Genomic DNA, 114,842 nt, shown 5'->3' with positions numbered 1-114,842 from the left:
TGATTTTCTAAATGGAGGGGGGGGGGGTCAAAAATCGGCCAAAATCGCGTGACGTCATTTATGGACGGCCCCTTAAACTCGAAATCACTTTAAGCGAACTCGAAGTTCTCATCAACGTTGAAATCAGAGGTTGCTTTGCCTGTCTGGCAGTATAACCGCCTCCCGTGATCTCACCATTCCAGCCAGAAGCACCGCAGGTTCCGTTCGCTTTCATCTTCCCACCCGGTCAGCTGGGCAGCGGGTGGCCGAGGGGGTGAGTGTGGCGCCGACCCCCAGGTGTCTGGTCTTTGTTGGTTGGTGGTGAACCTCCGTCTCCTAAGACTCCTCCATCTGCGCAGATTCCTCAGCTCTGCTCCCTTATTTTGAGCATTTGAGGGCACCACTGACCCACATGATCATGGTGTCACCCCTGTCAGGCAAGTTTAAGGAGAGTTGTACCCGAACCCTGCGTCTCACTCCCTTCTGAAGCAGTTCAATTACGATCATCAAATACGCTAATCGATGATTGAATTAATTTGGAAGCGTACAGAAATTATATTAATAACACGGATCAGTGGAAAAATCGTATTCTTTCATTTATTTGATTATTGTTTTTTTCGTAACAGCTATTTTCATTGGAGTATGACAGGTGAGGGTATGCCTCCCCTGAGCGCACGTGCCAGTGATTAATATAATCACTAACAAATCAGTTTTTTTAACAAGAGAATGCAACATCAAAACACGTATTGTACATTTTATATTTCTCTATTTTTTCTTTAGAAAATCGGGGGATAGCGCGAACGCAGTCCCCCAGTACCACAAATTTTACAGTCGAGTTTCCCGCATTTGGGGAAATCGCAGGGGTCAACCCACCCGCAGTGCAATGGATGAGCCTCGCCCTGGGAGGACCACCTAAGTGATCATGGTGCCTCCCCTGTCAGGTAAGTATGAGTTGGGCTGCTCCCACTATCCCTATATGACTCAGAATCCTGCACCTTTACGCTATGGGCGCCTTTGAAGCTTTTACGTCTATACTTAAAAGTAAAAAATATATAAAAACACCGTCGTTTAAAAACCAAAAATAATACGTTAGGTAAAAAAACGCTTAATTGGAAAGTTAACATTTCGATAAGCTAAAGCATAATTTACGGAAAAAATTCCACAATAGCATTCTGGGTAATGTTGACTCAGCAGCAGTTGCCATATTAGAGGTTTCAACCCTCAGCTCCGGGAGTAATTGCAAACGTTTAAGCTAACATACTACGACCGAGGCTAGACTTTACTATTGATGCCATGGTATCATTTAGTTGTTCTTATTTACCACACTAGAGTAAGGGCATCATAAACTGATAGTACTCATAGCCAGCCACAGGGGACATTCAGGCTTGGCACTGAACTCACATGTCCGCCACGGTCACGAGGGCTTTTCGTGTGGCCACGTCGCCTCGTCAGATAAGTCGAGCAGCTACGAGCTGAACAGCAGAGGGCAGTGCATCACGGTTGTTGTCCAACCGTTATGCACTTCAAATGTCTCTCACAATGGTTGTAGCTCCATAAAGAGTTTAAAAGAAAAATATTGCTCAGCTTTACGCAAACCAACAAAAACTGAGAAGCCTTTTATACTGGTAGGAACGAAGTGGACCAGACCACCAATAGATTAATGTGTCCGTCCGTCCGTCCGTCCCTCCGTGTATCAACATCGCCCCCTACTGCAAACACTTGGCATGACTCTACAAAAACCTTTAGACTCAGTGACGCTTTCCTGGTAGCAACATCGCCCCCTACTGCAAACACTTGGCATGACACGTGTAACATTCCCTTATTCCCTGAGATAGCTTTTGATTAAAACCGTGAAATTAAATAAAGTGCGCGCGTTTCGTTAACATTAACGTGAGTAGCCGCGTGTAAGAGTTACATTTTAACGAGACGCGCGCAACTATAATGTTACTGAGGCCTAGTCCGTTAGCGCCTCGTATACAGCCTTAGGCTTTTGCGTGGCAAGGTATATTAAGCGTTTATATTAATATGTTTATAAAAAATTAATTGCACTTTCAACATTAACGCGAGTAGCCGCGTGTAAAGTTACATTTTAACGACAGGCGCGCGCTATAATCAGTAGTTTATAAACTGTATTAGTCACTTTAAAGTTACTAGTCATTCAGCGCCTCGTATACAGCCTTAGGCCTTTCCCGCATTAGGGGAAATCGCAGGGGTCAACCCACCCGCAGTGCAATGGGTGAGCCTCGCCCTGGGAGGACCACCTAAGTGATCATGGTGCCTCCCCTGTCAGGTAAGTATAAGTTGGGTTGCTCCCACTATCCCTATATGACCCAAAAGCCTGTACCTCTACTCTATGGGCTCTGAATATAAATGTCGTGCAATGTCATATTCTACTTGAATTAGCAATAACAGTTAAAATGCCTCTTGATAACAAAAGCAAGTTATGTTTCAAAGCGATTTAACCCGCACAGTTGCGAGGTTTTACACCATAAACATTGAACGGAAGCCCCAGACGCATTCTGGGAAATGCAAATCGCATAACGCGCCTTCATCGTACTTCTGCTTTTACTTAAAGTTCCGTAAGTTTATTTGTTTTTATTTGTTGAAGCTACGAGGTTTTTGAATTTAGGATCGTTTTTTTTTAAATCCTTTATATTAAGTTCACTTGCTTGCTTGCGCGCTTACGACCGTGCAAATCTTTCGGTCGTTTTTTAACCCACTTCCCGTGATCCAATCGAGCTGCATTTTGCACACAGACTCGTTGTGCGTGACAATTAATTTTCGTGAAAATTTTTTTCCAAAATTTTCCACTTTTTAGGAAAAAAATAATTTCATATTTTATTTAAAATACCAATGTGATAAAAATGAAACTCTTACTCAAGATAAACAGAAATGAATAATAAAATAAAACCGATGCCACGCATATAAAGGATTTATAGTGAAAAACTTTGTTTTTACGGGTTAAATTTTTGCTTGTTTGTTAGGATTGTTACGCGCCGTACTGTTGATTCACTTTTGCGGAAACGTGCTTCGGGGCCGTCCATAAATGACGTCACGCACCTAGGGGGGTGGGGGGTAAGACATTTGTGACGATGTGTGACCAGGGGGGTGGTTTGAGAAATGTGACGTCACATAAAAATGCGCAACTTTAAAAAAAAATAGACAACACGTTCTACTTAATTAGACTTTTTAGTATTTTTTTTCTCCTACAACATCAGAGTGCAGCGGCACATTAAATACGCACTACAATGACAATAGTTTAAAGCGATTTGAAGCATGTTTTATTTTTTTTGGGGCGAGGGGGGGGGGGCAGAGCTTTGTGACGTCATATTTGAGGGGGGGGGGGTCTGACTTTTTGTGACGATGGGGGAGGGGGGGGGGTCAAAAATCGTCGTCGAGTTGCATTTGGCTTTGCGGCTGCCGGACAAATCCATTGAAAGGTCGCGCGCTCCTTGCACGCGAGATGATTGGACACAAATGAGCCACTCAATGACCTCGCTGACCTCGTCGAGGAAAGATAAACCATCCCGGTCATCCTCGCAGAAGCAGCAGCAGCAGCGGCGGCTTTTTGACTCACCATCGAAGAGCAGAGACGGTGCCACTGAATCGCGCTCCTTTCAAATGCGCTTCTGCACCCGTCTGGAACGCTCTTCCCGATCTTAGGCAGCCACTGGAGCTGTATTTTTTAAAATTTAAACTGAAAACAAATTTATTTAGAACTGTTTTTTCACACGCTTTCATTTAACTCACTCTAGATGTGAAGCTTTCGTGACTGCAAGGATTCATACTCTTAGATTTTTTTCGGTAAAGTCACGTAAGTAAAGAAATTAAATTAAAATTAAAGTGGTTATTTTAATTTATTATTTTTTTTTTAAAATTTTTTTACCTACGTGACTTGACCGAAAAAACTTAAGAGTATTTAACTCACTCTGTTGTTGTAACCTCAAATCTTGGAACTCAATTTTATCCCACTTCCTAATGTGGTATCGATTGATAACTTGGTATACTTATGTCATACTGATGACAATACTATATTCTATCAAAAAAAATGAAAAATATATATTTTTAAACAATATTTTTTATATGTTATGTTTCGACTTGGGTCTAATTATCCACAGTCAATTGACGTTGGCTGTAATTGACCACGGCCACTTACGTTATGGGAAGCTTCGGGGCCACTTCCTGGAGTCGTGGAGTTCTGCCATTACTAGCACGGTACATTTAATAAAAGCGTGTTTAAAAAAAGTAAAAAAATATATTACTTATTTAAAATGTAAACTGAAAACAAATTTATTTAGAACTTTTTTGTGTTTACTTTGTTGTCCTTCCCTCCGCATCTCCGATTGGCACGGTTGGCTACGTACGGTGTGAAAGAAGTTCAACATACGGTGGGTGCACTTTGTTGTTGGGGATTAGGGATTCCTTACACTAAGCAAATGTAATTGCGGTGTTTTTTTGCAGCCGAGCGTCGTCTCCGAATATTGTCCGGGATGAGCGTCGGAAAGATGGTGAGTGGATGCAGCGGAATAGAAGGGGGTTGGGGGACGGGACATTACACCTCTCACGATGTTCTATAATGTGTAGTGAGCATCTAAACTGGTCCTGGGATTCCCGTTCTCCACATGGCATTGACCAGCATGGCGTTTGGTCAGACAACCACCACAGCTGTCACGGGGGCCCTTCTTCCGGCAGTCGATGGACAAGGGGGCTTCGAATGATTAGTTATACTTTAGTTACAATTGTCTTTGAGCTCCAAATGATGCTTTTTGTACTCCCAAGCACGGATATTTTCATTGTGTGCACTTTTCAGTTTGTATTCTTGGCCAGTGTCTTGTTCTGATCTTGGTTATAGCTGGAAGTATATACTCGTGTACGGTATAATTTTTGGTAAAATCTTGGCTTAAAGCTTTCGTGACTGCAGGAATTCATATTGAATTCATATTGCATATAGAATCAGTGTTTTTTTTTAATGCATTCTGACCACAATCATTGTGGTTAATGCAGACATGATTCCTTGTACAAAGGTTTCAGTTTGGTGTTTTAACATCTTAACACCTGTTTTGTTGCCAGAAAAATGGTAAAAACCTATTATTGGAATTAATATTCTTTGGGTCTTTTGGTAAAGTCACGTAGTAGATAGGTTCAAAGAGAATTACAAAAAAAACTACGTTTCGATGATGACTGCTTGTGTTGCGATCGAAACGTCGTAGTTTTGTCATTTTCTTTGAACCTATCTACGTGACTTTACCGAAAGCCCCAAAAAATATTGTTGGTAAAGTCCAAATTTCTCCAAACTCAAATGAATAATGAGGTACTGTAGTGTCCCTGCACCATTATAACTCATCAACCAGTGAGGAAAATGTCACATTCCCACGGTCGGGTTATCGTTTCACAGATCCTCCGACTACAGGATGTTTTTACAAAGTGGTAGTTCTTTCACCAGCCCCAGGAGGATGGGGGCGAGTCAACCATAGACCACGATTTTAACTTGCAACCTCAAATTGAGTTGAAGGTAACCATCAATCGCCATGGGAAGTCACCCCCCCTTGGCCACAGACACAAAACAAGCTTCCCAACACATTTACCATTACCATCATTTTTATTTAGGGTCAAAGCCCAAGTGGTCCCCACATGGTTGTTACAGGAAAATAATCTCCCCAAAGGTCGCCACACTCCATGTTATCACTAAATGACCACACATGGACATCAGGACCAGCAATTTGTCAAAACAGGTTCCCCGCTGTGGCATAAGCGATGGTGGTTATGGCCCGAAAACAAATTAAACAAAGAGAATCACACTGCTTGCCCTGGGCTAATGTAAATGGAACAAGAGTGTATATAACAAAAATTATAAAAACGGACTACAAAACCGTTTAATTTGTCTCAATAAGGCAACCACATAACAAGGCATCTCAATAGCGGCAAGGTGAGGTGTCCTTTGCATCATTAACAAGTGCAACAAGGTCACAGGATATATGGGAAGGAAGGCACTTATACAATTATAGACTGCGCACTTATATTATAAAGGGCCGCATTTTAAGTAGGCTTGTGTGTTCTTTTCAGAGCACAATACGAAACCCCGTTTGTATTACCTTGCATATGAGAAAGCGATATTGTTTAATGGACTATTATTTAATGATTGCTGCTCATAAAATATGGATATGCATAGCAGCAAAATAATAAAAGAAAACTAATGATGTGGTGGATGCTTACTGAAAATAACTCAAATAAAACTAATGTAAAATAAAAAAAGGCGACTTCAGACATTTGGACATTGTGGAGAGTAATATTAATGGTGTCGATAGTCCAAGACTAAATGGCTGCATTTAACAATGTTTAATATGACATGATTGGTTATTTGCTAATTGTCGATAATTTCCATTGCCCTGGTGACAAGCACCCCCATTACTTAATGACAACCATAAATCTATTTACCAATACCAAAGCAAAACATGAACAAACAGATAAAAAAACTAATTCTAGAATTCATACATAGATGTAAATGTATGTTATTGAAACAATAACTTTAGGAATGTTATTGTGTTAATGATTCATTGGAATTGGCGCATGATGTTTGAAGATAAAAACAAGAATGCTCTCGATCCTCACTTGAACTCATGACATCACATATCAAAGGTTGGGTTGGTGGTTGAGTTTGGTCACAATTGCATCATTTTGTGTAACGACTACAAATATCAATGACAATAACAAATGACCACAGTCCAAATAAATCCATATCCACATTTCCTACAAAGAATATCTGATTGTATAAAAGGATGCTTTTATCGTAATACAATTTTAACATCAACATATAAGCATACACCCAAGTAACCTGGTGATTTACGATCTAGTAAAGGAAAGAATGTAAGTATTTATTTAAGATCTATCTCACTTTCGCAATCTGTTGGTTCCAATTGGCTGGGTGGGTGTCAGGGGGCTCATGAATGGTTAATGAGGTGAGACCAACAAATTTTCCTTGCGTGAAAACCTTAATTAATCTTAATTTGCAGGCTGCGATTAAAATCCATGTTACAAGTCCTAGCTTCAAGTGCTTTAACACAGGTTTAATAGTAATCTAAGCCACCTGGGCCAGCACTCAAGCACATGTCATTCGCATTTTACCAAGAAGTTCATAATTCAGTGGCTGGGACACAGCTATCAGTGTTAAGGGTGGTGTGGTGGCTCAAGAGTGGGAAACAAGAGGTCAAAACACATGATTAAAAACACGATTGTTTTGATTTCCTTACACTCCAATTATTCTATTCGCTACACTCGGAGCCACTTTAATTGGGCTCTTATCCACAGGAGCTGCCATATCTTGCCACATGCTCTTTAACGAGTATTTGCCAGAGAGCAATCAAACTGAAATTCCATGCTCAATGTTTTACCAAGATGCTCATCGATATATTAGCCTATTGCTTTTGGATAATGACATCTCAATAAATTTGGGTCGCCGGTTAATTTTGTTGAAATAGACGGGGATATTAGACGAGCAAAGTTTACAAAACTAGCTGTTAGGTAATGTAAAAAAAACTTTAGTGGTGTTTTTATTGTTTAAGGATTTACAGCTCAAAGTGAAGTTAAGTGGTTATCATGGCCAGTGCCAGATCCTGCAACTGTCACACAGTCAACACTTGACCTCGAAAGTCCGCACTTAAATTATCACCACCACCCTTTGGTTTTTGGTTTATTGCCAGTCTCTGGGTGCCCACTCCAATGCTGTTATTATTAACTTTGATTTCAATGCAGCCATTCCACATCCCTCACTTTGATCGCGAGTCCCTGTGTGAGCTTGTGTGTGTATATGCCCATGTGTTTGTGTGTTTGTGTGCGTAGTGCATTCCCCCTCTCCTCCAGTAGGAACCCATTCACTCAGGCTTGGCATCTCCTCCCTGGATTTTGTCACCGCTAGTCTCATCGTCAGAAACTTCTGTCTCTGTGACGGATGAGACGACACGTCGCGTGATGCTCGTGAAGGTGTAGGGCCCGCGTCTGCACATACAGAGGGGGGAGGGGGAGAGGAGTGGGGAAGAAGGGGGAGGTGGAGCGAGAAGGGTCATTCAAAGAGCTACAACTCATGATTACTCGTGATAAATGACCAGCTCATTTGTAGTTGATCGCGAATCAATTATACGTTCACAATCAGTGGTCAAAATTATCCAATAATCGAACGCCAAACCTGTGTACCGGCACTTTTCAAAAACAGTTCTTATTCCTCTACTCCAAAGTTTCCGCAGAGGAGGGGGCTGAAAGTGGATGTTTCTATAAGGAGACTTCTAGACCACCCTACAAATAATGTCTGTTGGTAGATTGGCATGCAGGTATGGTAAGCTGATGGGGGTAGGCAAGCAGGTTGGAATTCCATGTTTTTTATATAGGTAGTTTAACTCGGTGGTAGTCCAGCCACCCAAAGCTGTCTTATCCTTCCTGCTCGTTGGCCCAAAGCCACGTCGTTATTCCCAGTGAAGGGCAGTGAGAGGGGATAGCTGCTGCCGGATCTGGGCTCCCACACACCTCAGCTTGGTCTTGAGGGTGTTGACCTCGCGGTTCATGGCTTCGGCAGACTCCGTGACATCCTCGAGCTCCCGCGCCAGCTTGCGCCTCGAAGAGTTAGCACGCGTTGCCTCCTCCTCCGCCTCCTCCAGCTGCCGCTTCAGCGCCTTCATGCGTCCAGTCACCTTCTCCACCTGTAATCAGCGCGGCGTGCCCACATTCGAATCAAATCATGAGCAAATTTGGCAATTGCGCGATTCATATATAGCAAGGCTATCACTGTGTTTCACCGTCAATTATGGTCAGCAGTAGTTTTCACAGTAGGGAGGTCATGTTGCGGTGGCTTTATCCAATTAGGTAATTTGTGAGCGATTTTAACATTTGTCAAATTCGGACTGTGATGCTGGCCACACGCGGCCTACTCTTTTCCTAACGATGTCATATGATCTTTGGTATTAACCAGGGAAGCTGCTGGGCTCAATCCACAAACCTTTGCAAAAAGCAGCAAATGCGATAACGCAAGGCCACGACACGGCATTGACTACACGGGCACCATGCCCAAGGTTCATCAAACGCACAATAATCACGCCACAGGTACATTAACCATAAACTATTGCTGTTGAACGTGATGATGATAGTAATGACTAACAAATGCAATGATGCAAAAAGTTATGAACTTGTATACCTGTAATGATTCACAATGTTTCAGGATAAAAATCTTATGATTTATTTATATAATTTAGTGGTTAACGTAGCTGCCAATATTGGCTGCTTGAGTCGTGTGAAGCTATTGCACACACATTTATTCATTTATGGTCATGTTTCAATGTCCCCAACAGTGTCCACACACACACACGTGTGCGTGCCCGTGCGTGCGTTCCCACCTGCTCACGGTACTGATCCGCGTGGCGGCGTTCATCCTCCACCTGCAGCGCCACCTCCTTCAGCCTCTTGTCCGTGCGCCGCACCAGTTTGTTGGCTGCCGCGCGCTCCCTGCGAAGACGCGCACACGTCGCTACTACATTAGTGCATCTCCACCACCTGACCAAGCCTGAACACTGCCCCGTTGATTTGCTCACGCTGCAGCCTTCGAAATTATGCTCCTTTGCATCTCTACACTCCTGCGCTGCCAATGAGTCTAGTCTGATTCCATCAGTCAACGCACCAAGCCAACTCCGTGCCCAAATCAATGTTGCTCCACTGAAAACACATCAGTACTCACATCCTGTAAGTGTGGCTTTCCCAAAGGCCATTCACAATCATGTCTGCATTGCCCATGCCATATCAATGTACTAAAACCCCAACATCTCAGGAGTTATCCATGTGTGCATCAATATGCCTTCACCAGAGACGCATCTTAATTCCCCATGCCACATGTACATCCCAACAAATTATCCCTGTTGATGTCTCTGCCTCACTGCCTCACCATAGCACGCACTCCACTCATTCACCAAAGGCGAATATCCATCATGAAATCTCCACTACCATCCAGCACTCGTTTATGCAAATATATCAACATACCTCCATCACTACCATCACAAGACAGTAAATGTTTTAAGTGCATCTTTGTCCGTTCCATTTACTGCCCCCAATTCTAGGTAATTCCATCCATGCCCCGTCAATTCTACTTCACTTCTACCCGACCTGACAGATGTCAATCTATGCCTCCATCATCATAGAACCACCTCCATCCAACAGATTCCATCTATAACCCATCAATTTCCTTCCATCACTCTGCCTCCACCTCAACTCATGTGTGTTGTCAGCATCCTGTCCGTCTGCCCTCACCGCGCCTCCATGTCGAGCTGCTCATCCAGGGAGGCAATCTTGGCCTCCAAGGTGGCGATGATGCTCTTGTACTTGGATTTGCCCTCCGACTCCAGCTCTTGCAGCTTCAGCTTCAGCTCCTTGTTCTGGCGCTCGAGTTGCAGACGAAGCCCATCGGCCTTCTGCGTGAGGCTGCGTTCGCTCGTCAGCTCCATCGTTATCTGCTCCACCTGCACCGCGGTGGGCAAAGACGCCGGCATGGTGACGGCGCGCTCGTCTTTGTCACCATCATCATTATCATCATCCACGGTGGCTTATCATTAAGGGCCGGTGGGTCCTGGGCCCCATCAGTGAAAAGAGGAATAGGAAAAAAAAAACCACCGTCACAATACTTGTTCATTATAAAAAGCAAAAAAAGTATACACTTACACCACCCTCTCTTCCACTCCTTCCACCACTTCCGCCTTCTCCTGTTTGAGTCAATCAAGTGCCTGGCGAACATATCTGCAGCGCGACTGCCGTGTTGAATGCACCTGAAGCGTGATCTTGCGCAGGCGGTCCTGAAGGAGCTCCGTGTTGTTCTGCTCCTCGTCGACCTCCTCCTCCAGCTGCACGATGCGAGTCTCGAGTCGACGCTTCTCATCCAGCAGCGCAGACCTGCGGGAGAGAGTTCACGCCACGTCTCGCACCATCGTCCTTCGCTGCTGTGCGTTCTAACTTCTTGGAGGAGGAGGGTAAAACAGCCTGACTCCCAAGAGCACACATGAGCAGTAAAGGGCAGTGAGAGGGGCAGCTGTCTCCACACATAAATCAAAATACATTTCAGTCCATCAGCCAATTCACTTTCTATACAAATATTACTCAGCAGCATGTGTTTCAGCAAGCAAACACTGGACCAGTTTGTTTACCTTCCGGGTCTCATTCGCAGAGTCAGGCTCCGGGCTGCCAATAGTGATAAGCCTCAGTCTGCTAGTTTCTCATGGTTGGAGGCTCACAGCAAGTGGTTAAAATACCAGATGGCCACGATCCTGCAAGTTTTTCCAATGGACGACCACCGATGTCTTCCCTTAAATTGGTATTCCAGGCCCAATTACCCATCATAATATACTTCACCCTCATTGTATGATGTGTAAATTGTTTTTCTTTTTCTCAGTGCAATTCCAAGCATTGGTAATCGTCACAACGCAAGACACCGGTATCGTTTCGTGAAAAACAATACCGCGCCGTGTGTCTGTGTTACGCACTTCCCAGAGCTGCCGCTGGCGATCTCCTCGGCGAGTTCATCGCGCTCCGCCTCCACGTGCCGGCGGGCGCGCTCGGCAGCTGCCAGTTCCTGAACGATCACAAAGACAGAGACAAACATCTCCCTTATAGCCTCAACAGACTGTTCGGGCAAGTGCTGTTAGCAAGCACCTATGAAGGCCGACAAAGCACACGAGGGGGTGGGAGGCCAGCGCTGCCTTTGTATCCCGCGTGGCGGTGTTTACACCTCGCACCAGATACTCATTTGAGGCAGAATTGACCTAGGGGGAGACCCAGGACCGATTCAGATAATCGTCACTGGTGTTGGCCGTGAGCGGGAATTGTACTCGGGTTGCCGGGTTCGTAGTGCCTGCGCTAATCACGACACTATCGCTCAATAAACACACGCACACATCTCTTTGGCACAACAATCTCATCTGACCTGGCATGGAATTGCTATATTACTTAGCTAGCTAAGGAGGTATCGAAGAATAATGGCTTTCTTTTCCCCTGCCAAATATTTAATTCCGAACAATTATTAACATGACTAGAGAAGCACAAATTCAGCCAATGCTGGAATACCGTTGTCCTGCCTGGGGTGGAGCACCTAATGCCCAACTCATTTCACCTTTTCAACGACAGAATTCCCTCCCATCATCTCCGATTTCGAATTCTACGGCTTTCACTCAATTCAGCATTCACACTTCCCTAACATACCGTCAATAGTGCTGTTGTTTACTGGTTGCTTGGCAATTTGTAATTCAGTTATTTTGAGTACACTATCTTCCCCTGGGATGCTGCTGCGGTGAATAGTTGGTAGCTGACTCGACATGCAATCCAGAGGTCGCTACTTCAATCTCCGCACACGGTATTTGAAAAAAATGGGCAAGTTTCTTAAATCCCCCCCCCCCACCTCTGTCCTCTTAGCATTCTAAATGGATGTACCACAGTTGATAGGCATATTTGCATGTGGTCGGGTAAAGTGTACGTAACCCCCTCCTCTGATTTGTTAACAACCCGATGCACGAATCCTGTGGGCGTCATAAATCAAACTCACTGTTATTATCTGTCTAGCGTGGAAGAGTATGCCACAATACTCACTTAGAGGGTCTCCCAAGAGCTTTCTCGAGTGAAGACTCTTCCGCCAGCAGTGGCAATCCGCACCTCAATGTTGTTGTTTACACTATGAGATCTCTTTTACCAGTGGCAAAATATAGTAGTAGGCTTTTACCCTTTTAAACTGGTACAAAACTGACACCTTTATTCAAGGCATCATGTTTGCAATAACCACAACACAAGTAGCTTTTTTGACTACTTGTGTTGTGGTTATTGCAAACATGATGCCTTGAATAAAGGTGTCAGTTTTGTACCAGTTTAAAAGGGTAAAAACCTACTACTACTGTTGTTGTTTACCTTTGATCCAATAACCCCGTGTGACATGCGGGTCACGGCACATCCGGTCACTTTATTTCACCGGACACACTGCGCGGGTCGCTTCGGCGGTAGAGTACGGTCTTGCTCACCTCCTGCAGGTGCATGATCTCGGCCTCGAGGCTCTTGAACTTCTTGTCGTTATCGCGCGCCTGGTTGAAGATCTCGTCGCGGGAGGATGCGCGTCTCCTCCAGCTCGCGGTAGAACTCCTTGAACTGCGTCTGCAGCTTGCGCAGCTGCTTGGTGGCCTCGTCCCGGCCCTTGTTGGCCGTCTCAGCCTGGCCCACCAGGTCCTGCAGGTCCATCTCCAGCTTCTTCTTGGCGTTCACGGCTTGCGCGCGCTGCTTGCGCTCCTCCTCCAGCTCCGTCTCCATCTCGCGCACCTGCGCACGCCACACGCGCCCGGGGGGGGAGGGGTGGATGTCAATGTGTGGATTTCAATAAGTTGGGAAGGATTGATACTGATGAAGTCAATTTGCAATGCTCACAATGCCTATTATGAATCGGGGAACGCAAGAGGCAACTGCAAATATTAATTGCATGCTGTTCCCTGCAGTCAATACAAATGACAAATAACAAACTACACAGTAGCAGTGCAGAAACATCAGTTCTGTAAATGAATCTTGAGCCAGAACCGTAACAATTCATTAAATTACAGGCAGTGTGTATCCATTAAATGAAAATGCAACATACTAAAGCCTCAATAGAAGAAGAGGCTACCAAAACCACTTTATTTTCTTACTATAATAACGCTGACCCTATGGCAATTGCCAGTTTAAACCACCTGTAAATAAAGCATCGTTGAGTTCACCACTGAATATGACCAGGGGCCCCTAGACAAAACACACATTTGGACACAGTTACAAAAGCACACCTTGATGTTTTTGGGTTTGAGTCTTCCTTCAAAATAAAAGCCCGACCAACATGGCCGCCAGTCTAACCCCGCGTGTCTAGCCCCCGCGTCTCCCCCGCCGTGCCCACCTGCTTGATGAGCAAACGCCGCTTCTCCTCGCCCTGCTCATCCTTGCCCAGCAGCTCGCGGTCGTACTGCGCCTTCAGCGCCTGCATGTTGACCTCCAGGCGCAGCTTAGCATCCTCGGTGGCCTGCAGCTCATCCTCCAGCTCCTCCAACTGCGTGCGCATCTCCGCCACCTGCTGGTCCAGGGCCCGCTTCGACTTCTCCAACTCGTGCACCTGCAGCAAGGGGCAAAGGGTGGCGGCGGTGGCCGCCAAGGGAGAGAACCAATGTAAGACCAAGGGGCAAGTCGTGTTCACCCTCCAAGTGAAGTGCGACCGGACGCAACGGACGCGTTGAAAAGTCCACAGCCCTCGCCGAGAAAGCAACAAGTGACCTTGACGAGCGAGTGCTATTTTATACATGGTCACGTAAAAATGCAATGGTAATTGGATGATTGATGTACCAGAAACTTTAAACGCTGCCTGGAAGAGTAATTTGTCTCGCTTTTTAAAGCACTCGCAGAGACACATTGCATGTCTTTCATTTTGACAAGATGACTTTTTCATAAAATTTTCCTTTTGAAAATTATTTTTCAGATTCTTTAAGAACACAGATGAACACATGCGAGGAAAAAAACTACGGTATTTTGTAGGCCTTTTATATACCTCTTCTTGAATTTCCTCACAAATGTTATTCTAATTGTGCCATTGGTGTCAATTTAAAATTTGGAGCTCTGAAATTGGGCGGTATATCACCCTGGCATTGGGAAACAGGTCTGGTGAGTATGGATTTTCTCCAGATTTGTATGGATTTTCTCCAGATTTGTATGGATTTTCTCCAGATTTGTATGGATTTTCTCCAGATTTGTATGGATTTTCTCCAGATTTGTATGGATTTTCTCCAGATTTGTATGGATTTTCTCCAGATTTGTATGGATTTTCTCCAGATTTGTATGGATTTTCTCCAGATTTGTATGGATTTTCTCCAGATTTGTATGGATTTTCTCCAGATTTGTATGGATTTTCTCTAGATTTGTATGGATTTTCTCCAGATTTGTATGGATTTTTTCCAGATTTGTATGGCTTTTCAAACCCAGGATCTCAGTGGTGTCACCAGCTCAAGCCCCCTGATCTCCGAGCCACCAGGTCCTTCTAAGCCCAATGTCCTTTTTAAAAAACCTCGAAATCTCTTTGCGCCGGGCACAGCAGGGTCCGAGAGTGGAAACGTACGCTCTTGCCGACGTCGTCCTTGGAGCTGACGAGGTCCTCCATCTCGGCGCGGAGCTGCTTGTTGCTCCGCTCCAGCTCCCCCTTGGACTCCATGGCCTCCTCGAGCGCGCGGGCCAGCGACAGAGCCTTGGTCTCCTTCTCGCGGGCGTCGGCCTCGGCACGGTCACGCTCCTCGGCGTAGCGCATGGACACGTTCTTCTCTTCCGCCAGCATCTGCACCACAAACAACAACGCGATCGATCACAACAATGAGCAAGTATTCACAATCGTGGCTGTAACAATCAGCAGAGCACAGTGGGTAAAAGACAGATATGGAATATTGTGCATATGTAGAGTTCTTTTGTCAATCCACTGCTGGATGAGGGTATCCCAATGCCGTGTGGGCTATGGGAGTTACTTGACCATGCTTTACCACACTGGTTAGTGCAGGCTGGTTAAGGCAGGAGCAGACGAATAAAAGTGCAGTACAAAAACAGATATTTCTGTATCATTCTTTGCTGCTCATACATTAGCACAGCCCCGTAGGCACCCATGATAACCTGGCATGCTTGGTGGTCATCTAACCAAGTAGTATCCAGGTTGAAACCTGCTTGGCTTCCAAAATCTGACGAGATGGGGTGCCTTGCGGATGATTTAGAGAGGCATGATATTTTATAGGCATTATATTTTCCTTAGCCAATGTTTTATTTAGTCTATTTCGTTTTCCACCAAATTGTATTGTAATTGTGCCAGCCATTGGTGTCAATATTGAGTGGGAGCTTGTGTTGGAAATGATGAAATGAAATGATGAAATTGATGATTAACACTACATTGAAAAAAATATTAATGTGAAAGTTACATTGATATCACTGATGGATTGCGTCAATGTTGAAAGCTATAATTTGATGAAGGCGATGCAGACGTCATTTACGATTATAAAGGTAATGCTGACAGTGATGAACGTAATGAAGATGAGAGTAATGGCGATGATGTCGGTGAGGTCACTCGCCTGGTCAAACTTCTTCTGCTTCTTCTCAAGGTTGGACACGGTCTGTCGCTGGTGATCCAGGTCAACCGTGAGGTCGTCCAGCTCCTGCTGTAGCCGGTTCTTGGTTTTCTCCACCTTTTTTTGTTTCATTTTCCCACACGCACACACGCACGCAAGCAGATGGAGGAGCCAAGGTGAGGGGGGAAGGAAAGAGGGAAAGTCAATGTAATGTGCAGCCTGGGTTTTTACACAGTACAGCTCCAATCCATGCAGAAGGAACATCCAACTCATGGCCCTAAAACATCTCCAATCACCTGATTATTCTCTGTACCTTACTTTCTTAAGTTTACTCCTCCAGAATGTCTGTATCTGGCGGTCCTTGCAGTCCCACCTCACCCAACCGCCATCTCCATATTCCCACATCTGACCGCGCTAACCCACATGCCACTGATGTCACTGCGTACCATCACAGCCACTCACCTTGTCATATGCGGCAAGCTTTTCCTCGTGGCGATTACTCAGGGACTCCATGTCCTTCTGCAGCTTCCGTTTTGCCTCCTCCAGAGCCTCCACTGTACCCAAGTTGTCATCCGCGTGCTTCTTGACGTCGCTCAGCTGTCCGCGATAACAAACGAACACACCAGTTGGATTTATTTTTAATTTAATCAGTGTTGAGTCTAGTTGTTGACAATCTGTGGAATATAAATCAAGCCACTTCCGTGCCCTCGTCGAGGAGGCCGCTCTCCCATCTTACAGTTACATGCTAATTTCTCACATTAACATCACTAGCCCCGGCCACTTCTTTATAACCCTTGAGCTACACCCATTTCAAACCTTTTAAAACAGTCTGCCTCAGCAGCAGACCATGCTTTCCCACCTGATGACGGACGCTTGTGTTGCGCCAGAAACGTCCTGATCCATTTTATTTCCTACCTACGTGACTTTACCGAAAGAACCAAAGAGTATGGATTCCTGCAGTCACGAAAGCTTCAAATCAAGATTAAGCCTAAGTCTCTTGATGTCATTCGGTCATCCTCTTAGACTCGGCGACTAAAGCAGCCAACGCAATAAGTTCACTCTCATACCTGTGCCTGCAGCGTCGCCATCTGCTTCTCGAGGTTGCGTTTCGCCTGCTCCTCCTCCTCCAGCTGCTCTTGGAGGCTGTTCTTTTCAGTCCTCCATCTGCCGCACCTTCGTACTGAAGTTCAGCTTCATGCGCGTTTCCTCCTGGAGCAATTCCTGTGGACCGCACGCACGGATTGCCATCGTCAGCGTCAATGCTTATTGCATCACAGTTACGATATTAATTAACAGAGTGTATAAATGTGATCTCATGTCAGAATGCCTTTTAAAATAGCGGGGCTATGCAAATGAAAGGCTATAGGGGAGTGGCAAATAGATGATTGTGCACTATTATTGGTAATGTTCGATTTACTTACATAACTAGAATTTTTTATATCCAAGGATGAGTAAAGTTAGCTATATTAGAAACAAAGTGGATAACAAAGCAAAAATTCTCACTGCTCCCATGTGCACACTTTCACAAAAGCTCTCCCAATTAGCCATCATAGACTTTTGGGGCAAGTGCAATCAGTGAGCACCGATTAAGGCCGACACGGAATGATGTGACCAGCACCACGTGCCCAGCCGCCTTCATCTCACCCGTAGCGATGCTTTACACACTACGCCAGGAACTCATATTTAAAGTGGAGTCAATGTGGGGAAGGCCCAGGATCAATTCAGCGATCACTCACCACTGATGCTAGGGCACGGATGGTTATCAAATCCAGGCTGCCGAGTTCAAAGCGCAACGCGCTAACCACTGCACCCCAATATGTGTGTATGCGTGCACATGTAATGTATATGTGCTGCCACACAAACACACAGACACACCAATGTATGCTGATTGTGCTCGTTTGTGTGGGAGAATATGGCCAAGGTGGTGGCAGGTGCCATACCTGTGCATCCTGCAGCTGGGACTGCAGGGTCGAGGTCTCCTTGTTCAGCTTGATGGCCTTGCTCTCCGTGTCCGACAGGATGCCCGAGAGGGCCTCCAGCTCGCTCTTGAACACAAAGATGGTCCATTAATTTTCATCACAATACCCATTCATTTATTCAATACCCATTCATTTCCTGCACCTTCGATTAGCACGGTTGGCTACGTATGGTGCAAACAAAGTTTAACGTACATACATTCAAAGTCAGCTCACGTGAGGGAGCTTATAGTGATTGCACAGCGAATCCAGTGTATGTTACAAGTTCATAAACTTTAAATTTGTTCGAAAGTCCAAGTATCTCCTCGAACTTAGGTGCAGTTGTCATCTCCATCAGCTTTATCACATGTAACACTGAAACTGATGATAATAAATTACATTTATATTGTCTTTTATGATAAATACATCCAAGGGACCTTGCACGATCCCATGTATCATCATACAGAAGTCAAGTCATCAAACAGCAATCAACTATGTTCCACACTTCCCCTTCTATAAACAATCATAAAGCATCTTAGAAATGTATAATATTAATCGCACAGTAAGCAAGCATTTACCACGCAACCTGTTCTCATAAGCGTTGTTCACAGTCAAAACTTGTAAAAGAAAAAAAATTTGATCCGACTTAAACCAAGACAAGGAGGGCATGACGAATCCATAACGTCGGAGCTCGTGTGAGAAAATCTCCATCACTCACATCTTTCTGAAAACTAATTTCTTTAAAGCTGCTTATTATGTTTAGCTAGTTGTCCTTCCCCGCACCTCCGATTAGCACGGTTGGTTACGTACAGTGCGAAAGAAGTTCAACATATGTACGTCATCAGCGCTCGCCGTCCGCTGGGCGGGTCACCAACTCCGCTCTACTTCTCCGACATTCGCCGTGACCAGAGGGGACCGTGTGCGTGGTGGGAGGGGGGCAGCACCTGGAATTTGTTGGAGCGGTCGGCGAGCTCAATACGCGTCCGCTCGCTCTCCGCCATCTTCGCCTGCAGCTCCTGGACCTGGCCCTCGGCTCGCTTGCGCTTCATCTCCAGTTCGCTACGCGCCTGGCTCAGCACCTTCACCTCGCTTGCCAGCTCACGGTTCTCTCCCTCCAGGCCCTGCTTGTTCTTCTCCACCGTAGCCTTGAACTGTGGGGTCAGAGGGCAGGGGACGCAGGACAGAGGGGGGGGGGGTGGCCATTAGGTTGGTCAGGTGGTTCATAATGGTCATGTCTGACATCTGAGAATATGTGGATGGTTGAGTTCTAAACCAGGTGTAGAGGTCATGATAAAAAATAAGCACGTGTGTGCATGTGCATTTGTGTGCACACTTCTGTGTATGTGCATTAGTTGTGCGTACACATGTGTCTACATGTACATGTGCACGAATGCATGTGTACACGCATTGGTGGACTTCACCAGTGGTGCATATTCAAACCGGTTCTGGGCCTCTCCTAGGTTGACACAACTTGAAAGGAGTACCTGGTGTTTAAACATTGGCACGAGGGAGACAAAGACGGCTAGGCATGGTGCTAGCCACCCACCACCTCATATGGTGCTTGCTAACAGCACTTCTCCCAACAGTCTGTTGAAACCACAATGTACATTTGCATTTGCCCCAAAAGCCTATTCAGGCTATATGGGGGATCTTTGTCCTTGTGTATATGTTTATATATTTGCATGCATATGTGCGTGCGTTCATGCGTAAACGAGTGTGGTTGTGTGTTCACGTGTATAGGCGTGTCTATTTATGTGCATGTGCATGCATTTGTATGTGCTGACCCTCTTGGCTTGCTCAAGCTGTTCGGACAGTTCCTCCAGGGCCTGGTTGTGCCGTTGCCTCATGTCCTGGATCTGAGACTCATGGTTCCGTGTCTCCTCATCAATCGCTTTCTTCAGCTCAGTCACCTCCTGCTCACGCTTGGATCTGCACGTGGAGCAATGAGAAACATAATCGATTTCGCATTATACACTACAAGGACAAGTGCTGTCTGCGAGCACTTTTTAGGGATGGCACTGCATACAGAGGATGGTGTGGCCAGCACCACACCACTCCACTTTTGCTTCTAGTGCTGATGTTCGCAAAGCGCACCAAAACGCTCGTAAAAAAAGACTGTAAACCAAGGAACATTTCATATGTTGATACATACATCGGCTGTCATTTCCCAACTGTCCAAGATATATTATGCTTTGTTAATTAGGAAAAAAAATCCTGAATAGTTACACAGGTCCTACTTTACTGCATTGATGCATAATGACGAATGGCGTTGCACCGTGATGTCAGTGCCATCATTATAACGATCAACATTGCAATTAACATCGCATTCAGCACCATGATATCATCACTTAATGTCATCACTATCATTATAATTAACATTAAAACACAACCACCATCACCCTCCATTCACATTACCTCCAATAACACCGGCACCACCACGACCAACCACTTCACACCGCCGGCACCACCGTCACCAGCGCATACAGAACACAATTGTCCCTTCTCACTTGAGCTCCTGCTGTGCGGCAGTGGTGTCCAGGGTGTCCTCCAGCTCCGTCTTGAGGGCCTCGAGCTCCTCGCCGAGGTCGCGCTTCTGCTTCTCGGCCTTGGAGCGAGCGGCCTTCTCGGCGTCCAGATCCTCCTGAAGTTCGGCCAGCTGGGCCTGCAGCTCCCGCAGCTGCTTGAGCGCCATGTTCTTCTGGCCGCTCTCCTCCTCCACCCTGGAGTGAGCCGATGCGCGGATTGCACGGGGACGCAAATGAAGGCAGCGGAATCAGAGAGGCATTCGTGATTGTGTGATGAAGAACACAATTTCATTGCGCACTGAAATGAAAGGAAAGTTTCTAATGTGGCCACTAAATAGCTTGGCTATCTTCTCCATACCAAAGCCTTCTTTAACTCTGAACAATTATTACTACATATAAAAACATTTTGCCGAAGTTAGAAAACTGCTGTCATACCTAAGATGCAACATCCAGTTCCAATATCACTTTACTTTATTTAATTTAATGTGAAGTGGTCAGGTTTATTGAAGATCCAGCACTCACTGGGTCGCTTCAGCCAATGTTGACTGGCGGTTAAGGGGTCTCCTTATCACCACTGTTACTGTTTCGCATGAACATGACTTCACCCAGGCTTTCTTTAAAATCCCTCGACCCAGGGTTAGGTCCATTATTGGCTCTCAGCTGGTATCAAGCAAAGGGACTTATTCACTGATAATATGGGATCAATGGTACCTTTCTTTAGTAAATAGGATCACCAACGAGACTGATGATATTACCATGAATATCACCACCACTGACTGCCACTGCCTCGAATGCTATCACTACCAGGGCCTACCACTAGCAGCAGCGAACCTGTCACCACTACCAGCACTGTCAATGCGATCGTTCACCTGGCAAGGGCGGCCTGCAGCTCTTCTTCCTTCTTGGCGAGCAGGGCTTTGAGTTCGATGATCTGCTGCTGTAGCTCAGCGATCTGATCGGAGAGGTCGGTGCTCTCTCCATCCAGCTTGCGCTTTACCTTGTCCAGCTCCTGGCGAGACTTCTCCTCACGCTTTAGCCGATCTGCACCACGAGAAAGTCAGCAGGGGGCGATGGATCATCACAATTAACTCGGCATCGTAATTGCTAAGCGATAGAGCATTTGCCGCCATGGTTAAAACTGACAGTGGTATTGAGCAATATATAAACGCCATCTGCTTCACAACGGATGAAAAAAGATGATTACGGCAATGACAACAATAATCACGGTGACAGAAATAGTAACAACCTTGACCTAAAGCTTTCGTGACTGCGGAAATTAATATTCTTGGGTTTTTCGGTAAAGTCGCGTAGAACCTATCTACGTGACTTTACCGAAAGACCCAATAATATAATAACAATGTTGATTAAAATGATTACAGGTCCAACTCACCTCTGGCAGGGATTTGAATTCACGACCAGCAGTCCTGCTATTCAACCAACTGATATATATTCCTAGTACAAATCCTCACCATCCATATTCTCTTTTCCACGGTACAATTGAGCCACACCACGGCCATCCCAAGCCAGCCCAACGTGGCTCATGAAGGCCTCGGTGCTAATTTTCCACTGCAGAACCTGATTTCTGATATCGGCAGCACAATGTCACAAACCAGTGAAGACGCATGTAGATGACGCGGTGATAAGGTGTCCTCAGAGTGTCCTAACATCACACGTAATGAACACTATTAACCCTGTGCCCTGGCCCTGCTTTGCCCCGAGCCAGATTCAGATTTTTTTGTGAGGCCAAAGTGGCACGGTTTGATCCTGGCAATAGCCAGTGGAGAACCATCTGGACCGTGAGGGACATTGCGCTGGCTTGGCCCTGATGTGCCAGTGGAAAAGGGTTATACGCATCAATGCTCACCTTCGAGGTCAGCGATGATGCTCTCTTGCTTGTTCTTCACCTTGAGCAGGTTCTTGTTGTTCTCCTCCTCCTTGGAAAGGTTGGTCGCCAACTCAGCCACCCGCTCCTCAATCAGCTTCTTCTCCTACGTATTGCACGGGCATCAATAATAATCGAGTCATTTATTTTTCCAGGAAAGTCTCACCGAGTCGAGACTTGTGACATGAGGGTCCTACATTGGGACTAATTGGACAATTCCTTTGGAAGTAATGTTTTCTACAAGTGGGTAAAAACTATATTAGCGGAAGAAAACTCATCACACGCATAAGGTGGCCAATTCCTGGTCACCTTGAATTCAATTGGGTTTGGGAGTTTCACACAAATCTCCATGTGATTCACCGAGCCTTGCCTCCAAAGCACTGATCACAGCAGTGTCCAACCACTCCCAGCAAAAAACTCGGCGAAACTGAGAAGTGGACGTATCTTGGAGGAGCAAATGGGATTCTGGTGTTTGAATGCTGATTCTGTACATTGCCATGCGCTTTTGAATTATATACATCATGCCACCTGGTCACATCAACCATCAATGTGACATTTCGACTATTGAGAGCGTGCAAACCTTATTGAACTTTGAATTTTGGTCCTCAAGGATGATCAGGTCCTCCTCCATCTTCTTCAGCTTCGACTCAGTCTGGACCTTCTCGAGCTGCAGCTTCTGGCGAGCAGTTTCCTCCTCCTCGAGTTGGTCCTCCAGGTCCTGAGAGAACGACATTATCCCGCACCTCTGATAAGCACGGTTGGCTATGTACGATGCTAAATAAGTTCAACATACATATGTAATAACAGCCATAGAGGGTTCACGTGGGGATTGGCTTGCCGGTCCTGCTTTGTAGCCAATAAGGGTTGAGATAGGGAGCATGACCCCGGCGTGATCACGGCATGTCATCAGGAGTGATTGGCCTAGCCATTCGGGGCCCCAGCTAATGGGGAGCCGGATGAGGGGCGTGGTCCCGGGATTGACAGGGAACCATCGAGAATGGTCAAGGCTGTCCATGGAGGATTGGCTGGGGGGACCACGTGACGAAGGGATTAAGAGAGAGTGAGAGAACGATCGGGAGCAGACTGGGGAACGAACAGAGCGAGAGCCACGCGCGTACGGGGGCTCTGGGTGCCACGTGCGCGGTGGGAACTGGTGTGAAGTCTGCCCGCTCTCTGTTGTCTGCCAGCAACGGAGCGTGTGTGAGTAAAGTGTATTGTGGAAGTGAAAATAAAGAGGACCGATTCCGAAGCCGTCTCAGAAGGATTATTACACATACATACATAAAGCACCATCATAATCATCAGCCTTCATTCATCACCACCATCACTAAACACTGCCATCAGCACCTCAGTTTTCATCAACACCGCAATTAATTACTACCAACAGCAACATCATCATCACCTCACTATTCATGTCAGTACCATCTGTTTATCATCATGACCACAACTAAGATCGCCACCATAACCAAAATAAAAATCTATATGAACATCACCATTAATGACCAAACAATGAAAAATTAAGTAAAATTCATGCCACCATCAATATGACCACCATAGTAAGAGATTATCAAAAAGTAAATCAACATCAATAAACCTGGGGGTAAATAACAAATGGGTAATTTATGATGAATTGCAATGACAATGTAATTGTAATTTCAGCTAACAATGCTCCAAGTCACTTTCTGCTCAAATGAGCATTGAGACGGTCATCATCTCCTGTTTACAGCCCTGAGTCAGTGATGGGAATTCCACATTCCTATGGAGGGGGGGGGGTAGTCTTTTCCATAAGACAACCACTGTTGACTGTCCCACAAAGTGGCACTCATGTAATCAACTCCAGGGAGGGATGATGGACTGGGTTCAACCCCCAAACAGGATTTGAAACCACAACCTTCCGATTGTGACCCGATCTCTTACCACTTCGCCATTTCCGGGATAGCAATGCAACTGTTATTTTCATTATAATTGACCAAATCTGACTAACATGGTTCTCACATCAGCAATCATCACTCTCACCATTACATCACCACCATCTCTTCACAACCATTGTTACCATTAAATATGAACTACCCCCCCCCCCCAAACCTGGTCATCATTCTCCACCAATCGCCACCACCATACACGGCCAACCACGCAATGCACCAGCGTGGGCCCCCGCGCGCAATCCCACCTGCACGTGCTGCTGCATCTTCTTCTTTTCCTGGTTGAGCGACTGCGCGCGCTCTTCCTCCTCCTCCACGCGCGCCTCCAGGTCGTGGAGGATATCCTCCAGCTCCTGCTTCTTGGCCTCGAGACGCGAGCGCATCTCCTCGGCCTCGGCGCACAGCTCGATCTCCGCCTGCAGTTGCTCCGCCATCATCTGCTTCTCTTTTATCGCCTGTGGCAGTGGCGGGGGTTAAGGGGTCACAATCACATGGGGTCAAAGCGATGTTCGGTTTGCTGGACATTTGCCTTCGCCTTTGTAAGTGCACGTGGCACTGTGTGTGTCCGGCCCGCGGGTTGTAGGTTCCGCGCTCCTGGTGCGTATGCCAACGAGCGGTGGTGGTGGTGGTGGTCACCTGATTGTGTTTATGCTCCAGCTCCACAAGGTCCGTCTCCGCCTGCACTTGCCGCTCCTTTACCTTCTGCAACTCCTCGGCCTTCGCCAGCAGCACCTCATCCTGGCGGCTGACCTGCAGAAGTGGCTTCACCTGCGCGTGGGGGAGGGGGAAACGTGGGATGTGCGATGCGGGAGCAACAAGAAATGCAGAGCACGATCAGGGGATGGGAGATAGATGTGGACAGTCACTGACGAAGCATCATGAGCCAATCATAAAAATTAATTTAGAACATTTGGTATTCCAAACACCATGTCGGTCATGGAGGCTGTTTGATCATACTTCACCACACTGGTGAAGGTGGGAACCAGGACCAGTTTAGATGTGACTCACCAACGATGTGTTTGGCGTGGCTGAGAATCTATCTCAGGTCGCTTGGTTCGTGCGGGAATTACCAGAAATTACTGAGTTGCGACTTATTTTTATTCGGAGCTGAATCTCATCTCTGTCTCTGTACGAGTGTGGCCACTGCACTTAATTATTAACTAAATAATGTTACGTTCACTTTAGAAACCTTAGAAACTCTAAGAGTGCAAATTAAGGGTGTAACAATTTATCCTCTTCCACGATGACAAATCGTCACGATCCGGGGATCACATTTCAGACGTATGTACCAGTGGTAAATCCAGAGTCTAGAGTGCTTCGAAACTCGATTCTACAACAAACGCACACGAATCTATTATCACGCTCAAGATGCATGCATCGCGAGCGTGCGAGTCAACGATTCTGACGAATGAATCGCGGAACCCCCAGTGGGTACCTTGGTGAAGAGGCGCCACCACTGCCAGTTACGCAGCTTGAGATAAGCGGAGCAGTTGCGTTGGATGACGCGCAGTGCACTCAGCTGCTGCTGCCTCTTCCCGAACGCCCTGCACACGCAAACACGATCCCCCAAATAGTATTACAGACCCCAGCGGCAGGCACTGTTAGCGAGCACTATCAAGGTAAACATGGCACACAAGGGGGCGGTGTGGCCACTCTCGTCTTCCAAGTGCTGATGTTCGCACACTGCACCAGGTACGGTTTTAAGGCTGAGTTGACCTAGGGGAGGCTAAGACCAAGTTCAAATACTATTCTTCACTGATGATGTACAAGGTCAGGAATTGAACATAAATGTGCTCGCATAGCATTACAATCCATTCAGTATAGTCATTGCTGTCAACACCAGCCACAAACATGGTATTTGTTTCATAAACTGGCCAATACCCTGCTATTTGGCATTGTTTACAAACGCAAGAGTCCAAATCTTGGTCGGGGTTAACGCAGTTCATCATTCAACTGGGATTAACACATTTACAGCACCTTGTGGGCTCTAACGGCAGCAGTCACAGACTGGCACTGTCATAGGAACACGGAATTTCCACGACTGGGCTTAGAGCCATCTCCAATTATGAGTGCCAATGTATCTAATTTGAGCATGGAGAAACAATTGTAGGATTGCTTTTACTTTTTTATTTTGCCAAAAGCATGCGCAGGTTCAGACAAAATGCAATGTGAACGTCCGGGGTCAGGGTTCAGAGGTGAGAGGAGGTGAAGGTTTGGAAGGGACAGGTAGGCTAGGGGGTCAGGAGTGTCACCTGCGGGCCAGGTATCCGCGGCACGTTGCCTGAAAGGCAATGATGATGTCAGTGATCTTGAGGTCGCGCTCCTCCTCCAGATGGGCGAGCACTCCCGCACGGAAGAAGATTTTGCTCTGCCCAATGCGGTACAGGTTCGGGTCCAGCTCCAGCCCCTTGATCTGCACGGAGGGGAGAGCGGCACGAGAGGCGTTGAGGGGCACACGGGGAGGAGCTGCTGCGGAGAAGCGCAGTAAGTGTTACTGGTTCCACGCTACGCGAGGGGGGACGTGTGTGGATAGCGATACGCACCATGCGCTCGCAGGCCTGTTTCCCGTCCATGAATCCCTTGGGGATCGCGTTGGGAGTCAGGATCTCGTATCTGCACACGAGGGAGTACACAACGAAGAAAATTAGTCCTAGGGCGCAGCGGTGTGAATGTCTGGTAAGCATGTGGATCATGCCAGAAGCGTTTGAATGAACGGAGATTGTGGCTGCTATTCCCTATTTAGCCTCACTGTGAGCCAAATGGGAGTGGATCAAATGTAGGAGATGGTTGTGAGGTTGCAACTCCCTAGCATGTTGAGTGTCTGTGCAGGTGCGTATGGAAGCGCACAGGCGTTTGCATGCGAGTAGATTAATACATTTTTATATACTTGTTTGCACGAACAAGAATGTGTTGTCAATGCATGCGAGTTTATAAATGCAAGCATTTGTGTGTATATGCGCATGTGCACATGTAAGTGTATGTGCTTGCATTTAAAGGTGAAAATTTCGTATGTGTGTATGTACACCCCCATAGTGTACAAGTTAGTGTGTTGCGCAACTCACCAATACCAATGACGATTATCTGAATCGGCCCTGGGCCTCCCCTAGGCCGACTCAGCCTCAAATGAGTACCTAGTGCAATGTGTACATATCGCTGGGAGAGACAAAGGCGGCAAGGGCGTGGTGCTGGCCACCCACCTCCTCATGTGCCATGGCGACCTTTATAGGTGCTTGCTAACAGCACTTGCCCCAACAGTTTGTTGAGGCTATAAGGGGGATCTTTGTCTATCTTTTAGTACACGCCCACAGTGTAGTGGTTGTTAGTGTGCTGTGCAATAAACCTGGTGACCCGAGTTTGATTATCTGAACGGGACCTGGGCCTCCCCTACGAGTGCCTGGTGCGGTGTGTGTGGGGGATCTTTGTCTTAGTGTACACCCTCGTACCTCTGCCTGAACTCCTGGAAGATGATGCGATTGGGGAAGCCCTGTCTGCAGATACGGATGCCCTCGAGGACTCCGTTACAGCGCAGCTGATCAAGCACCAGGTGCGGCTCCAGTTTGCCAGCCTGTGCAAGCAAAAAAAACACAAGTACAACATGAATATAACATGCAATTTGAAATCATGCACACATTTACACACGTACAAAGCGAATCTTACACATTAATCATACAAACACCTCTCTACGTCAGGTGATGGAGGGTCTTAATGCAGAAATGTGGCCAGATCATTAACCACACATGAATACGAATGCATGCACATTAAACAGGAATGTTAAACATGAATCAAATAAGTTCGAACACGTCAAAATTTGTAGATTATCGTCCGAGTCCTGTACTTTTCATATTCCAGGCACGCCCATATGTGTTATTTAGACTCAATGGGCCAGCTTCAGAACTTGACAAAATGGGCAAGGGAACATTCCTCGGCATGCACGCACCTTCTTCTCGTGGTTGGGGATGATGCAGCGCACGAAGTTGGGGTTGGTGTTGCGCAGCGTGGCCATGAGCTTGGTCAGCTGCTCTTTGTAGAGCTGCCCCACGGTGCGGAACATGCCCTTGCGCGTCTTGTAGGTGGAGCCGAAGGCCGTGTCCGTCATCCCCGACACCGTGTCCAGACCCACGATGCGGTCGACTGTACACACGGGGGGGAGGGGCACACGCGCACGACGCGTTCCCGTGCACATTCGTCGCTTAAACATCTATTCTTGCGCTCACAACACGGGCAATGAACCAAATGTGTGAAAATCCAGTATTGCTGTCGATCAATTCATCTCGTTTATATTTTACACTTCAATAAAATTTACATGAACGCCCAACCTATATTCTATACGAAACACAGCACATTTAGTTAAAAATGACAAAACCATGTATCCTGTTGCACCCTTGTTGTGATATATTTTATTTAATAAGGAGATGTAAAATATTCCAGGGAATATAATTTAAAACTAATACAAGCATACATGACAAGTAAGGCCAATTACAAAAGACAGATACCTCGCTTGCCTCATGTATTTGTGCTGTATTACAGATGCACTGAAGAGATGGCCATTTAAATAACAGTTTACATTTATCTTCAATCAGCTCTTCTGATGCTTATGTGGAGATCGTTCCATCATATTATTAAGCAGCACTATAAAGTCATTATTAAATCCCACTCGATTAACAGACTCAAAGGCCTATAATGCAACGTGGCCATATTCCTCATTGGCCAATTCACTCCTCTTTTTCTCACCCTTCCCCGCCCCCCACCCCTCATCCGACTCTGCCCCGCTCCCCCTTCGTATCAGCCCATTTCTCCATCTCCCTCTCCCATTTGCTTCTCTATGCCATCATCACCATCCTCCAAAATCATTGCACCCTCTCCGCTCTCTCACCATCTTTCCAGAGCTCAGCCACGAACTTGTCGGACGACTGATGCAGAAGCGTGGCCACGTTGTCGTTGAGGGGGTCCATGTTTTTCATCAGCCACTCGTCGGCCTTGTAATCCACCTGCCAGGGGACACATGGCACAGGCCCACAGACTCGTCAGACCCGGTGTTTTACTCGCGGCGATGTCACGTGTAGCCCTTTTTTCGTCAATCCACTGCTGGATGAAAGCCTCGTCCATGCTGTACGGATCATGGCGGCGATATAACCACTTCACCACGCTGTTCAGTTTGGGTTTGTGAAGGCAGGTAGCATAGACGTTAAGAGCATCGTACAGTGCAAAAATGCATTTTGCTGCACTGCCCTGTGCTCACAATGTAGCCCTCTACATAATACCCTCCTGTAACAATAATAAGTACTGACACTGAAAGCGGAATGGTGGAGGTTTTAATATTATAGTCATCTGCATCCGAGGTGTGAATTCTACAGGGATAGAAATACTATCTCACACCAGCTTATCTTTCACTCATTTTGCCACTTGGCCTCAAAAGCGTCACGTCACCTTTCCGGCGTAGTGGATGACCGAGAAGTCTGCCTTGTCCTTGAGCTGCTTCGGCTTCTGGAACTTCGGGTGCGTGCCCTGCTCCTGTACCAGCTTCTCACAGAACGACTTGTCCGTGGCCTTGGGGAACCAGCACTCCTCGTCCAGCAACGCCAGGATGCCCGGCGGCCCGGCCTGGGTTGAAGCGCACGCAACAGCAGGCGCCGTCGTCACGCATCGTCAATACGGCATACGTGGACACTTTACAGCAGGGGTGGGGAACCTACTCTCTCCACCCCCACCCTCGGCCCCCCCGCCCCCCGGGGATGTCATTTCATACACGGGGATCTTCATCTTGCATATCTGCACATACCGGCTTCTCGATGAGCTCGATGCATGGCTGCAGGTCGAGCCCGAAGTCGATGAAGTTCCACTCAATGCCCTCACGCTGGTACTCCTCCTGCTCCAGGATGAACATGGTGTGGTTGAACAGCTGCTGCAGCTTCTCGTTGGTGTAATTGATGCACAGCTGCTCAAAGGAGTTCAGCTGCGATGGGGGAATGTTGAAATAACAAAAATAAACACGTTATTCAGTCTGGCATAAAAACCACTGCAACTATTAAATGAGCGACGATCATCATCAGCAGCGGCCATAGTCTATCGACTGCTGCATGAAGGCCTTGTCCAACTTGGTCGCCAGCCCTCAAAATCGCACGACGAAACAATCCGTCTCACTCCTGCACACGAGCCGATATCATCTTTATCGCTCCGCGATGATTATACTGTTCGGCATGTTGCCTCCTTGAGCTGCTACTGGTACATCGCTCTCTACCAATGGCCAGTATTTTGCCTAAATGTACTTACTTTCCCTTATCAGTCACTTTGATGTCTTTAACCTGCATATGTTCTCTATTCCATGTGTACTTCGTTCTGTCTCCAAGTGGAATTCCAAGCGTGCACCACTCTCCACGAGTCTGAGAACTTTTCAGCTTTTAAACCAGCTTAGCATGCACGACCACCAGGTACATCGCGGGCTCAAAACAGACACTGCCAGTCCATTAAACACTGCTATATTGTCAATGCTAACCCAATAAAGGAATCCATTAGACTACACAAATACTGATAGCTTCGTGCAAACATTGCCAGCTCCACACACAGTGTTAACCCATTATATTTTTTGAATAACCCAAGGCAAACACTGGCAGCCCAACAAGCACACAGCGAGCCGCATACAGACACCGCTTGTTCCGTGCTAGCCCCACGACGGGTGGCGGTGGGGGCTACCTCGAAGATCTCGAAGCCGGCGATGTCGAGGATGCCGATGAAGGAGGCGCCCTGACGCTTGGTGCGGTCCAGAGCCTTGTTGAGGCGCTGCACGAGCCAGCGGAAGAGACGCTCGTACGTGGCCTTGGCCAACGCCTCGATAGCAAAGTCAGCCTGGGCGACACGGACGAGGGAGAGGTGCAGAGATGGGCAGAGAATGAGAGAGGAGTGGAAGATTAGGGTGGAATGAGACGGTGAGTGGGGGAGAATTATATAAAGACAGGGGTCAGAGAAGAAAGTAATGGCGAGAAGGGAAAAAGACAGAATCAGATGGAGACAGAAGGAGACAAAGGGGGAGAGTGGACAAATAAACAAACATTGTATTTTATACAGTGAAATTAATAGATTCGAGGGAAAGCAATGTATTATGGGAGCATCTCAGAGTGCATTATGGGACGTTCCCTTACCAGTTCCTTGGTCTGGGCCTTCTGCACGTAGTCGCGGCCGACCTTGATGCGTGGAGTGAGGATTGCACGCGTGAAATCCGTCACGGCGATTCCCAGCAGGTGACACAGCTTCTGGGCAGCTGGTGGTGGTGATGAGGGAGGGCAGTGAGGAGAAAATGAGATTGAGAGGGCAAGAGCAGACGGAAAGTGGGGGAGATCCAGCCAGAGAGAAACATGCACATCAACTCATGGCTCGTTTTTATTTAAAATTCAACAAACCTTATGTTTTAATATTTTTGTGGTTATTTATATTACCAACTTTTCCTAAGGTGCTGCTCTGATTAAAAGTGTGCTTGACTCTCAGTCAGAAAATTCTTTACTCATCTCGGTCAGGGTCGACCCAGCACATCATCGCTACAGAGTTTGATCACATGGATACCCACTTTGCACGAAATCAGCGGTGGTTGTCACTTGTAAATTGACCCACCATAGCCGTATGGATATGCGCACTGGTATCTTATAGCTGCTAAGGAATATGAGCACTGTCCTATGCTCTTTAAATCAGGTAAACGTTGTATTATGACTTTATAGCTAACCAATGAGATGGTGCCATCTGGACTCCCCCCCCCCCCCCCTGCTAGCACATCCTTTACCAGGGAACACTCCCATAGGATGACTATGACAGAGATTAAATCTGTTGTCTTCCGAATGGATCTCTTAATCAAACACAAGGTCAAGGGAAGTTTAGCCATTTGATCATCATTCCATTAAGGACCTCAATATAAAGGAGGCATAGTATATTAATGTTACATTCTCAAGAGTATCTTGGGCCATGAGTATTAAGTTAACTAAATTACAGAACCCAATTTAATGAAGGCTGGCTGCTTGAGAGTTAAACTCAGCGGTGGCTGGCTCAGTGACTCCGGCACCACCATTAGGACTCATAACGGCAACGACTTCACAATTCAGTAGGTTAACACATTTTAAGGTGGGTTTTAGAAGTGCATGTCCAATATATGCAAGTCAGCTTTTGCATATATTTATCAATGGCGTGAGTCACACATTACGGGTGAATGTTCAAAACCTAACAGGTGCATACGAGTGAGCATTTTTAGAAGTGAATTATCTTGCCAAATGTTATAATACAAATGTTAGACTTAAAAACGTGAATATCCTATCTTTAACTAGTCAAGATTGACTTCATGTAAGCAAATATATTTATCTAAACGATCTGACATTACCTTTACGATCCGGAATTCTGTCGATGGGAGTAGCGTGAATATCCTTATCTTATATATACGATAGTGAACATCCTATCGGCGAAGTGAACGCTCCGTCACATGGTGCGAGCTGCGTGAGACGAGCCCTAGAGCGTTTCGGCATCGTAAAATCTGCGTTAATCTGTGCTCAAGTGAGCCATGCCAGTGAATTGTGCCTAATTTCCATGACCAGTTTCAAGTGAGAAGGATCTGTGGCCAGACTGGAGTTGAACCTGGGCCCTGTGTTCCCACAGCAGTTAAAGAAGTGAATGTTGACATCTAACGATTGTTCTTAGATCTGTCAAGCACTCTTCTTTAATAGCGTAAAGCTCTAGGCATCAACAGTTGGGATTGCCACCACCTCACTCCATCACGACACCAAGTTCGTTTCTAAGTAATACTAGTCAAGTTAGAAATTAACTAAACAAATACATTTCAAGTGGGGACTCAAAATAACATCCCTCAACATCGCATTAATGAACACTGCCCTATTTTAACTAAATCATACTATACATATAAACATAGCCACTGCTGCTTGTTATTGCTCTTTGAAATTCCCTTCCTCTTGCCGTCTGCACTGCCCCATATACACTGCCACTGTTCAAGTTCAGGCTGAATACTTTCCTCTGCTGTCTCACTTCATGAGGTGTCTTCATATGCTTTTCTATTATGTCGTTTCTAGTCCGCCTCTTATTCACTGTTCTCATTAATAATCCATCTTTAAACTCTCAACATGGGAAAATTGTCCCTATTTGTAAAGAGTCTTAAATGTGGTTGCATTTACATGCTTCATAATCCAGGTTGAAACATCACTCTTAAATTACTGTACTTCATCCCAGGACACACATCCAAGGTGCAGATCTTTAAGAACCATTTCTTTTTTTGGTTGCCATTTTAAATCACATTAAGATACAAATGCACGAAATCTTATTTAAAACAGTCTCATGAAATCACTTTTAGATAATTCCTATTACCAACACACTCCTGACTTCGCATCGATTTCTGCCCAGTGAAGATCTCATTTTCCTGGGTTGATCACTAGGCCACAGGGGGTGTGGATTGGGAGTAGTGCCTACATATTAGGCAGGGGCTACCAAAAGGCAGGAACTAAGACAGCACAATGTGGGGACGCCATCCAGCCTGGTTTTGTCTCAGTTCGGTGACAGCGCAACCACATGCTACTGAGAACTGGTCATGGAAAAATAGATTTAGAACGTGGTACACATCACAGGAAAATAATACAATACCTTTCACTAAAGCCAAGTCAAACCTGCCAATGCGACAACCAACGGACATTCGTGTTATCTGGAGGTCAATATCATAGCTCCACCATCGGAATGTGTGCGCAAGCATGTACACATACAGTATATGTGCTTGTGTGTGTACAAGTATATGTGGAACAGTACACATAACATGGTTGATCAGTAGGGAGCCATCCCTAGAAGTCACAGGCCCACTGATCAGATTCTCATTGTAGCAGCCTACCATTGTATCTGTAGCATGGTATAGCCAAGGAAGGCTTCTCGAACTACATGGTATACTGATGAACATGGATTTTCTGCTCACGCTGAAAAGTAGTTCGGAGAACCTGTTGATGAACCTGGGAGCTTGCCACCTGAGCTTGCCACAAAGAGATGGGCCTTACTTTCATGGCGGATATAAAACACCTGCCGATCAACACTCTATCCCTTCAACTCTCTCTCCAAAAATAATATGCTGGATGTCGAGAGCGTGGAATAGTTCCTGTACCTCGGCAATGTGCGAATTATCAGCGGTGACAGTGGTTAGTGGACTGTGCTACGAACCCAGCAACCACCCAATTCATTAGTAGCAATTGCATACCTGTCAACCCATACTGTTACCCATATTCTTGTACAGGGAAATTGAGTTCTCAGGTCCATACGGTGTACAGCCGTTTCAATACGGGCACATTTTTTTTTGTGTATTTGTGTTTCTCCCTTGTGATGGTACTTGATGAACGTTGAGATTTATAAGGACACGGGGTGACCAATAAGGTCTGAATTGGTCTGTAATAAGGGAAGCACTGATAAGGGGTTGACAGGTATGCAATTATATCCAAGCAGGTCATAGGCCTCCCCTACATCATCTCAGCCTTAAAAGTGTACCTTCAGCAGTTTGTAACCATCAGCACTGGGAAGACGAACACTGTCAATCAGTGTTTAGCCACACCACCCCATCAAACACCATGCGAGCCTCAGGTTCTCACTAACAGCACTTTCCCCAAATTCTGGTAATGGCTATAGGTAAGACCTTTGTCTCTGTGTACGTGTATCTGTTTACCAGTGTTGTCTGGCATCGAAGCCTGGTCAGTGTTCCTCTCCTTCTTGAAAACGATGTTTCCGTAATGGAGCACGGAAGAGACCACACGCAGCAAGGCTGTGGGGACACGACGCACGCAAGTCACGAGGCCAAGAAACGTCCTTCCCATCTCTCTCGGTCAGCACAGTCTCAGATCACATGGGGGGTCAGGGGGGGCGGGTGGGAGAAATCCTGGCAAGAAAACACCACAAACACTTTTGGAGTCTCTTCACAGGTGCAGTTCATGTGCAGGTGCGTGCGAGTGCGTGCGAGTGCGTGCGAGTGCGTGCGAGTGCGTGCGAGTGCGTGCGAGTGCGTGCGAGTGCGTGCGAGTGCGTGCGAGTGCGTGCGAGTGCGTGCGAGTGCGTGCGAGTGCGTGCGAGTGCGTGCGAGTGCGTGCGAGTGCGTGCGAGTGCGTGCGAGTGCGTGCGAGTGCGTGCGTGAGCGTCGTACAAATCTGCTCCTCGTGCGTGAAGCCCATGATGTTCATGGAGGAGGTTGTCTCCTGGAAGTTGTCCTTGTCCTGCTGCCCTGGGATGACGACGTTTCCGTTGGACAGGAAGCGGTAGTTGTTGTAGCCCTCGAGGAGCAGGTCAGCTGTGGGGCCAGACGGGGAGAGACGCAAGAAAGATGCCATTACTATCGTCGTTATGGCAACAATCAAGAGTTCAAAGGTCTGCGTCGCCATTTGAGCAGACAAGTTTCAAAACCCATAGGCAACTCAGTTGTTAATCCCCAGGGAAAGCCATTTCTATGTCACGTTACTGAAGTCAATACTACATTTGACAAGTTTTTTTCTCTATTTATGATTTCCCTGAAACATTAAATTGCCTCTACCCTACATTTACTATCCATTATAATTCAATCAGACTAGATTTGAAGCTTTCGTGACTTGCAGGAATTACTCTTTGGTTCTTTCGGTAAAGTAACGTAGAAATAAATAAAATAATAGAATACCACATTTCGATTGCAACACAAGCAACCATCATCCGGTACAAATGAATGAGAAAACAAACATAGAAAACTTAGAAATATAATGCAATACAACACAGAGAGTCAGCCAACACAACAGTCAACACCCCACCTGGTTGATTACGTTATTTCAAAGATTGCAAAATTTGAGAGAGACACAAAACACAGACAGACACACAAGCAGAGAGAGACTTACACATGCTTGTGTTGCAATCGAAACGTCGTATTCTATTATTATTATTTAAGTTCTTTCTACGCGACTTTACCAAAAGAACCAAAACGTAATTTAATCAGGTTATGGTATACTGAGATTCAATATTTGGCAATGATGAATGCAGGTGCTTTTAGAAAACCGATGCATATACCCATAAAATGCAATTTTAAATACTAATAAGGTTAAGGTTTTTATGATTTTTATATTTAATGCAATAATTTATTGTGCAGTCATTGGTGACAATCTGGGATGATCAACTCTACATTTTATAGCCGGTTTATTATTGCTGGCTAATTCTATTCAATATGTATTCTTCATCGCGTTTTACACTTTTCAAATGTTTTCTGTACTGTTTAGTTTACACATTGCAACACTCCTGCTATTTTAGGGTACATAATCCTAACCCAAGGTTTGTTATGGGTTCTGATGAACGCATATGCATGTGCCAATGAGGGAGCAAGCATGCATGCATGTGTGTGGGCACAATAAAACGCACTCTTCAGGTGTTCTCCTGCGCCCGACAGGAGCTGGTAGAAGATGTGGAACGTTCGCTCATCCTTCGCCTGCCGGATGGCGCGAGACTTCTCCAGGAGGTCTGAGCGCGCGGAGTCGTCAAGGCAATGGAATGACTATCATCACCGTCACCATCATCGTTCATTTACACAGCAGATTTCACCATACATTTGGCCCGCTGGTGCGATAGCTACAGTACTCGACTAAACAATCTAAAGGTGTTGATTTCAAATCCCATTTGGGGGTTTTCTTGACTGATCATGCCTCCAGTGTCAACAGTGGTTATCCCAAGAGAAACAGGCCCCTGTCATAAGAATGTGTAAGTTCCATCACTGACGTAGGGCTGCCAAGTCTTTAAAGCATCACTTGCGGAGCTTCAAATACTTTTTCGAATCATCCTGCTTGACATATTTGGCCAAGAGGAAATGCAAGAGCTTGGAGATCGCAAAGCTAATGAGGAGAACACAAACTCCACTACTCAACTACAGGTAACAAACACCTCAAAGCCCTTCAGGTGAGCATCTCAATCATTGTGGCTCCATCTGTGCGATTCAGCAATCCCAGCACTAAGTTACAATCAAACAAGATTATCAGCACATTTGTTATTTGTGCCATTTTTATCGTGCAAGACTAGCACGCCCGCCACGATTCACAGATAATTATCGTCAGCAGGGGCAACATTACTTCGTGGCTTTACCCAACACGGTAATTTTAAAATTCGCATTGTGACGCCAGCACTCGTGACCTACTCTTTTTTTCGAATAATGTCATGGGACCGTTAACACCCACTGTGGAGTACATGATGTTTTTGGTTAAAAGTCACAGTATAGTGATAGGTTTTTACCCTTTCAACTGGTACAAAAACTGACAACCTTTATGCAAGGCATCATGTTTGCAATAACCACAACACAAGCAGTCAAAATGCAAACAAAAAGAAACAACTCTGATAATGATTGGTCCAATCAACTTCAAGGACAGTGCATATCATTATCAGAGTTGTTTCTTTTTGTTTGCATTTCGACTGCTTGTGTTGTGGTTATTGCAAACATGATGTCTTGTATAAAGGTGTCAGCAGTTTTTGTACCAGATGAAAGGGTAAAAACCTATTGCTATATTTTGCCACTGGTAATGGAGGTCTCAGTGTAAAAGTCACAATATTCACCACAGGGCGACCCACTGGCCTCGTACCACAAACCTCATCAACAAACAGGAAACACACTCCCAGCGGGCCAGGTCTGTCACAGACATGCAGTGCCAGCCCTATGAGTCTAATGCCGAATAAAGCGGGATCCTCAATTTGGTATACAAGCGCGAGCAGTCGAAAGGATACAGGTCTCAATGTTTGCGCCGACGATGTACCCAGCGACGTCAAAGTTGATGCGGATGAACTTCCCCTGTGAAAATAGTAATTTAAAACAACACACACATCAGAGGGCAGTTTATAAGTGTCAAGGCAGAGAGCCAAAAATATATGACCTTCAAAAGAGATAATATATAACTACTTCAAGCTTTTATGCAAATGACCTCCCTCACCACTATTTCTAGGTCTTATTTCAAGTAATGTAGATAAGGGGCCATCCATAAATGACGTCATGCAATATTCGACTATTTTTGACCCCCCCCCTCCCCTCGTCACACGGCGTCACAAAAAGTCAGACCCCCCCTCAAATATGACATCACAAAGCTCTGCCCCCCGCCCAAAAATACAACATGCTTCAAATCGCTTTAAACTATTGTCATTTTAGTGCGTATTTAATGTGGCGCTGCACTCTGATGTTGTAGGAGAAAACATTTATCAAAAAGTATATTTAATTAAGTAGAGCGTGTCGTCTATATTTATTCAAAGTTGCGCATTTTTATGTGACGTCACATTTCTCAACCCCCCCCCCCTCGTCACACATCGTCACAAATGTCTGACCCCCCCCCCCTAGCTGCGTGACATCATTTATGGACTGCCCCTAAGTTAATTCATCAGATAAACTTTATCGCGTATGTAATATTCTGTGATTAAATAAACAGCTTTAAACTCACTATGACTGAGAAATTGGTTTAACCCCAATTCTATAAAATGGAGCTAAGAACCAAGTTATTGGAAATACTGGGTCAGAGGGCAGAAATGGCCATTGAGCCATAGACCCAGGAACTTTAATAAACCTGCTGGTGCAGTCATCCAACCTGGCTGTTGGGACTGGCTCTTTCTTGAGTAGTTCACAAGGATTGAACCTAAGCTGACACAAGGGGAATATCCTAAATATACCACGTGCCAGGGCTCAACCCCTGCATCTCAGATAGTGATTTTTCATGCCAACACCCAACATCTGGGCTTCGACCCAGTACTCAAGAAATACTGGTGCAGAGCTGTAAAAATCAATCACAGACCTCCTAAGTCAATGTTACTTTAAGCTTATAACACATGTAGTACACACCCCAACCGTAGGAAAGGCAAAGGTGGTACAGTACAGCCCTGCGAATTCTTACTCATACTACTGCTGGCAGAAGGGCCTCCACTTGAGAAAAAGCCCCTTGAGAGAATATTTTGGCCTACTCTTCTACACTGCCTTGAAAGAGGTTGACATACCCCAGCAAATGCAAACTGACAATTAACTAACTGTGGTGTACCTACCCATTAATACTACAAGGTGGACAGAGGCACGGGGATTTTAGAAATATTTCCATTGTTTGAATTGCAGCACCGGGAGATCGAACCAAACCAGCGAGCAGCCACCCACTGGAGGCCAGGCCTCCACTTAATCGCTCTGCGTGTAGAAGGAGGAGCCGCAGCTCTGCTTACGAATCGTGAGGAGTTGTCGTTCTTGACAGTCTTCGCGTTGCCAAACGCTTCCAGGATGGGGTTCGCTTGGAGTAGCTGCTTCTCCAGTTCACCCTGCATATGTATTGAGTATGGGTGTTTGAATGTGTGTGTATGTATGTATGTATGAGTGTGTATACGTATGTGTGTTGTGTGTATTCAAGTATGAGGGGTATGTACGAGTGTGTTTTGGCAAGTGGGAATGTTTACGAGTGGGTCATTGTGCACGTGCGTAAATGTTCATGTGTGTGCGCGCATGTGTGCGAATAAGGTAAAGTCGGTATAACGTGTAAGTATATATAAGAGTATGTATGCATGTGCGAAAGTGATTGTTCATGATTGTGGGTTGAGAATATGATCATCAACAATGAGCGTTAAGCCACAAAAACAAAAACAACCATCACCACCACTTCTGCAGAGCAATCCCGACAGCAGAAATGTATTACACATCATTCCAATATCACAACCTGACGGTGGCAACAAAACTTCACACAACCTACACGCCAGAGCAGCAATTGGTACCACATAAGGTGGCACAACGTTAGTGGCACCAATTTATTCATCTGTCCAATGCAAGTGAATTATGTGATAACCCACTCATTTAAAAAAAAGATTATCACATCATTCTCTTTCATTGACCGTGCAAGGAAATTGATGCCACTAAAGTATTGCCACTGCAGGTGGCACTGGCACGTGGAATATACCGTCTGGCCCCACTAACCATCATGGGAGAAGCCCACACCACATTGCAAGCCTCCAGTTGCAGGCTTTGTACATTGTAGCAACAATTCTTAACCTCCAGGGCTTAATGAACACACCTCAATAAAGCACACTTGAAGCCACGGTTTTCCCAAGCGCTGTTCCTTGAAACACTACGGTACACCCTTTCGAGTTTACCAAATTTGCATCCTTCCAAATATATGGGTCAATGCATACTACATGGTCCTGATGCTTGCAAAGTACGTTACACGTGATGCAGAGCGCATGGATTAAAAAAATGTCATGCCATTTTTACAAAAACTATTTAGCGGAGGTTTACGCAGTTGTATTGTATAGCTCTCCGATGTGTGTTCAGGTTGTACTGTGTTGCTTGGCATGATGTTCGTCGTTCCGGTTAATGTACTTCAGTTCCTGAATAAGTTCCCAAAACTTAACATGTCGGCTTTTGCGGACAATATTATCATTCAAAATACATTTTTGGTTCAGATGAATTGGCTATGTTGAGTGGAGGGTTTAGGGTACACATTTTACTTAACGTTATCAGACCCAAAAATAACTTATGAATCAAGCCCCAAAAACGGAGCCAAACAACATATGGTACAACTCAAAAGATATCGGTGAGCTGTCTAACAATAATGTGAATTATTCATCCAGGAAATCCTTATTCAGTTTGGACTTTTTCATGAGGATCCTGTATTGGGATATGCATGTGTAGATTTAAGTGCGAGTCTGTGACAAAGTGTCGATTTAAATTAATCGGCATTCCCTATTTCACGTAAGACATTGACACATGCAGTATCTTAATGACTTAAGTTGTATTTGAATGAAGGCAATATTGGTAACTCAGAAAGATGCAATATGGTGGTGTCTTGAGGACTGGCATTTGGGAACCCTGCTTAAAAGCCTGGAGATCTGAGCATTCAATTGAGATTCTCAGATACTGGAATTTAATCTTGTTTACAAATCTCCCCCCCCCCCCTTTGTACAAATCAGACATCGTGTGGTAGTGTACAATCTGATCACTTGATTTCTTTGACAAGGATGTTACACTGGCTCCCAATCTGTCACAGTGAGTACAATACACTATCAGGATATAATAATCCAAATGGGGGTTGTTGCAACCCATCACACCTTCAAGTATTATAAACTCAGTACCACTTTTAATAAAATGCTTGCCTATGGGAATGTGAAATCTCCAGTACTGGCTCTTGGCTGTCAACAAAATTAGTGCTGCCCTGCGATTTTTTATAGCGGGGAGATGTTCTTTTTTTAAAACTGTGGATTGGAGGTTGTACATTACGATCAAGATGAAATGAAAATTAAAATTCGAATGTCTGTAGTAACTGTAGTAAATACAGTCTTGGTCAATTCCAGAGTACAGGTGTGCATTGTGTAGATTGGTTTGTAAATTAAAAGCTGGATGCCAAGAATCATAACTTAAAATATAATTGCTGCTCTATAGAAACATCACATGCACGTTTCTATACATAAAACATGCACATTAACAAGAGCAGCAATGTACGCAGACCCACCACTACACATGCACATGCATGTACATGGCACCTCACCAATGCCATGCCTGAGCCAATGCCCCTCACATTCTTTGCCTACAGCTTTAGAAAATGATGTTAGGTTTTTGGAGATATTACCAAGAGATCGGCATGTGTGGTTTAGGGAGTAGCATTAAAATAATTTGTCATGAGTTCTGGGATGCCTTGGCTAATGGGAAAAATGTTAAATAGTGGCCAATCCAGTACTTGCATAGTTTCTTTTAAATAAACATCTTTCTTAACTCGAGCCAACAAGCAGGGGAAATTGTATATTGTGTATTTACTTTAAGTGTAAGCATAACTATGTGTGAAAAACCAAATTGTCTATTCCAGATGGACATTTTAGACACATTGTTGTTACCAATTATACCCTAGTCTTTCTATTCCATAATTGTAACATAAGTCATGGCAAGAGCTGAATAAACGGCCTTAAAAAAAACCCTGGCCATTCAGACAAGCCTCACATGTCAGAGAATAGGGACTAAAAAAAAACAACAGAACTATTTTGGAAGGGAGTCACAATGATGCCTCTCTCATCCGGCAGTGGTTCACAACGTGTCAGTCATCCAAGAATTAAAAATGTTAGCACTTAACACTGTACAAGGCCAAATTAAGTAAAAAAAAACATTAAAAGGCAGTAAATTCTTTGTGCAGTTGTAGGTGACCAGGCAACTTGATGGACTCCACGACTTAATCTCAATTAATTACACTTGCGTGCCTGGATTCGAACCCAGGCTTGCAGAAGTGCGCTGGCTCAGTGAGTCAACACAGCCATTGTGAATCCCATGAGACACCGAGACACCTCGAGGGAAGATGCTTTTCCAATTTGCTTAGATACCATCCAAGATCTAAAATTCCTCATCTCTGTTTGCCTGGAAGGAACCCAGAATTCCACCCTCCCCCTTTGCCACTTGTATTCCCATGCCTTGGCTTGAATCCCAATTTCCTGGAACTTAAATTTCAAGATGCTAAGAAGCTCCATGTATATTTGGAACAACTTTAGAGAGTATATTTTCTCATTGTATAGAATTGTATCTTATTATGTTTGAGTATTAATGTGATAGGACTTTTGGGTGGCAGATTTGTGCCATAAATGTGCCACGTGTTTAAGCAAAAAAAAACAATTGACTTGGACTTGTCCAAGCACCAAATGTCCAAACTAAAGACCCCATTTCCTTCCTCAGGGCCCCTGTGCCGCCTCTGGTCTGAGTTGTGGGTGTGGTGGGCGGTGAGTGCATGGACAATGGAGACTAATGTTACTGTACAAATATGAATGCCTTGCACTGGCAAGCCATGCTGACACAGCAAACATGAGTAAATGGAATATGTATCTCGCGCTCTCTGAACAAGGAGTGTAAAGCGCCAACCATCCCGTATAAACCAACTTTGTTCAGCTCATTAATATATAAGAAATAGATATTTAGTTTCATTTATGTTTCCAAAATGTGGAAACGAATTAAATGAGAGCTTAAGGACGAGATGTTTTCTTCATTTCGGGAAGGCTGGCATATGCTTCACAGTGGGGTTATATCCAGGTAGTCGTCATTCGATTAAATAATTATTCATAAAAACTCTCACAATAAGTGAACTGCTCCACTGAGTGAAACACACCCATGACACGCAGGCATGAGGTGTGAAGCATCAGATTTGGGCTGTACCACTGTCATCGTAAATGGGGAGGTTTCCTTTAATTTTTTTCTTAAGATAAATTTCAAAGCCACCTGGATAACCCCTTATAAAAATGAAATGGATGGCAGTTATCAATAATGTTGGCTGATCCATTTTACAACTCACTGGAATTATAAAAAATGTTCAAATTATGTTTTTTCTGTAAGTTTCATAGCAATCGTTTTAAGTAAATTACGAAAAATAGAGACATTGATAGACCAGTCAATTGTATAATGTTACTAATGGAGGCAGGCATACATGATGAAGCAATGGGTATAAGTAATAACAAAACATGGCACAAATACATCAAACACGTGTACACACAGCATTGGATATGTGCATGAATACACTCCCACTGCAAGCATTTTTTTTAAAAGCGTGTTTAACTATTTCATGAAATATTTGTTTAAATCGTCATTGTGCATGATAAGGCTTTTTGATAAATTATATTATTAATGGTTTCTTAATTGATTGAACAATAGCTGCCTACCAATTAGTATTTTATTCCTCTATTTTTAGTCATGAAGAAAAATCACAAAAATCATATATATACACTACTCCCAGCCAGGTGGCGCTGGATCAAAGTATTCGACTTGCAATCATAAAACAGATGTGGGTCTACTTGGTCTAGAAAACGAGATACACGTTGTCGGAAGTCAATAGTGGTCGTACTTTGGGAAAGACTGGCTCCTGGCATAGGAATGTCGAGTTGTTACCACAGCCTCTTAGCAAATAATGAAAATGAGTGTTGTCCATGTTCGCAGGGACACAATGACGGTTTTCAATTTTGCAACACACTATGAATGCAGTGAGCTCAGTTCGATTCCCGGCAATGGCTACAATCTGATATCTGAACTGGTTCTAGGTCCCCACATTCAACAACCCTCGTTGACCAACATGGTGAAGTATGGTCAAACGATCCCCATGACTGACAATCCAGTGGTAGATTTACAGAGGGCTGTAAAGTAGTCTATCTTTAGATGTATGAAAATGCATTAAATATATTTTATCAATAAAATAATGTATTCACCCCTGGAATATAATGAAAATACGTGTAACACTTTAAAGCTATATATAATATCAATAGGTTAAGATAAAATGATTAAATGAATGCAAATATGGTTATGTTTATCAACTATCAATATTAACTCAAATTTGTTATTGAATAGGGAGGAGCTTCAAACTAAAGTCTAGATATCCATAGAAGCACATTTTTTTGCTTTAAATGCAGTGGGAGGGAGATGGAATGATCAGAACAAAGCATTGTTGTCCAACAGGGCAGTGAGGCTAAACTCAGGACAGTGACTGCGTGACCCAAACAGTTACACAGTTCGTTTTAACTGCAAGCTATGAGAGCCCATTGGGCAAATTTCTTACACCAGTTTGCATAACATTCATGTGGTTACAGCTATAGCTGTCCAGCAATTTCCTGCCGCCCATTATTGTTACTAATGATACTAAAAAAATCAGTGTCATGCTTGCTGTTAGATGGAGAATTTAAGATCCTGTGGCATTACTCATTAGAATAATTGATTGTGTTCCAATGTCATAATCCGTAATGCAAATTTAGCTAAGTGACAACTACATTTAAGAAATGGTCGTTTTTTTACAATCGGTTAGACATTTTACTTAGACCATATAACTTGAGATTGAAACCCCAGGATCTCCGTGGTGTTGGGCTCAGTCCTCGAACATGGCTTCGAAGAGAGCCCGCCCTTTGAGGTGCTCTGCCATTTTCATTCTTACTCAATTTTAAAAGTTGGCAACAGTCAAATTTTTTAAACTATGTTAAGAATCCAGTTAGAGACTCAATAACCTCAGCACAGAAAAAAATTGGCATGTAGCACACTCGGCTGGTCAAGGGTGGCCTGGCTAAAAAAAATGTAGATAAAAACCTCAGCTCTCGTTGGAATTTGAAAAGGTTAAAAATAGGAATTTAAAAAGTTAAGCACTTCGAGGCAAAAAGACTTGAACATCATTCTTCTAAGCATTTTTTAAAAATGTGCCTTCCCTTATATGGTCACGCAGTATCACAGCCAGGAAATCATCACTGCTGTGTGGTGTTGCAATGAAAAGCCATATGAAACAATGTGCATGCAAAGCGGATCGTGCAAAGCATGTATGGAGTCATGCATGGAATGGTTTGGTGTGGTTCTGGTGGTGATGGTATGGCTGTTATATAACACATTAGGTTGGCTTTACGACAAAATACCTGGTTATATCATTCTTTTATAACTGTTTGACAAGCTGTTTTTCATTTAATGTTCGTACATTTGCAATATATTTTCTGGGCAAAAAACTACGAAATATTTAAAAAATCATTAAATTATCTATTTTTATGTGTTTTTAATGCAGGGAAGTTTCACTGAGAATGAAGTTTACTTTTTGGAAGGGTGCTGCTTGCTACGTTTGTCCAATTCCTTGTGGCCTAATTTTGCACATGGGAGAAAACTAGAGAATCCGGAGAACACCCAAACATGAGATAATCAAAACATATCCAAACAGGTCAGCAATCTATATGCTGCACTTGCTCATGGCACAAGCCAAAAATCGAACCAATAATCTGAGAGATTGGGACTCTAAAACACTTTACATTGTTTTATGATCTACCAATGAGAATGTTTAAAATTCTCGATTAAAGAGTTACACCACTGATTAACAATTAATAATTACTGCTGGATATGCAGCCATGTGCATTTGCAGAGAAAACTCAAAACTGGGAGGTTACAAGTTCAATTTCTAGATGGGTGGGGGGGGGGGGAACTTCCTATCATTCATCCAGGGTTCACAATAAGAGAACCACTTTGTTGGAAGTCAAAAGTAGTGATCCTATGGAGAGAGTTCTCCCTACCACCACAGGAATATGGAATTTCTATCACAAACTCCGAGCCACCGGATAAGATGAACAACATCCTAATACTCGTTAGAGTATGCAGACCCTTTAACTTGACCAAACTGAACAATTATCATCAGAAACAAAGTAAAGCTTTTTCAGCATTTTCTTTTGCTTTGCACTTAACCTTCGACACTGCAGTAAAGCCAACCTAATGGTATTGTCAAATGGTAAATGTGCATGTGTGGGTGGGTGGGTGTGTGTGTGTGTTCCGCGGCACAGGAGCACTGGGCATATGGTCTACTCACAAACGAAATCTCCGCTTTCTGCAGCAACGTTGGGGGTTTGTTGGGGAGGGGGTTTGAGAGAAGTGAATCGACACATTGCAGGGCACACGGAGATTTGAAGTAACGGCGTCAGCGGCGGTGGGCGATGGGGAGGAGGGTTGGAAGATAAAAATTAGCACAATTCGTCAACAACAACAACATCATCCGTAACCATCAAATGAACTTAACGAATGGTGTGATTTAAACTTGGATATTTGGCATTAGATTGCTAGCCTGACCAATAAATGTTATTCCGAATGAGCAAACGCCCATCCAAAGAGGAGGACTCGTGTAATGGAAACTGCATAGTTAATGAACAGGAATGCTAATCAGTTGAATTCATTAGACTTTTACCGCTAGGGAACACACAAAAGGGGTTTGTTGTAATCTTTTATGTTGGTTAACTCCGTGCATGTCAAAAAAGGTCAAAGGTCAACAAATGTCATCGTTTTCCAAATTTGATGATCAGTCTGGTTCCAGTGAAGCCACATTTGATAGTATCTGTGAGTATCTGTAGATACTTAAATATACATTTTTATCCATGTCTACTCAACGTCGCGATGTGCTGCGGGAATGAGTTACCCACAATGTAGTTTTCACTCTTGATTAACGGTTGTTAAATGGGTGGCACATTGCGCAATAAACTCAATGAAGGTTTAATTGATGATTCTCACAGCGAACATCAGTGGAGAGTGATTTCAGAATCAGCCCCCCCTTCACCAATCTGCACTGACAGGCATGAAGTACAGTCAAACAACCTTAATGACTGAGATCCTACGGGTAAGGGAGGTCTTTATCCAGCAGTGAATCCAGCAGTGTATTGAAAAGGGTCTCAGGATTATTCTTAATGTTGATTAAAAGGTCTTTTTTTAATGTTTGCCAATTAATTAAATTATTTAGTCTCCATTGTGCAATACAAAAACTAGTGGCTGCTGTCAAGAAAACACAGGCGAACAAGATTTAACTTTAACATTTCATTACATTTCCACTTAATCATGAGTTTGCTTCATTTTCAATAGACCTTCCTGTAGAGGGAGCAAGTGTTCAATAATTGAACGGCACACCCCATGTGATGAGGATGGACCAATGGAAAGCTTTTCGAATTGGTTCTAAATACACAAGACAAATTTAGCTTGATAAACAATCCAAATTGTTGGAATTTTTGGGTAAATTGGGAATAGTCTGGGATACATCTGGGGAGAGCTTGAGATGAATTATCAGGAGACTTTAGGGCAATATTTATTTGAACGTTGGGCAAGTTTTCAACGAGTCTGGTTTGGATTTGGAGACCGTTATGATGAATTTGGTATTAATAATAATGCAATTTATAACTCGCACAAATTTGCGGACGTAACGGCTGCAACTCAGAGACGCGGAGCCAAGCTCAGAGTCGCTCGAAAGCGACTCTGAGCTTAAAGCAACCTTGGTGTGAGTTTGGAGTGTCAGATGAGTTGTGGTAAAATCTATGCCAGTTCGGGGCGAGTGCAAGGTTGGACTCACGGGAGCACCATGATCCTTGCGTCCTTTGTGCGAAGAGGCGACGTGAGCCAGGTACTGGATCACCTTCTTAGTGTTTTCAGTTTTACCTGCACCAGACTCGCCTCTGCACACACGCGCACAGACACACACACACCAATACACCTCATTAACCTTGCCAGTCTGCTCAGCCTATCAATGTCAGTGAGCTCTCGTTATTCTTGATACAGTTCGTTGTCCTTCCCCTGCACCTCCGATGAACACGGTTGGCTACGTACAGTGTGAAAGAAATTCAATATAATAATGATAATTGGTTCTTTACCCTTCTATCTGGCAACAAAACTGACACTTTTTTACAAGGAGTCATGTTTGCATAGACCGCAATACCTGCAGTCATAATACAAACAAAAGAACATAACTCTGATAATGTGCACTGTCCTTATGTTCTTTTATGTTATGTTCTTTTGTTTGTATTATGACTGCAGGTATTGCGGTCTATGCAAACATGACTCCTTGTAAAAAAAGGTGTCAGTTTTGTTGCCAGATAGAAGGGTAAAGAACCAATTATCATATTTTTACTGGCAAATGAGATTTCCATAGTGTAAATTCAATATACTTACATAGATACAAGAGTGTCTCAGGTCAGTGCCACGTACGACTTTTTCGGTGGTGATAGTGATGATACCATTAGGGCACAGAGACCTATTCATTCTAAGGCCGAGCTGACCTATCATGAGCATGAGATTTTAATCAATATACGAATCAATGCATCGTAACATGCCGAGCACTAAGCATAACACCACTATTCCACATCTTCATGCACATAGCCATATACATTTTTATTTAAGCTGGGAGAACCCAATGGCTAAAGCTGCTTAGCAATGGTGGAATATCACAGAGGAAGTGAAGCATACCTACACGTGTACAAGTACACATGGATGTACCAGCAAACGCACGTGTTCATGTATGAATGGGTCGATGTACACGTGCGAGCTTTTAACTAAATGGCACATAATTGAGCAAACATTACATCATAAACAAATAACGTTTTTTGAAACCACACAATTACAAACAATTACAATTTTCTGGCAATCAAAATATTTAGCTGAAGAGATATTAATAGCACACGAGAAAGCGCGCTTGCAAGTTTAGGGAGTTAGTTGCTTCCGAGAAGGTATAAGAAGGCCATGGATAGGTATGGATTGTGTTACTCTTTCCCACGTGCATTTGTCCTCAGAAATATTTCACGAGCAAAGTGGAAGCAGACAGGTTGCGGTCAGGGCAAAATGCATTTGCATGTCCGCAAATACAGTGGTCCTTTTTGCTCCAGATTATCTCTCCAAGTTTCAAGCAACCCTTGAATACATTTGGCCTCAACTAATACAACGTTATGTTTCAGTTGCATTCACGTTGCATCATCTTTACACGAGAGTTATAGTGTCACCCTCCCCATTACGGAAACACCGAGCTAATGCACAAATGCACAAATGCACAAATGCTTACAACTCTCGGTTGGAAAGCAGTAAAAAAAGGGTAGCGTGAAATGCTGCTGGTGTGGAATGCTGTAGTCACTGGAGGACCGGCATCCTCGACAGCGGGGAACAAGTAGCAGATGTAACTGTGGCGTGGCTCTGAAATAAGCAAGCTCGTGAGTGGGGTGTGAAGCTCCTGAATGGGGTCACGTCAATATTTAAATGTTGTGAGTACACATCTGAAGAATAACAGTTCTGTACAGAAGTCAGCGAGGCTCCCAGATGTAGACTATTTGGTTCGCTGTTTGAACTTTATTTGACGTTTGGGCTTGTGTATAAACACATATACATATAGAACGTATCGGCTAGTATAGAATGCTTAGGCATAACCCACACACCTCTCACTCATCATCAGCCATGTCACCAATCTGTCACCATCCCTGAGTCCTATAAATTAACAATCAATCCAGCACCTGCCTCAGGACTGATCTCATTGCACCATTTCCCAAGTGGATGTCCACTTGGGCATGTTCCCTCTCCTTTGGCTGACACAGGAGATATAGTTTCGACCACTGGTCATCATCTCTTCTAAAAATGAGTCCTGTTAAAGCATACACTTCTCCACACTAATTCTAGATTTGAAGCTTTCGTGACTGCAAGGATTCACTCTTAGTTTTTTCGGTAAAGTCACGTAGGTAGAAAATGTAAACAAAAAGAAAGAGCAAAATCTATTTATTTAATACTGATTTATTTCTTTATTATTTGGTATTAATTTTATTATTATTTTATTTTTATTTCTCCACACTACTTTGTGCACTTGTCAGGATTATTGCATTTTCTTTATCGATGTTAGGATATCCGATTCCTTGTCATAGCAAGTAACATACAGTGATTAAACTGTTCTTCTATAGGCACATTGGCATATTGACTTTCATTACATCTCAGTAACTTGCCCTATTATATTATGCAAATATATCTCAGCCATCAAAACCACACTTATCTGATCACATCTACACAACACTTCCTTGGGAGGTTATATTCCAAATTTCCATGTAGCTTATTCTATCCTTCCATGAACTTCCCATCATCCTCCGCAACTTAGTTTCTCATAGTTGCTTGCCAAATGCTCTGCCAAAGTATTAGCCCCCTGAACCACCCTCATATAAAGAATGACCATGTGGTTCATGTTAGGGTATTGCAACAATGCGCTCTAAAAACATGTTCAATCCTCCATTATAGCCATTGTCTTGACAAATTGGCACGGACTTTTCATTTGACATGAAAAATGTGTGTAATCAAAGTGCTGTCAAAATCCTGGCAGGTGCATTCTATAAACAATGTTACATTTTTCATAGGACTTGGATTGAAAAGCTGAGTGGTGAAAAGGGACAACATTTTCAAATGAGGCTGCTATTCACTGAGCGGATGCCTGCTTCAGGACACTGAACCAGAAAAGCCAGATCCAATCTAGGATTAATCATTCAATACAAGACGTTTCTCATGTGCTTCTATATTACACCAGCTTCGTGTATGTTAGAGATCATCGCAGAACAGTGTTAGCTATCCTTAACGCAAGTGCCCAATAATGGTTATTCTGTGCCGACATCTAAAGACGGTGAACATAGCACACCACAGATGCTGGCAACACCTCACGACTACAATAATGATTGCCTGCTGTAATAGGCGACATTGCCATTCAAGGCTGCCGATACTGTGCATGTTGGCTTTAAAATCCCAAATCAATTGCGGGCTTGATGTCATTTATACATGGTGTTCATTTGATGTTTGTTGTAGGCATGCCTCTAACATCCGCAGTTTTCCACAGTTTGTAAAAGAAAAATGTCCAGTACTTTATTATAATCAACTGCTGGATGACAGCCTCTCCATGTGGTTATATCATTCATGGGAGTTGTTGGACCATTCTGGTCAGTGCAAGTGCAGGCTGGTGAAGAAGATGGGGATCAGGAATGGACAGTTCTAATTCAGAGGCCGCCCTCATTATTATTAGTATTACGTGTGTAATAAGCATGGTAATGTACATCTTCTACTTCACAGTAGACATTAGAGATGCCCTGATGTAATTTGCAAGAGTGGGCCATTAGTATTTCCACATCAGGGTCCAAACTTTCCAAATGAGAAAATAACCTGCAAATTTACTAATAGGGTTTTTCCCCTTTTTTCTGGCAACAAAAAACTGACACCTTTTGCAAGGAATCATGCTTACATTAACCACAATCCTTGCAGTCAAATGCAAACAAAAAACAATATTCTGATAATTTATGCATTGTCTTTGAAACTGATTGGTCCACACCAGAGACAGCTTTCTTTACGCCAAAAGGCGTCATCTGGTCGAACACCATATGAGACTAGGCTCTAAAGAAAGCTGTCTCTGGTGTGGACCAATCAGTTTCAAAGACAATGCATAAATTATCAGAGTATTGTTTTTTGTTTGCATTTGACTGCAAGTATTGTGGTTAATGTAAGCATGATTCCTTGCAAAAGGTGTCAGTTTTTGTTGCCAGAAAAAAGGGGAAAAACCCTATTAGTATAACCTGCAAATTGTTAGATTGGGACTACACACAGCAATCATTGCACCCCCCCCCCTCCTCTACTGGCAGACTAATGAATCAGGTTACTTTTGGAAATGAAGACTATTCTTGCCTTTTAAGTTTTCACCTGTATGTATGCATATTCAATTCATTTATACCGTGCATAGCCAACAATGTTAATCGGAGGTTAAACGAAAAAAATAAACTTGTTTCTAGATAACTCCCACTTTATGTTTCTTACATAGGCAAAAAATACTCAACAAGGATTTGGCGAAACATCCGAAGCACTTAGGACCTTGCTGAAAAATTGTCTTGAGACTTGGTAAAAGCATTCCATGATAAATATAGAAGTCATGTCATCATCATTTATAGGACAAAAACGATTTTTTTCCAACACTGTAAATTACAGCTTTCACATCAAGGTCAAAACATTACTTTACTCGGTAAAATAATGGATGCTTGGGAAATTCGTAGTTTGGACTAAGAGGCCTGACGCAAGGTTTTGATTGCAAGGGTGTTTAATGTTGCCTAAATCGCATCATTATCCCCAGCTGATTATATTTGTCCATATGCAGTATATTTGATGCAGCTGCTCCCTTCCAAGACTAGTTCATGCAAACATCGTTCATATCAATAAATAATGAGCGTGGGAGGAGGGAAAGTGAAAAGAGAAGATTACATATTTGGAACAGATTCAAAGCAAAGTAAAGGAAACATAAATATTTCAGCGCTGGTCTTTTGCAAAAGCATTTGTGCATACATATGCTAAATAAGTTGTACGTGCACACTAAACTCATGTACACATTTATATACACATTCAAAAATAGAGATGGTTCCTTTTAAGGCATAACTAGAGTTGGGGATACCTGTACTGTATTGTCAGCAAGCACCTATTACGGTTGCCACAGTAGTATGAGGGGGTAGTGTGGCCAACAGCATACCGAGCCACCTTTGACACTTAAATGCTGATGTCTATAGGCTGCACCTGGTATACATTTAGAAGAGACCCAAGCCAGGCTCAAATAGCACTATTATACAGTGGTGTCATCACCATTGAATGTGCCAGGCTAGGTGCACTTTGAGATCAAGTGGCCAAACACACGAATACGTACACGGTAAGATTTCGCACACAGACGCATCTGAAGGTGAACGCACAAGAACTGCAATGAACGCAACGTTACTCTCCATATCCTTTGGGAGCACACATTAAACACTTCCGTTCTGCATACCACTCCCGCTCCAAGGTTGGATAACATTCCAATAAGATGCTGAAGCCAAAATAAACCCTGGGAAGTTCCTTCACCAGCAAAGTTTAAATCATGTTTGAAATAAATTGTTAAGTAAAATTAACAATTTTATTTTTTATTTTTATGTGCCCATAACAAATAAAATAAACTAATGCTCTGCTATTCAATAGTCAACTAACTGAAAACAAATTCATTGGGAATGCTACAGATTTCTAATGGCTTATAATCAATTGCTTCTGGAATTACCCGTGCCCTTCACACTGCACCAAAAAGGGCATTTTGTGTTGTCTTCATTACATAGGAAATCCATGTACAACGTAAACAAAAGACAATGTATTCCTCATCAAACGAGCAACCATGTAAGCAACCATCTCAGCAGCCACTGTTAGAAATGCCACATTCCCATGGCAGGGGCCCGTCCATATACGACCTCCCACAAGGAGGTCCCTCATTTTATTCCATGAACTACAAAAGATGCTATAATGAACCAACCCATGATTTATATTCAATCATTCCTTCTTTACCCAAACAATTGAGTTATCAAGATCCTTTAAAACGAACAAATCAGACAGAACATATGAGAAGAAACAACAAAATAAGACTGCAAAAATATAAGAATAGGGGTTTCCCCCGTAAAAATAGCCACACAAGAGGTGATTCTTGAATCCTGTTGTGACTGAATCATGACAATTCCTGATCTCTGGGGTTGGATATAATTGTTACATGCCTAATATTTGCAGGAAAGCCTTAAGAAAATCCAAAGGATAATATGAATAACTTTACAAGGATTGGTCTCCAACCTACCTTATGTACGCCCTTCCTATTTTTGCAGCCCGACAGAAGTGGGTATGTCTCTTGTGCATTTTCCCGGTGCGATTGATCAATTCACTCAATCGAGATGGATTTTAGGTGTGTGCCTCCACACCCAGCTATTAATAATTTAAATCTTAATCCTCCAGAAACCCCTTGGGGGAATAAAATGAAATTCTTGCAGATAGAAATAAAATGTTAGTTTGCTTACTTAGGTGAAATGTATCCCGACCAACATTTCCTTATAGAGTTTCATTTGAAAATGTAATGCACCGTAACCAAGATCAAATTGCAAAACAGTGACAAATTTACTTATAAGGCTGTGGGAAAACTTAATACATTTTTATGATACTGTAAATGTTGACAAAGCCCAAGAGGTTGGTGAAGAGAGGAGAAGTACTGTAATTCAGCACCAATATTAGCCATTGCCAGGAATTGAACTCGGGTTGCCAAATTTGTAGCATGGTTTGGCTAACCACTGCTCTACCCAGCATTTTGGGTAATTTCCAATTTTTTTCCTCGACTGTATTATCCATATTATTTTAAAACAGGAGAGTTCAATCGTGTAAATATTCCTCGATCTTCCCATCAAATAACCTGCAATGCATTGGGCACAGGCAAAAATTACATGTTTTGTCCTAGCCAGTCCTCATTAGTCAACCACTTGGCTACAGACGAACCTTACTGTATTGTGATTTTAAACTGATGATAAACGATTATCGAGGTCTCCATATTTCAGTTTCAATGCAAGTGAAGATTTAGTTTCTGCTTTGGATACCTTAATATGTATTGCTGAACCGAGAATGGTTGTCTCACTTATCTCAATGGCCATGTTAGAGCACAGAGCCAGCACAACTGAGATCCTGTGTTCATATCCAGCCAGACCGTGATTAAACCAGGCTCTCAATTATCATTTGTTTTATAGTTTCAGCTACATCAACGATGATATCATGAAAATATATGAACACTGAATAAAGTAAACATTGTTCAATTCTGCTGAAAAGTATCCATTACCGCTAACGCTGCCTTGCTCAGGGAGGCATTTTTTGCTTGCATCAGCTTTTAAAAACAGCCATGTGGCAAGAGAAAATGTCACCGCTGTGAGGTCTCACACGGAGCTTATTTCCTCACTCAAGGAAACAAAAGTGTGCGCGCACCCTAACCGCCCTTGCCCCAACACATGTTTGTCTCATGGAAAACAGGAGTGTAATGGTTAGCGCACTGTGCTACAAACCGGGTGACCCGAGTTCAATGCCTGCTCATAGCTAAACATTAGAGGACAAATGTCCAAACTGTTTCGGACCCCCTCTCGGTCAACTCAGCCTTAAATCCGTACCTGATGCAGTTTCTCATCATCAGTACAGGGGGGGGGCAAAGTCGGCCGTGTGTGGTGGTGGCCACACCAACCCCTCATGCGCCATAAAAGCCTTAATAGGTGCTCAGTAAAAGCACTTGCTTCAACACTCTGTTAAGGGTATACGGGAGATCTTTGTCTGTGTGTGTGTGGGAAGTGGTGGGTACATATGCATGCTGGCGATGGTGTGGCAGATAGCCCACTGCACAACGATCCTGGCAACTTGGGTTGGATTCCTGGCCATAGATAACATCAGTGGCAGCTCCACCTCTCATGGGTCTCACGGGGTCCCCGGCTTAAACTATGTACTCTAAGTAGTAGAGGTGTGGACTCGAGTCATGTGACTTGGACTCGAGTCAGACTCGAGTCATGAATTTGATGACTTCAGACTCGACTTGGACTTGCATAACAATGACTTTGTCCCACCTCTGAGGTGTGGACTCGAGTCATGTGACTTGGACTCGAGTCAGACTCGAGTCATGAATTTGATGACTTCAGACTCGACTTGGACTTGCATAACAATGACTTTGTCCCACCTCTGAGGTGTGGACTCGAGTCATGTGACTTGGACTCGAGTCAGACTCGAGTCATGAATTTGATGACTTCAGACTCGACTTGGACTTGCATAACAATGACTTTGTCCCACCTCTGAGGTGTGGACTCGAGTCATGTGACTTGGACTCGAGTCAGACTCGAGTCATGAATTTGATGACTTCAGACTCGACTTGGACTTGCATAACAATGACTTTGTCCCACCTCTGAGGTGTGGACTCGAGTCATGTGACTTGGACTCGAGTCAGACTCGAGTCATGAATTTGATGACTTCAGACTCGACTTGGACTTGCATAACAATGACTTTGTCCCACCTCTGCTAAGTAGTGTGTAAGCATAGGCACTAGGAAGACACAAGTAGCCAGGTGTGGATAAAACATCTACGCCTCTTTGTAAGTGTTGTGCCAACCTTCATAGGTATTTGCCAACAGCACTTGCCTCTGCAGTCTAACACTCGAATCAGGGCACAATTGTCTTTGTGTTAGAGTCCCTATAAAAAGTGTGGCCAGCACACCATGTCTCGCCATCTTTGTCTCCCTAGTACTGATGTCTATACATTTATTCTAGATTTGAAGCTTTCGTGACTGCAAGGATTCATATTCTTAGGTTTTTTCGGTAAAGTCACGTAGGTAAAAAAATTAATAAAAGTAAAATAAAAATAAAATAAAAATCACGATGTTTCGGAGGCAACACTTGATACAGCAATCGTGTTGTGACGGTTCCACCTGAAGACGGAAGCTTGTGTTGCCTCCGAAACGTCGTGATTTTTATTTTTTATTTTACTTTTATTAATTTTAATTTTTTACCTACGTGACTTTACCAAAAAAACCTAAGAATATGTCTATACATCACGCCAGGTATTACTTCGGTGAAGGAGAGTTCACCTAAGGACAGGTCCAGGTGTGGCTCTGGTTCCACTTGCTACATGTTGTGCATTTCCTGGAATTGAACTTAGATTACCTGGATCAACAGAACTTGACCATATGGCCTGAGGCTAAAGTGGGTATTTTTGTCTTTGCCTTTTAGTGGTTAAGATAGTGATAGACTCCAACTGTCAGGATTTGATGTCTCGCCGTGATGCACAATGCCAGTGGAAACTAATATCGGTAGCAGACCACTGAAATTGCTCGAGGTGTACTCAGCCTAAAATGGCAACCATTGAAACATTTTCCGGCCTTACCACTCCCTCGCAAGCCGGTGTAGCCTTGATAGCTACTCGCTTAGGTCACGAAACAGGGGGTCTGTCAAACTACTCCCTGGGATGCTCTTGCTCCAGCAACCAATGCATTTTGTCAAAGCTGGCAATCAACCTCCACTTAATGGGAGGTTGCTTATTCTTTGCTGGTGCTCAGTCTGGAATATATTTCCTATTGTTGACTGCACTGCTGATTCCCTTAAAGAGATTCCTCATCTACCTACAAATGTATCTCAGCATCTTCACACGTACCCTATGCGACAGACGTCTTTAATTTCCTGCATTACACATATCACTCTCTCCGTCTGTGCAAATGAGACATCTTTTAAAATAATTACTTTTCCCCCAAAAAATATTCCAATGCACATGTATCCCCTTCTATTTTGTACAGCATCTTGAGATGCACTTGCATTTAGACACTTTAAGAATCCTAGTGTTTTACTAATCTTCCACATTGTTGGTGTTACCCTCAGAAATTGGGAGTCTGGCCTCACCAAAAACTGTTGTTGATTGCGAACTGGTGCAGCCTCATGAGGTTGTGCTCATTTTACGGATCCATGAGGAATTCATGGGCCAAGTCGACCCTGGCTGGGATTTGTACTCGTGATCTATCGACTGGGGGGGGGTTCTTGGAACTCTATTGACCGAGCTGTATCCCAGCCACATGTTTACATAAAGTCGAGCGTTATTTATTGCTTCATCCATACAACAGCGAGTTAAGCTTCGACAGAAGAGACCGCGTCTGCAAGTTATTAGTGGGAAATGGAATGAGCCTCTGTTGAGCTCACTGCCCCATTCATTCCCCCACCCACCCCGTCGCACACATATACACGCATGCATGCACTCAGGCACCCCCACCCTCATCCACCCACCATTATGCATGGGCCCATTCTTAGAGCCCACAATATGCCCATGTAAGGCAAAGGGCATGCACTCGGGAGGGGCTTGTGCTACTGAAAAAGCATGCAAGGACATGCAGGAGAGAATGATGTGTGCAAGTGTGTGGGTGAGTGGGTGGGTGGGTGGATGCGAGTGTGTGGGTGTGGAGTGTGGGGAGTGGCTGTGCAACGTGCTAAGATTCCAGTGAAATGGGATTAATTTTCAGCCAAGCACAACATCAGCGGAACATGATATGAACGAACCTTCCCATGTCTCCCCGAAGCCAACTCAAATATAAATGCGTACCCAATGACATGTGTGAATATCAACACTGGGGAGACAGAGCGCCTGGATTGGTGCCCAACCACACCGGCCGTTGTAAAACATGTCAGCCTTAATAGGTGCTCACTAAAGGCGCTTGCCCCAACAGTCTGTTAAGGCAATATGCAAGGAAATGCAGGGGATCTTTATCTTTAGAAACAGTTCTTCTTAAAAAAGAATGTGTAGGTATTGCTCTAGTTTAAGCTCTGACGGCAGTAGACATTGGTCCACTATTGATAGTCAAAGTTCATGGTGCAAATTTGCCAAATTACTGCTAAGTATTCATTTTAAATATACTGCACATAGCAATAATCGCCCTGACTGTGAAAACTTAGCAGGACCCTCCTGAAAGAGAGTCATTGGACAGTGAAGTTTTCCTGGGTAAACGAGCATAATAATTTGAATTATAAATTGGGATTAAATGTAGAGAATTGGGTCTTTACTATCACCTTAAAAAAACAGCACACGTTGTTTAAATGCCACAAAAAAAGGTCCAGGTGATTTTAACGTGATTGGGTAAAGCACCATTGAAAATTTTGATGGTCGCGAGTTCTAATCCCATTTGGGAATGACTGAGCCAATCATCCTTCCACAGTAGCTAAAGCGAGTACTTTTTCACTGCTGCCTCAGGGTCACCAAAGGGATGAGTGCGGCCCCATCGCTCATTTAAGAATGGAGAGATGGTGAGATTCATAGCCTGTGAAATAACCTTAAATTCTTTTCATATTTTTAAAGAACCAATGCCGAGTATGCACAGGGCCTCGGGCTCTCACACAAGGTGGCGCTAAAGAAGCAATGCGTAATTTAACTGAAATTGAAGGGAGATAAAAACTAATTATTTTATCATTATTGACAGTTGATTTGTATTATTAAGCTGAAATGCACATGCCCAGCCATCCATGATTAAACTATAGTGAGTTTGATGGCCTCAGCCAAGTCACCAATGAATACATGCCAAATATAAACCCACACAAAATTGTTTATTCGCTCAATTCAACAGGAGGCGCACCTCCAAAAGGCCAAATCACAATTATATTGGGAGTGTCAACAGTTCAATCCCGGCAACATTGACTCAGTAAATTGTGGAGAATTATTAAAAACGCCCCGGACAGAGGGCCCAGATCTAGTTTTATGAAGCCAACTGTCACTGGTGATGTGTGCCACAAAACATGGTTACAAAGATAAAGATCCCCTGTATAGCCTTAACAGACTGTAGGGGCAAGTGCTGTTAGCAAGCACCTATGAAGGGCGGAACGGTACACGAGAAGGTGGGTGGCCAACACCACGCCCGACCCCCTTTGTCTCCCTAGCGGCGATGTTTACACACCGCACCAGGTACTCATTTGAGGCTGAGTCGACCTAGGGGAGGCCCAAGACCGGTTCAGATAATCGTCACTGGTGTTTGTCGTGAACGGGAATCGAACCCGGGTCGCCAGGTTCGTAGTGCAGCGCACTAACCGCTACACTACCGCACACACACACATTAACTTATTCCGATATTATTTAACTTAAATATGGTTACGCACACACACACATACATTCCGACGTACACACACATACATACATTCCGACGCACACACACACACACAAGAATTCTGCCTATAATCTCCAGGATACCAAACTAGATTAAGTTTGTTTAACACGTAGGCCTTTCACGACGAATATTATCCACAAGAGGTTTTTTTGGGTTAGAAGTTTAACAGAAAAAACACCAATGCACAAACATCACTGGATAATTAAGAAGTGTGCATGCAATAACGCAACAGGTTCAACAAGTAATAATTGTACAACCTTTCTGATAGAAAGGGGCAAGGTGGATTGAAGAAGCTCGTCTTCCTCATGTATGTGTCATAGCTTGCTCTGCTATCACCACAGTTCCACTCGTCCCGTGGAACGGTCTTTAATGTCTACTTTGGATCACATGGCAATTCAGCAATTGCCACAGGAGTAAGCAAGTAGCAGCAGTACGAATAAAATCATCAATTTACGCAGAAAAAACTCACGGGCATCTCTAGCTTTGTTCAGGAGGGGTCCTGATTTGACATGTTTGGGCAATTGAATTAATGAGTGTTTGGCGTGTGGGAGGAAACCAGTGTCTGGAGAATATCCATGCATACAATGTGGGGTGCTGGGGGGGGTAACGTTCAAAGCTTTCTGAACGTAATAGTCCAGTGACAGGTGCGTTGATTGTTAAAGACAGCTGCCTTTAAAAAGGCAACATTTTTTACATTAAATCGTATTTTTTCATGCCTGCTCACATGCAGAGACAGACTTCATATTTTTCTTTGCTTATTTTCTTATTTCATATGGAGTTGATTTACCCAGCTTGCATCAACAACATGCCCTTGTGATAGGGGTTAAGGGCACGTGATTAATTAGAAAATGATTGACATGGTTTCATACTTACGTGCACAGGATTGACTGGTCTTCACGATCTGGAATACACAGACACGCACATTACACTCCTGTGAGAATGCCGTCCGTCGCTTTCTTACAAAAAAAATCAGCAAAAAAAATGCACAATTGATCCTTATGGCGGTACCCCGGGGTACCAAATAATACAAACTGGCCGAGGCAATTAAATATTTTATTTCTAGGACACTATTTTTTCCAGGGGTTGTACTTAACTCCGCGACTGAGGTACCAATCAATCCGAAATCCGTGCTACTCTACGATGTCGAAACGCCGAACATCAGCATAAAAAATACGCTATCGAAAAATTTCACTTTGAATAGTGCATCGTGTACAGCTCGTCGAGATAAGTCGATTGCCGCATCGCCGACCATCAACTGACGTTGAATTACTGCATCACGGACATTATGTGAGAGCCGGGGTACTATGGTACCCCGGGGGGTACCGCCATAAGGTTTAATTCACACAACTGCTCTAAAACTTCAAACAGCCCCATTTACAAGTTGACAATTTTCAACAGCCATTTATCGGTTTGTTTGTTTTACGTTGACAGTGGACATTGCATTTGTTCATTGTGTGAGCGTGTATGTACATTCACATAAGCGTGCGTGCGAATGTTTATTTTCAAGTTTCAAACATTATTTATTGTCAGCTATGGCGCAAACTCTGTGGGTTCGTGAGAGTGAGCGAATTTGTCTGCGTCGAGATTCATGGCCCAAAACAAAATCTGCTACGGCGGTGTTCACATTAAGTCGAAGTGTTATACACGTGTGTACATGTTTACATTTACAGCTCTTTATACAAGGCAAGACAAAACGAAACACTGTAAAAATATACATTTTTTAAAATTAAAATTCAAAGTTCTACATTGGTTGGTTCCTTGTGCTCATGATATGAAGGTTCCTGGTGGCATTGGTTCACGAGGTCACACCTTGACAGTGAGAGGTTTAGCTAAAACCGAAGCCTTGTTTAATCAACACATGTAACTTAGATACATTAAAGAAAGCCCAAAGTCAATTGTATTACAATAACCTTTTAAACATGTGCTATATCAGAGCATTGGAAATATTCAATTTATACAATCTAAAACTTGTGTAGCTTGCATATCAGAAAGTTTGTTAGTAGACATGGAACAGATCCATCCCCAAATGCCAGAATTTGGATGAATTATCACAATTCAGGGTCGGAATTTGTCTCTGGAAAATGTGTTTACAATGTAATTTGAATTGTTTCTTATTTTTTCCTGTCTCACTTGTAATGGAATATTACGAGAACAATGGACGGATTGTAAGGAGCGGCAGTGTTAGTTAGAACACTGCATTTTGGACCCAGCTACCGGTGCAATGCCCCTGTGATAGCTAACATCATTGGCGGGTGACATCTGAACCAGTTTTTTACCAACCTATGGTCAAGCCACCCAATGAATGACAGGGCATGGGGAAGACCTTTCAGTAGTGCATTGAACGTTGTTTATTAGCTCTGCAGGTCATTCTTGTAAGACAGCTTACGGCTGAATGTTTCTTACCAGTGTAAAAAAAAGATATGTAAATGATTATAAGTAGTTTATTGCTACGCATATTATTTTTCATGTTATTGCCTTTTTCTGCTGGTTAGTGTTGTGGTTAGAGCACTTGGCTCGCAGTGGGAAGATCATGTATTTAAATAACTCAGGAGTTGCTCGGTCCATCATCTCACTGGGATCAATATATTGATCACCACTATGTGAACAATTAATACGAAGAATATTTAAGATTCTCTGTAAACCCATAAAATTCGTGAACATGGCCAACTGGCCCAAATGGACATCTTCCTTTATTCTCAGTGACAGCATATTTTGTTTTTATTAAGCTGTCTTCAGCTTATCAATGACTGCCATTAGTCTAAAACTGTGTTTTACAAGACCAGGGCTACAATCCTCAAATGTAGTCACACAGACTTTTGTAATGTATTTTTTACAAAGACCACAGAAAATGTACAAACAATCAAATGACTTTAACTTTGCAGTGTCGTTATCTCTCGCTATATTTTTCTGTGTGCATGCATGCTTGCATGTGCACACATCAATAGTGAGAGCATTGGGTGTAATGTGAGCCCCAGGCACACATTTAAGTGAGACCAGGAGCCGAAACTTGAAAGCAGCTGGTTTATCGTGAACGTCTGCAGTTCAGTCAACCCTACCCCTCCCTGCCAAGACAGCATATAACTCTTCTGTAATAAAACCTAGGGGGAAGACCTAAACGCCACACTGTGGCATATTGCAAAAGCACACTGTGCAAGTCGTGTGTGGGGTTTGTGCAACAGCTATGAGATCTGCCAGAATGAAGGATGTGACGGTAAGGGGTGGTGGTATCAACAAGCATTAGCTGTGATGACCTCTTAACCTTGCCCTCGACAGCCACTGGTGTTGTGCATCATGGGTAGGGATCGAACTAGGGTCTTAATGATTGTGGTGCAGTGTATGGACCGGAGCTACAACACCACCAAGCAGTTGTCCACTACAAAAACAACCTACACGCAGGAACAAGCACAAACGCGTTCACACAGAGTCCCTAATTCCTAAAAGATGTCCAAGGACAATAGCTGGCAAAAGCCTGTGCCGACGCAGTCTTTGTTTTGTTTACACAAGACTATATTACACAAACACTCCACAGCAAAGGGACATTCAGCTTGGCCAAAGCATCCTTGAAGCGAAAACAACACTGCAAGTTTCTTAACACAGAGTATTTGACCAAAACGCTTAAGGGTATGACTAACGCTTCACAGATGTATTTTTTCCTTTTTTTTATAAATGGCAATCTAAAGTGTACTTATTATTTGCAGGTCCAGAAGCTGATTAATGGTTAATGAACTTGTATGAGTCAGGCAAGATACTATTATCCGCAATGATGAGGGGGGGGGGGCGCTATTGGCAGATCCTATTGCCCAAGTTTATCTGTCAAAATTACTCCGGTTATCCACACGACAATCTTGAAATTTAAGCCGATAATATTATTAATTGCTACCACTTCGAGATTACTTCTCTAGTCCATGGAAAGCTACGGATGACAATATGAATTCTGCACTTCCAGGAGAATCCCTATCCACAGATAGTATCAAGAATTTGCTGCCACTTTTGGGTTACTACTCTGCAAGCGTTTCCACGCGTCCTTTTTGAGGTAGCTGTCCTGGAAACTGTGTAAATCCTCCTGGTTTGTGAGTTGCTTAATAATACGTAACTACATTTTTCCCATCTTTTGGTATTGTGAGATATTCTTCCCATGATATTTAGACATTTTTGTAACTTAAGAGAGTGCCAACTCTATCCTCCCGAGCAAATCGTGGATGTATTTCAGGGGTGGAGATAATTGAAAGCTCAATATAATAAGTGGCACAAATAAGAGAAGTTTCACTGACGCTAGTCGCGGAGTACAGTACAGTATATTTAAATCTTCCCATGGTATCCTTCATGCTGACACCCATGACTGTTGACCCTGCAGGTGCTGGTTAATATAGGAGCCTTAAACCAAGACGTCTCTCATTTTCCCAGGCACCCTTCACAAGCTCCTGCCACACCCTCTGCCCCAGGCGTGGTGTACAAGTTGACATGGTCTCCGTGGCGACCACTGTATTATTGTACAGAGTGTCCATTTCGTAACACAAATCGAAAGCCTGCATATCAGTTAATACAACATTGCAGTTTGTGCAGGGCATTGCCATCTGTTAAGCGCTGCAATGGGCACCATGCCGTTCGGTGTGGCAAAATGTTGTGTAGTCTTGTATAATGCACTGGTTGACTTTTTGTTTAGCCTGGTTAGAACTCAAGAGAGCAGTTTAAGTTTCATTTGCGAGAGTGACCTGGGGAATTAGTCCGCCAGTAGGGAGAAATGATTGCGAAGTATAGTCCCTATTGAATAATCGTGGAACCCCAACACCAGCTGACTCTTACGACATTGGGGAATCTTTAGTCGACCGTGAATCAGACGACACGCATGATGGTTTTCACACCAGCAGTACTAATCACGGCGAGGTTTGCTTGATTCGAGCCGTGACCCTCTGCAAAAAAGAGTACGGGTCCTACCGCTAGGCCATGTTAGCAGCGCCCACTACATATTTCACTTGACGTTGCAGAAATGTAGATTGATAGTGAGGTTACAAGGGAAAACAAACGAGGATATATCGAGTACCGTAGAAATTACAGAACATGCACAGCACTGCTGTCAATGGGACTGCTGCACGAGGACCTGCCTATGTGATGCGAGTCGAAGGGATTATTTGACTAAACCACAATCCGCTGGTCAGTGTAGGTTGAAGGTGGTGGTGAGGTGCGGGTTCCAGACTGGTTCAGATCGCAGACCACTGAAGTTATTTGTAGCTGGGAATTCAACTCAGTTGGCAATGTTCATGGCGTAGTACCAACCATTCCACTGCAACATTCTAAATGAACAAGTTAATTAGATCTGCTTTGACACTACTGGATGTAAACTCTAGTTGATCAATAATGTGCTTAATTAAATTTCTTGAGCTGGTAATATGGTAGTTTATTGGGATAGTGGTGTCTCTGGTGACAATGACTTGCTACAATGACATATCCATGACAGAAACGTTGTGCATTTGTTTATAAAACCCTTGTCTCATCCAAAACAAAAGCCTCGTACCATCCTATACAAAAATGTATTTGATATCCAGTATAAAACCACCTCTGATGATAAAACCTTCGACTCATCAAAAGCAGAAGGCTCAAATTATTCCAGACCAAACTCTTGGCTCACCTAAAACAGAATATTAATCTCGTTCGGCGGCCTTTGGCTTTTCGTGTTGAATAATTTTGCGGAGTATTATACAATATCTTGGGGTAAAATACTAACTCTGGAGTAGCCGTTAGAACACTGCGCTATTAACCTGACAGCCGGAGGTTGAATCCCGGCCATGGCTAAGATCAGCGGCAAGGGATATCTGAATCATTCCTGGGTTCCCCTTGGACAAACCACACTTGCCAAAATGATGAAGTATAATGAAACAACCTCAATGACCGAAACGGCGTGAGGATGCTTTTAACTAGCAGTTGACTGAAAAAGGGCTTAAAATAATGTTTATTAAGTCAAATAACCATAAAATAATTGGCAACTAATTTCTTAACTACTAGCCCCAAGAGCTTCAGTAAATGCAGTGCATGTAATTGAACACACAAGTAGATGAAAAAAAAGTATGAACATGTCCATAGGTCAATAAACACACTAATGTTAACGTAAACTCCTATGTATCTTATTTTAAGAGATTACAGTTTATGTAAATCAATAAATAATCACAACAAATGTGTTAAAGGTGAATATCTGAATTCAAATTTGTTTACCGAATTCAATTATTATACTGAGCTGTATTCATAATGCATGCACCTATTGCCTTGAGGCAGTTTAGCCAAGAGAACAGTCATTGCTCCGAACAAGTGATAATGACCTTGGCAGGAAACAAGGCTATTAAAATTCATTAGTTAAACATTTGTCACAATTTAGTAAACAAAAAATACTTAAAAAATTTGCCAAATTCTCATGAGGTAACAAGAGGGATACAATGGTCTACCCTCAATAAACTAAAACTCACATTATTAATTGTGAACTTAATTAAAGGAGACACTTTCTATAATAAAATATGGAAATGTCATTGTTTTAACTGTACATGCTTGATTTGAATAAATAATTTTTTGATAACTTTTGCAGGAGACTTACATTTTTTCTTTACTTCACACATTAATACATTACTTTACACACGTTACACAGAATATACGTTAACACATTTTGTGCTCGTTCATTTAACGACGCATTAAACCAGGGGTCGGGAACCTTTTTTACTGGGAGAGCCATAAAAGCCAAATATTTCTAAATATATTGCATTGAGAGCCATATAGTATTTTTAACGTATAATAAATTAAATATGTATCACTTTTAATGCGACTTCTGGTACTGCATGGTTTTGCTGATGGCCTTGTAGTCTGGTTCGTACGTGGTGAGGTTGAGCTTCATGCAGGCGTTGAGGCCCCGTGACCCGTGAAATTTATCTTCGAAACTAATTTCTGTTTACTTTAAAATGACACAGTATTATTAAGCAATATCACAAGTATTTTAAAATCAGTTCCAAACTGATTTTTGTATTTTTTTTATTATTATTATTTTTTTCAACTCTAAATTGTCTGGGAGCCATATGCCGTCACCAGAAGAGCCATATATGGCTCGCGAGCCATAGGTTCCCGACCGCTGCATTAAACCATTGCAGTCTGCGATCCTTCGACGGAGGAATAGTAAAAACTATACAAAATCTCTCTTGAATATTCTTAGGTGTTTTCGGTAAAGTCACGTAGGTAAAACATCAAAATTAATAAAATAATAAAATAAAATAAAGATCACGACGTTTCGGAGGCAACACAAGTCTCCGTCATCAGGTGGGACAGTCACAGCCAGATTAGCTGCCCTCTCGTGACGAGCAGACCTCAACATTGGCATTTAGCTCTTTAACATATTGCTTATAGGTAAGAATGGAATAGAATGAGACTGCCAAAGTATGCAAATTTGGGACATTACCGACTACTGTTGAGAATTATACATATTTTAGGATGCCTTAGTTGGGCTCTAAGCCTGGCGTACACGCATCACGCTGCGGTGGATTGAAAACTTTTGGGGGAAGCCAAATTGCAATCTGGATAAGTGTGCGGGACGTCGCACGGGGGTGCAGGAGTGGCACAGTAGAGAACGCAAAGGTAGTGGTTTACATATTTTTTATTTTATTTACCGAAGTTTTGTTGAATTTAGCATTTTAAAGTTTTGGACAGAATAGCCGCGCTCAAGTGTTTTATTTAGGATGCATTTTTAAAAGTGTATTAGTCTTGGATATTAAGTCTAAAATATTTAAAAATACTTTAAGAGAGCCACGCATATCGGTGCCATTTGTGTCAAAAGAACTCGTAACACATTAATCTGTGAATTTAAAGTAGATTCATTTATCTGGTAGCCATATGCAGTGCTTCCCCTGTAATCAGTCAATTTGTTGTGGATTAAGGGAATTGAGCGGCTCCTTCCTCTATCATATCCGCAGTGTGCCACGGATTACAGGATCTGTGGTGTGGTCCCCTCCATATCAATGCGGAGTTTTGTTTTAAATAAGAATAAGAATTTACAACACTGTTCAATACTAGCATTTCATACTAATGATATGCTGATGTTAGCTTTAGGCGAATGTAGCAATAAAAACAGTACAGTACAAACAAGAAACAATAAACGAACACACACTTGCATCACTTCTAGTTTGCCTGAGGTTCATTAATGTTTACAGTTATCAAATAAGTGACAAGAGTTAACAGCGTTTAGGTCTTAAGTCGTATGAGAAATAGCAGAAACTGATTTTTTCTTATCAGCATTGGTTTCCAGGGGCTTGCAGGGCATTGGAGGGCACCAACGGACCTGACGTGAGATCTATGAAGTACAGCTCTGTGTATTGACACATGTAGGCCTCATTGAGATAAAGTAGAATGACCAGCAAAGGTTGACCTTAGATCCCTGTGGCAACATAAAATGTTTGTGGGAGATTACGGTATATACAGTACAGTTAGCCGACTATAACGTTTACCACAAAGCCCTTTGTCAGCGGTCATCACAAGTTAGCTACATTTCGCAAATGTTCATGCACAACACATAGAAAGGAAATGGCTTATTGCAATGTCAAATCAAGGCAAAAATTACAAACTCATTCAGCAGAATTCTATTTTTCATTATATTCTGCGTTTCAATTGTGGCTGCCATTCTACCATTGTGAAATGGCTGTTATTAACTTTATATGGAAATTAAAGACTACAAGAATACTTGGGATAGCTTAAAGGGCCCTTGAGAAATCTATAATATGGTAAAAAAAGCATACAAATAAAATTATATTCAGCGGTTAATAAAAAGGTGTGGGCTTCAAAATGACACACGTGGAACCTTTTAAAACTATCCTAATCTCGAAACAGTTCACTGCCCTGCCCAGGTCATATTGCATATAAGCCAGTTTACAAGTGGCGCCTCTCTGTATTTCCTATGTTGTTTGCACCTTGTTTATGGGTTTACAACAGGGTTATTATATAGGACAGGACACTGGGCACCAAATGGCAGCTTTTAGAATGCTTCCCAACAAAAGGTCTCACAAATCTTTGGAGCCACTGCCTACACCAACCTACATTTAAAACATAATTTTGTGAAACCGTGTTGGCATCGGTGCATAAGCAGAAATAAACAAACAATGTCAGAAACACTCCGAAAAGATAGTGTATTTAGTGTAAAAGGTGGTGTTTCCAGAAAAGGCTCTTCAGAGCGGATATATCATTTGTGTGTTGTGTTATTTTAACTTGCGTTTGCTCTCTGTGCAATCAATTGGGCATCAACCATTAGTGGTGTGAACATGTGTGAGCGTGCGTGAGCTTACAGGCCTGTCGGTCTGCAGTTGTGCGGAATGTATCAGTATGACATTTCTCCATAATTGCGTTAAGTGACGGACAAGTCACTTTCAGTCAAATGCCACGAGCTATGCCGATGGCCTGACAAAAACCTACCTCCATAATGGAGATTTTTTGGGTTAGATTGCGTAAATATATAAATGTGTCGTTAAACCCGCCACCACCCGACACAGCCAACTAGTAAGTGTTGTCACGTAAACAGAACGTGCCAATTCGTCACTAGTACAGCACACCGGTGTGTTGGAGAGCCAAGCCACAACATTTACAATCCGAGTACGACGTGTCGGTAGTAACTACAACTAGCTTCATCAGGCGACAGCCAGATTTGTGGAGAAGTCTTACGGTTTCGTTCCTTATAGAGAGGCGTAGATGTGGTGACCACACTTCTGCGCTCTTGTGCAAAGTGGGGGGGGGGGGGGGGGGTTACCGAGTGTACGTACATTATGCGAGCCCTTTGATCTTGTCCTTCCTGTCTATTGTTTGTATTAAAATAGCCGTACCAACGGTAATCCTTATTGAAGTATGCTGCTGCTCTTCATTAGGCATGCATGTAAATAATGATTTGCTTCTACGCAGCACTAAGGCGGTAGCTATCCGAACGGTAAAAAATGTTTATTTCTTTCAATTTCGATAGATTCTTAAATTAGACTTGGCCAGTAGTAGCTAGTTTTGCACAACACTTCAACATTACCAAAATAAATTGAGTGTCCTTGTTGGCACGCATGTTCTGCTACTGGTGACAGTTGTATTTGGGAGAATTTAATATTTCTCTGAAGCCTACGTTTAAAAATAACCTACTTGCTGGCCCATACAAGAAACCCTACAATTGTAGGAAAAGCAATTTAACCAGGAGTATTATACTCTAATATCTTTATTTAAAAAATGGTACCCTACAACTATAAAAAAAACAATTGTTTGCATCGGCAATGACAATCACCGAAAATATTTATAATCAAGGAAATACACAAATAAATATTGTTACATTTTAAACATTGTCTATATTTACACTGTAATTAATGTAGTGGGCTTGCATTGTATTATGGGTACTTTCTTCAAGATCCAATGTGAGTGTGTGTTATTCAACTCTCATTTGATTTTGTCTTGAACATTATTTTTGGTTAAAGAGTATGTTTAGCCTTTGAAACAAATGTAATATATATGAAAAATACTTGTAAACGCTACTCGTATTACAGTGGTTGGCTACATATGGTGTGAACAAAGTTTAACATACATACAGTGTTAAGAATTCCGAGACCATCGTTTTTTTGGCCAGGGTTTATGGGGTGCAAGCATCAATAAAGTGCTCATCTCTTCTAATCTACTCCAAAAATGATTGGAATTTCACCAATGATGCCCTCCTTCCTACTCCCTCAAAACCGTAAGACTGAACCAATCAACATAATACATGGGGGTGTGGAGATACACACAGGATACACTGCATTCACACTCTTTTCAAACTCCACTTTAGCCTTTTACAGTATAGGACTTTAGATTCTAGGGGCAACTTCTGTGAGAGAGCCCCTACAATGGCTGGTATGGGACACTAACGAGTGGTGGTATGGTGAGAACCATGCCTGGCCGCGTTCTTCTGTCAAGTGTAATGTTTTCGTCACACGGCACCAGATACTCGTTTTCAGCCGGTTTGGCCTCAGGGAGGCCCATGACCGGTTCAGATATTCGTCACTGATGTTGGCCATGAGCAGGAATGAAAGTATGATACTGTGCTAACCACTACTCTCCTACTGCTAGACACAGATCCCCCATATAACCTGAGCAGACTATTGGGGCAAGTGATGTTAGCGAGCACCTATGAAGGCCAGCACGGTGAGTGGCCAACACCACGCCTGGCCGCCTTTGCCTCCCCAGTCGTGATCTTTACACACCACACCCGGTACTCATTTGAGGCCGAGTCGCCCTATGGGAGGCCTCTACCCGGTTCAGATAATCGTCACTGGTGTTGCCACGAGCAGAAATAGAACTCGGGTCACCGGGTTGGACACGCAGCACGCTATCCGCTACACCACCGCTCCCCTCTACGACCACACACCCACACATATGTGCATGCGTGCACACATCGCTTGGCAGGTGCGTTGAGGTGAGACGGTGGGAACGATGGGGATGTTTTCACGCTCCAATGAAAAGCATTCCACACGGGTAAAGAGTGCCAGCAAATGGCAGAATCTGCCACAAATTCCTCCTCCAGCTGCACTGATAACATGTGGACTGTGAAAGCCACGTAAATTCAGAGTAACCCACCTCCTGTTTGCCGAGCAGCTCCCTACAATTCATACTACACTGCTTAACACTACTCAGTGCTTGTGTTGTACACGTGTTCGTTTACACACTTTGTGGGGAAGCAGTTGCGACTGAATGTAATCATTACTTTGAGGGTTCTCTATCATCTGGTTTACCTTATTCATTTAAATAAGTGGAGTGGACTAAGCTGTCTGGACAAACAGAAATACAGATCAGCCGTTTACATACTTACAAATAGACAGTCACATATTTGTGATCAGCATACTGCACTAACCTTAACAATCAGGTCGAAACTACTGGTTGCGGTGCACAATGGTGGTGATAGTGTTTACGAACGGTCTGGACCACCATCAAAGTTGACTCTGCCTTAAATGGGTACCCAGTTTGAAGTGGTCAACACCGCCATAGTGTCGTGCCAACTTGAATAGCTCACTACACGCATTTGCACGCAACAGCTAAAGCAGAATAGGGAAATGCATGTGCACGCTTCTGTGTACATTCCATTGTAACGGCCATGCACTCCACAATGCAATGTAAGTATTGTTTTGTGACCCTGGGTATGATGGTTTTTCAAACATCTCACAATGCTGTATTGCAATAAGGGTTTCGTTGACTTGACTATCTAATGTATAAATAGATCAAATCACAGCAGACATCCTGACATTCCAATTACATGGTATATCATATGAAAATCAATGCTGACACTACCTGTACAGGTAATCAGCTCTGCGTCCATGAGATTCGATGATCAGAACTCACCACAGGAATTGGGGTGGCGATTCACATCTCAAAATGTAGCTGATGTGTCATCAGCAGTTGTTTTTGGTTAAAATTTCAGAACAAAAAATAGCAAAGGCAAATTTGTAATATCCAGCTGAGCTTTAAGAGTTGGCCATGACATGCATCCCCGAAGAGTACCTCTTTATGCTGATTTTTTTAGACTTCTGATCAACAGGAAACTACACAATAATTGTTATTGCAATACATAAAACATTGTAGTGTCTGGTGATTTTCGTGGATACGAGTTTGGATTTCACCCCATAACAATCAGAGCACGATATAGGGGTTTGGCAAGCGGCAGTAGCCCTTATATTAAAATCAGGATGCCTTGGGCTTACGCTCACAACAGCCAGCTTGACGGAATCAAGACCCTTAACACAACAGCCGCCTGGTATTTTCTGCAGGCAGTTACTACAAATGTGCCGCGCTCTATCGCGGGTGTTAAAAGCCCCTGCAAACGTTGTCAACAGGGTGCGATGGCTATGACTCACATACGTATTCCAGGAAAGCCTCGGCCGAGTCTCAAGACTCTTTCGGAAGTGTCCTGCTTTGGATGATTGGCCAAATTATGTTTTAATATTGTTAATTTTTTACGTGCGTGGGAGAGGAGAAACATTGCACACAAAAGTAAACTCATGCATACGAGCATTCAAATACAACTATTTACCCAGTCGGCAACCTACTTGCCACACTGCCTCTTAAGTCACCTTATTGACATGCAGGTGGGTGTTTTTTCAGATACCTCCATCTCTGCATAAACCACCAACCCCAAATCCGAAGTACAGTGGTAGATTATAACGTCGTACTAAAAAATTCTAAATGTTGTGGATTCACTCTTCAACACACCGGTGGGCTAAAGTAGTGAACTATTTGTCTTTTGTCAACGGGACATTTTGTACTGATTGACCATGTCGGGTGGTGGAGGGTTACAAAACATTAAATAATAACGCCATCTAACCCAAAAACCTTTATGAATAATATTGGTCTCGAAAGCCTACGTGTTAAACTACAGTACTAGATGCTATCCTGAATACAAAATTAATTGAAACCAGTTTTTATTGTATATAGTTTAATGGCCTCATTTAATCACATCCACTGAACCATTTTTAAAATGTGAATTAAATAATTTCACAAAAAATATCGTTTTTCTCTCTATTCGAGAACACTCAGCTCAAAGTGGCTTTCCAAGCAGATCGGTAGAGTTGGTCACTCACTCATCCATAGGTATCGGATAAAGGCCTGTTCAGTGACTTCCGGAATGCTCCCCAACGTGACATGAGACTATGCAATGGATTTCGAATTGGAAAACCATTTGCCCTGCGCCCTCAACATCAAGTGCCAAATTGGGTAGTACAGGTGATAAAAAAATGCTGTAAAATGTATGGTGCAAATACATTCATAAACAGGCACCTGCATAGACAACAGTGCTCTGGCATGCAGAGGGGGGGGGGGGGGGCAAGGGTGGGTTGGCACAGAAAGGCAATCGCAAGTGGATGTTTTCGAGTGACTAAGCCTATGAATGCATCCCCAATGCAGCTCACGGGGATTTGTTTCCCTTATAAGGAATACAAATGGGGTGGGTGGGTTGGGTGCCGGATGAAGTGGGGGATTTATTTATTTATTTATTAAGAGCCACTCCCCATAAACGCCTTTGGCTGCATGACATGCCTTATTCATGATGCAACCGATTAGGCCCGTTCCAAGCTCTGACTCAAAAAACACTCATCATCACCACCACAGCAGAGTCATGAAAATGTTCAACAATGACGACCATTTGGGTAATAAGGCTTTCCGCCTAGTGAATATACGTATGTAGAAATTATTTCGCACCGTATGAAGCCAACCGTGCTAATTGGAGGGACGGGAAGGGCAAAAACATTTTTTTGTTAATTTTGTAAATGCATCGATTATTTTATACTTAACGTATTTGGGTTCATATTTAGAAAGGTGCCGGTGGAGTTCTACAATTGATTCCTCGCACACCATTGCTGGGCAGAATGGTCCTCCACTAGACAGCCCCTTTGGAGGGTATTTGGCCTACTCTTACACACTGACCAGGCATTGGGAGAGGTTGTAGTACAACACTTTACGCCTGTACACACAATCCGCTTGATCTACTAACTGTGGCATAGCCATTCATACTGCTGCTTGGAGAGAGGTGTCAGGGGAATTCAATACCTTAAACTCGCCATTGTTTCAACTGCCATGCCACCAAACCATAAATCTCTGAGTAACAAGTCTAGTATGCAAACTCTTACACCAAGGCAGCATCCCCATTGTATTAAACTAGCCTTTTCTCATCAATGCCTATGCTAAGTGCCAATATTTTGTGTAGACAGGCCTGTATATAATATAACTTAGATGGCCCTATGCTCAAAGTGCTCGACACAATGGGAAACTTGGGTGTCGACTCAGCCTATCATCCATCTGGGGTCAGTATAACTACAACCATATTTGGGACCTCAATACTCTTCAAAAATAATGGCCCTCACAATGGGAATGCGGAAACGAGCTTTCTCACCCACAGACCTTCATAAGCAGCCTAAAAAAACAAAAATGTACTTACCTTGGCAAGGGCCTCCCCAACAAGGTCAACTCAGCCTAAAAGCAGCACCCCTAGTGTGGTTTGGTCAACATCAGCACCTGGGAGACGAATGTAGCTGGGTGCCGACTCAACCTCTCACTTGTGCTTAACGCCTTAATAGGTGCTCACCAACAGCACGTAAGAATGGCACACTTACATTATGCATGCTGCATGACATCTACACAAAAATATGAAATTTTACAACGAAAAAATCTCTCTTCTCACATAAACTGTCAACAATAATACATGTATGTTGACTGAGTGCAAAAGCAAACAGTGGTCTGGTACAACAACTGCAGATCAAAATACACATGCTATGACATCACCCGAGCTCACATCTCACATTTAGTGCTCTGCTGTTGAATTTGCACAAACATGTCGAATAAACACACACACACATTTATGCCAGACACAGACAAAGCTCCTCCGTTTAGCGTTATAGGCCATGGGATAGGGGGAAGTACTGTAAGCACCTATTAAGCGAGCTGGTAGGACACTCAATAGTGTGGCTAGCAGCGAGTCTGACTGGGTGCATTGAACAGAGGAATATTCTCTTAGTTTGTCATTTCTAGCCATATGATCCATTCCTAATGTGCCCCATACGTAAGAGCTTTGGTGCAAAAAAAACACATGAACACACTTCATGTATTAAGGTTGAGATGACCTAGGAAAGAGAGCCAGAACAGGTTGAGATCATGGCACGGTGCTCTAATCCCATGCTACCTCTCTCCACACACACAAAGATCCAACATCTCTTATAGCCTTCATCAGACAAATGAGAGTGCTGTTCACGGGGACGTATTAAGGCCAGCATGACACGAGGAGGTGGTGTGGTCAGCACCCCCCCCTTCGTGTGATGTTAATGCACCAAACCAGATTCAGTACTCATGTACGACCGAGACAAACCTTGGGGAGGCCAAGGACTGGTTCTGATGTCATGATGTCACGGTCGGGAACTGAACTTAGCCGAGTTTGTTGTGCTGCACTTCAAACACGATGCCGCCGCTTACCATACAAACACGCAATCAAATACTGTACATACAAATAGACACAAACACAGGTGCGCACACAGACAAATACACTCGCTCACATGTAGAAGGGGTGCTCAGACAAAAAAGAGTGCGTGAGAGCATGTCCGGACTTTGCGCTAACCGCCCTGCGGTGCCTGGCAACCCCCTCTTCTCTACCCGCTTAACAACCCGCGCAAAGCACGAGGATATGGGAAGGGGAACAGGGCTGAGAGGGGAAGGTGGCGTCGTAAGGAACGCGGCGATGGAAACGGAGAAAATGAGGGGCAATGGATCCAGCATTCCCATCGCGCCGCTGTGCTCGCTGCCGACAGTTCGATTCCTACTTCAGCCCGGGAATATCTGGAAGGGCATAATTACAAAAGATTGCAGTCTGCTATACAATTGATATCAATCGCAGAATGTGCACCACTGATACACACCAACATGTCCTAAATTGTCCTAAATTGCATATGAACCCAAAATAACTTATATTCCACTTAAAATCTCTAATTTAGAATGAGGAAAGAAAGGACTGTGGATGTCATCGGGGATAGTTTTTTGTGATGGGTTGGATGCATGTCCAGGATTGGAGCATGGCAGGTTACCCAGACAGACATTGGAGTGGGACCCAGAGGTCAGTGACCTTAGGGAAGACCTCAAGCCAGATGGTGGTGGTGAGACTTTGAAGGCTGGGTGCTGACTGTGCAGCAAATGAGGAATCTCGTAAAAATAACCAATAGTGGTGTTGTGCCATCAACAACATTGGCTGCAATGATCAAATATAAAGAAAACCCAATAGAAAAGCTTATACATATGTTCAAATGAGTTGAGCAAGCACATTCATTCTCAATCCTTAATCAGTAAAAAGTAATACTGTATCATTAGCTTTTCTCTCCATTCCCCCTCAGTTTTTCTGTCTCTATAGCTCCCTAGCTCCCTCTCTGACTCATGTCTCTTTCTCCATGAATTCTCCCCCTCTAATCCGTTTGTCTCCCACACGTCCTGTTTGGACTACACTGCAGCTTTCACCCCAAGCTGTCCACGGAGTAAGTCATTGTCTCAGTCTCACTCCCAGCTGCACAGGAATAAACCCCTGCCGCCAATGGAAAAATAAAATGACTTAATGGTGCCTGAAAGTCAACAACAGCCACCCACCCCACCTCCCCCACAAACAATGAATAAATACCCACAAAGGGTTAAAAATCCAAAAGCAGTTAATTATATTTTGGGAACGTTTGCATCCGATTAGCTGGAGGGTATACATTTAATCAATAAAATAACCTAGGTAAAGATAGCAAAAGCTGTGGTTCACACGTTACTTGTGATAAAGGGCTTTTTATTTAAGCTAAACGTGGCCTGTGCTTCCGTGAAATACCTTGCGATAAAAAGGTGCGTTTTTATTGCAGCTAAGTGCGGTCCGTGAGGAAAACACATCCGCCATTTCCTCATCACAATCAGACTTCACTTTTGCAACTCTCTCCTCGACAGTCTCTCCACATCCCTCGTCTATGCACGGAGATTAACGATACCCATGCTATCGATGACCCCACTATGATGACAAGGCGACCCCAGGGATAGGAACCCGCGATCAGAGGGAGTTAAACACTAACCATAGCAACACCCATGGATAAAGAGGGGCACAGTGTCCAATATAAATAATCATGACAAGAGTGATGTACACTTAATTTAGGTTCTAGAATGGCTATTTAGCTAAAATGTCACAAACTACAGCTGCATCTACATTGAGAACTAGAAAAATATGATCATCAAAATTGTCAAATTTGGGCCCTCAAATTAAATTGTGGGAGATTCTTAGGCTGTGTCATTCTAAAGTTATAAGTGTTACATTTGTGCAAAGCAATACAATGATATCCACCATAAACAGTTAACCTAGTGAATCTACTGTGGAGTGTGATGATAAAAATGATAGCAAGCAGGCAAACCAAGTTACCGGTTATTATGTTGCTATTGTCCATCCGTAAATACATAATAATTATAATGAAACAATAAAAAAAAATACTCCATAGTTCTAGCAGCCAGCCAATGAGACGCATTAATCCTAGAAGTCACGTGGCCAATATCCCCCCACTTTTTAAAGTAACAGCTCATCCTCTTGTCAGTATTTTTTCAGCACTGTTTAAATGATGCACTTTGCTGATGGGCTTTTGCCCAAGTAGATTAGGGGGTTTTAGTTGGTGGTCTTTTGTGATATGAATAAGCTACAGTATTTATAGACGGTACGAACAGCAAAGGTGAGATTAATCTTTTATCAAGGATTGTTTCTTTTGCTCCTGACGTCTGTATGCACAATTGGTGGAATTTAAATTTTTGAAGTAAATAGAGATGTCTGCATTAATGTTATAAGTAGATTTGCATTTAGATGTTTGACTGAATTTAGCTATTAATTTCCCTGTGCTTTACTCACATGTGATGGGCAATATTTCAATATTCACATTTGTATCTGTTTTTCATGGGAAAGACTTTGTACAGTAGTGTATTGAAAAAGGGCTAATTCTCATTATAATTGTCAATTATTCCAAACACACAATTGTTACCCCAATAAACCTTAAGTAACCTTAATACACCTTAAAGTACCTTGTACTTAAGTAACCTAAAGTTACAGTTGTCCATCCTACCACTTAAGGACTCCTCAATATTGTCGTTATTATATTAGCTCTGCTTTAGCTCAGTGGTACAGCAGTACCATAGCTTCCAATCATCTCAGCCAGGGTCAGCTCAGATCCATCATCATAAGCCCCTCCGGGAGTCATTGAGCATCACCTAGTGCACATATGGAGTACACACCTGGTTGAACAACAGTTGAAACCCGAGCCTCCCAATTGCAGAAACGGGTAAACAATGTTCACTCGGTTACGAACTAACCATGGCAGCACCTGCACCGTAGAATCATGAATTAGGGTTGGTGGACCATATAGAGATGGTCATTTGTGAGAAGTTTAATCTGCAAGGCTCTGAAGTGGCCAGGAGACGGTACTGTTTAGCATTCCTGCTTTGTTTACACGAGATTGCTAGATTTCGAAATTATTTAAAATACGTTTTAATGTGCAGACATTTTGTACCAAGTTAATTTATCCAAGCATTTCCCCTTGTATGCATGCCAAGACACACTTAACAAGTCTTGTACCTCAATGAACCTTCACTTGGTTATAAGGATTTGTAAATTATTTAGAAACTGATTATACCTTTAACATACATTTATTGCAAAAAAATGATACACAGATTGTAATAGATACATGCACCAAATCGTTTGCACAAGAATATATTATTTACAACGTATGCAAATTATATTCTCAGGTTACATTAAAGCTAATCATGTGTACAAGGGAGACAAAAGCACCATTGAGAAACAATGCAAAGAAGATGACGAAAACACAACAAAAATATATTCTTCACTCAAATTCGCAACCTTGAACCATGACCATTCATACAATCACCATTAAAGTGAATCATTACATGCCTGATGATGAAGATGATGCGACAAGACTCGTAAGAATAGGCTAAGGATGTTGTAAGAACAGATATTGGAAAGTAGAGGTGAGTACAGAGGTGAAGAGATAAAAAGATAGCCATAACCTTTTCTTAAACCACCATGGCATGTGTGTGTGTGAAGGCGAGTGTGTGAGTTTGTGAGGATGCCAGTTCACATGGTCACACTTCCAGACACGTTCTACAATATGTCTGGGCAAGGACACACACAGCCGCTTTTCCACACTCATGTGGAAAAGCAATGTGAAAAAAGCTCTGTCCAAGCTGAATGGTCCCTTCACTCCCACAAAAAACCCGTGGCATCTGAGCAACCGCTAAACTTCAATAAGGGAGTTATTTTGCTTCCAGTGCCATGGCACTCGCAAAACTCACAAGCACAGCACATGCAAACACGTGCACACGCATCACACAATTATGCATGCGAATCGAATTCGAATCGCCAGGTTCGTAGCGCAGTGTGGTACAGGACAACGGAGAGCGCTCCTCCCCACAACGACACGAGAAGAAGTCCAAATGCTCATGCACAAACTCCTCAAGCATCCAAAGCTCATGGGTAAAACTGTAAAGAGAACAAGGCCAGCGCTATGCTGTTTCTGGGTATCTGGGGACAGACAGAGATGTGATAAATTAATAAATAATGAGGGGTTAAGGAATGAAGAACAGAGAAAGAGGGGGAGTGAGTTCAAGCTGGGCAGGAGTGGGCAGGGGGGGTGGTGAAGTGTTGGGGTAGCACTGCAGTGCTTAGATTCGTTTTTTTAAGTCAGCGTTTTGTCAAGCAGTGCACACTGAAAGCTTCAGTCCCACATTAGGAACACACTTTATCAGCTTAATTATCGGTTACACCATTCATAAAAATCAGATTAATGCCAAACAAAATCATTTTAACAAACACTTTCACATAGGTTGCGATGCATGTTTCTTTTTTTTGGTGACTTGGACTCAAGGTTGATTGATCACGCTGAAATGGAGACATGATGCCCATTGGACACGCACACGCAGGGGCAAATAAGTACTGTAGTTCCTTAAAGAGGCATTGCTGGAGGTACGTTCTTGAGACGTGGTGTTCTATAATGTAGAAAGGATTCATAATTTTTAAAAATATATATTAGCCTAAATATTCTCGAAAAATGTACAAACATCTCAATCACGACCCTCTTGAAAAAGTAATGAGAATCAGTAAGGGCTTTTCCGGGAAAGTATTTACAAATTAGTATTTTGAACAATACAGTAGAGAGCTTCAATGGATTGCATGATTAAGGGGTCTCACTTTCTGGTCTACCAGAATTCGCACACAAAAAAACCCTAATGTTGACACTGTTAAAACAGACAGCTCTGTTGTAAAAGCTGGCCCAAGTCTGTGTGAAAATCCACAGATAAACTGTACATCTTATATTTTTTTGAAATTCTCGTGTCAGATTACTAAAATTCAGGATTTCAAGTCATATGTGAGCACAGACAGCAAATTAGGTATGTGTTTGCGAGCAAAAATGGGTTCTTCTAAACAAAGTTAAGGCTCATTGTAACTTTCCTAGATTAACAAATAATGATTTAACTCATTATGCAGCCTGTGACAAAGTTGCAAAAATACTTGCCGCAATCAGAAGTTTGCTCTTTCAAAAACTAGTGTGGGGGGGGGGGGGTTGAACTTGACCCATTACTCCAGCCTGGTAAAGTAGCAATTTGTGGAAAGTGAACAGTGGTTATGTGATGGAGCAACAGGTCCCCCCTATTGTAAGATTATGGAATTTCTACTCCTGGGTTAAGACTAAGTGGAGATGACTACCCCTCAATGCTCATTTCAAAATGTGGACATATGCTAACAAATCAAAAACTCCTTGAAATTCAGACATTTTAATTCGAAATCAGGATCTTAGCGGTGCTGGATTAGTGCTTCGACACAATCATTTATGAGCTCCTGGAGCCATCCAGCCACGTACTGACATTTCACAAAAATTATGTGTGATCATGAAAGATTATGGGCAGTAAAATCCATTCCAGTGCATTTGTTTAAGCAGCCAAACTCTCGACCAATGTCTGCTCTCAGTCTCATGAACAGTCAAGCCTATCATTCAACAACTGCAAGGCTGTCATACATTATAGGCAAGAGCATTCCACCAGCACCATGGGCACCGTTTCATGCAAAACGCTCAAGGAGCACAACTTCAATATTTAGTTCTTCAAAGGCAAAAAAAGTAAATGGTAAAAAATAATCTGAAGCAGAACCTCTTCTGAAAAAAGTGTCTTGAGAATCAGGTTAGATTTCAGCAGGTGGCCTTAGGGCCCACCTATGAATATGGCAGCCTCGCCTTGGCTGGATTTGACAGTTTGATCACTGTGGGTGGTGTGGGTGGGCCTGTGGCAGTAAAATGGGCGAGCGTGGCTGTGGAATGAGGGTGTGTTAAGGATGGGCTGGCTCGGTCACACGTTGCACAAGTAGAACACATTCAGGAGTTGGGTAATAAACAAGGGAAGTGCATACAAAAACAGACAGACCGAGTGACAGAAAGACAATATTACTGATTATATTATCAGACAGACACACAGACGGACAGACAATCGAACTGATTAAGATACCGAGACAAACTGCCAGACAGGTAGACAATTATACCCCCTTTGAAGCAGTTTACTTTGTGTACAGTGAGTTGCATACCAGTTAGAAAGTGATGGCATGGTGGTTGACAAACCATGCTACAGATTTCAGTGTGTATATAATAATACAAATAATTAGTTTCCCATTTCACAGACAGCAAGGCGTCGTTTATCTCCTGTATACAACCCTGAGACAGTGACGGAAATTCCACATTCCTACAGTTGGGCTGAGCCAAGTCCTAGAACAAGCACTGCTCTGTTGACTTCCCACAAAGTGGTTTAGTTTTTATCAAACATGGAGGGATGATGGCCGAGTTCACATCCAACCACGAATGGAATTTTCATCCCTTATTCACCCAGCAAAGCATGTCCAATTAGGACTGCTCTGCCTGGGATATTTGGCCAATTCCTTTTTCAAGTATTTTTTAGGCTCGGAATTCCTTGGCTGGTCTTTTTTACTCATGTTTTCCCTTTCTCCTTTTCCTATTATTCCCATTTAGCTTTTGGATGTTAGACTATCCTCTCATCCGATACATTCTCTAATTTTTGTCACTCAATTTACCCGGGTTATCCTTGCAAAAGAGACTCATGATTCTAAAGCGACTTGCACTCAAGTAAAATAAAAGTGAAGAGTTCCTAAAGAAAACATTTCAGGTGAGAACACTCCATCTCTACAAATACCTATTAAAACCTACTTTCTGTACCGCCTCCTGTTAGCACCACCTCGATACCCTACATTTGGACATCTTAAGCACAACTGTTCCATCTCTACGTGATCTGCTAACCCTGTCTCAAAGTTATTAGGTTGCCGGATTAATCAGGTACTGCCGTGACAGCATTAGCAAATCACAGTTTAACGTTATTGGTTTAAACTGTCAATTGTTTTGCACCCATACACAACCAAGGGAGCCGGAGCAACTTTAAAGAATAATGTTTCTCGTGGTTTTGGCTTCAGCTTTTCCAAAACAACAAGGAGACAGCATTTCCTGTAATTGCCACAAAACCAGCATTCCTAAGGCTTGACGCAATGCTTACAACAAAGCCTGCCAGGGAAGGGCCCTTTTGATGCCCTCCCTTGACAGGAGGAGGGACAGATCATCATAAAGAGGTGGCCCAATGGTTGACAGGTGGCTAATGGCGATAACGGCCCAAGATATTGCCACGGAGCCAGCAAACAGACAACTTGGGTTCAAATACCAGGTTGTCAACAGATGCCAACAGCCAAGTCTTTGAGCAAAGTGAGTGAGATGATTTTAGCTAATTTCAATGGAACAACAATTCGAAAATTAATTACTCATGACCAGAAGATGGGCTCCTGTCCAAAGCATTAGTCTGTTATAAGACAACGTTAATAACAATGGTGTCGAGGTATTTGTAAACAGTTTTCTTCACAACGTATTGGCAAATTGAAGGCTGGTTTATTTCGAAGGTGGACAAATGGATCAGAGATAAAACCATGTCAGAACTACCGAGTCAGGCACCACAGAGATCCTGGTTTCAAATCTGAATTTCATCAATATCAACCACCCGTGGTGATACTGGGTTTTAAAATGTATTGAGTTCATGGTCTCAGCCTGGTCACCAACAGCTGCACAAAAAAACCTCAATAATGAAATAACAATTTCTCTTGCTGGTTTTCAAAATTAAAACTCTACTCTGAAAATATGACAAATCCTCCTTACAGGGCATGTAAAAGGCAGGCCCTAGTGTGGAGAAACACACATATTCCAGCGACTTCATAATTAGGTCTGCAACATCATTTTCTAGGGATACTCTTTTGATACAAGGTGGAAGGAAGCACACTCTTCCAAAGTCAATGAATTCAACTCATTACATGAACACAAGTGGAATATAATTGAGGGGTGTTAATTTCACCTATGACATGGACAGACAATGGCCTGTGTTTGAAAAAACTAATTTTATTTCTATCACAAATCTGCACTGACCAGCGTGAAGTATGACAAAGCAATCCTCCTGACCAACATCACTGTGGAGAGGCCTGCATGCAGCAATGGATGGACCGCACGGGCTGTACACAGTATTATTATTAAACTATCCTCTTTGTAGCAGACAACATGCATTTGTGAAAAGCAGTACTGTATTACTGATAATAATGGATCCCCTATAAATCACCTGGTGGCTGGAGTGGGAATTGAACCATCGCCCTATTTTAATTTGGCAATGTTGGGACACACTGACTACTCGATACATGGCTGCCTTTGTGTTTCTTACGCAGAGGTCAAAGAAACAAGCTCAGCTTGTTCTTGTGAAGCGAAGGAGTCCACAAAAAAATACCCTGCCCATACGCCTGGCAATTAAGAACTCTGGCCCAAACCTACCCACCCACCCATCCCCCCCTAACACACACCCACATCTGCAAGCACTTCACCTACTGTTCTCCGAGTTAACATGCCACATTCCAAAAGGGATTTATTTTTAATTTTTTAGAAACAGGGTTCTCTTCATATACGTATAGGATTTTATCACGGAATGTATTGCATTTCGGTACATCAATCACAAGATCGTAGGACATCATCGAATTCCTTGAAATAGTTAAGTCAATATCAGGGGCCTTCATCCAGCGGTAGACCGATCTTGGCCAATGATGACGAGTTCGAAAAGCCAAGTCTCAAGATGAGAAAATTAACATTCTTGAATTCTAAATTTCGATATAAAGCTTTCGTGACTGCAGGGATTCATATTCTTGGTTCTTTCGGTAAAGTCACAGTAGAAGGGAGAAAGCTATAAAATAATAAAAATAAAGCAAAAAAATGTTAGAGTTTATTTATTTATTATTTTATTGTTTTTTTCCCCTTCTACGTGACTTTACCGAAAGAATCCAGAATAACCATATTCTGGAATTCGTATTGGCGGCTCAGTCTCGGATAGTCTTAGGGAACGACCAGAGGAAGACGACACCATACAACTACGTTTGCCTCTCCTACCCAACAACGTCATAACACAACAGTTTGTCACATGTCAATCATCCAACATATATCTACAATTCCCATCCTCTTTAACTAAGCTGTATTAAATCAAATTAACATTGTGTCGTAGATGGTGAATAGGTTGAGGCCTTCAACTAAACTCGTTACACTTTCAGACCTGGTTTAAGTAAGGGATTTAAATCCAGAATCTAGGCATTGCAGGTCCAGTGTTCTCCGATGTCCAATATGACCCCCTTGAGCCACACAGCCACCTATTGTTGCCGTTCTTTTGGGTTTTTTTTGCGGCCCGGCTGAGTGACCACAATAGGCACTATTGTTAGATATTCCCCAGGTGAAATAGTTCCTTATTATAAATGTGCAATGACGAAAAAAGTTAAGACTTTGTTGGGATTAAGCAAGGTTACCATACTCCTGTTTATTGTTATGCACGAAGTGTTGTGAACTCTGTATTGGAAACTTTCCTTTGTAGAGCAGTCCGCGAGAAAATCTTGGAGGTTTTTTTATGGTTAGCTGCTCACTGGGGTTATGCATCTGGTGACCGGAGCTAGAATCTTGCCCACAACTAACATACGTGGTGAGCAATATTTCACCCTCCCCCACTCCACCAACCCACAGTGATCAACGTGGTGAAATATGGTCAAACTAATTCCACAACTGAAACGACAGGTGGTGGGGGCATTAGCCAGCAGTAGATTGATAATGGGATGTAAATGATTAATCTTTATTTAAGCATCTTTTTTGATTAAATGTCTATGGAGTAGACACACTCGTCCACATATGCCACACCTACCCACAAACTATACCATAGTTACTCTACTCATATGCCAAACCACACACACATTGAGACATACATGCAGACACAGGCAGGTCGGCCCCTCCATACAAACACTTTGGGCAAAGTCCTATTGGGGAGCACCTATTAAGGCTGGAACAGCACACGAGTGGGTAGTGGAGCCAAAACTACACAACCAGTGGTGTATCTAAAGTGGAAATAAAGCAGAGCAGTAATTGCCACTGGTTTTATACATCACAGGCAGAAGTGGAACCCGGGTGAGCAAGATCAGAGTCGAGGGTAAGTGTGCATAGCACAGTACACATGAACAAATATATCCAATTTATCCCCACTGACTGAAAGGCAAGTGCTGTTAGCCAGCATTCACTACTGCTGGTACGGTGTACAAGCAGGTTTTGTAGCTAGTACCATCCCTGGCCTACCTTTGTCTCCCCAGTGCTGATATTTTTTACACAAAGCACCAGGTACTCATTTAAGGCTGAGTCGATTTTATGGAGGGGCCCAGGATCAGTTTAGATTTCACTCAGCACTGATGTCAGCCATGCCCAGGAAATACCTGAAGACAAAGGAGACAAATATCCCACCCAACGAACCGACACACGTGTATATTGCATGTACACAAAATAACGCCATACAAAGATCCCCGTATAGTCTTAACATACGTTTGGGGCAAGTGCTTTTTAGCAAGCACCTGTGAAGGCTGGCATGGCACATGAGGAGGCAGGGCGGCCAGAACCACACTAGGCCACCTTTATCTTACCGTGACAGTTTTGACACATCGCACAAGGTACTCATTTGAGGCAGAGTCGATGTAGTGGAGGCCCAGGACTGGTCCAGATAATCGTCACTGGTGTTTGCTATGAGCGAGAATCGAACTCGGGTCGCCGGGTTCATAGCACAGCGTGCTAACTGTAACACTACAGCGCCCCGCAACAAAATAACACACACACTTACATGCAAAGTACATTATGTGTATGCAAAATACACACCTTCCCATTCAAACGTTGTACCAAATGCTCACCTGCCAAAATACACACACTCCCATTTCATTCCACCCTTCTTAAAATACAAGCCCCTTATACTGCTTGGGGATTAATCATTCATCAAAGCGAATTGCAGTGACTGCTGCACTTTGCACTTGAATTGCCCTTTATTAGCTGGAGGTGGGGGAGATGATGCAGGACAGATTCTTCCACAGTTGCAATGCAATATCCTGCACAGTATATTGTTTGGTGATGTATTTCCACTTGGCAGAAATTCTGGAAATAGAGGCCAGTCTACGAAGTGAAACTGGCCCAGAGAATTCGGGCTGCAAACAAAATTTACTACCAACTTAAGCCGATAAAAAAAAAACACGTGAGAACACGCTGCCCGGATGATAACTCGAATTCACTCTTAAGTTGTGTAGCTCATGGAAAATTTTGTATTAGTGTCTGTGAGCCAAAGCAGAAGTTGGTGTCAAAGCAAAAGTTAGAAAAACTTTATTGGTGCCAATTTTATCATCATCATCTTCAAACACTGGAGCCCTTATCTGACAGCGGACTGACTAGAGCTGCTGTACATGTGCATCTCCTTTATTAAACCTGGTGAGAGCCACCTGCGATTAATTATATTTGTGATTAGAAAGCAATCATTTTGCTTATAGTTTTACAACGTCGTAGGTTAAGCTAAAACCGATAATCAAATGCAGGATGAATGGCGATGTCAATCAGACGATATTGTCAGCTACGACGTTTGGATCAGACGGAAATGTGGACACGACAAAAAATGAAGAGCTGAAAAGTGCAAAAGAAGCAGAGGAGCGAATGCTCGGAATGAAACTGCGAGATAGACAGGATGAGGAACACATCAGCCAGGAGAAAATGTAAATCAGATAATATATGAGATTGACAAAGAAAAGTAAATATGCTTAGGCAGGACACACTCTTTGACATGTAAATGAGCCAATGGTAGAATGGCAACCACAAGAGAGAACATCAGAAAGGAAGCCCACAATGGAGATTGAATGACGAGATCGGTTCATGCTCATGAGCGACACGGATTCCAGCATCACTAAATCACATGTAATGCAACTCGTGACAGCCAGAAATTCCAATGCTTAAAAGTTACGTGCAAATTATTCATTTGGGATTATACAAAGCAGCAATATCACCCTCCAACTGCAAAAACTGGGCAAAGGACCCTCCTGAAAGTCTGGAGCAGGGGTCGGCAACCAAAATAACAAGAAGAGCCATTTCTTTCCAATTCGGTACAAAATTCAGTATTTCAAGAGCCGCAATGCATCTATGTACGTACGTACATATCGTCAAGAAGCAGCCCGTAAAGAGCTGCATGCGGCTCCGGAGCCGTAGGTTGCCGACCCCTGGTCTGGAGGCTTGGCAAGGATTTCCTGGGTAAATCCATGCCTTGAGACATTAGTGGAAGGCGCCTTACAAATAAATGTAAATTATTATTATTCATAAAACGAGCCTTTAGCCCGTGCAAGGACGGGTGTATTGCAGTAAATCTGAAACTTGCAAGTGAAAAGCAGAGCGCGACGTGATATCCATTGCATCAATGCGTTTGCAATTTGTAAGGGCGCGGTGACACAGACCTATTTCATCTTGATTTAAAGCTTTCGTGACTGCAGGAATTCACTCTTGGGTCTTTCGGTAAAGTCACGTAAATAAAAAATAATAGATTACGACGTTTCGATCGCATAAGACCTATTTCATTTTAAGGTTATAATCCCTTTGTTCAACATGACGTCCTTTTTACTTTAATGTCTCAACAGCGTTACGGAGATCGCGTGACGTGAGGGTTTTGCCTTTGTAGTGAGGGTTGTAAGTTGACGCCGAGGAGCGGGGAGGAGGCGCCTCGCCCCCCATGTAGAGTGACGTCACCTGCTCATGATTATTAATGAGGGAGGCTGTTCGATGTGGAGTGACGTCACTTGCTCGTGATTATTAGCGAGGGGGGATGGCAGATGTGGAGTGACGTCACAAGCGTTCAAGACATTCCTGGGTGATTGTAGTCGGTATAATTATGAGAAGCGTAACGGATGGCAATGGCCAAACAGTTAATAGGTCTTCATCAAGCAGTGCATCGACCCCGGCTGATGGCGACCGAAAACACTGGCAGCAAATCACCTTCAATGTCTACTTTCGTGTTAACTGTAACATTTGTGATAGAATAAAGTAACTTCATTATTTATACATCAAGGTCTGACTGGGTCTCCATACTCCTTTTAAAAGAGCCCCCCCCCCCCCAACTTGGTGTATTTGTCATGAATGTTGTCGAATGGCTCTTCACAAGGGTCAGTGAACTAGAGCAAGATGCAGTGCACCGAATGTTTTTAACCATTTTCTGAAGCATCATTAACGTTAAGAAATTATTGCTCTTATTTATATTACAACAATTTTATTGCTGTAATAGCATTACTCTCACTACCAAGAACTGAGAAATAGTGGTCTCACACATTCTCCGAATTCCAATCCACCCATTCATCCACCCACCCATCTCAAAAGTCTCTAAGGTTCTGGGTGCACAAGCCTTGGCCCTTTCTCATACCACCACCCCCAACCTCGAACTTCACCAGATTAACAGTGCAAGCAGACATCCTCTCCTACACCCACAGCCAGCATTACCTCACTGTACATGCATGTACAAGAGTATCCTCAGTCTGCAGTGCTTGTTTGCTTGTGTGTCAGCATCGTAAAACGTATACATATTTTAATTTTGCATCAATGTATTGTATGCCCATGACCAAACCACCCTAAAGCCTATGAGCAAATCGCCCACGATGTGCCTAATCATGCCCGATCTTGGAAGAGAAGTTTGGCTGAGCCTGGATCGTGCCTGCATGGTTGACTGCCATGAACAATAGGCTGCAGGGCTACTCAACAGAGGGCAGTGTGACAAAATCCAGTTTTCTTCTTCTATTTTCGTAGCCAATGATGACTAAAGTGAAGCCAACAACTTCCACAATGAATAACCTGGTTTTAGATACAGTATTGAATGTCACCAAGAGCTGTAGCAAGAGCCTTCCAGATAATAAAAAAAATCACTTTCCGTTCTACTGGTTCAGTTTATATGTGCTCAAACACATATTATTAGGTATAGCCCTGTGAGCCATGCAGCTCTTGACTCGGGTGCAACCGCAACAAACAAAAACATGAACAAGGAACATCTTAAAGTGACTACACGCAACAGAAACATCCAGGAAAAAACTGCAAAGTCTTCCAGAAAAAAGCCAGCGTATATCAACGCTGTGTGCAAAAATCCCAGTGGGATGCAAGTAAAACAATAACAACCATAAGACAATTTAGATTAAAGTTATCAGGCTAACTCTGTACTTTAAACAAACATGGCTAAACCATACGTTTTCGAAATCACAAAAATAAAGCTAGAAAAACAATGTAACAGTGATCATAGAAACTGTTACAGCACTTACCGCAACAGTTTGATGTTATTTGCGCACTTTGTTTTATCACTAGAAACCTGGCCAACTGGGCATAATTCTTAGCTAAGGATAATGTATTTTTCCTTGTGATATTTGAAGCCGAGGTATACTTGGACGAGGGCAATTCTTACCTTAAAATTAGTTAACTGGTACAAAAAGTAAAAACGTACATAATTGGGAGATAAAAGCAGGCAAGCATGATCTGGCAGCCCTACTCACTTGAGTGTGTAGGGCCAGCCTAAGAAGTTGCTCAATTAAGAGCGGTTACTGCAATTGTTTACACTTATAAGATACGTTTCGGAACATTTATTTTGGTCTTGCATCTACTCATGTGGAAGCCAGTTTGTGTGTGTGTGTGACCACATGCAGTGTTAAGTAATTTGCCTCACAACAGGATGCATGGTTGCGGTTTCTGAGCCGATGTTTGTTTTGAGCGGGATATTGTGTATTTGAGACCGAGTTTAATGGAGAATGATGTAGGGGTGTAAACATTCTGCCAGCACAGCTCTCCATCTCAAAGTGGTGTTTTGTAACCATAAGAAAATAGATTAAACAGAAGGAATTGGCCTAACATTCCAGGCAAGGCTTGTGAAACACGTTGGGTTCTCCTGAATAAACATTTTCATTATTATTGTTTTGTGTGAGCACACATACACGATGGCAGCCTTGTTTGTACGTTTAGTCTACGCACCGAATGTTGCGTTCACGCGTGTATGTGTGTGGTTAAAATACACTACACTACAAAGCTGGCAATTCGAGATGTATTCCCGCTAGCGGCTGACATCAGTGGCAAATATTTGCACCCGTGCTTGGCCTCTCCTTGGTCGACTCAGCCTTAATTGAGTTCCTAGTGTGGCATGTAAAAATCAGCACTGCCTAGCACTGGCCTTAAATAGGTGCTCGCTAACAGCACTTGTCCCAACAGCCCGAAAAAGTTCTATATAAAGGGGGATCGTTTTGTACGAACAAGCTTATATTTTTATAAGTAATTAACAAACATGGGTCAACATACCCATGGGCTCTTGTTTTCCCCACTCACCCCCCCCCCACACCTCCCCTTTCCTCTATCCCTTCCTTTCCCAACCCTGACAGATTGCGTCCTGTTCCTATTTCGAATGAAAACCTAACTTGCACCTAAGCAAGACGTGTGAACATTGCGCTACATTTGCAGCAGGAATTATTTGCAGCTAAGAAAAAGAACCAATATGCAGAGCACGAGGTCACAGTAGAGCATATGGCAGGCTACAGATACACAGCTGAGAGATGTGGAATACAAAGATATAACAGACCGAATATTGGGTTTCAAACCAAAATCAGTCGTTTGTTAAGAAGAATTATAAAACAAATCAAAAGCAACATTTAGTTTTCAGGTCAGGAATGTGAGAAATGTCATCACGTGCCCTCAGTTATCCGATCAGCAATCTACGATATTATATTTTAGTCCTTTTTTTAGTCCACTGTTGAATGAAGGCTTTTTCCCACCTTGCTGTGGGTCATTTGACCACACTGGTCAGCACAGGTTTGTGAATGCAAGGGGGTGGCAGGACCAGTTTAGTTATCACTCGCCAAGAATGTTAGCAATGGTTGGGAACTGAACTCGCAGAACTAACTGCTGCAATCCTAAGTACTACTAACCAGACAAATGAGGCCTTGATAAAAAAAAAATTCTAAGAACAAAAGATCTACATTCCAGGATTAAAAACTTGTCTTGGAATCCGGACACAAACCATAGGGAAACTGGCTTCTGATTGTGAATGTGGCTGGTTTGCGTCATGTGCTGAAGTTTACGATACTTTTTTTTATTTACACAGAAGGGCGGTCTGCAGGAATGTGAACTCTGACCCCCAAGCCTTAAACAACCCCACCCCAACGCTGTCTAAATTGACAATTTTCATTAGTTTTGAATCGCTATCAATCAGTGAAACTACAGGGGCCACTCTGTGGCTTGAAGTTTAGTAGAGACTGGGATACACAATACATTTATACGTTTAGGTTCGTTGAAGCCAATCACGAATGGGCCAATGTACGTTACATTTAATGTTTCTGTGGATCACTCGTGAGAAAAACTGCATGGTTCTGTGGAAGTGCACTTTGGAAGCATTACAGTGAGTACATTTCAGAATTTTATTTTTTATCATTGATCGAGTTTCCTGAAGACCTTTCTCTTGTGTCTATTACCGTCTGTGTTTGAATTGTCTCACTTCACACTTATTTCATAATGCTGTCTCTCAAGTCCCTCTCTGATCTGTAGCATTCTGAATCTGTAACTGCACTAAAATTCTTAACCCCCCCCCCCGTGTCTTCTTCATTCTTTCTACATGTGCAAGCCTTGTAGTCTTACGGTGCCAGTCACATTTAAATGCCTCATTACGTTATCACTTGTGGTTATTCAATACTTGTCTTCCTCCGATGGAGATAATCAATGTCCCCCCCAGAGAAACAGGGAACTTCCACCAAGAAATAGTATTTTTTTGTTACAGGCTTATGAATGTGCGAGTGTAGGTGCGTGCTCACTAATGTAATTGGGATTCCACTGTGTAAATAAACTAAACAGATTTGGGTCCGTGGGGTGGTGGAGGCTACAGTGCAACTGACATGATGCATCGTGCTGGTGACAAATGTTATGGCCCTGCCCGAATTAAACTCTGCATAAAACAAGTACTGGGGTATATCAAGTTCCATACACAAACATACACACTGTGTATCAAAACAAACCTTTAAATACATATGACAAAAATCAAAAAGAGGACTGGGGAAACAAGGGAAGTAGGCGTGTGTGTTGTACTCGCCACGTTGCTTTCTTATTCATTGTGCATGCTGTAATGGAAGCTTCCTATCACAACTTGCCCCAAACAGTCTGACCATGCAGCAGATGGCATACTTATCGCCGTGTAGATAAAAGCATGACTTTGTGTGTTTTCGTGTATGTAACAAGTGAGTTACGTGAACCGGTCCTGGGCCACCTCTAGGTCGACTTGGCCTCAAATTATTACCTGGTTCAGTGTGTAAACATTGCTACTACGGAGACAAAATACAGACAGGCGTGGCACCCACCCCCTTGTGTACCATTCCGGCCTTCATAGGTGCTTGCTAACAGCACTTGCCCCAACAGTATGTTAAGGCTATCCAGGGGATATTTGTCTTTGACTTGTGAGTTGAGCGGTGTGTGTGCGAGCCAGCCATGTATAATAACAAGTCGCAAGTGGTATATATGTACCTCTCTTGGAATGCGTATAAGTTCAGGCTATAACTAGCATCTGGTTTATGATGAGAATGTCAGCAATACGAGATAGATAGTGGCCAGTTACGGTGCTAACTGCATCACCACCTCACGAGCCATGTAGGCTTTAGTCTTCACTAACAGCACTTATCCCTATTTTCTTAGGCTAAATAGGGGATCTTATGCTGGGGGTTTGCTACTCTTTCAAAAAACATGTTGTCCAGAGGCTCTTACCTGGCTAAATACAATATCATTTTGGTGCTGAACAGGTGCTAAATAGTTTATATGGAGCGATTTGCCAAAAAACATCTGGCATTCCAGCAGCAATTGTTTAACAAGCCTGACTGTTGATGAGAGTCTGGACAAAACTGGTCCAAGGTTTTCTTGCTTTAACAAATGCTGCTGGATAATATTGGTCAGGTGAAGACAATAGGCCAATGGACATTTTTGTGTGTGCCGATAAAGAACAGAGTTCTGCTTATATTTGTCTTATACCTTCCGAACACAAATTGCACGTATGTTGAACTTATTTTGCACTGTACATAGCCAACCCGTGCAAATCGGAGGTGGGAGATGATAGTGGCCAAATTGTGTCACTCACTGGTTGCGCTGGGTGACCAAGCATTTGTAGCTTGCCGAACATGTCTACAAGGTGCTGGTATCTTGTGATTAAGTGAGCAGGACAATGTCCCCTCGGTAGGGCGTGCCTTCCCGTCTGTCCTACCGCACCCCATAGCGAACACGTTTCACGTGCCAAACTACCAGGGGCGAAGGAGGTCAGGTCACATCGACGCCAGTGTGTGGGCGTGCGTGCGGGTATGTGCGTGTGTGCCTGCATGCCGTTGTAACTTCTTTTTCTAAAGCTACAAGCTAGAGCAGGCTACCGTGTGCTAAAATATTTAAGAGCAGAGGTGATTCGATGACTGAAGTGTAACTCTGGGTCCACCCGCATTGGACTTAACAATGATGTCAGGGCTACATGTGCGATTTGCCAGATGTGGTCACCTGACTTGAGGCTTGGTCTTATGTATGTGTGGTAGGAAAGTGACAAAGTACAGTAGTTAGAGACTCTATTCCACTATGGACCCAGCAGCTACAATGGCAATTGGTCACTGAAGTTGCAATATGGGCCTCCTCTAGGTCGACTCAGCCAAACCATATCCAGGTAGTGTGTTATATTAGGGTGAATGGCAGACCTTTGTTTTGTGTGTGCGCAAATTTGTGCATTTCTATACATGCATGCTTGGCCATTTATTTTCAGGTACGTTTTGAATTGTTTGTTTCTGCACATGTGTGAAAAGTGGTGGAATTATGCAGGGGGGGGTGGGGGTTCCAAAATGCACAACGCTTTTGCCAATCTGGATTTCATTCTGAGTTATGGATACCATCAGCAGTGAATAGTGTCTGTTCTGGTCCTCCTCTAGGTCATCTCAGCCTCAAAACAAGTACCTTCAGGTGATATGCAAACATTAGCCCTGTAGAGGCAAATATGTCCAAGCATGGTATTGGCCACACCACCCTCTCGTGCGCCTGACCGGCCTTAGTAGATGGCAGCTAAAAGCACTTGCCCCTACAGTCTATAATAATAAATGGCGAGAGTTTGTCTTTGTATGTCCGTGTATGCAGAGTGGGGAGCACCGATTGTGCATCTCTCAGTCATCTCAGTCAGCCAACCCATAACACCTTGGTCTGTCCTGTGACATCCTGCCATAAAGCCTCCGACACTTCACGCGACCTCAAAATTCACCTTCCCTTGCACAAGCGCTGCAGTTACATCATCACAATTATTGGAGAATGGTGGCTGTTGTTGTATCTGTATGTTGTACGAGTGTGTCCGTGCATCCGTGTCCGTATGCCCGGGTGTGTCCGTGTGTCCTCACCTTGCAGCATGCTGCGGTAGGCCGTGTCGGTGACAGCGTAGATGTGCGGTGGGACCTCGTGGCGCTTCTTTCCACGGTACATCTCGATGATCTCCTCCGAGTAGATTGGCAGGTTTTTGTAGGGATTCACCACCACGCAGAACAGCCCAGAGTAGGTCTGTAAGAGCACCCCAACCATCAATATCATCATAATAATTATCACCGGTGCTATCGTGGAGAACAAACCTAGAGTACATTGGTGACAGCACCATGATCACTGTTGTCATTAGCATCACTATTAACATCTTCATCAGCTGCAGCATTCATTACCAAACTTAATACATACTTAAGTAGAGCCAGTGGTCATCAGCATCAATATTATCATTCAGAATGACCGCACATCCAAAAGTTTCACCATTATCATCACACACCTCGAAGTGTATCGAAGACGTGCACATGCTTTATGATCACATTTTTATGATTACGATCAACAAATATGAACACTATTTGATATTTAGTTTCCAAAAAACTCTTCACTTATGGACTCAAGATGGGGAAAACTGTCAAACCCAGGCTGAATAATAATAATACCCAGGTTGGTGGCACTAGTTATCACGTTTCAATTGGAGGGCGTTGATGAAATCCTGGGAAGGCTGGACTCAGACCCTCAACCCTCCAGGATCATTAAACGAATACCATCCGTGGTGTTTCTGTCTCGACAAGGCCCCTGCAATAAGAATGTGCAACCTCCATTCAAGGCTTAGGATCGTTAACAGCAATAATAAGCAACGCCACATGCTTGTTCGAGCATGGAGACGCTGCGACTCTGTAGTAGTTGCTGTAGCCCACAGGGCGAAGGTGTGGAGGCCCGTGGCATGCGAGTCTTACATCATGAAATTGGAAGCCGAATCTTCGTGCGAACATTGAAAAATAATTTACATGCACACATGCGTGGGAATGACATAATCGTATCAGTGCTCGTGGCAGCAGTCGCAGTACCTGTGTAGTGACATCGCGGATGTCACTATGTAATGCCGGCCCTAGAGAGGCAGGGCGTGTGGTGTAACGACATCGCGGGCAAAACGTACATGTGGGTGCAGTACCAGCCCTAGAGGGGCTCGGTGAGCGCTGACTGGTAGTGCTGGATGGCACCACGCTCTGCGTGCAGTGCCGACCCCTACAGGATAGGGTGTTAGAGTGCCGGCCATGGAAATGGGGTTACTAAGGGCCATGGCATTCTGGTTGACCCCGAAGGACACGTGACTGATTAAGTCTACAAGGGGCCCCCAAATGGGGGCTAGGGGTGGTCACGTGTCAGGGCCAAGATCCTGCTCGAGGATTCTAGAAGGTGGTCGTGGCTAAGGGCGGAGCCTGCCATGCCACGGAGGATATAAGCCGGGTCCCTGAGAGGGACCGGCTGCTGTTGTTATCCTGAAGAATCTACGTTCTACAGTCACCAACACGTGGACCTGGACCCAAGCTGTGGTCCGGTCCGTTGTAGCTAGTTCCTGTGTAATTAGTGTAGTTAGCCTGGTGGTCCACCACCATAGGTTGTTATCTTGTTAAGGGGCAGTTACCCCTTGTGTTGATGTTAATAAATGTGTTGCCTCCAAGAAGTGTGTCTGCGACTCAGTTGAACTCACTACACCTGTATTTTCACTGCCAAATTCGCTGTTTCTTAACATCGCTGCCTCAGCGGATAACAGAAGTCAAATTTCGAACAACCCCGTGGATAATAGGATTCGCAATATTGGTTCCCAATATGTGCACATCAAATGTTTTACAATTATTATTGAATGCTTCACATTGCATCCCAAATGCACTCTCTGCTTCTAAGTGAATGTTGTTGTTACTTACCAGGTAATATCTATAACAAGACCCACATATCACAGTATGTAACAACACTACAATTATAATACACATTTAAAAAGGGTCTGTTTCATCTAATGACTATTTTGCACCCTCTCTTAAGCACACACAGACAAAAGTGTTGAAATGGGACTCGAGAACTCGGCTCAATATTATTAAGCACAGAACATGCCAAGATGGTTCATTATGTACAGTAATCGTTGATTGGTTTGGGACCAAATTCTTTGCAATGGAGAAACTCCTTTAACCACAGATTTGACCCGAGGATTCCGACCCAGCATCTCACCGGTGTTGGCGCAGTACTATGACGAGGGTATTTTGAATCCCATGAGGTACATGGGCTGCCACGGTGGCGGGATGTTAACTACCTCGTCTGGTATACACAGGTCGTGGGTTTGACCCCAACCCTGACGCCTGTATATTTAAAGTTTGCATGTTCTCCCCGTGGTCGTGTGGATTATTTTCTGGGTCCTCCGGTTTTCCCGCCACATTTAAAACCAACATGCGTTTAGAGCATTTGGCAGCAATACATTTCCACACGAAAAGCCACTTCATTGAGCTATCATTTGTGATAGCCAGGTCGCTTCTGACAAAAAGCTACATAGCTCAGTGGGGCCTTGCCTGGTAAAATAAAACGTTTTGTTTTTAGTTTGAAATGCAGACCCGTTAAGGGTCTGCTTCGCATTAGGCTTCTCTGGCAGCTTTAAAACCACGAGAGATCTCTGCACGATGGGCAGCCTCTGTGTATTTGGGGCCCTGAAGGGAAACATTTTGTGAGCAGTCTTTGATCTGTTCCAATTACCTCTAAATGTATATGTATTGCATTCGGTGTTCTAAATGACAGTCTGTACACATTACATGCAGCAATGTACACATTGCATGACACAGTTATCTGGTTTGACCACCTGAGTGTGAAATTGTAGCTGTTGCTCTACATCTACATCAACCATACAAAAGAAGGAGACATGTAATCACATTTCTGATGGAGAAAGTTATACTCGGGTCAATTGGGTCATCAAAATCAATGTTGTGGAGACCACCGCACCTCATAATCAACGTTTTTGCATTAGATCGCGTTATTTATAAATGTCTCGTATAAATGGTCGAGAAAGCCTACGTGTTAAACTGACCACCACCTCTTTTCTATTGTCATAAAATGCAGCTTTCCCAAAGCTGATACCTAAACTCGGTATACCTTCCAGATTAGACCTACCATCTGGTTTTAGTGTTCCCATCTGCATGACGCATAATACGGGCAGGAGGGGGGCTCCCTGAGCAGTGGGCGGGTCAATGGCTGAGTCTGGTTATCCTCAATTGAAACAATTGTTGACAGAGCTGAGATAATCAACTCGCTACACTTAAGGTGCAAAGTTTAAATAATACGTGGCTTGGAACCAGGAATTCAACCCAAGTCCCCAACAATGCCAGTTAAGTGTTGTGATATGGTCAATATAACCATTTGTAGCTAGAGAAATGATATGATATCTACAATAATTTTGAAGGCCACATTGCTGCAATAATCATATGCAAAACAATGAAGTGCCATTGATGTAAGGGGTAACTACATAAATGATTGTAAGGAAACTAATATTGTAGTGTTTGGTGTGATTCACCTAATTCTTTCACTCAATTTAAGCTTAATGTAGTGAGACATGGATCCACTTGTAAGATTAAGGATTTAAATGGCAAATCATTTTAAAACATGTCACGTTAAATGTGACAATTATTTCAGAAATTACGACACCATTGTTTTTATTCAAGTAAAATAAAAAAAAATCCATCTATTTTCACTCATCTCTCTGACAATGTGGATAAAACTCTTGGATCAAATGCTGCTGTTAGTAGGAACCGACTAAGGCTGCCACAGCATCATATACAATGAGGTGGTTTAGTCAGACTGCACACATTTGACCGACTACACACCACACCAGGTCCTCAAAGACTGAATTGACCTCCGGGAAGTCAGGACAGATCCAAACAGCACTTGCCACCGATGCTATACATGGCCGGGAATCGAAAAAAAAAACGTTGCCGAGACTGTAGCGTTATGTATAAACCATTGCACCACTACACATATACGCAAGGCAGTCATAATTCACCTGTAAATGCTGATATCATTATGACACCGGTGCCGAACTAGGTATGTTTTTGAGGTACTATTGAGGAATTATGGGTTAACGGACGAGGGTGACTGGCAAACGCTCCACAGACGATCCCCACTGTGCCAACTGTATGTTATCCACTTTGTCACTGTGAGCATCGCTCCTCTGCCTCTTATTGTTGAGAGAAGGCATCTGCTGATATCTGCCAATAGTCTTTCGCTAGCCCCCCACCCCCTTCCCCAACATAGACCGATTCTGACACCGCTGGTACCAGCAAACAACAGCAGCAACAACTCCACAGCTAGGTTAGGTGCACACCGAGACCATGTAGACTGGCGAAGGCTGACTGGTGGGAGATTACTCGTCACGCCCAACGTTTATAGGTCTGTTATAGGTCAGCATGAATGGCAGATGCACCACCCACGCTTACAACTGTAGCAGTACACGTACACCAGTATAAAGACAAAGAGCTCCCTTATTGCCAGACTCTTTGGTGTAAATGCAGTTCGTGAGCACCTCTGACGGCCGCCACAGCACAAAGGGGTGATGTGGCCAGCACGCACGTGCACACGCATGCCAAATCATCTACCTCGCAGGTACACCCACACGGAGACACACACACAAGCAGGCAGACTCACGTAGATTAGGCCGGAGTAGTATCGGTCCTTGAGGTTGTGCAGCACGGACGCCTCGTTGAGGCACGTGAGCTCCGCCATGTCCTCCACCTTGGCGAACTTGGGCGGGTTCATCTTTTGGACGTCATCCTTGTTCACGGTCACCTTCTTCTGGTTCTCCGCGAGCTCCACGAGGACCTCATCGCCTCGCTCCTCCTGTCGGGCCACAATGACACGGGGACGGGGGAGGTCACAGGTCAACCCTGCTACAAGAGCTGTTGCTGGAAAAAACTTGATAAGCCACAAAAGCTCAGTGTTCGCAATGGAGCGTTTGGTTGAGAGCAGATAGAAGTGCACTGTTAACGTGAATTTTACGCTGGTAGATGACACCCATACTCCGAGTGGCGTTGCAATTACCTACATGCTGCACACTGACAATGCCTTCCTGCTTTAAGCTGCACATACCGCCGGACTTCAAATTCTGTCCGGCTTCTTTATTGCAAATGCATACCAGCTTCAAAAAGTGCTGATGCTCTTGCAGCATAAACTGCCTGCCAGAATAAAATGCTTTCTTCCTACTCACTGGAATTCCTCTGGGATTAAAATATCTCCATGCCACCCACTTGCTGCAGATGCATCTTCAGCCTCAGCTGACACCGCAAAATACCTCGAGACTCCATGATGAAAAAGCATCCATGCTTCTGATGTATCTCAGCTACTCAAAGCAAATTCCTCTCCAATGTAAATGGGCCGCAACTACTCGACACACATCTATCCGTGCAGCAGGAAAATACGTTGCTGGAGACGGTTTGCACCCCAGGTGTTCTGTGATGCTTCAGGCCGAGCTGAGCCAAGCATGGAGAGAGAAGAACATTATGGGGGGGGGGGGGGGGGACAGTGGAGGTGGAGGGGGGATAGCACTCACCTTGATGCTGGCAGCCTCGAAGCCATGCTTCTCAGAAGGAACCCACACGAGGCGGCGGGCGCTCCAGTCGGCCTGGGCAGCCGGGATGGAGTAGGTGTTGCGCTCCACGTACAGGTACTTGTCGGCATCGCTGGAGGCTCCGTCGCCCGAACCCGCACCGCGCTTAGCCATGCTGCCTGCTCCCACATGCGCAAATGGACACACACGTGTTTACAAAGATCACCCATGTAGCCTTTAACAGATTTTGGCAAGCACTTATAAAGACCGGAATGGTACACGAGGGGGTGGGTGGCCAGCACCACGCCCAACCGCCTTTGTTTCTCTTGTGGCAATGTGTACACACTGCACTAGATACTCATTTGGAGGCAGAGTCAACTTAGAGGAGGCCCAGGACTGGTTCAGATAATTGTCATTGGGGTTGACCATAAGCTGGAATCGAACTTGGGATGCCGGGTTTTCAGTGCTGCGTATTAACCGTTGCATTACCGCTTCCCACATACATACACACGGGCAGGCACATAAGCTGATGCACACACACACACATAGTTACATACAGTTATATATCAAAATAGAACATGAATATAGATTGCACAGGATGATTCCCTGTGGCTATGCCACTCATTCGGCCATTAACAGTGAACTCCAAGGAAGCTAAATCTCACTCCCTGATCCCAGGACATTAACAATGGAATCTAAGAGTCTTAACAGTGCTGCCTTTGGTTGAGCTCTCTGAACCTCAGACATTAACCAAGCTCTAGATCTTTCTATCTTCGAGGAGTTTAATATTTTTTATATCAATCTTTTATAATTTTTTAAATACATTTTACGTATGCGTTTCCTTTAGAAAGTAAACCAAGGAAATTGGCAGTGGATGAATGAAGTACTGTAGTTACTACAATTACGTGATGTGGTTCAGATATGACCACGGCCCTGCAGATAGTTCTCAAACCATAAAAGGTAAAACTAAATAGACAATTATACGTCATCGTTGTGGCTATATTCTTTGAGATGTTTCCCACAAATTATTTCCCAATTACGCGATCAGTCATGGCTTGAAGTGAAGAAATGTCCTTCACGAAGCTTAGCTTGGTTTGTAAAAAGTGTCAACATGTCAGGGAACGGCCCCTGAAGAGGACGCCACAGAAATATTTCTGGCGCCACGACAATAGGCCTCGCTTACCTAACACTAGAAATACATTATTATTTCTGTGTAAAGTCATTCTCTCAACATGTACTCATCAGTATTGCACACGATACAGCTAGGCTAGCTAACATAAATGAAAGACAAATTTATTATCATGATCTTGTTGTTGCTTATAGCTAAATGTAAAAAAATCTAAAAAGTACTAAATTATAGTAATGTTTTACCCTTTCAACTGGTACAAAAAACTGACACCTTTATACAAGGCATCATGTTTGCAATAACCACAACACAAGCAGTCAAAATGCAAACAAAAATAAACAACTCTGATGATGATAATGATATGCACTGTCCTTGAAGTTGATTGGTCCACACCCGAAACAGCTTTTCTTAGAGCCCAGTCTCCATTGGTGTTGGACCAGATGACGCCAAAAGGCGTACAACTCAAAGACAGCGCACTATCAGAGTATTAAAAATTAATTAGATAGATTGAGCCAATTACACATCATATTATGCAATTTTTTTCTTACATTATTTGTTAACTGCCAACTCACAACACTTCAAAACGGTTTAATCACGGGTGGCTGCCTGGTTTTGTAACAGGGTCTGTTTTAAAACTACATCCCAATGAGCAGCTTGAGCTGGTTACGGATGAAGTGGCTTCTCTTTTAAAGTTCGTGAAGGACACACTGGGCACGAGGCTCGATGCTGCACACCTTTGAGCCCGGCAGTGAAAAACAAGGCCATTACGCAGTACAGTAATAGCATGAGCAACACCAACCCCACCTTCCTGTGTTCAGGCTATCCGGGGATGATGTCACACACCACGGTTCCAACCTCCCTCTCTCCTCCTTCTCGCAAACTCCCTGCAGCCAACACAATGGTGCCATGATGAGGCGCGGCTATGGGTGGGGGACCGGATGGTTAACTGCATCTTGGCCTCTACGTTTGCTTCACATTTTTTCATTCGTCGTATTGCAAACTTCCCACGTTTCGAGCGGTGCAAGAGGCAAGCCAGATGGTTTAATGCAGCCATCTCGGTCTTTGCGAGCGGTATAGCATCAGCTGTTAACCATCCTCGCTGAACTTTAACCCACACGAGATAGAGCCTGGTGACTTGCCCGGGTGAAGCGAAAACCACTCTTAAAAAGCAACCCTTGGGCAAGCGTGGATGCGAGCCGACATAGATTGTGCAAATGAAGAATGTCGAGGATGGGATGGCTTTAGCAGGCTGGATCGTAATGACTAGAGTTATAGAATCGCCAATTCATTCAATTGGTTGGTTATTCCCATTCATTCATGCGACCTCAAGGCAAAAACTGCCACTCGGCTCCATGCCAATTATGTACTGTAATTCCATGGTAACCTTCATTTCTTGCTCCCTCTCAAATATCTCTGCGGGCAAATGGTGGGTTAATGTAAACACGAGCGAGGAGCCCCCCGGTGATATTTGATGCCAACGAATATCTTCTAGAGAGTTTTCCACCCCAAAGAAATGTATCGCGTATCCAATGAAACGCATTGGACATCACCACGGCCGCACGTTTTGGCGGGAGAAGCCACCACGTGCGTTCCAGGGTCAAAGGGCATCTCATCATCCCTCATGCGGCCCCACACTGCCTCTGCCCCCCTCCCTTCCCCTCCCATGTATAACATTGAACCTCATCATGTAGACCTAGTCAAAGGTCACATTCATCTAACGTCACCCTCATTCACACTTGCTTCCTAATCACTCTTCGTTCACCGAAATTGGTGGAGCAGTCTAGGAGGAGGTATTCATGAAACCAAACGTACACACCACGTTATCCGCTTATATAATCTATACTGTACTGGAAAGGTGTGTGGTTTTGTAGCCAGCGAACTGGCAACTAAACCAACCTGCACAGGTGAATGGTTCCTGATGAGGCCACCCTTTAACTTACGTGGGAAATGAATGCATTTCTGCTTTTCATTTCACATTAGAGATCCTATTATGTCATCATTGAAAGCGCAGGTAACTTTTTCAAGTATCAAAGCTCACGTCGCTCATGTGAAAACTGCGGACAGATCAACTCCACTAATTACCTCTGCTCGAGTTGCCTTGACGGCATTACGAAACGCATGAGAATTTAAATAGACGCTCGCCCATTCAAACATCAGACATATAATCACCGGTACTGTACTTTAACTTGACTTACCACATCCGGCCGGTTGTCGCTGTGGTTAAAATGCTTATTTCACATTCGGGAAATTGTGCATTCAAATTCTAGAGAGAAAAATAGCTATCAAATGGAGAAAAATCTTCACACTTGGCCTCGCCATAGGAATGTGGATTTTCCGCTCCTGGAACAGGGCCATCAATGGAAATGATCACTATCTTTTGACCACGGAACCAACTTTGGGGCACATTTACATGTCAATGAAAGGGCCTGAACTCATCTTAACCAGTTGTGCTTGCTTCCCTCTTTATAAACTGCACTGACGAGCCTTAAGTATGTGGAGCATTTAATCCAGAAGTGGCTTGACAAAGTACAATATTACAGTACTAATAAGAGCAACAGAGACCTATTTTGTCAAAATATGGATGAAAAGTGATCCTCCAATGTGTAAACTCAGCCCCTTGTCTTTTTAACTGCAGTACAATATTGGTGTAAGTGCTCTCTCGTGAGAACCGAATACCTTATTCCCATACTGCACTAAAATGTTAAAATGTTAAAATATTTAACATTTCTGTTTATTTCCGTTTGTAGTTTTACCACATTATTTATTATTTTAGGGTGGGTCGATGTTACAGTGGTTATTGCACTCCGCTTTGAACCCAGCCACTGGAGTTCGATTTCCGGCCATGGCTAACATCAGTGGCAGGTGATGTCAAACCAGTCCTGCTAACCTTCCCCCTTCACCAACCTGCACTGACCAGTGTGGTTGAAGTGTGTCAAGAGAAAACTCCATGACTGACAAGGCATGGGAATGACATGGCAAGGGGAGGCCATCATCCATTGGTGGTGAAATATGTGTTTCTAAAAATCTCCATGATTAACAGAGCATGGAGGACTTCATTCATTGATGGATTGAGAATGGCTGCATTAAGCTAAATGTATTGTATTTAAGGATTACTTTGCTGCTTAATGTTACACATTATCGATCAGAAATAACTCATGTGCCAACTTTGTCAATATCACAACAATGAAATATCTATTTTTCTCTACACAAACTATGTTTATTGTGTGCTTTGTGTCTCGCTTTCTCTGCCGGAGGGACCACTGTCCCAACACCACAGGTTCCTTAGGATTTATAGGGATTTAACAAGATATGCCTGAAACAGCCAGGCCAAGGAATCACTAACAAAAACATGAAACAGCGCATAATTTGCAGCCCTTCCAAATAAGCCACCCAAATAATACATTGCTTGACAAACTGTTTTTACCAGGTGAGAACGCATTATTTTATTCAATGATAACTTGGGTATATTACATCATCACTTGCAGCCCTGGTTAATCCACTGCTGGATGAAAGCCTCCACAAACCACCACCATCGCTCGCTATCTTGCGATGCAATAATCCAAACACCTGCACATAAGCCATTTTGTAATGCTCCATCTCCAGGTATTTTACAGTAGAGTACATACTTGAACCCATATAACAATGGGTAACATAAGATGCAGGTGGCAATGTACATCGTTATCTTTCATTCAGTGACTTGATGGTGGGGTTAGCGAATCACGTGGAGATGGAGCCACAATGTATGCGAGACACCAAACTGCAGGATGCAGTACAGGAAAAAAATCTCCAGCAGCGAGTTTGAGTGTTATCGCCATATGCGTAGTTTTTCTCCTGGAATTCCAGTTTCCCTCCACATTTAAAAATACTCAAAAGAGGAAACCGCTAAGAAGGAACATTCTGAAAGGAGTATTTAAACTCCATGAGGTTTTCTTCGGTAAAGGTTTGTTTAATGTCTAATAGTTAACATTACTATTTAATAATTACAATATACAACATTTTGTCAATATGGAATTGCCCAGTGTTGTCAGTCATTGAGATTGCTTAATGAAACTTCACTACTCAGTGTAAGATTGACAAAGGGGAGGCCAGGAATGGTTCGAATATTATTCGCTGCTGAGGTTATCTGTGGTGGGGAATCGAACTGATACAATGTATTTAATCTGTCAGTGGATATGCAAAAACTCCTGTAAACTGTTTAACATCAGCAGTCATTTTAAGTCGCCTACATTTTTTTCAGGGCATGATGGTTTTGTTAATGGCAGTGGTAGAGTTTAAGGCAGTGGCAAAAACACCGTTAAAGATGTGTGAAATGTATGGAGCCGTTTTGGACGTTGAGTGTGGATAACTGTAAAACGTCAGCCACCACAATAACCCATTCATTCCAGAGTGGGCGAGGCGTGGTAAAGAAGGAGGGAGACTCAAGGCCAGGAATAACTTTTTACAGAGGCAAGGATCCAGTTGAACATCCACTGCGGTAGTACACACCCTAACAAATGTCAGGTACAGTATCGGAAATTTGTACACATAGCAATCATGACATCCCCTCTACAGATTGGTGTTCAATTAGGCTCAAAAGTGAGCCATGGGGTGGCGTTTTCTTCCATTGCCAGCTCTGGGCCAGTGGTGGAAATTCACTGAGTCGAATGATGGAAGTGAGCCTGGACAATGGACAACCACTGCTGACTTCCCACAAAGTGGTACTTATCTTATCGACCCTGGGAAGATGATGTACTGTATACTGTGTGTGCATATCCTGTACTGCAGTTAATATTGGTAAGGCCAATACATCTAATCTAGAGACCTGGCCCATATTTTCCTGAAGGTACAAAAAACCCACTAGTTCATAATGTCTAATGGACTTCGTTACAAATTGGAATTTGTGCAAGAATCATTTGAACAGGCATGCATACTTAAAGAGAGGTACAGTGAAAGAATGAATGAGTGCAAGGCTTGGCTCTGCATTAATTAAGAGCTAAACCGTATGGGTGGAAGGTTAACGCAGTGGGGAATCAACAAACTTGTGCTGCAGCCTTGAGGAAATGAGATGTTAGCTCCGAATTAAGATCAATAACTATGGAACTAGAAGTACAGTACAGGAGTTGTATGTTTGAGTAAGCTTGACCTCGAGGTGAAAGCTTCCCAATGCCGTCCATTTCATCATCACTGAAACTCGCCAGGCACCAGTTTTGTGTGTTATTTTTCCCCCTTGGCTAGACACTTGAATGAACATCCAGTTTAACCACGGGCCGCTGAAACTTGGAATCAAAATACTTGCTCGACAGCACATTGGTGCCGAGTGATGGAGTTCTCATTAGTAGGGGTATTCTTGAAGAAGTGCATGGGTTATCACATCTAATGCCTGCATTGCAATAGTAATCAGTGCAAGATATAAATGACTCCATTAGCAGTTATTTAATGAAATGAAAAAACAAATACACAGATACCTTCTTTACCAATATACTTATGAAGAGAGCCAATTTGGAAATGAGAGTGTGGTGGGGTTAGTGGTTTTTATGACTTATTTACAGAAGACACCATTGAGGAAATGGAGTAAAATCGGCCGAGTTGAGGTGCGAGGTGGATTAGTTTACATGCGAGGTGGATTAGTTACATGGCAGGACCATGATAAATGTTGACTGCCTGAGGAATGCCTTCATAAAGCAGGGGATTGACCAAAGCTGATGATGATGACCATATTGATGACAGTCCTTTACCATTCCACTGCTGGAAAAAAGCTTACTTATATCATTAAGGTTTTACTCATGCCAATGTTAGTGCACCGTATGCTTGTTACAGGTTCCATACCTCAATGCAAGCGGACAACTACTGCAATATAATTTGTTTTCCTGCATAAAGTGCTGCAGCCTCACGAGGTGATGTTCCTTTGAACAATCCTGGTTGATCACATGGGCTGGGATTTTAACTAATGCTGCTCAACCAATTGATCAATATTCCAGTCACGAACCTGTGGGTGCAGTTAAAAACGTTTGATTATTGTATGTAATGTTGTATTAATACTACGACAGCAAATTGGAGGCAAATATTGTGCATTACGTAGATTATGTCCAACTCCCACACCGACTGGTCGATGCACCAATCTGTATGGAACCTTTGACCCCTCTCTGCTCGTATGCATGGATGGTGACCGGGTAGTTTGGCTTCTTCCCACATTAAAAGAAAACACCCCTTAAAAAAATAATTGACCAAACATCTCAATGCATGGCAATCCTGAAAATGGGTCTCGAGACTCCGTGAGGATTTACATTTCCGTACATTGCCTCTGTTGACACAGCAGCCACAATGACTTTGCATCGAGCATATCGTCAAATGCACTCACGGAAATGTTGGCATTGGTTTGACATCCTACAATGTACAACCAGATACATGTTTAATATAGGAGATCAGAAAGCTCCCACTTGCAATGTCCTCAACGCTATGTGCTGGTTACAACTCTGATAAATACACATATGAAGCAATTTACTGCACACACTTCACTGTATACATTAGAATACAATATAAACGTCAGTAGGAACTTGGTTGGTAAAGCAACTGGGCTCTCAGTGGCATGATGGTATATTCAAATCCTGGTCAAGTATGACTTTGCTAATCATTATCATTCGTCTGGTTTTGGTAGAATGAGCGCTACCTGGTAAGGCTGCACCATTAAGTGAGAATTCAATGGTTGGGTAGACTGTACTGTGGTAAAGGAATGTGGAATGTTCCCCAGAAGATGACTAAATAAAAAAGCTAAAGTTTATCATAAAATGAGCCTGGGGAGGCAATCACATCATGTTTAGTCCTGAGCCACTGGTAAGAATTCCAAATTCCCATCGCAGGAGCATGTTAACCCAGGTAATAATGACAGATTTCCAACTAAAATTCAACTAAATTTCTGAATCCCCGAGAGACAAGTTGAGCTGACTCCCAAACCAAGAGTTTATCTCACAACCTCCTTTCGACCATGCCACCTGGCCAGACACTGGCTTTGGGGTACTAATATACATTATTCCATATGCACATTGCCCATATTCCAAGTACTACATATACAAATGGTATGAACAATATGCTAAATACCACATGCCATAATGATTATAATCGAAATTTAAAGTTTGTAATTATAGACAATAAGCATGATCTGTATGCAAAGTAGTATATTTATCATACACTCAGCATAATGCTAGAGGTATGCAGACAACCTTTCATGACATTCACTGGGGCAATGTAGCTCTCCTGCCAAGCACTCGGATAATAGGCACACGATGGCTAGCTGCAAACTTGGAAACAATGCTGTGACACTGCATTGTAAACTTTAGCTGGGGCACGGCTTTATCTGTTAAAAGTTATAACAAGAGCCGACGACGTAGAGATTTTGTAGTGAACTGTGAACCCAGTGCTGACAATTCCACGTCACCGCGGTATAACAGTGTACACCTTGTGTTAGCTTGGGCAATGTTGAAAAAACGTTAGATCTTCCCCAGCCCAAATCTTTCTGGGGGTCAAAAAGAAGAGTACCATACCACTTTTTGTGGAAGTCAACAGTGCTACCTTATAGTCTCACCACGTTATCAGAACGTGGAATTTCCACCACTGACACAGGGCTGTAACCATGAGATGAGCACTGGGTAAATGCTCATTTGAGCAAGAAATCATTATTATAACATTTGACATCGAATAAGTCGAGTTATCAACATTTCAAGAGAAGTAATGCATCCCCACAGGCCATCAGATCGCTGAAATAAAGCTTGCGAGACCCTAATACTTGAACAGGACATAGCAGCAGCAGCAGCAACAACCACCCTCTGCTGACACGCCAATTGTGCGGGTCCTTGCTGGCACAATTCCCCAAGAGGGGCTCCCCTACCCTCCCTCAGATCTCCACGGCAGCTGTCAATCTGCTGCAGCTTAACAGCTGCAGTGGTCATCCCCTTGGCTACTTGCACCCATTCGGCACCCCAGAAGGGAGAATCTGGTGGTCAGCCATAGAGAAGACAATACAGCCAAATACACCAGGTGCCCCCTAGCAGAGCCAACACGGTGTATGTACAAGGTCAGCCATAGAAGTCATCACACGTGATGCCAAAAATGCAGTGGTTGGCACTCATTAATTATGCAGGTAAAAGGTGCAGACCTACAGCTGCTAACTCACGCCACTACTAGCAGAAAGGCCTCCACTTTCTAGGTCTCTAGAGACACAGAGAGCACCTCTGTACAGCAAGGCCGTAATTATAATATTCAAATATTCTCAAAATGTCCCCTTCAATATATTGCTATAAAATAGATTTCTGTTGATATGATTGTGGTTATGGTTGTACTTTATTAATCCCTAATCTTTGCCATTACATACAATGCAACAAGAAAAGGTAAAAAAAGAAAAAACAGAGCAATGTAATACAATACACTATTAGACATTATTGTAAAAAATAAATAAAAAGTCAATCCCATGCGTTAGTGAATTTTTTAATATTTTAGGCAGGAAATGGCAGGAAATTAGTTTTCAAATTTAGATTTTCTTTTCTGGGGAGAGGATCCTCAGACCCCCTGGAAGATTTGGTCCCCCCCAATGTTGACTCCATGGCTATGGCCTTGCTGTACAATATAGGGCATTTGGTCTACTCTTCCACACTGGCCATACGTCTTCGAGTAAGTGGGAGTACTCAGTCTACTCCACAAAACGCCACGGCGGGAGATCTATATAATCAACACAAACTCTGGATAGCAAGTCCAATGTGCCAACCATTACGCAGAATTGTACAGATAGACACGCCGAATCTTGCTTGTCCTGAGTAGTCTCTGGTTAAATCCATAAACACATACATTTGTCCTTCAGCTCAGATAATTCATATTTAGGTTCTATTGATAACAAAACAATTGCATGCTTGTATTCAAGCATATATACTTTCCCAGATATATCTTGCAAAAGAGGAAATGACTTAATGGATTTTTCCTTGGCCAATGGAAGTATTAATAAACACTGCACACGTGTATACACCACACTACACGCAGCATTTATGTAACCCATTATATTTTGTTTCCAGTATTTTACAATGTATGTTGAACTTCTTTCGCACCGTACGTAGTAACCAAACGTGCTAAATACAGTACAGCACTGTAATCACATTGCAAACAAACCTGCACTAGAATACATACATTCTGGCAATTGGACATTTGCGAAGCCCCCTAATGAACTTTCGACTTTCAAGTAAAAACTGCGTTCACATCCATTCTGGCTCTCAAAATAAATGCTAAACTGGGGTGTCCATTTGAAGAACCGACACGGACGGTGCCCAGAGCGGGATTGTAACCTCCTGCGGGTGCGTGCGTTACCGATTGGGGGGCCATTGCGTGTGTTACCTATGGGGGGGGGCATTGCGTGCGTTACCTATTGGGGGGCCATTGCGTGAGTTATCTATTGGGGGGGCATTGCGTGAGTTATCTATTGGGGGGGCATTGCGTGAGTTACCTATTGGGGGGGGGCATTGTTCGCCTTACCTACTGGGGGGGGGGCATTGTTCGCGTTACCTATTGGGGAGGCCATTGCGTGCGTTACCTATTGGGGGGGGGGCATTGCGTGCGTTACCTATTGGGGGGCATTGCGTGCGTTACCTACTGGGGGGGGCATTGCGTGCGTTACCTATTGGGGGGGGCATTGCGTGCGTTACCTATTGGGGGGCATTGCGTGCGTTACCTACTGGGGGGGGGCATTGCGTGCGTTACCTATTGGGGGGGCATTGCGTGCGTTACCTAAGGGGGGGGGCATTGCGTGCGTTACCTATTGGGGGGGCATTGCGTGCGTTACCTAAGGGGGGGGCATTGCGTGCGTTACCTACTGGGGGGGGCATTGCGTGCGTTACCTATTTGGGGGGGGCATTGTTCGCGTTACCTATTGGGGGCATTGCGTGCGTTACCTATTTGGGGGGGGCATTGTTCGCGTTACCTACTGGGGGGGGGGGGGCATTGCGTGCGTCACCTATTGGGGGGGGCATTGCGTGCGTTACCTATTGGGGGGCATTGTTCGCGTTACCTATTGGGGGGCATTGTTCGCCTGCACGGCCACCACCACCCGCTCGACCCCCTCCCGCCGTCCCCAGGACACGCCTAAGCAGCAGATGATGATGATGTTGTCCATTTGCTAGACGTTACAGCTACTTTGTAGCAATATTGTAACCAATCAATGTGTTTTATTAATACACATCCCACGGAATTCCATGACTAAGTTAGGAACATTTGCTACAGAGAGTCGCTTTAGCGTGTTGCAAAGTTATTTCTCAAGATCCTCATTGAAGAGACTTTAAAAAATAATCCAGCTATTAACGTTAATACAATACATATTTTTTAAAAATATTAACTATCAATTTAGTTTTTTTAAGTTGTACTGGAAGCCGTTGAGTTTCAAGCAAAATGTCTCGCATTTTGTTCGCACAATCTGCAAGGATTTTTGTTCAATCCTCTAAAAAGGGCTCCAAGACGGCTTTAAACATTCCCAGGAATCTGCCAACACGGCGAGTACTTTCGATGTATTCAAGACAAGCTCCACTCCAGCTATAACAAGTGCTAGTTTGTGATTAACAACAACCACCACACAGCTTGCAAAGCAGCGTTAAGAGACAGCAAAGAAGGGCATCATCATCATCAGCAGCAGCTAAAAACTTAGCGCCAACAGGGCAGAAACACACACACAGACACAGTGACAAAGCCTTACCTCTCAATTACCTCCTGTGCAGTTGTAGTCGTGGTTGTAGCACACCTCGAATCCCACTCTTTGTCTTAAGCTGAAGCGGTGATGTAAGTAGTGATGCTGATGGTGTTAAGGATCGAGAGTGTGTGGTGTGTTGGTGGTAGTGGTAGTGGGGGAGGGAAAGAGAGAAATGGCCAGTGGCTGAGACTGCGTGCAAAGAGGGCCCAAGTGTGTGGGGGGTGGTGGTTGTGTGGGTGGCTTTGGGAGGAGTTTCAGATGTCTCCGAGTCGGTGGGACTGTGGGGAGAGAGGAGGGTTTGCAAAGCTTTGGCGAACCACCTCCCTCCACATCCCTCCATCATCATTACGCACGCCCACTGATTGCATCGCATGAAGCTGTTAAAGCAGCCAGTTGAGTCATGCCCGTCGGTCCGTGAAAAAAAGAAAAATACACGGTCCCCACAATCCCATCTAATCCGCAAGTTAAATACAGTACTTCTTGCATGGGTTTAGAGGTTAATGGACGTATTTATTCCCACTGAAACGTGGATCATTCACAAGGGAGGGGAGGGAAAAGGGCACAATTGCAGTGAAGATGAATGAGAAAATCGTACTGCAGGGAAAAAAAACTACAGTTCACGAAGTTTGTGTCGTAAAAATGAATACTACAGGAAATGTATGTTTATTTTAGTTAATCCTTACACATCTGTCGCCCTTTGTTTCTGTTTCAATCGAGCTATATATGTGAACAGCGGTCTTCCTATGAAAACAAGAGACTCCGGCCATCGTAATGTGGAATTTCCACCACTTGCTCAGAGCTAATGTAGAACTAGTGTGCTTAATTGTTCAAAACTTGCTACTATACCTACTGGGAATCGGGTGCTCTCCCAGCTAGAATATAGTGAGCTACTCAGGTTTATATGTAAGGCTTAAATTTTCATTCGGTATTTTCCAGGAATTGTCAGCATAAGGCACTACCACTAGAATTCCTGCAAGAATTCTGAGCACAAAAATTAAACGATATGGATGTGAAATACTAAAATAATTCCCACAACATAGCTTTAGACTGTTCTGCCTGAAATTAAACACCGATTAATTATATGAACTGCAAATGTGGGATCTTATCTTAAGGGCCAAAGATACTGGAGATACTTTATGTACGAAACGCTTTGTTCACAAACAAACCTTGCAAAAACAAGTAATCCAAAGGTTTAAACAAACAAACCGTGACACATCCCGCACAAAATAATTTTAAAGTTGAAACTACCAATATCTGTCTCGGATTTTTGTAACGTTTCGATTCAATGTAAATAACATTCAGCACTTTCAAAACTTCTGTATTGGTTGCACACATTATCAGCCTCTGAAACATTCACATTCCAGGATTGCAAATGTGTTATCATGAACGCGTCGGTTAAAATTCTTTCGATGTAGTCATCACCAAATGACTAAACTTTGCACTCGGCACAGACGCAGAGATATGCATGACGTGCTGTGTGGTTTGAGGGGCAGCGTGGCTAAATCCAGCCTTAAGAATGCGCTCATTCAAAGCCACGCCCACACGCGGCACACGAAAAAGCCAAAGAGCCAATGTGCGAACGGGTGACATCAGCTGTTTGAGAACGCGAGCCATGTAAGGGCATGCTGAGGTATGGGGCGTGGTCACGAGGAAGCAGGGTTTATCACAGGCCGATGTCATTGCCACACCTTGCAGGTAACATAGGTGCATAGCTTGGTCGATTTTTTCAGTTTCGTCGCTTAGCCGACATTTGCTTTCTTCCTTACTGCTAAAACCCTATTTGACCTCGTTTCTGTCCAGTCTCGTGAATGTCACATCACAAAGGAATCGTTCAACACTATCAAGCTTTAGCATATTCTGTGAGAACAGGTTTCACATTTCTGAGTATTTGGCTGCTATAAATGTCCACGTGATAAGCCACTTCGTTGAGCTATCATGTGACCAGGTCGCTTCTGAAAAAGAGCAATATAGCTCAGTGGGCCTTACCTGGTAAAATAAACATAGTTTATTAAACATAGTTTATTTTCAAATATTGAAATATTGCCGAATATTTCTCCGATACGAAGCGTTTTAATGTACTCTCTGGGATTGGCAGGGTAGAAAGAGCACTACTACTGTATGTGCTTTTAAAAAATGCCAA

The 114,842-nt window shown here is 43.5% G+C and overlaps 1 protein-coding gene, 1 non-coding gene and 1 pseudogene across 2 annotated transcripts; all 3 read right to left on the bottom strand.

Moving 5' to 3' along the window:
- Nucleotides 1-764: 764 nt before the first annotated feature.
- Nucleotides 765-928, bottom strand: LOC133353727 (U1 spliceosomal RNA). The gene has a single exon (XR_009756456.1). It is a non-coding gene; the product is annotated as a U1 spliceosomal RNA (small nuclear RNA).
- Nucleotides 929-2,147: 1,219 nt separating this feature from the next.
- On the bottom strand, nucleotides 2,148-2,277 carry LOC133353736 (U1 spliceosomal RNA; annotated as a pseudogene).
- Nucleotides 2,278-5,559: 3,282 nt separating this feature from the next.
- LOC133353519 (myosin-10-like) lies at nucleotides 5,560-112,978 on the bottom strand. Its single transcript, XM_061569822.1, is given in 45 exon segments — nucleotides 5,560-7,971; nucleotides 8,494-8,666; nucleotides 9,357-9,465; nucleotides 10,261-10,469; nucleotides 10,773-10,896; nucleotides 11,484-11,572; nucleotides 13,005-13,088; nucleotides 13,090-13,296; nucleotides 13,895-14,107; nucleotides 15,101-15,313; nucleotides 16,089-16,202; nucleotides 16,548-16,682; nucleotides 17,153-17,239; nucleotides 17,241-17,306; nucleotides 18,026-18,130; nucleotides 18,985-19,191; nucleotides 19,825-19,969; nucleotides 20,548-20,760; nucleotides 21,435-21,606; nucleotides 22,430-22,553; nucleotides 23,028-23,165; nucleotides 24,618-24,824; nucleotides 25,006-25,137; nucleotides 25,805-25,913; nucleotides 26,622-26,782; nucleotides 26,913-26,982; nucleotides 27,813-27,934; nucleotides 28,307-28,500; nucleotides 29,243-29,357; nucleotides 29,797-29,970; nucleotides 30,149-30,322; nucleotides 31,060-31,212; nucleotides 31,506-31,624; nucleotides 35,045-35,140; nucleotides 35,516-35,659; nucleotides 36,745-36,843; nucleotides 38,092-38,155; nucleotides 39,553-39,645; nucleotides 46,650-46,667; nucleotides 48,168-48,270; nucleotides 60,930-60,957; nucleotides 95,398-95,554; nucleotides 99,986-100,177; nucleotides 100,887-101,062; nucleotides 112,709-112,978. Coding segments are annotated over 44 exon segments (5,946 nt in total). The 5' UTR covers nucleotides 101,058-101,062; nucleotides 112,709-112,978; the 3' UTR covers nucleotides 5,560-7,847.
- Between the last annotated feature and the right edge of the window lie 1,864 nt (nucleotides 112,979-114,842).

The sequence above is a fragment of the Lethenteron reissneri genome, chromosome 44 (assembly GCF_015708825.2).
Source record: "Lethenteron reissneri isolate LAM-NWPU_2019-01 chromosome 44, ASM1570882v1, whole genome shotgun sequence".
NCBI lineage: Eukaryota > Metazoa > Chordata > Hyperoartia > Petromyzontiformes > Petromyzontidae > Lethenteron > Lethenteron reissneri.
This window is presented reverse-complemented; position numbering and strand designations above follow the sequence as displayed.